The following is a 144,179-nucleotide window of genomic DNA, read 5'->3' as shown; positions in this document are numbered from 1 at the left end:
TTACACACTAGCACACTCTATTAACTCTCACTAATCTACTTCCTACTTACTGTACACAAAAAACTAACTACCTTAATACACAAAGAATAAACACAGAACCTTTGAAATCTCTATTAACAAAGAAAACTAATTACCTTAATACACAGAGAATAAACACAGAACCTTTGAAAACTCCATTAACAAAAAAAACACACAGTATAACACCAAATCCCTCTTCTCAACACACACACACTCCTTCCTTACCTTTCCTACAATAGAAATTGCACCACGGAGAAGCACAGAGTGCTACTCGAGCTTCATGTATGGCATTCCCCGGAAGCGGCGCCAAAAATGTGCGCGTATGTCGCACGTGTCAATGCAAGGAACTTGCCGATACACCGTGTGCGAGCCACAAATGGCTCCAAGCACACAGCAAGCCTAAACTAGTAAGCTCAAAGAAAGCGATGGTGTGTCACTCACCGCTCTACGCTTGCTTCGTGGAGGATTCCTCGCCGCAAAGAAGAATGAGACGCCGCTACGCCGCGCTCAACCGCCGTGCCGCCGCAATGCTCGATCGCACACACTCTCTCACTCTCTCTCTCACACATACACACACACACACAAGGAGGTGAAGAAGAAGATGATGGAGATGGAGCAAGAGCACTCTTCTATTGCACAAATGAGAGAATGAGTGAATTTTAGGTTTAGTTGACTTTTATATGAGCTCGCCCCATTCACACTTGGGCGCCCATGCTTAGCCAACTAATCCCTTGAACGTTTCAGTTAGAGTGCGCCTCTCATCGGCGATCACTCTTACCCTTTTCCTATTGGACCGACAAGCCTGACTCTACCAAATAAATAATACAATGTCCGCCGCAGGTTACAACGTCCGTCGTAGGTAATAGGGTGTCCGTGAGCCGTGAGGGTTAACAAAACATTTTGTGGACTGGATAAGGTTGTGATGCGTGGGTGCGGAGATCACACGCATAGAGCCTGCCTAATGCGTGCATAGCTGCAACTTGCAACTCTGTCAAAACTACCTACAGCTAACAGAACTAATTAACACTAGTGCTCACTGCTCACTACCCATTGCTAAAACCTTCACATTATAGAGCTTAAACATAGCTAACAAAACCTGCTAAAACCTGCGCATTGTAGCACTAACAGACCTAAAAAAACATGCACAAAGCTGCACATTGCAGCATTAACCTATCTAATGGTGGCTTCACGAGGTAGGATGGAGTGCTCCTTGAGCTTAGTGAAGGGAAATCCCCGGCAACGACGCCAAAAATGTGCGCTTCTACCGCACGTGTCGGAGACTAGGGACTTGTTGAACACTGTGTGTAAGGCACAAATGGCTGCAAGCACACAACCAGACTATTCTAGTAAGCTTAAAGGGGAGGAATAGTGTGTCACTCAACACTCGATGCTTGCTATTGTGAAGGATTCCGTGCTGCAAAGAAGAGGGAGCCGCCGCCACCCGCTGTACTCAACTGCCTCGCCGCCACCGATGCTCGATGACACTCTCTATCTCTCTCTCTCTCTCTCTCTCTCTCTCTCTCTCAAGCATACACACACATAAGCATACACACTCTCGTGAGCACACGGTGGAGAAGAAGGTAGAGGTAGAGCAAGAGCAATTCTTCAGCATGCACCTCAAGAATGAGGATTTCAGGTCAAAATGAACCTTTTATATGAATTTGACCCATTCACACATGGGCGCCCATAGTGGCTGATCGTCGCAAAAATAATGTAAAAATGAGATAAGTGGTGCGTCTCTCATCGGCGATCACCTACGCACCTATAGGACCGACAAGCCCGGTCCATGACTCAAATAAAGTGATAAGGAATCTGTCAAAGGTGATAGGGTGTCCGTAAGTGGTTAACACAAACCGTATCTTAGTTTCAAGGGATGTTGTGTTTGTGGAGGATTTTGTTTAGCCCTTGTTGTCATGTACTAGAGACAATAATGTAAGCTTACACGACATCTATGAAAATTTATTGCCTCTTTTCAGTGATGGAAATTCGAATGTAAATTCCAATGAGGTAAATGTACAGTCTATGGGGGTTTCTAAGAATGTTACAAATCAACAAATTTCTGATGCAAATGTACATGATGTACTTGATGAGAAAAGGGCTGAGAATGAGCACAATTGAGGAGAAACTCTTGGATCCACAACCCAAACCAGATGAAAGATTAATTATTGAAGTACTTGTTAACAAGCTGGGGCAATACTTTGAAGGCAATGAATCTAATGCAACCCTACCAATCACTACTAAAGAATTAACTGTGAAGGGAATCCTTGATGGTGTTGCGAGAGTAAGCATTGTAACAAAAAGCTGTTGGGAATCTATGGGAAGTCCTTATCTTGAAGTCACGAACATAGTGGTAAAAATGACCAATGGATCTATTGTTACGCCTATTGGAATGCTGAAAGATCTCAAGATCAAGGTCCTTGGACACATGGTAAGACATTCCTTCATTGTTATGGACTTCTCCAAACATCCTATGTCATTTGAGATGATATCAGAGCGTCCTTTCATGAGGGAAGAAAAAATGGTACATGATTGGTCTAAAAATCACATCTACTTATACAGCTCCAAGACTCCATCATCCGAGTTGATCTTGTAAGAGGCTCAGTGTACCCTTTAGGGAATAAGTTTATAATTGACAATTGATCAGACACCATAATTCACTCAGATCCATTGAAGTATTGCTACACATGTAAAAAGGACATGGATATGGGGGGAGACTCTCCTTATATGGATGTCCTACCTTGAATGACTAAATCAAACAATGTTGATTGAGTACACCTCACAACAACAATAGACACTTGGGACAATAGAGAAACAACTTGGGTAACACCTAAGGACGAAGAAATATTGCAGATTGCACCAATGAATATGTTAAATGCATTGCATATGTCTCCTAAGTATACAAAGAGTGAAGACCTGAATGACATTCAAGCTACTAGTGCCTCGAAAGATCGTGATCAAAGTGACTCAGAGACTGAATCGCTGATAGAAATTGATTTTGAGCTTGAAAGGGAATTTGACGTGCATATTATCTCAAGTCGAGAAACAAAACCCTCGAGGCAAAGTACCACGTCATATGACAATGTATCCTGGAGTGAAGAGGACACAAATGAGAAAAAATCCAATAACTCCATGCTAGTAGCAACCCAAAATCAAAAGTTAGACAAGAGAAGTAAGAGATATAAGAGGCGACGATATCGAGCAAATGTACGTGCTAGGATAAAAGAAAATAAATCCACCACAGAATGGCTCGGATATGTGGGGGCATGTGATGCTCATCAAAAGCTGGTAGATAATTGGGGAAAATACCTTGAGAGTGTCATGTGGTGTCGCCCAAAACCCTTTGACATTGCACAATTAGACATTGCAAAGAAGCCAAAGCTAAGCCATACTATAAGGAGATGCCAAAACTCCGAGTTAGATCAACAACAAAGGGAAGCAAAAGTGAAATCACAGTCCATAGCACAACCAAATCCCATAGACTTACACCCTGCACCACCTGAGAATTTGAAATCCTACATCACAGAGGAGCATAAGTTTGTGTATACGAAGGCCCAAAGAATGCCTACCATTGGAAGTAATGGAGTCTATGATGGTCCGACAATAGTTAAGAAAATAGAATTAGTGGATCCTGAGGAGTCCAAACCTATTTTCATTGCTCAAGACCTTACTGAGACTGAAGAGGGTGTACTTAAAGAGTATCTCAAAGAATTCAAGGATATATTTGCTTGGACATATCATGATATGAAGGGCATTCCACCTTCTATGGTGTAACACACAATTCCCATGATTAGCATTGCTAAACCAGTTGAGCAACAACCCTATCCAATGAATCCTAATTATGCAAAGGTTGTTCAAGAAGAGATAAAAAAACCTATCCAATGTGGATTCATATACCCTATTGAGCACTTCGAATGGGTTTCTTGGATAGACATTGTGCCAAAAAAGAATGGGAAAGGTGAACCTCATGAAGGTTAATGCGGTAGGAGAGATCATTATCTCTCACCATATTTGGAACATGTGCTTGAAAGAGTTGGAGGAAAGGAAGCTTATAGCTTTTTAGATGGATACTCTGGTTATAATCAAATCACAATTGCCAAGCTAAAACATCTTCAATAACCAAATTTGGCGTGTTTGCATTTTGTGTTATGGCCTTTGGCTTGACAATTGCCCCTGCTACATTCCAATGGTTAATAAATATCGTATTCAAAAAATATTTAAGGGAGTTTGTGAAGCTTTCCTATGTAGAGTGCACATACATGCGGATGCTTGTGTGCGTAGGTGCACTAGCAAGAGAGAGCGTGTGAGTGGGAATTGGGGAAGAAGGAGAAGCACAGACAGTCTGCTTGGGTTGATGGAGTAGAAAGTGAGAATGCAAGTCAACTCACTTTCTCTCCCTATATTTCATTATAGAGAAAATGAAGTTAGGGGTGGTTCCCATGGCCACCTGGCCTACACTTCAACAACCTCCCACTTGAAGGTCAGGGTGGCCAATAGTGGCATCAATATAGTTAGTCTATGCAAAATTGATGAAGCATCACCTAGGCTTCATCCTACACCCATAAGCTCTATGCAATGTGTAAACCGTTCCAAGGCTAGGCTCTTCTACGGGTTTGTTCACAGAGTGAACCTCGACAAGCTCAATGCGCTTTCCAGGCAATACATCTCGTATGACATGGTATTTGACCTCTATGTGTTTCAACTTTGAGTGACACATCGAATTCTTTGCCAAAGCAATGGAACTTTGACTATCACACTGTAGTACTGGAACCTTGTGAATGCCCAAATCTCCCACTAGACGAGCTAACCATATGGCTTCCTTGCTGGTGCTAGATGCAACAATATACTTTGCCTCAATGGTAGATGAAGACGTGCAGTCTTGGAAACACGATCTCCAAGAGATATCCACTCCAACAAACATGAACATATAGCCAGATGTGGATCTTCTACTATCCACACAACCCGCATAGTCCACATCTGTGTAGCCCACAATAGATGCATCACTATTGTTGAAGCGTAAACACGTGCTGTCTATCACAATGCAGTATTGGAGACTCGTGAATGCCCAAATATCCCACTAGACCAGCTAACCATATGGATTCCTTGCTATACTTTGCCTCAATGGTAGATGAAGACGTGAAGTCTTGGAAACACGATCTCCAAGAGATATCCGCTTCAACGAACATGAACACATAGCCATATGTGGATCTTCTACTATCCACACAACCCGCATAATCTGTGTCCATGTAGTCCACAATAGATACATCACTGTTGTTGAACCATAAACACTTGCTAGTTGTAGCCTTCAGGTATCTGAGGATTTTCTTTACTACTTCACAATGCTTCTTGCCAAGGTTTAACATGTACCTACTAACCACTCCCAGTGCATGCACAATGTCTGGTCTTATGGCTACCATAGTGTACATCCAATTTTGCAATTGCTGAAGAATATGGCACTTTCTCCATTTCCTCTTTCTCAGCATCTGTCTTGGGAGAATCTTACTTGCTAAGTTTTAAGTATGCTTGCATTGGGGTACTCAATGGAAGCATTGGGGTACTCAATGACTTCCCCCCTGCATACTAAAACATTGCAAGATCTTGTGGATGCACTTTTCTTGAGACAATTCAAGAATCCCACATTGCCTATCCTTCTTGATGTGCATACCACAAAAGTCAAGTCTTTCATGGAAAACTGAGTGCTTAGCATCTTTTTCAAGTGATTGATCTCATCAATTGATTTCCCCTGCAATAAGCATATCATCTACATATAAGATCAAGATGATTAAAGAACGATCATTCAAATTTTCTTGTGTATAAGCAATGGTCTTTTTGACTCCTTATGTAACCCTGAGACTGCATGAATATTTTGAACTTTTGGTACCACTACCTTGAATCTTCCTTGAGCCCATATAGTGCAATTTTAAGTCTACAAACCAATTTTGACCTCGTTGGCTTGTGAGTTTCAACTTTCACAAAACCCTCTAGTTGTTTCATGTTGACATCTTCATCTAGATCCCCATGAAGATATGGTGTTTTCACGTCCATTTGGACAAGTTCCATGTTTTGCAAATAGGGACGTAGTGATGGCACAAAACACATCTCACACTTGCGTGCACCTCTAGAACAAGGGTACCATGCATATATATATATAAATATAAATAAATAAATAAATATACATAGAGAGAGAGAGAGAGAGAGAGAGAGAGAGAGAGAGAGAGAGAGAGAGAGAGAGAGAGAGAGCATTGAGTATAATCATCCCCTCATGCCTAGAGTGAGTTGGCTTCCTCTAGGCATGTACTTTATTAATTCCAAAAAGGGACAACTCATAAATGAGGCTATTTACATTCCACTTTGGGGATAAAGGACTTTATTGAACTTACTAAAAACCCTAAGTCTTATTGGATTATTCCATGTCCTACTATCTGCTGTCAGCCACCTGTCCACGGTATAGCTACCTTGACCTGTTACATCACGCACACATGACCATAAATGTTAGTGTTTAACTTCTTAGAATCCATTCCATAACATACCCGGGGGTAACAAAAGCAACTGACCTTAGTTGTTCATAACAATAGCAAAGTAATATGTGGTCAGACAGTTCCACATGTAAAGAGCACGGAGAGTCCTGCCTCATTAGGCACATGAACTCTAACACACATGTAGGTAACGACAATAATTTGCAGATCATGTGCATAATAGAGAGACATGCCTATCAAAGGCGTAGGAGCTCTAACATGTGTTTGAATCCATTCCATAAAAGCCAACCAATGTACCAATCAAGTCCAGTCATTGTATTCCATTCCATTCATACCATTCCACCAAATTTTGATGATATGCATGTTCTAATGGTGCCTCGTCATGCCATAATGCATTAGTGTGATTGTGGTATGCAAAAATCAAGTGTTGGTACATGGGACTTAAAGTGGCTGTAGGAAGCCATTGACATTCTTCAACAATGCGATTCTTATATTTAACAAGGTATCTATGATATTGTGTACCGGTGTGTGTAGTAGTGAAATCATGATCAATAATTGATTCTGGAAGTAATAATTCTTCATCATCTTCGAGTAAGGGTGGGTCTTCAAAAACATGTGTAATAGGTGGGTTACCTTTAAATTTTTTACAACAAACTAATATGGAAGGAGTTGTGTATACGCCAGTGATGTGGAATGTCAAGCCTGTATGCATTGGGTTTAATGATATCAATGATCTTGAAGGGACCATAAAATCTAGGGGCTAACTTGATCTTGGGGTGCTTTTCAATGTTCTTCAAACGGCGCTTTTCAACGTGCAACCAAAAATAATCATTTAAAGTGAACTCAATGAGCTTATGCTTTTTGTTTGCTTGTGCGGTGAAGTGTACTTGAGATTTTTGCAAAGCTGTGGCGACTTCTTGCAAAATGCGAACGTGATCTTGTGTAAGGGTGTTGGCCACAATAACATTACTAATGAGGGTGGTCAAAGGGACATGCAACTTCTTACCATAGACAATCTCGAAGGGAGCTTTGTTTGTGGCAGAATGGGGAGTGTTGTAAGAAAATTGGAGGAGAGGAAGGTGTTGGTCCCAATTTGCTGTATTGTCTATTGTGTAGGTCCTAAGGAGGTCAATGATAGTACTATTGGTAGCTTCGATATGACCATTACTTTCGGAGTGGAAAGCAGATGTGAAGTCCATTTTGGAGCCTAGATTAGTGCACAATGCATACCAAAAATGATTGCAAAATCGACCATCACGATAAAAAATTGATACTTTAGGAAAACCATGGTGAGAAAAAATGAGGTTCAAAAACATCTTTACAGCTTGAGGTGCAATTAGAGTCTTTTTACAGGGAATAAAATATGCTTGCTTGCTAAACCTATCTACGATAGTCCATATCATATCATTGTGCAAAGAGGTGGGTGGAAAAGTTGTGATAAAATTCCATGGAAATCTCTTCCCAAGGGCCCTTTGGAATAGGCAAGGGCATAAGAAGTTCTTGAGTTTTACCATGGTGTCTCTTGACATGTTGACAAACAATGTAGTTGGAGACAAACTGTGCAACATTGTCCTTCATGTCAGGCCAAAAGAAATAGTCAGTGCAAGTAGATAGAGTGCTTTGAATACCACGGTGACCCATATACTTTGGTGCATGCATTTCGTGAATAACAAGTTCTCTAAAATGTGTAGTGACACAAAGCTTTTGACGATAAAAGACAAAACCATTTGCAAAAGAATAGTCATTGATAGACAAGTGATTATTGGCAAACAAATTAGACCAGGCATGTGAAAAATCCATATCCGTTTCATAAGCATCAATCATAGTATCAAAAGAATGAATTTCAAAAAAAGAAAGGTGATTAAGATACATCGCTTGAATGTGAGAAAACGTGTAAGAGTGAAGGTGATAGGGTGGCACATCATCTACTAGGGTGTCAGCTACAACATTGGATTTTCCAAGTTGGTACTGTATCATGGGGTGAAAATTTTGAATAAATCCGACCCATTTAATGTGTATATCAGAGATAGTAGATTTAGAGAGCAGGTGCTTGATATCCTGTTGGTTAGTTTTAATGAGAACGTCGGAGCCCATAAGATAATGTGTCCAGATATCTAATGCATGAACTAAAATGCGAGGAGTTCCTTATCATAGACATTGTAGTTGGATTCACTAGGCTTAAGTTTCCTACTTTCATATGCAATGGGGTGGTCATTTTGCATTAACACAACACCTATTCTAGATCCACTAGCATAAGTGATTACAACAAAGAAAGGTTGTGTGAAATTAGGCAATTGCAAAATAGGTACATTTGTGAGCAAATGCTTGAGTGTGTCGAATGATTTTTGTTGACTCTCACCCCAACAAAAAGTCGTACGCTTACGTGTGAGAAAGGTGATAGGGAATGCAATGTGAGAGTAATTCTTTACAAATTTAGGATAAAAGCTAGAGAGACCATGAAATGATCGAGCTTCATGTACAGTCTTGGGGATTAGCCAATTGTGGATGGTCTCTATCTTCTTGGGGTTGGGGTGAATACCGTCACTAGAGACAATGTGACCTAAGTATTCTATGGTTGTCTGAAAGAAGTGACTCTTAGTAGGGTTAGCATAGAGATCATGGTCACGTAAAAGCACAAAGACAGTGTGCAAGTGTTGTTCATGTTCTGTTTGTGATTTACTCAAAATCAAAATATCATAAAAAAAAGACAATAACAAAATGATGGTGCTCTAAAAAGATTTTGTTCATCATGCGCGAGAATGTTGCTGGTGCATTAGTGAGACCAAAGGGAAGTACAATAAATTCATAGTGTCCGAACTGTGTGCAAAATGCGGTTTAAAAATATCATTTGGGTGCATATGAATTTGATGATACCCAGATTTTAGGTCTACCTTGCTAAACACAGAGGCACCTTTTAACTTATCTAGGAGGTCATCTCCACAAGGAATAGGGTAGCAGTTCTTCAAAGTGACCTTGTTGAGAGCCCTATAGTCAATGCACATCCTAAATTTTTTATCTTTTTTTTTTTGGATAAGTCGGACGGGAGCGCCAAAAGGAGAGGAGATAGGTCTAATAAGTCCTTTTGCTAGGAGGTCAAAGATTTGGTGTTGGATTTCATGTTGGTGCATGGGACTGTGATGATATGGTGCACAGTGCGATGGTTAACATCCAAGGATGATTTCTATTGGTCTATGTTGCCTCAAGACAGAGGTAAGTGAGGTGGGTAATCGTGAGCAAAACAATCATCATATACATGCAAAAATTGTTACTGTTGAGGAGAGAGAGGGGGTTGTTGCTCTTCCTCAACCTGTGTTACATATACCATATACGCTTTGTTTTCTTTCCTAACTACACGTTTAACTTGAGTGTGTGAAAGGAGTGGGTGCATCTCAAGTTTGGGGTTGCTTGTGCGAATGATGTGTTGACCGTTAAGAGTGAAGTATATTGTGTGCGTCGTGTAGTCAATGTTTGGGTTATACTCATGATGAAAAGGCATACCTAAAATTACGTTGGTGGATTGCAGTGGTGCAACGAGAAAATTAGTTTTTGGGTGTATGCACCTGAAGTGATTTCAACATCATCAACCATGTAAATACCATTAAGCCGCGTACCTTGGAATGCACTCTTCATTTTAAAGGGTGATTTTATTTTAGTTAAATATAATTTGTGTGAAAGACGTTTACAAATAAAATCATGTGTGCTGTCGTCGTTGTGCAAAAAAAAACTGTCGTATCATGTATAAAATCATTCAATTGCAACAAAGAATTTATAGTAATAGGAGTACTTGGTGCATCGGCAGAGTGGAGATCAGTAGGTGAGGGATCGGTAGTCCAGTCATTGTAGAGTTCCGTGTTCGTGTCAAGATTGTGAAGCCGAGCCACTTGATTGGGATGTTGGCAGTTGAGAGGGCAATTGGCCATGACATGGGCGATCCTATGACATCAATAACACACTATGCGAGAACGATTGTTTGTAGGAGGTGCAGTGGTGGGTGCAGCCGGTGGAGATGCAAAACTATGAGGTGGTTGCCCAAATGTAGGGTGTTGTGGACCAAAGTTAAAGACAATGCATGGATGTGGTGTATTACATGGAGCAGTCAAAGCACGTGCAGGTGTAAAATTGCGAGTGCGCAGTGTCTAATAAGTATTGGGTTATACTTGCAATTATTGTTGAAGCGCGAAAAATTGTTGAAAGGAGGTGGTTGATGCCGCAGTGGATTAACTTGTAGCATGTGCGTGATCAAATTGATCTCCTTTTCAACATCATGTGCATAAGAAATTGACTCGTAGAGAGTGGCTAGATTTAAAAAATGGAGCTTGGCTTGAATACCGCGTTGAAGTCCGTTTTCATACTTGATTTGAAGCGTATCTTTGGGAACATCCTCCATCATGCACAGGAGCAGTAGGCATTGCCAAAATCCATCAGTGTATCGGTTCCGATTGTCTCGCATTCTATCCAAGAGAAAGCACACCAGCCACGTCGAGCCTGCAAGTAGAATTGGGGTGGGAGAAAGTTGTGATTGATTTGGTCTTGAAATTCGAGCCAAGTGGTTGGGTGTTGTGCGCTGTTGTGGCTACCAGAGCAAAGCCTTACCGATCGTGGCACTCTTGATTTTGTCCTTCTCGGAGAAGGATTTGTCAGAAAAGTAATCATCAAATTGACTAAGCCAAGAAAGGATGACGTTACCAATTTGCCGCCATCATAACGGGAGAAAGTGAAGGCAGGACGGTCGGCTTGGTTGTCAAAAGTGGCCTTGAGAATTTTGGCAACTCTCTCGTCACTCAGGTCCACGTCTTAGTCGTGCTTGTCACGTTTAGCAAGTTGATGTTGGAACTCTTGAACATCTTGTTGTAGAAGCTCAATTTGTTGTTCGATAGGAAGTGGGTCAAGGAGAAGAGAAGCATCGTGCGACATGATGCAGCATTTCAAAAGGGCGTGACGGTATGCACAATGCCTTATGCGTATGTGAGGCGAGGCGAATTGGTTTCATCGTTGAGAAGCGTCAATGGAGCGTGCTTGACTTCAATTTGCGGTGATTAGTTGCAATGCAGTGTGCAGTGCCTTCAAGTTGCGTCTATGAGCATTGATGCATTGTGTTTCTTCTTCAATGGTGTCAATTCATGTCACGAAGTAAGGCGTGCGGAAGAGAAGGCGAAGAAGCATTTAAAAAAAAAAAACGCCTATTTGTTTGTTTGTTTGTTTTTTTTTTTTTCTTCTTCTATTGGTGTGACGCCCCAGTTTCTGGGCGCGTCGGGGAGGGGGCCCGGCGGGGATTTATACCCGCGCGCGGCCGAGGGGACTTCTACCTTCAAGGGCCCGGCGGGGATTTATACCCGCGCGCGGCGGTTGGGACTTCTATCTTCAAGGGGCCCGGCAGGGATTTATACCCGCGCGTGGCGGAGGGGTCCTGGCTCGGACGGGACCGGCTCGGGCGTGGTTGCGTTCCATGGGTCGACGGCCGTTTGCGTTTCGCGGGTCTTCGCGGGTCTTGCGTTCCGGGTCCCTAGCCCCACGTAGCCTCAGGCTCCGCCGCACCGCCGACGGGTCATAGCGTGCCCCGGGGAACCTTGCGTGGAGTCCCCACGGTGCGCGAGTGCGTGGAGTGAGGCTACAGTGTCTAGGTGGGGGGTCCCCTCCCGTGGCCGGTCTTCGGGAGGCTCATACCCCTTATATACACCCCCGTTTGAAGAGAGTTCGACGACCGCGTCGAACGTGGGAAAAGAGTGCTCGGCTATGCATGAGGCCGTGGGGACAAAGGGGTGCATATAAGTGCAAAGTGATCAAAACTGTTCCCAAATGCAAGTAAGTAGGTATGCTTTGTTTTTGTCATTTTTTGAAAATGAGTGTGTGTGTATTTTTGGGGTTTTGGCAGAAGGCTGAAAAGATATGCTTTGAACACCCAAGTAGAATTCCCCGTACTTGAGCGTTCCCCGAATAGGTAACCCAGTGTGCGCGGAGCCACCTGCTGCGTTGGTCCGCGCGGAGGCTTCTTGAAAGCCGAATCTGAAATAGCGTTCCGTCGCAATGCAGCACTTGCGAGTTGGTCCCTGTTTGGACGTCGTTTGGATCTTCAGCTCAGCATGGGCCACAAAACGTGGCCGGGGCGCGACGAACACCGTTGGCTTGGTTCGTCGCGTTTTTGGAGTTTCTCTGTTTTTGTCATAAAGAGCCCTGTCTGGCTCGTATCTGCCTTTTCTTCATGTAGGGAGCCCTGTCTGGCTCGAATCTTTGCTTTTTGTGTCATGGAGGTGCCCGGCTCGGATCGGGGCCGGCGCGGGTCACGAGTGACGGCCCGGTGTTCAGGGAACGCGTCACGGAGCGGAGGGCGTGTGGTTGCTTTCTGGAGCTCTCTTCACCAAGATTTTGACGACCCGGGCCATTGCGGTTGGAGTCGTCGTGAGTATCGTGCGCGTCGGGCACGTCGGTCTTCGGCTCGTCTTCCAGGAGCTCGTTTCTGGAGCTCTGATACCAAGTGTGACGCCCCAGTTTCTGGGCACGTCGGGGAGGGGGCCCGGCGGGGATTTATACCCGCGCGCGGCCGAGGGGACTTCTACCTTCAAGGGCCCGGCGGGGATTTATACCCGCGCGCGGCGGTTGGGACTTCTATCTTCAAGGGGCCCGGCGGGGATTTATACCCGTGCGCGGCGGAGGGGTCCTGGCGCGGACGGCACCGGCTCAGGAGGGCCCGGCTCGGACGGGACCTGCTCGGGTCAAGTTGCCTTCTCGAGGGCCCGGCTCGGACGAGACCGGCTCGGGCGTGGTTGCGTTCCATGGGTCGACGGCCGTTTGCGTTTCGCGGGTCTTCGCGGGTCTTGCGTTCCGGGTCCCTAGCCCCACGTAGCCTCAAGCTCCGCCGCACCGCCGACGGGTCATAGCGTGCCCCGGGGAACCTTGCGTGGAGTCCCCACGGTGCGCGAGTGCGTGGAGTGAGGCTACAGTGTTTAGGTGGGGGGTCCCCTCTCGTGGCCGGTCTTCGGGAGGCTCATACCCCTTATAATTGGTTTTAGCTTTTAAGCGCAGACCGTGCTGCAGAGCCCCTAAGGTATGTGTGTGTGTGTGTTTGTGTGTGTGAGGCAGGTGGGCCCTATGGGAGAGAGTTAGGAGGGAAGTATGGGGAGCACTATCATAGAGGGAGAGGAAAAAGAGATTAACGAGGAGTCATTGGGAATGAGGTGAAGGGTACTAGTGGTTGACAAAGTTCGATGAAGTGGCTGGCGAATGCAACTGGTTAAGGTGATGACAAAGGGTGCCACCATGCAAAACTAACCCTGTGGTTAGGAGGGTCCTATGAGAGTACATCCCATATGGTTGAGTGGCACAAGGATATCTAGCTATGTGGCAGTGGTGGTGAGTGATGCTCTTGGGTGGTTGGGAGTACTAGGGGTCAATGGTGGTTGAGTCATGCGCGGGGAACTATCTGCAGTTGAGTGCATGGTGGAAAGAGAAAGTAGACGACGTCGAACGAGGTGTACTCCGAGTGAAGAGAGAGATAGGAAAGGTGGGCAGCAAAGAGGGAAGGAAAAGAGAGAGATTGAGAGATAGTTGGTGGCCAACTTGTGCACGACACCGCCATCTAGATGAGGTCGTTGAAGTAGTGAGGTTGCATGGCGGCCGGGGCGAGTGAGAGTGGGGCAGACGGTGGCTGGCCCGGGTAGTCCACTGGGTGATGTGAAGTCATTGTCAAAAATGCAGATGTTGCCGGATTGGAGTAGTAGTTGTGCTGAGGTAGGATTGGATCCCTCCACGGTGCAGTGTCGTGGGTCTGGTGAGGCTTTGGCGCTAGGGAATATAGGAAGCTTGGTTTGCCCTGGACACCGGGAACGCATGGTCGCATGCTGGTTTGTTTGTCTGTGTAGGTTAAAGAATGAGCTTAAGGCTCATTGTATTAAGCTAATGGGATTTTTTTTTCTTTTTTTTTAAAATGGCTATTTGAAGGGCCTGGTTCCATAGCCGGCTGAACAAGAGGCCCCAAAAACCATAGTGCTATGCCAAAAGCATTTTTGTGCCCCCGAGTTGCTTCAAGTTGCTTGAACGTCTTCACTGATCACTCAGGATCTAGTTATGATCTGATGTTGCTTATGGCTTTCCCTCATCAATGACGCTTTGCTTGTACATGTCCTCATGTGCCATTCCCTTGCTTCTCTGTAGCACTAACGGTTGTGCTCCCTTCTTCATGGAGGGGAATATATGGGTTTAAATCCCATCAGAGATAAATTTTATGTATTGCTACATGCAATTAAGATGTGATTAGTAAGCAATTAAGATGGAAATTTTAAGCAATTTTTGTACATAATCATACTACAAAGATTAAAGCTGCACTTATCTTTGCATGCATAGCCTTTATAGTGTTGAAATTGATCGGAGCGTAGGCATGGGCTCTGCTACCACTTTTGCAAATAGGGACGTTGTGATGGCACAAAACACATCTCACACTCACGTGCATGCCTCTCCTTATTGAGGGTGCCATGCATAGAGAGAGAGAGAGAGAGAGAGAGAGAGAGAGGGAGAGAGAGAGAGAGAGCATTGGGTACAATCATCCTCCCATGCCTAGAGTGAGCTAGCTTACTCTAGGCATGTATTTTTATTAATTCCAAAAAAGGGACAGCTCATAAATGAGGCTAATTACATTCCACTTTGGGGATAAAGTACTTTATTGAACTAACTAAAAACCCTAAGTTTTGTTGGATTATGCCATGTCCTACAATCTGTTGTAAGCCATTGCCCACAACTTAGCTACCTTGACCTGCTATATCACGCACACATGACCATAAATGTTAGTGTTCAAACTTCTCAGAATCCATTCCATAACATGCCCCGGGATAGCAACCAAGCCAAGCATGGTGCGAAGTGTAGTCATCTTGACTAATGGAGAGAAAATCTCATCAAAATGCACACCTTTTTTCTACTTGAAACCCTTGGCAGCTAGACGAGCCTTGTACCTAGGCTTGGCTTCTTCTGCTGTATACTTCTTCTTGTATACCCACTTGCAAGGTAAAGCATGTTTGCCTTGTGGTAGTTCAACCAAATCCCATGTCTCATTAGCCACAATTGTATTGTATTATGATTGCATAGCCTACTCCTACTTAACGCTATCATCCATGTGTATAGCTTCTTTGTAGTGGGTTGGCTCTCCACCGTCAATGACCAAAATAAGGTGTATACTCGGCTCAAACTGCTCGGACACGCATGATACTCTTGTAGAGCATCTTGGCGCTTGTACGCTGGACTCTGTTCTCTCTAGAAAAATAGTAGACTGAGGATTAGGTGCATGACTACTAGATTGAGTTGGTTCGGAGGCTACATCCTCAAATCGAGCGCGTCTGTACTCAATTTCTTTAATGGGCTTCTTGTGCATCTTTGGTTCATTGAAAATCACATGTGATATGCGAATGACTTTGTGGGATTTTGGGTGCCAGTGACGATAGCCTATCTGTCCATATGCACCATAGCCAATAAAAATACATTTGTATGACCTGCGATCTAACTTGCCACAAAGTTCTTTGGGTACATGTGCGTATGCCTCACATCCAAACACACATAAATGCTCATAGCTTGGCGTTTTCCCAGTCCACAATTCCTTGGAATCTTGAAATTCAAAGGAGAGCTAGGTGACCTATTGATAATGTGCATTGCTGTCAAAACAGGTTTCGCCCAAAACTCTAAAGTAACTTTTTCATAGAAACCATAGAGATAACTCGCTCTTGAATCGTATGATTCATTCTTTCAGCTATCCCATTCTGAGCAGGTGTGTACGAAGCGATAAACTGCCTATGAGTGACTCTTTGATTGCAAAAATCCTTGAACTCCGTGGAGACATACTTTCCACTATTGTCCGTGCAAAAATCTTTGAGCTTTTTCCCTGATTTCTTCTCAACAATGGCGAGGAATTTCTAGAATGTAGAAAATAGTTATTCCTTATGCTTAAGGAGATACACCCACACCTTACTGGTAGAAGCATCTATGAACGTGAGAAAGTAGTTTGGTCCCCCTAGAGTCTTATGTGGCATTGGACCACACAAATCACTGTGCACTAAGTCTAGGGGTTCACCTAGTTTCTTGTTCAATAGCGAAGATGTCAACCTAGTTTTTCTTTCGTATAGACAATGCTCACACAATAGTAAATCCGTGTAATCTAACATCTTATGTGTTCATGCAAGGCATAGTTAAGCTTGGTGATTCCTATAAGATTGACATTATTGGCATTGGTGATGTGAAGCTTCTGTTGGAATTAGGGTTGCAGAGAAACACACACAGCTTGGAGAAGACGAAGGAAGCTCAAGGCACACAATTGAGAGCGTGTTACTTAGTGTGCAATGGAAAGATAGATAGCCCTAGAGTGATGGGCGTATATACAATGCATGGGGGAAAAAACCTCCTAAAGAGGGAAAAAATGCCCCGGCGGTCCTAGTGTGTTCACACACATCACTACCACATGTATATGGTAACAAATCCCCCCTGGAGTGATGCGGTGAACGAGAGCTGGCACATGAGTAAAGGGAAGTGCCATGCCCTGAGGACAGGATCAGTCCACAAAGGGGAGTAAGCCCAAAGCTTTGCAGAAAGCTTCAAACTTCTCACGAGACAATGCCTTTGTGAAAAGATCTGCAAGGTTGTTCTGTGTTGGCACATAAGCCAAGCTGATCTCTCCTGCTGAGAGCCTCTCCCTGACATAGTGGTAATGCACCTCAATGTGCTTTGTGCGAGCATGAAAAACTGGGTTCCTTGCAACTGCCAATGCGCTCTGACTGTCAGTGTAGATAGTGTTGGGAGAGTCATGTCCAACACCCAAATCAGCCATAAGGTGTCTGAGCCATACACACTCAACCGTAGCTGTGAAGACTGCCCTGTACTCAGCCTCACAACCCGAAGTGGCCACAATAGGTTGCTTCTTGCTCAACCATGATATACATGAACTGCCAAGCATGAAACAAAAACCACTTGTGGACACTCGCGTGTCAAAACAACCAGCCCAATCTGAGTCCGAAAAAGCATGTAAGTGTGGCGGCAATGATCCCTCCTTGGGATAAAACAAGCCAAGATGTAAAGTGCCACTAAGGTAGCGGAAGCCTCCCAATGGTTAGACCCTGGGCTATGCATAAATCTGCTGACCTGTGAGACTGCAAACTGAATATCCGGCCTCGTGTTGCATACATAAATGAGGCAGCCAACAACAGTTTGGTAAAGAGTGACATCAGCAGGATCACCAGCATCATGTAGACTCAACTTCAAACCTGTTTCCATGGGAGTGGCAATAGGTTTGCAATCCTCAAGTCCAAACTTACATAGCAATGTCTCTATGTAACTTTTCTGACACAAGGCAATACCACCATCACACTGCTTAAACTGTATACCCAAATAATGATGCAACAGCCCCAAATCTTTCATCTTGAAAGTAGCATTCAAATCAGCCTTAAATTCAGCAATATGTCTCTCATTTGGTCCAGTGATCAGCAAATCATCAACATAAAGAACCACAATGAGAAGTACATCACCCTCACGCTTTACATACAATGTGCTTTTTGTTGGACTGTTATGAAAGCCTTGTTTGACCAAATGAGTGTCAACTTTCTCATACCAAGCACGAGGAGATTGCTTCAACCCATACAAAGCCTTGTTACATTTACACACTTTGTCCTCTTGTCCTTTTATGACAAAACCGCGAGGCTGCGTTACATAAACTTCCTCAAATATGTCACCATTCAAGAAAGCAGTAACAATGTCTGATTGATGTACATCCCAACCAAAATGAGCTACCAATGCACATAGAAAACGCACAGTAGTCATACGACAAGTGGGAGCAAAAGTCTCTTCATAGTCTATGCCTTTTTGCTATGCATAACCTTTTGCAATAAGTCGAGCCGTATGGCGATCGATCTCACCATCCACCTTGCGTTTCAACTTGTAAACCCACTTGGTACCAATGGCCTTTTTGCCAGGAGGCAAATCACATAAAGTCCATGTGTCATTTTCTATAAGTGCATCATATTCTGATTGCATGGCAGCCATCCAATTTTCTGAATTTTGTGCTTCATCAAAAGTCAGAGGCTCCTCAACATCATGTAAGCTAGACACAGCCAAAGCATAACAATCTGATGCACAAGATGCATGGCGAGAGCCTGAACGCGTACGACTAGACAAAGGTGCATCCAATTTACTGTCACCCAAAGTGTGCACCAGCCATTTTGGCATACCTCTAGCCTGCTCATTTTCATCTCTTTCCTCATCAAGTACATCATGTACATCTGCATCAGTAATAGGCTGATCTAGAACATTTTCAGAAACCCCCATAGGCTGTACATTTGCCTCATTGGAACTTACATTCGTATTTCCACCACTGAAAAGAGGCAACAAAGTGTCATAAATGTCCTGTGAGCTTACATTACTGTCTCTAGTACATGACAGCAAGGGCTGAACAGAATCCTCCACAAACACTATATCTCGTAAAACCAGAATGCGTTTTGTTTGCGGATGATACAACTTGTAACCTTTGCTTTCAGCAGTATAACCAACAAAAATACATTTGACAGCCTTATCATCCAGTTTTCTGCGCTACACTTGTGGCACCAAAGCATATGCCAAACAGCCAAAAACACGCATGTGCTCAATAGAAGGCTTTCTATCATGCCATGCTTCATATGGAGTAATAGACTGCAAAGCTTTCGTAGGACACCTGTTAAGTACATAAGTGGCACACATAATGGAATTAAGCAAAAAAGAATGCGGCAAAGCTTGACTTTTGACCATACATCGTGCCATTTCCGTCAGTGACCTGTTTTTCCTCTCAGCAACACCATTTTGCTGAGGTGTATAAGGCACTATACATTGGTGTTTTATCCCACGACTAGCCAGAAATGCATTAAATTCATGAGACATATACTCCCCCCCTCGATCAGAACGGAGGGTGCCCATAGTACATTTCGAGACATTTTCAGCCATAGCCATAAATTGTTTGAAGCACATAAAAACTTCGGACTTCGCTTTAAGCGGAAATACCCATGCATGCTTGGAGTAATCATCAATGAAAGTCACGAAGTACAGGTAATTGCCCAAGGACGGAGTTTGCATGGGCCCACAAACATCACTATGCACAAGCTGCAACCTGCATGTGGCCCGAACTGAACCATCCTTTGGAAACTTAGAACGCTGCATCTTACCCAAAATACAACCTTCACAATCATGTTTGACAGGTGCTTCAAGAGGCAGCAAAGAAGCAACCATATTAGATTTCTGCAAACGCAGCAAACTGGCAAAATTCAGATGACCAAAACGTGCATGCCAAAGTTTTGCATCTGAAATAGCCCTTGAATCTGCAACAACATTTGCAAAATTTTGTCGACACTTGTCATACAAAGTGAGCTTATACAACCCACGGAAAAAAAGCCTAGATGCAACAATTTCATCACCGAAACTGAGATCATGAACTGTACATCTGTAATCCACAAATTTGACTACAAGTCGAAGTCTAGCAAGTGCGGATACAGACAACAGATTCTTCTTGATCCCAGGTACATAAAGTGCATCAACAAGTGTGGAGGAACTACCATTAGCGGCAGTGAGCACAATCTTTCCAACTCCCTGAACTAGATAAGAGGCATTGTTGGCACAAGTGACTGAATTCCCATGAGGGACAGACTCGAGAGAGGTAAACAATTTACGATGTGAGGTAATGTGCTTTGTAGCACCACTGTCAAAATACCACACATGTGAATCTGCCCATAATACATTTCGAGACATTTTCAGCCATAGCCAGAAATTGTTTGAAGCACATAAAAACTTCGGACTTCGCTTTAAGCGGAAATACCCATGCATGCCTGGAGTAATCATCAATGAAAGTCACGAAGTACAGGTAATTGCCCAAGGACGGAGTTTGCATGGGCCCACAAACATCACTATGCACAAGCTGCAACCTGCATGTCGCTCGAACTGAACCATCCTTTGGAAAATTAGAACGCTACATCTTACCCAAAATATAGCCTTCACAAACATGTTATGATGTTTGACAGGTGCTTCAAGAGGCGGCAAAGAAGCAACCATATCAGATTTCTGCAAACGCAACAAACTGGAAAAATTCAAATGACCAAAACGTGCATGCCAAAGTTTTGCATCTAAAATAGCCCTTGAATCTGCAACAGCATTTGCAAAATTTTGTCCACACTTGTCATACAAAGAGAGCTTATACAGCCCACGGCACAAAAGCCCAGATGCAACAATTTCATCACCGAAACTGAGATCATGAACTGTACATCTGTCATCCACAAATTTGACACAAGTCCAAGTCTAGCAAGTGCGGATACAGACAAGAGATTCTTCTTGATCCCAGGTACATAAAGTGCATCAACAAGTGTGAAGGAACTGCCATTAGCAGCAGTGAGCACAATCTTTCCAACTCCCTGAACTGGATAAGAGGCATTGTTGGCACAAGTGACTGAATTCCCATGAAGGACAGACTCGAGAGAGGTAAACAATTTACGATGTGAGGTAATGTGCTTTGTAGCACCACTGTCAAAATACCACACATGTGAATCTGCAGCAACTGACAAGCATGCATCATGGACAGCAGGATTGTAAGTGCACTCTGCGCTAAACGCCCATTCTGCATCAACATCAGCAACACAGTCTCCTTTCACAGAAGACTCAACAATGGCTGCATTTGTAGTGGAACCAGCATTTGCAGTGGAACCACCCTCTTTCTTCTTAGCCTCTTTGGCCTTCAACTTAGGACACGACTTGATCAAGTGATCATTGGCTTTACAATAATGGCAACGCATCTTCTTTTTGCCCTTATCACCAGAATTGCCAGACGAAGTGCTGCCAGCAGAAGCATTAGGAACAAAAATTTTTCCACTCGCAGCCGACCATAAGAGGTGGCTGTATTACTGTTACCACCCTTTCTTTGAGAAGCAATAAAAGCCTGTTCAACGGCACGCTGCCTAGTCCTGTTTTTTCTGGAAAGTGACTCTTGCAATAGCAATGTGCATAATGCATCAAACTTGACAACTTCAGGATTTCCTTGGGTCATAAGTCTCCAAGTACTAGCAAAAGTCTGGTAGGAATCTGGTAAGGCATCAAGAACAGTCCGCACAAGGGAACTGTCTGAAATGACTTCACCTGCAGAAATAAGCTGCTCATTGATATCCTTGACACTAGCAAGGAAAGTGTCCATATCATCTTCCTCATGCATAATCTTCGACTCCAGCTCTTTACGCAACAAAGCAATTTTAGCCTCATTGCGGCTTGCATAAAGACCTGCTAGAATATCCCAAGCTTGTTTTGCAGATTTTGCTGAACGGATGTGAGGAACGATGGTGCGCTTCACAGACAACGCAATCAATGCATGAGACTTCGCATCCTTAACATCCCAACGAGTTTGTTCTGCCGTAGGCAAAACAACTCTAACAGCTACAATCCTTGCAGCAAGACCTGCAACATCCTCAACATCGCCTATATCCTCATAACCAGGACGTACATCAATGCCCTGCACAATGTTCCAGACACCCTTTTTGACACAAGAACATGTTGCATCATATAAGCCCACATAGGGTAGTTGTCCCCATCCAACCTGTCCTCAACAACAAACATCTTGAACACATCTGTGTTGTTGTTGTCAGCCATGGTAAATGCTGCACCTGATGTGAAAACTGTCCGAAAATAGGAGAAACGGAGCGCGCACAACCTGTGCGATATAGCACAAACTGTAGAAGACTATAAGGAACTTGTTATGCAGAAAACGGCACTGACAAGAATTCTGCACAAAATGAAAAAATAGCATGTGCAGTACTGCCTGTAGTGGAAACAGAGGCCGAAATGAGCCCAAATCGAAAATCTAAGCAGACCGAGCTCTTCGAGCTCGCCCAAAATTTTTCTTGACCTGCGAACGCTCGGCAAAGCTCACTGAAATCGGAGAAAGTGAGCAGGCGTGTGCTGGAGCAGCTGGCGACTAAGCCCGGGAGGACGTGACCTGCTCTGATACCAATTGTTGGAATTAGGGTTGCAGAGAAACACACAGAGCTTGGAGAAGATGAAGGAAGCTCAAGGCACACAATTGAGAGTGTGTTACTTAGTGTGCAATGGAAAGATAGATAGCCCTAGAGTGATGGGCGTATATACAATGCACGGGGGAAAAAACCTCCTAAAGAGGGGAAAAATGCCCCAGCGGTCCTAGTGTGGTCACACACATCACTACCACATGTATATGGTAACAGCTTCAAATGCATAACAACACTACTTTTGTATTACAGAATGTCAGACACGTGCCCAAGCTTAGAAAGGGCTTGCTTTCTATAGGGCAATTGGATGACCTTGGTTACACTACAGTATTTGGTGATAGTTCTTGGGTAATCCACAAGAACAAAATTGTCATGATGAAAGGTCGTAAAAATGGATCCCTATACTCTATGTTTGTATCAAGTGTTGACGAACACTCTATCTATGTTGACAAACTGTCATCTACTGAGTTGTGGCATAGCTGGCTAGGCATATTAGCCAAAAGGGAATGAAAACACTTCAACGTTTTGGCTACATGCCTGGAAAACCAATCTCGATGTGGTGTGACAAGCAAACTTGCGCCAGAATCAAGAATCCAATTTTGCGCATAACCCTCATCTTGTGCAACCAAAGCATTTGGAGTGAGATCCGAAGTGAAAATGAGAACATCTAAGGGATCTCCTATCACCTCTGCATGAATCACTATTGGCATAACATTCATCACTAAAGGAGGAGCATTTTCTACTATAATGGTAGGTATGGGAGACTCAACCACGTTGATCTCCTCAATCTTTACCGTACTTTTACCTTTGTCAGAATTATCTTTTTGCATGGTTTTTTGCTCTCTTAGGAAACTGACACAATGGTAATGGTAATGGTAACACCCAAAATTTCTAGCACTACGTTCTCTACTAGAGTGAACTCATTTAAATGTCCAAAAACTGTGCTACCTTCTTTCATGTTTAGCTTCATAAGCTTTTTCATAAGAAAAAAAATGTTGGATGCACTTTTTCTCTCCCATGCTGAACATAAACTATCCCATAGATCCTTCTCTGTCATCTTCCCTTTGATAGTGAAGAACACTGACTCGGCTAGATGTAGACGTACAGTAGCCATGGATTGCACATCCAAAATCTCCCACTAAGCCTGCATATAGCCATCACCCTTTGTACGCGCTTTCAATGATTTTGATAGAACTTTGTTAGTCAAAACATCCTTCATGCGTTCTTTCCATGTAAGTTCCCCAACCCCGAGAAGATTGGGGCAACTTGATAGATGGCCTTCCTTTATTCTACTTTTCCGTTGACGATACCCTACTCTGTTTCCACAAAGTAGAGATACAAGCAACAGAAGAGAGGACGTCCTCTATCCATCGTTTACGTGGTTATAAGGGTCATACGCCACAAGCCAGGTTGATAAATCTAGGATTCTAATGAAATTTTTTTCCTAACATAAAGATGAGATCCCATTGACATATTTATAATCCATAAACAACGTATTTTTCCCCACGTTTAAAAGGCACGGTCACTATCCATCAACCATAAATATGATATGAGACTTAGTCTAAACTAACTAGTAATCTTGTGAAAAGTACCCGACTAATTGAGTCCATAGCTTTCAGGGGCACGTAGATTTGGGACATCTTGACTCTTGGCACAATGAATCTCTAATTTCACTTCTCTTAATAAGAGGGAGTGAGAGTTTCTTGACTAATCGAGACCACCCATCCTTGACTGGCAACCTGAGCCAACCCCCACTTTCCACCCCACACTCACACTTTTTAACTTGTTTTCTAATTACTACCACACCGTTTTACATATACAAACAGTGTTCCTTAATTAATTCCACAAACAGGTTCTTTTATACAGCCCTTCAAACAATACCAAAACAATTCAAACAAGGCCTAATGAAGACAGCCCTATATTTCAACAAAAACAACTTTTCCAATTTCTTATGAGTTTGCCGCTACCCGTGGGCTTCCTTTGTCTAACCAACAGAGCCTTTGCAAAGGATTTATTTGCTAACCACAAATTGCACAACCTTCCCATCTCGCTAACCGCGAGACATTCCGCTACCTGCAATGCGTCTTGCTAACCGTTAGGCATCCCGCTACCCACGAGGCACCCCCTAACTGCGAGGCACCTTGCTAACTGCCAGGCATCCCGCTACCTGCGAGGCATTCCACTGAACGCAAGGAACAAAAGAGAGACAATAACCTCAGCTTAACCTCCACTAACCGCGGAATCATCTCGCTACCCGCGAGAAACAAGAGATATTCTTTCAACAATTTTCTCTTCAAATGGTTCTTCAAACATGATCAACCAACTCTTCATATCAACCAGTAACACTTATCAAACAATAACAATTTATCAAGCAATAACAATTTAACAAACAGTGACAATTTATCAAACAATTCTTTCACTAATCTATGAAAACGTATGCTTGTCTCTTGTGATAGAATCACGTTTCTTGGACGGTTTAAGGGGTTCCCTATGCTTGACTTCCCAAGTCAACATGGATAACAATGCAGAATTATAAATTTGTCTTACCAGATTAGTGACATGTTCGATTACCTCTCGTATTTGAGGTTGGACAATTTCACCTTCTTTCGGAGTCAATACCTCCGCTTGAGTTATGATTGGAGTAGATAATATCTTCTTTTGCACCTTTCATGAAGATGGAACAATGTGAGCATCCTTCAAGCTTTGAGTCACTCGCTTCGGGGCCATTGTATCGAGGTAAAGAAGAGGGAAAGAGAGAAGAGAACTCAAGAATCCGAAGGGCAACACGACAATGGTAGAGAGGGAGTTGGAGATGGAGATGGCTTGAAGGTAAGAGCTTGAGGGAGAGAAGGTACTCCGACGTCAAAGAAAGAGAGCTTCCGTTTCTGAGAGTGTGTGTCTATGTCTCCTGAAAGTGAAGGGAGAGGGGTCTTTATATAGGCTCTCAAGGCCAACTAAGAATAGAGGGAAGCAAAGAGAGATAGGTTCACGTACGTTCGCGGCTCTAATTTTTATTATTATTATTGTTATTATTTAAATTTTGCAGACACGGATTCTGATGCGCGATTTCAGTTCTCCAATTTTAAAGGAAGCTTGGCTTCCAAGATGAGAACTCTAAACTTAACTCTCTCCTCTTTCTTTCCTAAAAATACTCCTCTTTTCCTAAAATTGCTCTCTCTTTCCTAAAAGGTCAACTCTTATCTTTAGATACAATCTTTAGGCTTAAGTTTCCCATCAACCTATTGTTTTCAAGTGAATAAAGAACATAGTTCCAGAGTCCGATTTCTGATCCGATCGTTCCATTTGAACTCATTATGACTTAACAAAATGCGAACCTTAAATATTTGCAAACTGAATAAAATATTTTTATTGAAAAATGTTGGGTACATTACATTCTACATGGTGAAGCTATTGCCATCAAACTTGCGGATGAAATACTCCTCCTTTTTTGAGGAAGAAGCCATCGCTAACAAGAGGGTTTGAGAGGTGCCAACATATGGTGAGAAGCTGCAAAATTTGGGTAGGGTAACCTTTGTATTGGGAGAAAAATCTCAACCAAAATAGGCTCAAAATTTCCAACAATAAAAGTCATGACTCACGGAAAAAATCTGGCAGAGTCTCCTTTGTATGAGGAGTCAAAACTCAATTCAAAAAACTTATAGAATCTGCCAACTGCATTAACAGGGCTTCAAAAAATTGACACTATCACTGCCAATAGACTGCCATATTATTACTGCCCTGATACATTAGTGTTAGTCTATTTACTTTTGTTTGTAACTAAGGTTGGAGCCTTTGAACCTTAAGGGTGTTTTCACACCAATGGTTGAGGATTAAAGGGGATTAGTTTCAGGCGAGCAGTTAAGTTCTTGGGGCTGTCTTGCAGTTCGCCGGTTAGTCTTTCTCTTATGCAGTCGTACTGTTCTGGGTACTGTTTGTAAGCGCTTGTGTATTGATGAACATTGAGTAATACAATACCTTCTTTTCTCTATTCATGGTGTTCTTCAATATTTTCGTATGCAGTAGTGTAGTGTAATATGAAGTTTTAATGTGTACCTGTACTGAAATACTATTAGGGTGGTTAGCCCCTAACACTTTGGCGATCCTAGTTTTGGTTTGAGTTCAGCCTGAACCATATGGCAGTCAAGAATAAAGCAGGGAACTGATATGCAAGTGGACATAGACCACCTAAGGGAATTCTCAATTGGGTAACCCTGCCAGGAAGAGTCTGGGGAATATGCAACCAAATTCTTGGAAGAGTTCTTCTTGAATCTGCTAGGGGAAGTCAAAATTTCAATAGGTGATAAGGTAGTTACTTCATTTTTACCTTTTGGGGCATGCAGTTTACCTTGATATTACAGTTTGTATGAAAGGAAGGTGTTGGTACAGTGTTTAAGACACAAAAGAAGAAACCATGTATGAGTGGGTCAAGGCAAGGGTCCAATTTACCACAACACTCATATGGCACAAGGTTTAGAATGAGGAGAGAGTTTGTTGCAAGGGGAAGACAAGAAGAAGAATCGAGTAGTGATGACCAGGAAGAACCTTTAAGGGGGCTTGTTCCAACATAAGAAACTGTTGGGGTGGGGACTGAACTGCAAGAACCTGAACACATGCTGTAGAAGACCTCATCTGCAAACCAAGGAGGCCAACGAACAACTCCTCCCATAGCAGACCCACTTTTGGGACAATTGGTTAATGTACTGCTCACTCAGACAATCTTAAGGGCAAGAAGACAATTGCAGTTTGTACCATCAGGAACACGTACTTTACCTTTTAATCCACTCCCGATAAGAATACTCAAAACACTTCCAATACATCCAATGGTGGCTGCACCAAATCCCAAAGTGGGAGCGGCAAAGTTCAGTGGAAAAAAGTTCCAAGATGCTGATAGCCACGTTGGTGAGTTTCAAACAAGGTGGTCTGCAAGTGGTTATGAGGCGTTACATCCGGATGTGGCGAAAAAAGAGCATTTTGCAGCAACACTGCAAGGTAAGGCCATGGATTGGTTCTTGCAGTATGGCATGGTAGCTTTTGCTGATTATAATGATTTGAGGTAGAGATTTTTATTAAGGTTCAGGGAGGATAAAACACCTGAAGACATTTTGAAGAAGTTGAGGAAATTGAAGCAGAAAGATTTGTTGGTTGAAGATTATGCATAGAAGTTCAGAAACTTAAATAATAGCTTGGAAGCAGCACAACAACCTTCTATGGAGCAATTGTGAGACTTTTTTTGTAAGGGACTCAAAAAGGAGTTAAGAAGTCCAGTAGAGCAGGGAGACCCCCATTAGCAAATGCACAAGATTTTACTAATTTGGTGGAAGCAGCTGCAAGAGCTGAAAGAAGATATGGAGGTAAGGCAAAACTCAAGGAGAAGAAGAAGAAAAAGATTGAGGGTTCAGACTCACAGGCAGAAGAGTTAGAGTCAAAAACTGATGATTTATATCAGGATACTAAAGTTGACACTGATAGTGACGAGGAGGAAGATTGGTCATAACAGAAGAAGAAAAAGAAGAAGAAGCAGAAGAAAGATAAGGGTAAGCATAAGAATGAAAGGAAGCAGTAACTGCAGATGCAGTTAACAAAATCATTCTGGAGAAATTGCAGACAATTGGAATAAATTAGTTTGGAATGTCAAGAAAACCATATTGCCAAGTTTGTCAAAGATTTGATCATGAATATGAAAACTGTTACTATAATCCAGATTTTAGAGGAAGAAGACCCGAGTATATCACTCAAAAAATGAGGGAGGCAGCTGCAAATGTGGTAGCTCCTCAGGGTGCTAACAGGAGAGATCAGGGACCTGCACCTCAAAGAAGGTTCTAAAATCCCAATAATTGGGGATATCAAAATAGGAATCAAAACAATATGCAACAGTCACCATGCAATTATTGTGGGGTCATGGGACAAAGACAAGGACCTGATTGTACACTTTGGTGTAGACATCAAAATGATATGGGAATCCCTATTATCAGATATAACAATAACAGTAATAATCGACCTTTAGAATATAATCAGCTACTTCCACCACAACAGCGGCAAAGACCTCCAGGTCAGGCTAATCTAGTGATTTTGAAAGAGTAGATTGAAGAAGCATGGATTGAGAAAAAAGCAGAGTTTTCTAAAAAGAAACAACAAACTGATCAACAGGTGCAGAAGAGCAACCTGACTCAGAAAACACCTAGGCATTATAATTGTGACTGCACAGCTTGTATCCTACTTGAGGATATTCCAGAACCCAGTGGATGTACTGATGCCATGGTGGTCACGAGGGCAAAGGCCAAGGTTGGAAAATCCATCTTGAAAGAAGTGGACAACCCAGACAATTTGAACTGGAAAGATCAAAAAGTAGTAAGGACAGGGGCACTCAAGGAAGTGCAAGACTCTCAGAGAGGGGGTGTACCACCTGAGGATTGGAATTTTGTTATAAGATCATTGGATGACCAGGGAAGAACAACTTCAAACCACAATCCAACTGTATTGCAAGAACAAGTTGGTGGTGATGAATTCTATGAAGCTTTGTTATCAGCTCCATTAGCCATCACAATAAAGCAAATGTTGAGGCTGGTACCTGCATTTTCACAACAATTGTTAAAGAGAGTTATTAAGGAAGTAGCAGGAAAGAATCAAGAAACAGGAATGTATACTGAGGAAACTATTTGTGGGGAAGCTTGTGAAGTTCAACCTTTGGATGTTGATTACAAGGTTCCAATAGTTGTGGATTCCATTGGGAAAGTGTTTTCCCCTGGTGTACTCTTGGATGGGGGGTCAGGAGTTAATATCCTCCCGGAGTCAACTTGCAAACATTTGAATCTCTTGAAGTGGGATCCAGCTCTTTTTCAGGTAAAAATGGCAGACCAAAGGTGGGTTCAACCTTTGGGAATTTTGAGGAATTTGCAGATCGCAGTTGGGGGAGTGCAGTTTGTAGCCAACTTTGTAGTACTCAGGTTGGAAGAATCTGTTCGTTCTTATCCAATAATGTTGGGAAGACCATGGTTAGACCATGGTTAAGAGCAGCAAGAGTAAAACAGTTATGGGTTGCAGACTCCATTGTGATCAAAAGAGGAAAGAAGAAAGTCAGAATGCAAATGGATGCCAGAAAGGTAATACCACCAGGTTACAGGGCACTACATACAGAGGGATTGAACATGGTAGAAGAAATTGGAGAGGATGTAGATGAAGAATTTCTGAGAACCTATTCATCAGTGGTACCTATTTTTGAAGTGGAGGTGCAAAAAATAGCAACTAAGTATGTTTTGCAAAATCAGGATGATGGGTTGAAGTCTTTGAATCAGGAAGCACTAATTGCTCAAGGTAAGCAGTCAACTACCAAATTTGGTAATGAGTAGTTGAAATATTTGCAGATTGGAAACAAAGAAGAATTGGAAGCTATTGAAGCAGTAAAGTAGGCAAAAAGAGCTTTTGAACATCAGGTGGAAAGAATTGCTAGGGTTACTCAGATGAACTGCGGGAACTAAACTTGAACACTCAGGAGGAACCACAAACAATGAAGGTGTCAGCTCAACTAGATAAGGAGTTCAGGGAGAAACTGAAGGAGTTGTTGCTAGAATTCAAAGATGTTTTTGCATGGAAATATACATATATGAATGGAGTAGATTCTAGCTTTTGTCAACACAAAATTAACTTGAAAGCATATGCAATTCCAGTTGTACAACAAAGATACAAGATGAATCCTAACTATGCCAAACAAGTTAAAGAGGAGATTGATAAACTGCTGGTTGTGGGTTTCATTTACCCATTGGATAAGGTCACTTGGTTGTCACCAATTATTGTTGTTCCCAAGAAGAATGGAAAGATCAGAGTGCATGTAGATTATAGGAAACTGAATGCTGCTACAGTAACTGATCCATTTCCATTACCCTTTTGTGATACACTATTGGATGCAGTAGTTGGACATGAGATTTATAGTTTACTGGATGGTTTTAGTGGATACAACCACATCTTAATGGCACTTGAAGACAGGGAGAAAACAACTTTTTTCACTGAGTGGGGAGTTTATGCTAGAAATGTGATGGCATTGGCTTAAAGAATGGTCCACCAACATTTCAGAAGGTGGTACAGCATGTGTTTGTTGAATTCCTTACAGCATTTAGAGGATTTTTTGGGATGATTTTAGTGTTTTTGGAAAGAAGCACGAGCATCTTGAGCAGTTGAGGTTGTGTTTTCATAAATGCAGGAAATTCAAACTGACACTGAACCCAGCCAAGTGTGCATTTGCAGTTAAGAGAGGAATTATCTTGGGACATGTAATTTCTGAAGAAGGAGTATCTATAGATCCAAGTAAGGTGGAAGCAATCAGTAAAGCACCATAGCCAAGGACAATTAAGCAATTGGCTAGATCTTTGGGTCAAGTGAAGTGGCATAATCGATTTTTGAGATATTTAGCAGATGTTTGTACACAACTAACAAAGCTTACAAAGAAAAATGGAGTATTTGTATGGGGAGAAGAGCAGGTTAGAGAATTCAAGATTATGAAGAAGATGTTGGCTGTAGCAACAATTTTGATTGTTATTGATTGGATATTACCATTCCATATTTTTGTGGATGCATATCATGTGGCAATGGGTGCACCATTAATGCAAGAAACCAGAAGAGGTTGGTTTAGACCAATTTACTATGCAAGCAGAGTACTGACACCTGCAGAGAAGAATTACACAGTGACCGAGAGAGAATGCTTGGGAATGTTCTATGCATTGCAGAAATTTAGACATTATCTTTTAGCCAATAGGGTAATCTTCCATGTAGATCATTAGGCTCTTATTTATTTGGTGAACAAACCACATCTGTCAAGAAGATTAGCTAGATGGATATCGCTTTTGCAGGAATTTGAATATGTGGTAATACATACTCCTGGTAGACTACATGTCTTGACTGACTATCTCAGTAGATTGGAATCAGGTGAGATTGATTCTTCAAGAGTACCTGATCAATTACCTGATGCAGAATTGTTTTCAGTTCGTGTGACTGACCAATCAGGGGATTGGTATGATGACATGTTTCAGTTTTTGACTGAAGGGGTGTTACCTGAAACAATGACCAAAGATCACTGGAAGAGAATGTCATTGAGGAGTAAACCATTTACAGTTATTACAGGACTCTTAGATAAGAGAGGAATTGGTCAGGTGATAAGGAGATGTGTTCGTAAGTTTGAGTAGAAAGCAGTACTGGCAGAGGCTCATGCAGGTACTGTAGGAGGACAATTTTCAAGAGAGGTAAATGCAAGAAAAATATTCCAAGCAGGACGTTGGTGGCCAACATTAATTAAAGATGCTCAGGAGTTCAGTAAGAACTGTTTGTTGTGCCAAAGAGAAGGCAGGCCACTGAATGTGGATAGAATGCCATTGCAACCTATTTTTCCTTTGGAACCATTCCGGAAGTGGGGATTGGATTTTATTGGTCCAATTAAACCACCTGCAAGATTTACACAGAACATATATATATTGGTTGCAACTGACTATTGTACCAATTGGGCAGAAGCAGTGGCTTTAAGAGATAATAAAGCAAAAAGTATAGCCAAATTTTTGTACAGAAACATCATGACCAGGTTTGGTTGTCCCATCGAGCTAGTTTCTGATCAGGGAGGACATTTTATCAACAAGGTGATCAATAAATTGACTGAACTGCATATGATATTACATAAGAAGTCAACAGTGTATTGCCAATGGACAAGCAGAAAGTACCAATAAGATTTTGGTCAAGATTATCATGAAATTGGTTAATTAAACAAAACAGACTGGGATGAGAATACTCAGCACTATGGGCTTTCAGAACAGCATATAAAGTGACTATTGGCATGACACCATTTAAGCTGGTGTATGGGTTAGGAGCAGTGGTACCCATGGAATTTATAGTGTCAAGCCTTAGGGTTGCAGTTCAAGAAAAATTATCCCTTGGTCAATCAATTACAGGAAGGAGGCTTTACTGAGGTTGGAAGAGGAAAGAATCCATAGCCAGTATGTTGCAGATATTATTCAACAAAGAAGACAAGCTTGGATTAGCAAAAATATCAAGTTCAAAATTTTTTCTTCAGGTGATTGGGTGTTGGTCTATAACACCAAATTGGGATTGAGGCCAAGCAAACTCAAACTCAGGTATGTGGGGCCATTTTCAAATAGTCAGGCTAGTGGGACCAAATACTGAAGGTTATTTTAAACTTTGTTGAGATAGCTCGTCCATTGTACAAGCTTCTTATCAAGTTTCACTGGACCAAGGAGTGTGACCATGCTTATGAGTTATTAAAAAAGGCCCTGACAAGTGTCTCAATTCTACAAGTGCCTGATAGGAATGTAACTTTCCATGTGCATATTGACGCATCAAACTTTGCTATTGGGTGTGTTCTAACTCAACCAGGAGAACATAAATTAAACTACTCTATTAGCTTCACACGTCGCCAATTAAATGATACCAAGATGAACTACACCACTACAGAGCAAGAAGGTTTGGCTATGATTTATAATGTAAAGAAATTTTGATACTACCTTCTTGCTACCAAGTTTGTGTTTTAGTAGATCATCAAATGTTGTTGTATCTGGTAAACAAGCCATGTTCAATGGCAAGAATTATGTGATGGTTGTTAATTCTACTGGAGTTTGATTTCATTGTTGTTGTGAGACTTGGCAAGAAACATGTTATGGCAAATCATTTTTCTTGCATACCCAATGGTGAAGCCTCTCTTGGAGTTGATGACGAATTGCCCGACACTTCCCTATTTATAGTTGAGACAATGCTTGAACCCCAAAGAGCTTCGAAAGGATTTAGCTCAAAGGTTAATCAAGGAATGTGAACCTTATTGCTTGATTGCCGAAACTCTTTATAAGCAAGGATAAGATGACATTCTTAGACGTTGTGCCCGTGAGGATGCATATTTGTACATTTTGCAAGAAGCACACATGGACTTAGCTGGTGATCACTTTTCAAAAGAATTGACTGCTAGAAAGGTATTACAATCAAGCTATTGGTGGCCCACTTTATTTAAGGATGCATCACTCTTTGCGAAAGGATGTGATGAATGCAAACGTTATGCAAAACCATAAAGAAAAGATAAGATGTCTCTACATCCTATTAAGGTGACCCAACCATTTGAAAAGTGGGGCTTAGATTTTGTAGGGCCAATTCGTCCGGCAGTCTGTAATACTCAATCCCGATATATCATTGTGGCTACTAGCTATGTGACAAAATGTGCTGAAGCTAAAGCTACACGCAAGGCTGACATAAGGACAACTAAGTTCCTCTTTGAAAACATTATTACACGATTCGGATGTCCCTTTGAGATTGTGAGTGACAATGGTACCCATCTTATAAATGAAGTGATAAAAGAACTCATCTCTAAATTCATGATATATCACCATAAATCTACACCTTATTATCCACAAGCAAATGGCCAAGCTGAGAGTACCAAAAAGTCTCTAATTTCTATCTTAACTAAGATGATTGAGGCTCATCGTACATATTGGGACTTGAAGCTTACACCAGCTCTATGGGCTTATTGTACTACTTATAAAGTGGCCATTGATTACACACCATTTAAAATGGTGTATGGTCAAGAAGTAATAATGCCATGGGAGTTCGTCATTCCTAGTCTTTGAGTAGATTCTCAAGAAGGTTGGGATGGTAACCCATTAGTCAAGTGTTTATATATTCTCGAAAAGCTAGAGGAAGAGAGGCAGTTGGCTATGTGGAATGCACTTGTGAAGAAAGATAGAAGAGAGAAGTGGTTTGATTGCGATTCAAAGAACAAGGACATCAAAGTCGGTGGTAAAGTTCTTATGTAAGGAGTGCGTTATGAGAAGAAAAAAATGAAATATGCTGGCAAAGAACCATATAGAGTATGTGAAATTACCCGACAAGGTACCTTTGTTTGGAGACTCTAGGAGTTGAAACCATTGAATTCCTCAATGAGAGTAAATTCAAAAGATACCATGATCCCCTAAGCCAAGAAGAATTATGTGTGCCATCCGAAAGAAACAAAAGAACAAGCTGCATTAAAAAAGATACAAGCTGGGATTGAAGCTCGAGATTAAGAGCAACGTATTAGATGCCAACAAGAAGCCAATCTGGGTGTTACGTGTTCATTCCAAGTCAAATCCGATGAAGACTCTATAGACTCTAAACCGCCTGTACGGTGCCCAATCAAGCTGAATAGCTCCTATGGGAAAGTACTATATAATGCATTATTGGACACAGGAGCTCAACATAATTTGTTTTAGTATGGAGTGTGGTGTCAACTAGGAAAACCACCCTTATCCACAAGTACCATCCAAGTCAAAGGTTTTAATAAGAAGAAGACCACTATTTTTGGTATTCTACACACTCTTGTCATTTATGACAACAGGACTGTGGTTAAGACACTTGGGAAGATATTTGCTACTGACAAGTATAGTAGAGACCTTAAAGAATCTTTTCCATATTAATTTGGCCACTTAGTCTAGGGAAAATCAAAGAGAACAAGTGAACTTGATTAAGTGCTTATGAACTAGCCCGGTCAAAGGCTTGGGACCACAAGGAGAGAAGTCTATAAAAGAGCAAGGATAATTTCTATTTATTATCTTAGTCATAGGTATAGGTCAAGGAAGGATCAATATATCTTGAGAAGCTTTGATCAAAGGTACAAGACAAAGAAGATGGCCTAGAGCAATTATAGGAGTCTAAAAATAGAAAGTAATTGTGCTTATTTCAAGTCATTAGAATAACTCTTTAAACTCCAAGTATGAAGTTTGGGAAGCCTTAGGGTAAATTTTTAGCTTGCCACAAATTATCTAAATTTAACAAGTCTAAATTTAACATGTTTTGAGAGCATCTTGGTGGCACCTTCAAAGCACTATACTAAGGTTTCACATAAGAGGTGAAGTTTTAAAGACCAAGGGTGAGTTGTATTTTTATCAAAGTTCATTCTATTTTAGTGGGTCCTAAATTAGCAGGTAGGTTATAACCCGAGTCAGCTTCATAAAGCCTCCAAGGTTTGTGCAAAGGTCTTGCACCCGAGTTAATTAAATTAAAGGGTAAGTTTATGGTTCTTAAATTAAATTAGAGGATAAGTTTATGGTTTTTGATAAATGAAAGGAAAAATCTAAAATTTAAGGTTAGATCAACCCTTCCTTATTTAGAAAGTTGATTCTAGTCCTTCTTTACTAAGCTTGGCTAGACCGCATGGCCAAAGGGACACCTACTTGCTTTACGTGATGTTAGTAAGTGTATTTGTGTGCGTGTCGTGTGTGCACTTGCATGGTAGGTTCCAAGGAAGGAGGGGGCAAGTTTTCCAAGTATAGCAAACTTGAACAAGTTTGTGAGCATGCATGAGTTGCATTATGGACTATTTACTTATCATTGGTCAAGTTGTATGCATTCCATTTGGAGACTAGTTGCAAATTTACATGAATATATAAGAAAGGGATTGTTGGAGTTTGGGCCCTCTTGCTCCTCATTCACACACTCTCAAGTGTCCAAGCTGGCAAAGAAAATTGTCTATCTCCCTTTCTTTCATGGGAGCTCAAGAGGTGACCATCATGCTCGAGCACTTGGCTATGGATGCAAATTCAAGAAAGTGAAAGCTTCTTCTTCTTTTCTTTATTGCTACGACTCTATTATGCTAAGCTATGCTAAGAGATTTCTCTTGAGTAAACGTATACAAAATACAAATTTTCTTGCTTGAAAAATACTTATTTCACCCTCATCTACCTCTTATCCAACAGTTCTTTCTCCCTGCTAGAGAGTTTAGGGCTTGGGAAGGAGCGTAATACTATGGAATCTTAAAGGACGCCAACTTCTTGGTTCAAGGAAAGTTCCACAAGAGCACAAGTTATATTGTAATCAAAGCTCTCTTTGAGACAAAATTATAATAAAAATACCTTTTGGAGGGTGGACCGACTCCAAGCAAATCCGGTGCTCATCAAACGTTCCTTGAAACATGACACACACACTCAGAGTTTGATTGCACACAGTTAGTAGACTCATAGTTCATATATGAATTTTGTGTTGAGGTGGTAAAACCCAATGTGCCATGCCTAAGTGTTGGCCGATCGAATACTAATCAGGAACTGACATTGACCATTCTTTCTACAAAAGACAATAAGGGCTCATAACCCTAAACACCATTGTGATATGACAAGCTGTGTCTCCTCTTCTTCTCTCTTCTCCATTACTACAAATGCACACACTCTCGCTTATGCACTTTAAGTAGTATTAGACCTTGAGGATTGGAGAGCACTGTTGGAGCTTGGTAGTGAAGCAGGCCAAAACACAACAAAAACTTTAGCATGTTTTTGTATATCTATTTTTGTTTGTCAAAAGGTGACTATTCAAACCAATTCTTGATCAATTTTTGTTCTCTTCAACTTTGCAGAAGAAAGTTTTCTTAAAATCCTGATTGATTTTGAGTGATTTCTCAAATTGTTGCCGACAAAACGTGTAGGATAGGCTTTACAAGATTGGGTTCTGGACTCAAGTGTACTTCTCATGTGACTCCTCATAGGGAGTGGATAAGTACATATGATGCAACCCACAAAGGTCGTGTTCTTCTTGAAAATTATTATATAGCACTATTTAACAAATTATAATACAACACTTTAGACAGATAGCAACAATGAAAAGTTAAGTTCTAAGAAAATAATGATTAGGAGGATTGCAAGGAAAATATAAAATTGTAGACCTATACTAACTTCATTGTAGAGAATACTTCAACAATAAAGTTTGTTGGCAGAAAAAATTATAACAGCAACACTCTAGCTTTGGTTGCAACAATGGTGAACATTGTAAACTACGTTTTAATTCAGCAATACTAGAAAAAACTTGGAAAGCATAATTGTCGAGGTTTTTCATGAGATTGGAATCTAAAGTATCAAGACAAGTGCAAGGATTGGTATTCAAGCATGCACATACTTACTTAATATTTCTTATCCTAGTGCCAACACATATCTTGCCAAGGCAAGATGTAGACATGAAGATCATTAGGAATCATGAACTCATTTGTGTCCATATATTCTACCAAACCATCCATTACCGATATAGAACAAAATGTTTTTTCACCATTGCATTGGTGGAAATTTTGTCTTTAAAGTTGTTAGATGTGTAAATATTGTGGCCAACCTTCAATATCTTTGATCCAAAACTTTAAGCACACCATTGTTCCAATGCTCATAGATCAATATTTCCTTTCAACCCCTAGATATCCAACCATATAATGCAATTTTGTTTATTAGACCCTTGTTATTAGATCCAAGTAGCAGATTCACCAAGTGAACGATCGAATGGTGAGCAAGAAGATTGGTCTATCAAGTGGAAGGCTGGGTGGCGAGCTCAAGGCTAGTGTCTCAAGAATCACTAGCTAACGATCAATGCTACACGTTGGTACAAAGAGGAGGGGGTTGGTAAAAATGGTGTCAAGCCATTGTTCGGGAAAAATCATTTTCACAAGCATACAAAAATCCCTCCAAGACAAATCTGAACCATAAATTATAAATACTAGCTAGTATTTTTGCAAAATTACACTATTTTCCATGTATTTTAAGCGGAATTTTCTCCTTCTTGCCCTCCCCTCAACCGGCTACTTTGATTTTGCAACTGGCTCATGGCTAAGCTGAGGCACACTTTTCCGAACACTGTGTCAAGCTGCAAGATGACTCAAATTGGCCAAATCAAAGGCCTCCATTACCTTAAGGTTTTGAGATTTAGATTGCTAGTGTGTTAAGCAACAATGGTCGACAAGCAATAATGAACAAGTTGGAACTAATGGAAAGAATATTGGCAAAATGGTGCCAAGCTATAAGATGATGACCTTCACCACCTTAAGGTTTAGTAAGAGGTCTCCATCATCTTAGATTACAAGGGTCTAGATAATGATCATAATTCAAAATGTCTTCCAACTAAGCACGTAGTGTACTGAAAAGGCTTGGATGGGGACCTTCATAGGTTTCCCCCCCTTGATTCAATATGATAGAATTATGAGTGCAATTGTAGTGCAAAGAGATTATAGATAAACGAGTCTTATTGTTAATATAGGTGCTTACAATAGATAGAAAGCACTTCCCAAGGATGTGCTTCATAGATAGCTTGAACCTCTAGAAGGAAACACCATGTATCAATAGCTCTATGGAAAAATACAAATCAAAGACTTAACACAAGATACAATTGAAGATAGGCCCAAAAACTTTGAGTAGAGCTAGCATTCTATATTCATTGTAGTAAAAAATAGCCACATTGTCATTTTGCAAGGCATGGAATTTGACATAACAACCCTACAACCTTATGAAACAAAGAGAGGAAAAAACCTCTGGCACTAGAAGTCCCACAAAAAATCACATCCATGTTTGTACCTTCCATGGAAAACAAACAAGTTTTATTAAATGGGAACTATTGCAAGGGGGCAAAATTTGAAGCGACAAATCTTGACAATTGCCACAAGTGATGGCAGCATGCTAGAGAAAAATGGATTGTTCTCGTTTCAATGGAGGTAATGAGAAACCTTCACATACTCAAAATTCCCTCTTACTACAACAAAACTTTGGACCCTTCATTCCTTATATATACCCCCAGCGACAGCTATCTACAGAATTGTCCACTCTTGCAAAGCTTTAAACCACAAAGCTTGGTAGCTCTAAATATGGAGCTCATCTCTCATCAACAAGGTGGGACACAAACTACAGGCTTCAATACATGTATAGCTATGGCCCAAAAGCTCTACTACAAAAAATATAAAATTATTGTACAATTCTTATGGAGAGGGTTCATAATTCATTGACTTTCCTCCGTAAATCGCTCAATTCTTTCTCGATTTCAACATCCTTGAAAGGGTAAGGGCCACTGCTTACAGCGGGTCGCCCGGCAGGAAGCTCACTAGGTCTCTGCAAACATCAAAATCAAGGCATCAATAAAGTGGAAAAGCAGTTGCGCTCAAGCAATAAAAGAATGTGATGGTGTCTAAAGAGCTGGTGTCCACAGGACACCTACTATTGAAACATGAGGCTATATTCATTTCTTATAGCGCGTGCACGCGCGCACACACATGTATATAGAGCACAATCGAAAATTATTATCTCACAACTTTTGATAAATTTTATAAAACTTCTATCGCATGCCATGCCCATTTTGATGCTTGCTATTTGATAGCACAAATAGGTTTCCAGCATTACGTGCTTTCACCCGAAGAGCTTCAAAATAATATTTTCATAACCAGCTCTGGCCATCAGCTAAGAGTCCAATTACCTTCGGGGAACCCAGCATTTCCTGCTTCAGTGCAGCCAAATCATCATCCACGGCGTCGCCCTCTAGCAAGGCAAACTGCAAACAGCCAGATAGTATAGCATCATCATATCCACTCTGACACACTAAAATGAGGAAATCTAATATTACCTTCCCTGCAAGATCATCTGTGCTAAGTTGATTCAAAGCATCTGCTTCAGCCTCCAAGGCAGTGACTGGTTGAAAGAAAAACAAAAAGGTGTATAAACATCGACGAATAATCCCAAACAAGTTTAAAAACTCAGTCTTAGCTTCCGTCAAATATTCAAATTATAAACACAGATCACTATGGTTGCAGGCTGATGGGCAAGGAAAAAATAATGAATATGCTTCCAAATCGTAAACAGCTTTCGCCCATTAGTCTTCTGTTTAGAGGCCTGGTGATTGTAGAACTTTGAGGTTTTGATGCTGATGGAGAAATTTGAACACCCACAACTAAGGTCACTACTGACTAGAACCTGAACATGGCATGTCTTCCGTTTTGTGGACCTCCGCACATTAATTGTTATTTAGAAACGTTCTTTTTAAATTGAGAAACCAGCCCTTTTTCAATGTTAACTACGTAGAGCCAGGGATGCCGATAGCAGAGCAAAGGTCAAATACTGTAGAAATTTATATTAAAAAAAACCGAGATAAAACTTGGCAACAAGTTTACCTTTCTCTTCCATCCTTTCAAAAGCTGACAATGCCCCACTCGTGTTGACAGTGCCAAGCATTTCATTCACCTTCTGAGCAGTTCTGAGGAAAGTGGGGAGGAGTTACGAATGAAGTTTAAACAACATCAAGACAAAGTTCGATATGGTTAAGAATTGCTTACTTTGCTGACTGTGCTCTTGCCTTCAAGGTGTCTTTCTTTGATTTTGCTTCTTGTATCTTACTTTCCAAAAGCTGCAACCACCAATCTCCTTATAAGAGCTAAGATGTGTCTGCTTGTGCATTGGAATACATCTAAATGGATTGTGAATATCAAAGGTTTACCCGAGTGCTTGAAATAAGTTTTTCAACAACAGTTTTCTGTTGATCAAGCTGGCTCTTTAAGGCTTTCGCATTATCCTGAAAAAAAACGCATGATGTATCACTCTTAAACTCTCTTCTCCCCTTTCAACCTCTTATGTCTTTGGAAACAGAGTAAACATGCCTCATGCATGCTCACAATTCTACACAAACACAAATGTGACCAAAACATTTGAATTATAAACCCTTGAGATCTGTAATACTTCCCAATGGCGGGTGTAGAGCTAGGTATCAATATATGCTCCCGCCACAACATACACCACACACAAGCATACATCACAAATGCTGCTGGCCAATGACGCATTACAACTTGTATAGAACCTTCACTACTATGTTCTACATTTTTCAACTTATGCCAAAACTAGATTGATGTTCCTTGGTTTGTACCTTGTTTTGTTTCTTGACAAATAAAACTCTAAGGCAGGTTCAGACACTCTTGGAGTGGAAGGGGTGTGAAGTGATATGGCATGGATCCATTGGAGCGCAAAGCAGGAGCGAGATCATAGAAAAAGGCGTTACAACCCAAAAGACCCACCATGGGTCAATGGGAAAACTGTAGGAAATAATGCGGAAGCATAGGATCAAACTTTCCATGGCATTGTAGCGCAAAGCAGGAGAGAGATCCAGACCCATCATTGAAGTGGGCAATTACCCCCCCCCCCCCCCCCCCCCCCCCCCCCCCCCCCCCCCCCCCCAAAGAAGAGATGATGTCAAGTGACTACTGGCCAACGGAAAAACTGTCGGAAATAATGCGGAAGCATAGGATCATACTTTTCAGCATGAAAGCCAGACTATGTAAGTTGAGCTGCATGCTTCTCTTCCCAGCCAGTAGTCACTTGACACGAGTGCAGCAAACATTTACTCTTGTCTGAACCTAGCCTTAGCTCCATCTCAAACTATAACCAACCAGCACCACGGGTCAACAGGAAAACTGTAGGAAATAATGCCAAAGCATAGAATCATAATAACAAGGTTAATCGCATGAAATAAGCCCAAAATGAGAGAAACATTGTGGACATGACATGGACTGGGTGGGAGTAGGCAACTTGGGCAAACACATATCATATCTTTATCATATTGATGGCTACTAAGCACCTTTCGGCGCATTAGCTAATGAGACAAATTGACGACATGGCAGCTTGTACCCGTCTGCTGAAGACAGAGAGGGAGAATTGCGATGTGATGACGTGGAAATTGTCACAAACTGCTGACCTGGCAAACCCTAAATATTTGACCAACTTATCGAAGCCGGCCGAGGGGCTAAAACCTAGAAGCTGAAGAAGAAAGGCCAACTTGCAGAAGCCAGTCAAGGGGCCTAAAAACCTCAACTGAAGACCAAAGGGGGTTAGGACTAAAAATCTAACCTTGCCAAACTTAAAGGATCTCGCCAAGGGGCCTAAAATAGCTACACAAGAAGCCAAACCCCCAAAATTGTATAGATACTGCTAACGTGGCACCTGCCCGTGAATTGTGGAAATCCCTATTGACGTGGCAGCACTGTATGAACAACCTAGAGGGCACTTGAGTTTGGACTAGACGCTTTTAGAAGTGCTACTTTCATGTAATCGCTTTTGGATAGGCCAAGGGCCTTTGTGGGCTCTCTCTCTCTCTCTGGCATTCTACCGTGTGGAGAAGCAGAGCAAAGTTCCAAAGCTTTTACCTTGTTGAAGCAATATAAAGAAATACTAAAAGGGGCGCCAAGGTTTGAGCAGAACTCCACCACTGAGTGTCTCTTGCATGGATTTTCTCAGACTACTGACCATGGAGGAGATTGATGAGATCCACCAGCGACCGATGCTGGATCTCCTGTGATCTAGCTATCCCAGCTAGCTATTTAGCTGCTTAGTCCACACCTAGCAGTTTAGGATTCCATAGTATTTTATTTTATTTTGTCATTCTGTCATTTTGTCATCTTGTTACTCTGACTTTGTATCAAATCCACCACATTGTAACTTTCTGGTCTCATAGGTCACTTTGGCCTTTTGAAGACATTAATATAACATCTCTCTCTCTCTCTCTCTCTCTCTCTCTCTCTCTCTCTCTCTCTCTCTCTCTCTCTCTCTCTCTCTCTCTCTTCAATTGTTTTGAAGTGCTAAAAGTTTGTTCCAATTTTTTAGAAGTGTCGCTTTTTGTGTAACTGCTTTTGGATAGGACAAGGGCCTTCAAACATGTTACGTGGGCACTCTCTAGCATTCCGCGTGGAGAAGTAGAGCAAAGTTCCAAGAGCTTCTGCCTTGTTGAAGCAATATAAAGAAATGCCAAAAGGGGCGCCAGGGTTTGGGGCTAGTGCCCTCTGGGGGTGAAATCCGGTCCAAAACTACAGCAATCGCCTTTTAGAGAAAAAGCTTTTTACACTAATTGTTACCATATATGTGGTAGTGATGTACCTTGAGACTTCTCCAAAGCCTCCCTTACCTTGGCAAAAGCAGTGTCTAGATCTTGATCCACTTTAAAAATCTTGTCCTTCGTGCTTAGAATCGGCGGAACCTTTCTGACACCCTCAATTATCTCAAATGGCACCTTCGCTGTAGACGTGTGAACTGTGTTGCTGTAAGCAAACTCCACCACAGACAAGTACTTCTCCCACTGAGTTTTATGATCAGATGTAGGACTTAAACAAGTCCAAATCCATTGAATTGGCATCAAGAGCTGGATAATTCCTAAACTCGACTAAATATCTGTAGACCAGCTTACCTTTCACTTTTCTTTCCCTATGTGCCAGTACCTATTCAAGAACAAGAATCTCTTCCGTCTCTTCCACCTCCTTTGGCTCCCTATCCACAGGCACTTCACCTTTGAAAGGTCTCAAGAGTCTCATATGGAATGCATTGTGAATCTTCCAAGTATCTGGAAGCTTCAGTCGGCAGGATACATTATTTATCTTTTTTTGTAGGTGGAAGGGCCCATAGTACCACATACTAAGCTTTGGAAAAAGCCTCTCCTTAGCCTTCTGCTTTCATAGGCTAGACTTTCTCAAACCGGAGTAGCACCCTATCATTTTCCTTCAACTGCAAGTCAAATCAATGCTTGTTTGCTGACAAATTTGACTTCTTACTCTCATCAAGTTCATTCACATTGATGGAGTATACAAAAAGACTGGATTTCATTAATTTGGAAACGGCTGAAGCCGATACAAGTGGGATAGACTTGCCCTTTAATTTCACATTAATAGTGATTTCTTTGCCTTTTTCATTCTTCAATGTGGCCTCTTTTGCCCAACAGTCGACCACGACGTAGTTCTTTTAGAACCAGGGGATGCCCAAGACAAGGTCACACCCTCCAAAGGCATGATATAGAAGTCCTCGCGCCCTAGATACCCCTGATAGGTGTAATGGCGAGATCTCGCCCTACTGCCACTAAAATCGCCTCCATCGGTGGTCCAATTTCTTCAGGCACTATTCCAAGTCAAGCCGCCAATTCCGATGAAATGAAGTTGGCCTTGTCTCCTTCATCAAAGAAGATAAGAACTCCCTGATCTTGTACTTTTCCCACACTCTACAAAGCTCCGTACTCTCATCTATCTGCTCTGGGCTCGCCCCCACAAAATTTGGAACTAGCCTTGCCTTTGTCTTCCCTTTCATTGCACGCTCATGTGGACTCTGGCTTCAAGCACAATCATCAAATCTCTTTTGGTAGGCTGCAACAAAACTGCTCAACTTGTTACTTAAAGGTAATTCCCGAAAAGAAGAGACTGGTAAAAAAGTATCCCAAAACCTCTGGTAATAGGTGCCCAAGGTGTCTTCTTTTGTCATCCTCGGATGCCAAGTCGTGATGACATTCTCTTCATACTCTTCCCTGAGCCATCTAAAGTGAAGATTCTTTTGAATTTGCCACTTTTTAGGTGCTTCCCTGTGCAACACTAGGGTAGACCACCATGTCAGGGCATAGACGCCGCCCATCGTACCTTGAAGGCGTCTAAGAAACGTCCTCCCAAATAGATGATGTCAAACTACTGTATGAATGCAAGGGATCGATGGGTTTCCTTGTAGCTTGAAAACGTGTCAAACTTGACGGCTTGACCTCCATCCTTGACCTCCTTGGTCTTCTTGCCCTTTTTCTCGAGATGGTCGTACTGAGCCGGAAGTACTAAAGGTCTTCTTTTCTTCCCATACAATGGCTCATCGATTGTGTAACAATGAAGATGACGAACCGGGATATCCTCAAAGAAAACCGGGATATCCTCAAAGAAAACACACTTCTTGGATGTGCTGGTTCCTTGAGAGGAGATTTCCCACCCAAATAGCCGGTATAACATGCTGGACGGCTCTTCTTCCGAGAATTTTTCGTAGCCTTAATCAATTTTTGGTAGCCTCTGCACAGATTCACTGTGAGAAGCCATGTGTACTGCATGAAAAGGGATTGAATCCTCCGTAGAAGATACGTCTTAGCTCTGATACCATTGTAATAGACTTGGAGACCCCAAGCCAAAAGGTCTATTGTAACTCACTTGAGAAAATTGCGAACAACTAGACTGAGAGAGAGAGAGAGAGAGAGAGAGAGAGAGAGAGAGAGAGAGTTGGCACGAAGCGGCAGAGTTCCACTTCTAGATACACTTGAGTCTTGCCCCAAAGACTGGCGCCCTTTCTTGGTATTTCTTTATTATAATGCTTCTCAAGGTACAATGTCTGAGGGTCCTCTCTCCGCAGTGCTCCCAAGCTAATTTGCTTGAGAGAGAGACCCTGACTATGCTTATAAACATTTACAAGTGGCCCTCGCCCAAAAGCAACTCACATGAAAAGCATTGGCCCCAAAGCCAATAGACCCAAAATCTGGCGCCCCTTGGGCTCTTGCGTAAAAGGAGGGACGTTTGTACAAAGTCATGCCATCATCTTTGCAAAACACGGGCTAGTCCGTACAATGTGTCACTTGTCAACTTTTACACAATTTTTGGTCCTTGCTTTATTCTAGAAGGGTTTAGACCCCTCGACCATTATTTGTAATTTGGTGGGGTTAGGTTTTTAAACCCTAATCCCTTGTGTCCACTCGGCCAATCTTTGGAGTTGGGGGCTGTTGCCACGTCACAAACTTGTGACATCATTTTGTACACAATTTGGAGACTGCTTTTTCCAAGGTCAAGGAGGCTTTGCAGAAGCCTTGCACACGGTAGGAGAAGGCAGAAAGCAAGTCTCGAGGCGACTTGCAATTGAGGGAGAATGATTGGGTGCTTCTTTGTTTTGAGAAGGCATGCCTTAGAAACAAGAAGGGTAAGGAGAGGCTTTGCTCAAGATCATTGATGTGTCCTTCGGCCTAAGGTTGCCCAATACTTGGAAGATTCACAATGCTTTTCATGTAAATCTATGGAGGCCTTCCTCTGAAGGTGGTCCCATTTCCTCGGGTGTGATTCCAAGTCGAGCAGCCAATTCAATTGAGATGAAGGTGGCTTTGGCTCCTCCATCGAAGAAAATGAGAGCTTCTTGATCTCAAACTTTGCCCCACACTTTGTAGAGTTCTATACTTTCATCAATGTGCTTTGTGTCGATCCCCACAAAATCCAGTATTTGTCCTGCCTTGGTCTTTCCTTTCTTTGCTCGATCCTCTGTCGCTTTTTCGGAACTCTTTAGCTTACCCTCAACCTGATCATTGGACGCTTCGTTAGGGCACTTGGCAAGAACATGCCCTTGTTCCCCGCATCCATAGCATTTGCCCTCTTTGTAATACTCAGCGCGTTACTCGGCTGACATCTAGGGCCCGATGGTTTCTTCTTCTGTTGCTTCGCCTTCTTCTTGTTACCCTTCGATTGATTTGGCCCCAGTTGAGCAGACACTACCTTGTCTATTGGGTATGTGAGTGTATCGGTATGCATTCCAAAATCCTTGCTTTGCGTGACCCATGAGTCGTTGAATGGGGTCCACCTTCTTTTGTAAATAGTAACGTCGGATCTCCTTGGGCAAGCTGCAACAAAACTGCCCAACTTGCTCTTCAAAGGTAATTCTTTTGAAGGAGGAAGCAGGGAGAAAAGTATCTAAAATTTTTGGCAATAATCATCAAGAGTATCTTCTTTAGTCATCCGAAGATGGTTCCAAGCTGTAATAACATCCCCTTCATACTCTTCGGTGAGCCATGTAGAGGTAAAAACTTGTTTGAATTTATGTGGTGGGTCCAGCCCACTAGATCTTCTGTTAGTTTTTTCACTTAGGCGATTAGGAAAAATTGTCTTCTCCCTGCAGAAAGAGGGATTGGATCCTTCGTAGAGCGAGAATCTTCTGTGCTTTGATACCACAGTAATAGACTTACACACTCCAAGCCGAAGATCTAAAGGAACAAACGTGAGAGAAACTAGAAACAATTGAACAAAATTGAAAATAGAGAGAGAGAGAGAGAGAGAGAGAGAGAGAGAGAGAGAGAGAGAGAGAGAGAGAGAGAGAGAGAGAGAGATGAAATGAAATGTTATATTAAACGTCTTCAAAAGGCCAAAATGACCTTTGAGACCAACTGATACAATCTTGGTGGATCTAATACAATGTCTGGGTACAAAATAAAATGGAAGTAAAATAAAAGCGAAAATGAACATCGGTGTCCGAGAGTAACATCCATGTCCTCCACACACACACACACACACACACACACACGACGCGGCACGGCGAAGTTCCGCACCTAGATGCACTTGCCACTAGCCCCAAACAATGGCGCCCCTTCTTCGTATTTCTTTATTATTCAGCTTCAGAAAGTACAAGGTTCGAGGGTCCTCTCTCTTTGGAAATGCTCCAAGCAAAAAAACTGCCCACGAGAAGAGGCCCTTGCACCGTTATAAAGGCCCCCCTGGCCTAGGCAAAAGCAGTTACACGAAAAGCTTTACTTCTAAAAGCATCTGACCCAAAAGCCAAGCACCCAACGGACTGCTCGTAAAACACGCCGCAAATCGCGAAAGTCCGTCCAATTGCCACATGTCATCGCCATAAAACGCTAGCCAGTCTGTACGCTGGTGCAAAGTGTCATTTTTACGCAATTTGGGTCCTAGCTTTATTTTTAAGGGTTTTGAGGCCCCTCGAGCAGGTTCCATAGTTGGGTGGTTTAGGATTTCGGGTGGTTTAGGATTTGGATTGCTAACCCCTTCTAGGCCCCTCGGCACGAACCTGAACGTTAAAACTTCTTCTTCTTCTCTTTCTTTCACTAGGATTTAGGCCCTTACATATGGCCACCGTCCTTTACGCCATGCCACATCATCAGTTTGAGACAGTTTCTGTCATGACTCTCGAGATCAAGGGCAGACTTAAGCCTATCACTAAAAGAAGCATTAAATCGGAAAAATTAGCACAAAAATGAGGTAGTTGATAGGGCATACGCACCATAAAAAACAGAAAGAATAAGCACAATATCAACTTGTCGTAACTTGGATGAAAACTTCACAATGTTGTCATACATAAACTCTCTGTTCTGATGATATGTTGTACAGGCTTGGACTCGTCCTACAATGTTGAAAGGTTTAGTTATGTGGCAACCTATGGGCTGACTTTAAATTGGCTTTTGAGTTCTACTGAACTGTAAGTGTTACTCTTAAACAAAGCTAGCATTTGTTGGGGTTCTGCTCTATGGGTTACTTAATGCTTCGTTTTCCCAAGATAGTAGTCATTTGGGTAATGGTTTATTTCTCTAAACAAACTGGACTCTGGTCTGATACGGTCATGATTAATTTATTATAAAGGCATATGGGCTGGCTGCACCAGCTATAAATATAATGGCTGTACTGAGATGGGAATACCTATTTCGCTTGTCACTCTTTAACATAATTTTTTCACACCAACTGGCTGTTATTTACCTTTACTAACTATTGAACTATAAATCTAGCTTGTTTGAGCAGGTGATTAGAGTTATTGGGCTATACTTATGATGTTGCTATACCTTGACTATTGCTCAATTATACATGGTGATCTTTTTCAGATTTTAACTAGGGACTATTGCATGATATTGGTCTCCTCCTTGTATCACCTTATTGTATGATGGAATTATGGCTCGTTTTAGCCTTTGTTACTGACCGGTTTGCTGAGCCTGAGAATGTAGAAATTGTGAAGTAATGATAATGTTGACTTGACTTTGTTCCTGGCTAATTAGGATGTTGTGCTAGTTAATGTGACTGGCTCCTTTCTGGTCACTAAAGCAGATGTGTCTTTTGCTTTAGAAGTCATGGTTTTGGAATTTTACTACTACAACTTTTTGCCATATGCTATTAGACTTTGGATTTTTGATATCCTATATAGGGCTGGCATGCTCTGCTTGGTATGGTTTGAGATCTAGCTTTGATTAATGCTTCGATAGTGAGGTATGAACCTACTTTAGACATAGAGATGGTTGTCCCTGGCTGAGGATATGTATACAATGGGTAAGGTTTTTCTTTATCCTAATGTACAATGCTTGTCTGATCAGATGGGATCCCGGTTTTGTTGAAACATTTGGTACTAACATATTGCTTTTTTTTTTTACTTTAGCGAGCCGGGGGGCCGGGCACCTACTCTCGCAAGGTGAAGCTTTTGTCACTGATTTCAATCTCAATTAGAGACCTTAGACACCGCTTTGGTACTAACATATTGCTGGTTCTGCTGGGGACTGGGTCCTCTTGAAAGGCACGAGCTTTTTGCTGGTTATGCTGATCCTAAAAGCAATGTTGATGTTGCTTTTGCATGCGAGTTTTGGTTAGCTTTTGATTCACCCAGATTTTGATTCCAGTCTTCCAGGATCCGATTCCACACGTAGAGACTATTGGAGAGTTGTGGCAGTTACCCATGGCCCAAATGTTCTTTCTTCAGAGGGGGAAGTGGAGCTAGCTTGGTAGTCACTTTCGAACGCACGACTTTCTACCAGATCTGGTGGTTCCGCGCACTATGAACAGGATTTCTTCATGGGTTTTCATCGTTTTAAGATTACCCATCAATAGACAAATACATCTTTATTACGGAAATGTTCATATAATCATCTATCTATTTTAATTCATACATGTAAATATTTATATGTAAATATGTACATATAATTATTTACGTACGTATCTAGACATCAATATTTTAATTCATAAAAATCTAAATGATTGCTGATGATTTATTTAATTTCCTGTAATGCACATATTCTACGTTCTGTATGGTTAATATATTTTTACGGAGTAAACTTTTCACACTTAACAACTTGGCTGGTGCAAGACTTGGCAAGCACACAATTAGAAACCCTATGTGTACAGATAAGATATATAACCAAAAAAAGGGAGAGAGTAACGAGCTTCCCAATGAGCTATCAAATATGAATGTGTGCGTGCGTGTGTGTTCAGGCATTACTAAGAAATCTATAGAATTTTCAGGAAAATACCTCAAAGTCCTTCCGTCTCTTGAGAGCTTCTCGAGCAAGATTCTCCTCCCCTTTTTGCAATGCAAGCCTTGCTCTTGTATACCTGCCACCCTCGTAAATTAGGCAAGAAAAGAGGATCCAGCTTAGGCATAAAAGTAATCACAAAATAACAGGGGATCAAAATGTGCACTTTACCAGTCATCTGCATTCTTTTGTGCTGCTTTATACTTGTTTTCCAGCTGTTTTTGAGAGGCTAAAACCTTACCAAGTTCACAATCAAAGAAAGTTAGGCACACATGCAAGGAATCCCAGAAATCTTGCCTAAACGAAAAATACACAAGGGAAGCCACAAAACCTGAGCAGAAGCCTGTCTCATTTTCACAAGATCCTCATTCATTTCGAGTACAGTCTGTTCAAGAATCTTTTCTGGATCTTCTGCTGAACTTACAAGGGCATTTGCATATGACTGAAGCATCCAAGTAGATCATCAGCCTACTTAGTGTCTTCAAACTAAAAGCCATTAAAAAAATGCTTATGGAGAAGGGCAAATAGCCCCCACCCCCTTCCACACACACACACACACACACACACACACACAGAGAGAGAGAGAGAGAGAGAGAGAGAGAGAGAGAGAGAGAGAGAGAGAGAGAGAGAGAGAGAGAGAGAGATTTACCCTAAATATCCGCACAACACGCTCAAAAATGTTCATAGAAGCTCCCAGAGCACCTTGTCCTGGTAAGCCCATGGGCATACTTGCAACCAATGATTCTCCATCTGTTTACATTCATATAAAAATATTGGGATGACCACAACACTTCGCAAACGATTACGTAAATCAAAACTGACTGGACATCTACATAATGGCAGTTATCCTCTCATCTTGTGCCAGACAGTTACGACCTCAAGGCCTCTTAATCATGGCCCTTTAGAAAGTATTGATATTGCAAAAGGTCAAAGTATTCATTATCAGAATGCTTCCACCCTCTCCCATGCAAGAAAAAACAAGGCTGTATTACTAGGTTCTCTGAAAAGATCAGGGATGAGCCTATCATCATGGAGAAGCACAATAATATTCCTTCACAAGGCCCGAAAAGTATGAGATTACAAACTATTGGAGGGGCTAAACACTTGCACAGTATACACAATCAAGAGCCAAGACACACCGAAATTATAAAAGAAAGAACATGATGTGCAAAACTAATTTGATATTCATATTGTTTTTCAAAAAGAAGCAAAACTTCGGCTATATACTGAATTGAACAAAAGAGAGAATGAAAGCAGCTTGCAGGGATGAAACATAAAAGTCAACTAAACACTCATTCACATCAGGGACTTACCAAACTTCAAACTCTTAACACAATACACACGTGAGCACAAGCGAACTTTAATTTTCAAATCAACCTATAGGCTAAAATATATCCTACAATGTACAGACTTGGCATGAAGCAACAAATAAATAAAATTAAACACAGTTTTGGAAAGATGCGAATCGCGAGGTTAACTTCGATGCTTGTCAAAATAGGAATCAAGATAGTCACCTCTATCATGCATAGCTTGGATAAAAGCTATGGCATCTCTACTCAAGTCATTAGTGCCTAAATAGGTGTTTGTGTGGAAAGAACAAGGATTCTACTCCTTGAAGGTTTGTGTGGCTCTTGTAACATCCTCTTGTTGCATCACCCGTGCTCTTGCCTTAGCAAGATTGTCCTCCTAGGTGCTTCTTGTCCTTTGACTTTCTACCAGACAAAGCTGTTGTTTAAGAGACCTAACTCAACATCATGAATGCCAAACATGCGCAACACTCTACCCTCTAAGGACCACCAATGAGCAAGGTGCTCAAGCTATATGGCCCCTATTATTAGGTGAAGCCATATGTGAGCATGTACATTGGTGGAAACCTTACACCATATCACAAGGAACGCGTCAGGGGACGCGGGACGGGGCTCAAATGGATTTTTAGTGTAAAAAAGAGGGATGGACGGCAAGTGGGGACGGGAAGTATGGGCATCTCCTGTGACTATGCCTTACAAGTTAGAGATGAGGTCTATCATGTGACCGTTGATGGCTTACAGGTGACCTTTTCGGGCATAGGAAAGATTTGTGAGAAGTAGGAGAGAGCTGATTGCCAGCTTCCTCACACACCGGGATTGGGTTTCCTTTCGAGTTTTGATCTTTTCCAAACATTATGAAAAACAAATACCGACAGACACCATCCACCAAAGAAAGTGATCGCGAGGAGAGTATATGCAGCAAGGGAAAGAGAGGGCGATGAGGGAAAGAGAGGAAGCGCTGCAGATAGAGATTGGTAGAGAGAGAGAATCTACAAGTAGGGATATTGCGAGAGAGAGAGAGAGAGAGAGAGAGAGAGAGAGAGAGAGAGCACCTACACACGTCACGCGCACATCTAACCCTATGTGCATGTGGACAAGCTAACTCCTATTTCTAGGGTTTAGAAATTAGAACAGCCTAGGAAGTATTTTGGCACCCTTGTGAGCCTGTACACAGGATCTACATGTCCAAGCACTTTCTGTTAGTTGCATACCCTCTGATTGCACATGAGCATAGCCAGTGTCTGCTACAAGTAGGCACTGGGGAGTGTTTCCATATGGTTACATTGATACCCAGCCTAGGTATTTATCTGCATGTGAAGCACCTCTTATAAGTGAGTTTATCAACTCATTATAGGTGACATTTTTAGAAATCGTGGGGTTGCAATTGGCATTGCCCGACCCAGCTTTAATCCCATATATATAAGGGACCTTAGGGGTCACTTCTCAAGCATAAGTTAGTACCCTCAGTAACAGCACGGGACCAGCACCAAGTACCTAACTATCTCAGCACCTCTAGCATTTTTGCTAGCAATACATCCATCAACATCCATGGCGTTTGTCCATCAACATGCTCAGCCCACCAGCGTCTTTAGACTACAGTAGCAGACTGCATAGCCATCAGTTTTCAGCCCTAGCGTTTTTCAGAACTTGCAGATTTCAGCCATAGTCCCAGCATTTTCAAACTCAGCCCTCAGATCAGCCAGTGTTTTCAGTTTTCAGCCCATCGGCGACGGCAGATCAACCCACAGTGTCACAAACTGCTGACATGTCCAGACACTAAAAAGCAGAGCCAACCTTCAGATCACGGCCGAGGGGCCTAAACCCTAAGAAGAACAAGCAACAGCAGAAGAAGAAGAAGTCCTACCAACTTATGGGGACCCCGTCTGATGGGGCCCAAGTGACATAAAGGAATTAAAAAGCAGGACCCACACACACACACACCAAGAATTACGCATGGACTCATGACGTGGCAGTTGTACGAAATTCCGTGAATTACGATGGCAGCTTTTTGGCATTGCTTTTGGACCAGAAGGTTTTGAGTTTGAAGGCTTTTCATGTAAACTGCTTTTAGGGCCTAGGGCCTTTATATATGAGGCCATGGGCTCATTCTCTGGCCTGCTTCCTAGAGAAGGTGCAGAGTCTGGAGTACCGGCTTGTACTGTGTTGATGCAATATAAAGAAATATTGAAAGGGGTGCCAAGGTTTGGGGCCAATACTCTCTGGGGTGGAATTCCGCCACTCCGTGTCACTTGTCGTCTCTCTTTCTCTCTCACTTCAGTTGTTATTGAAGTGCTAAAAGTTTGTTTAGTCTGTTCTTTTCCATTGGCACGTGGTGCCCATCTTGTGACACACAGCCTCGTCGCAGTTGCAAATCCTATTCAGCGTCTGTCACAAGACGGGCACCACGTGCCAAAAGAAAAGAACAGACTGAATAGACGTTTAGCACTTCAATAACAATCGAACTGAAAGAGAGAGAGCAAACATTACACGGAGTGGTGGAATTCCACCCCAGAGAGTACTAGCCCCAAACCTTGGTGCCCCTTTCAGTATTTCATTATATTACTTTAACTCGGTACAATGCCGGTACTCGCAGCTCTGCACCTTCACTCGGAAGAGTGCCAGAGACTAAGCCCTCTGTACTTAATTATAGGCCCTTGGCCTTGAAAAGCAGTTTACATAAAAAGCAGTTTACATAAAAAGCTTGAAATTCAAAAGCAACTAGCTCAAAAGCCGGTGCCCAAAAACAAGTAGCACGTTTTGCAAAAATCCATTCAACTGCCACGTCGACAACATAAATCGTGGAAATCGGTATAGGTTGCCATATCAGCATGTCAGCGCAATTTGCGGAGCGTCCGTACTACTGCCACATCATCAATTGCTATGTAAATCTCTGTGTGTTGAGTGTTTGGTCTCGCTTTATTTTAATGTCTTTGGGTTACTTGGACCCCATTGGATGGGGTCCCATAAGTTCGCGAGAACTTCTCTTTAAAAATAGGCCTCAAGACTTTGCAAGTTGGCAAAATTTCTTATGCTGCTACTGCTTCTTCGCTTAGTGTTTAGGCCCCTTTGTCGGGATATGAAGGTTGGCTCCGTTCTTGAGTGACTTGACACCTTAGCAGTTTGTGACATCCCCCCTTCTTGAAAGAAGGTAATTGTCCGCGATTACAGCATATCTGTAAAACAACTCAAGTTAGCTCAAAAATTTTTGAGTGTCATTCCGAGGGACATTGTCAGAGAATTGGGACTAAGGTGCAGCGGAAATTATAGATTAACTAGAGTAATCAATCAATTGTGTAACATTGAGCATATTCGAGCATGACAATTGCAGGGCATGCATTAACTTAAATTCAATCACACATCACACACATGTACTAGAAACTGTAAGAAAGAGAGAGAGAAGAATTCAACACCAGTTGAGGGCTGGGCCGACACCCCCTCCGAAAGGACTTTGTATTCTTCTTCTTCAGAAGAGCTTCTAATCAATACAACTAACTAATCGCACTTTTGTCTACACAAATTAAAGAGATGAAAGCTCTAAAATTTGGCAGAGTCTACGATTACAATTTTCACCTAAAACACCTCGTTGAACTCAATCCCAAGACCCTAAACACCTCGTAGGTGATAGGATTTGCGAGGATTAAGAAAGAATCAGGTTGGAAAGAAGCTATGTAAGCATTAAGAAGTAGTAACCTGCATAGTTGAATAGCATAAACTTGAGCAGCCATAGCTATAGAGATTGTGTGTGTGTGTGTGTGTGTGTGTGTGTGGAGAGAGAGAGAGAGAGAGAGAGAGAGGATGATGAGCCTTGAGGAGAGCATGGAGAGATTCTTTTGGCTGAGGATTGCATGGAGCTTCATGAAACAGGAAGACAGAAGTTTCCCTGCTCTCTCAAACGTAGCCCTATGGAAACACAGAAAACTCCCTCTTGCGGTCCTCTAATGAAAAAACACTGAACTACAAAGTTGTTTATCTCGCTTCTTCCGATAAGCCTAGCGGGCCCTTTTTACGGAAACGCTTTCTTTTTCGTGTTATTCCAAAAATACTCACCCTAGGTTCTAAAAAAACAGTTTTCTATTTTTAAGAGCCACTCCTCTCACCTTATCTTTGGCATGGGAGACTTGTGGACCACATCCCTTATCTCCACATAGCTTTAGATTGGCAAGTGTTGATAATAACATCTTCGCTCCCATTCCCACCTTTTGGTTATTTGTCACGTGACACATCCCAACCCTATGTGTCCGTGGACAAGCTACACCATAACAGGGTTTCCGTCAGTCAAGTCAGTTTAGATTAGCAGTGATCTGGCACTTTTGTGAGTCTATTCGTAGACCGTGCATGCCCAATCACTCAGTGTAGATGTATATCCTCTGGTTGCACACTACAAAAGCATAAGCATTTCCATCAGATTCCATCAGAGTCAGTTTGGGGATTTTTCAAGTGACTTTATCCCATTTTCCCTATTTTTGACATTTTTCACTTATTTATTAAGTGACTTTTGTTGGGTACTCAGTAGGGCAAAGTGGGTAAGTTAATATATAAGCAAACCCAAGTTAGCACAACAAGGCAGATGAGCAAAGAGCACAACACGCTTCCCCAAGCAGCAAGTGCTCCCTCCCTCTCTCAACAAGACCTCCCCAAGTCCTCCCTTGGCGAGCCATCCCCAGCACTTAGCCTCGCCATCCACTCCTTCCCCTTTGGCGTTTTCCTCACACCAGCCATCGCCTACAAGCTCCAATCCCTTGCGTTTTTCCCCTTCAGGCAGCCCAAAAGCCCAGCGTTTTTGGGATCGCAAACCCTCAGCAGAAACCTGTGTTTTACATCAGCCTTCAGCCCCTTGAAAAACGCAGCCCTTGACAGTGAATACAGCAGGGATTTCAGCCCATAAAACGCAGCCCTAGAACCTGTAAAGCATCAACGTTTTCAGCCTGCGACAGCCACCTAAAATCGCAGCCAGAACCTTGCATGATCAGCGTTTTTATCAGCCCAAATCCCCTTGCCAAAACAGGGATTTTCAGCCATGAGAAGCACCCCCAAGATCTTTCAGATCCTCAACATTTCCCCCCATTGTGGACAGCAGATAGAAGAAGACCAAATTCAGCCCTAAAGTCATCGTCGTCGTCATCGACATAGCCCCCATTTGCATCAGTCCATGCATCATCATTGTACGCCTTTGTGCAATCAAAGTTAGACCACTCTCGCCGACGAGAGTGGGGCCTTCGGAGGAGGGTTTTACAACCTCTCGGGTGTTGTATCTCTTTTCTCTCCTTCTCTCAGTCTCATTCACTTGCACGCACAATATCCACTCACTTTGTTCGTGATCATAGTACTCTCCATAAGACGGAAGGCTCTCTCCTTCCCTAAGAACTAAAAGGAACCTTGAGCAAATAAAGATCACTAATCTTAAGAAAATACAACATTCATTCCGCTACACCTTACATTGGTATCAGAGCTTTGGAAGTGTTCTGCATTACACAAGGAAAGAACCACAAGAACCACAAGAACTTTTTTTGCTTGTTGCGGTCGCACGAACCCAAGTTTACTTGGGCGTGTCGATTCCTAATCATGTTTTGTTGAAGAGTGACAGGAATCCCAAGAAAGAAGGGCTTGTCCAGCCTCCCCTTGTGTCTCTTTTCACTCATTGAGAGCGGACCGTGCACTTAGCGGCCGGCCAATCGACATGAGGTGGGAAAAAGCAACCTTGGTGTGAGCGCACGGCCGCCAAGGGGTGCGCCCGCAGAAAGGAGTAGAACTCGGGTGAAGAGAAGATCCTTCTCAACGCGATTTGCAAGCGAAAGAAACCCTCAAGAACCTCAAGAACATCAAGATCCTCAAGAACCCAAGAACCCAAGAACCAAGACCCTCAAGAACCAAGACCCTCAAGAACCAAGCTCCTCGTGAACTTAAGAACCAAAGATCCTAGTGCATGGTCGTCACCCGAAGTGGAATGGATACTTCGCATACAGGTGATGAGCATGAGAGAGGCGACGAAGGATTCTCCCCACCAGGAGATTTTTCCAACCCTCCCCCTTCACCATCTACACCACGAGTTGTTCTAACTCCCATGGAGATGATGGTCAAGTCAATGATGGACATGATGCTGGCACAACAAGAAATGGCTCGCCTTACGATGGAACGAAATAAAAGAAAGGCACTACAACAACAAGAAGCGACTCGCCTTACCATAGAGCGAATCGAGTTGCGCTGGCACAACAAGAAGCCAATCGCCTTGCTTTTGAACGCGAGCACGATGAACGAAATGAACGAAAAGCAGAAAAGGACGCCGAGCGTGAAGCTCAAAGGGAGCTACGCACTCAAGAATTTAAATCCCACGTGCTAGCCTCGAAGACCAAACCACCCAAAGATCATGGGAGTTCATCAAGTGGCGCAAGCCACGATGCGGATTCCAACCATCCAATCACAGAGAAGTTGACTTTCAGTAAGTATGACGGTAAGATGGATGCTACAGTTATTCATTCTTGGTTGCATCAATTTAATGCTTATTTTGCGACAACTAAGAAGACAGGAAATAGCAAAGTTTTGACGGCAGCTATGTACCTTGCCGGTGATGCCAACAATTGGTACCACGCATGGCAAGAGGCACAGCTAGCCGCGCACCTAGAGGCAGCCGATGATGAGCGCAAAGAGGCTTTTCTCTTTGGGTTAGACGAATACATCAAGTTTGATGTCGACGTCTTTGATCCCGCGGATCTCAACAAGGCGGTAACAATCGCTCTCGCTCAAGAGATGAAGCACAACAAGGGAAAGCCCAAGGAGAACAAGACTTCCACAAGTACCTCGCAGACTTCTCAGAACCCTCAGAATGGTAAGAACGGTAAGAATGATAAGAATGATAACTCTTCTAACCAATCTTCCAACAATCTCTCAACAAAGAATTCTTCCAATGAATCTAAGGGTAAGGCTAACACAATTGCTAAACCTAAGCTTACTCCATATGAAAAGGTAGCACAAGGAATTGTCGGAGGCTACATCACGTCGGAAGAACAAAGCACTTATTCTAAGGAAGGTCGTTGTTTTCATTGTCACATTAAGGGTCACATAAAAAGAACATATCCTAAGCTTGAATCAAATGAATCTAAAGAACCCACTTCCTCTGTCAATGCAATGAATGATAACACGAGTGTGCCCCAAGTTTCTCAGGACCCTCCCATTGATGAATCTCTCATTAAATGTTATGGTCGTACGTCGGGGCACCGTTTTGTTATATTGTTTGACCCAGGTAGTATGCATGACGTGATCAGTTCCTCGCTTGTTGAGAGAGCCCGCCTCGAAGTTAGTCCGAGATCTCCTATCGAGGTCTCTGGCTTTCGTCCCGGTATGGACGCTCTCTTCACAGAGGAGTGCCTTGATGTGTTGTTTGCAATTCAACAGACTGCCTTCACTAGAAGATTTGTTGTTTCTCCTCTCTCAGGATGTGATATGATTTTGGGCATTCGATGGTTTCGCGAGACTAACGCTCTCATTGATTTTGAGGCTAACACTTTAACTCTCAATGCCAAAAGTGATTCTCCTACTGTCTTTCATGGAGAGGACATTGCTCATTCTCCATCTCTCATTGCTAATATGCAGGACAAGATTGAAAGGATTCAGGAGGAGGAGACTCTCAATCTCTTTTTCTCCACAGCATGACACACAGGATTTGCATGATTATGAGAAGCATGATGATTTGAATGATAATGATTTGCATGATGATTTGGATGAAAAAGACAAGCATGATGAATTGCATGAAGATGATGTGATTGTTCACAAGGATGAGGTATTAGTGAATGCTTTTTCTAGCGAAGCTAACCTCGTTGCAGATTCGATCGAACGATCGATCTTGGCTCTCGAGCCTTGGTCCAAAGAACCCTCACAGGAAGTATTATGTGTTCGCATGATCGATACGCACGCATTGTGCGAGTGTTTCATTCGTGAAGATTTCTTGTATTTTAGTCAACATCGTTATGTGATCCCTTTTCATAGGCATGACATATTGTATGTTGAGCATGTTTCTCTCATGAATGAGCACGAATGTATGCGGATTTTTCGTGAAAAGCTGAAAAGTATGTATGTCAGGAAGTCACATTCCATGTCTCTTCCTTGGCATGACACAATTTCCGAACGAGCACATGATAGTATGAGCACCAAGCATGGGCATTTCCATTGTGATTTGCCACAGTTGATTGATTCCGACAAACAGAAAAGATTCGATCTCATTGTTTGCATGTGTTTGATGAACGGGTTGTCACTCCATCTATTTGTTCATCTACATTGCATACACAGTCTTTAGAGAAGACATGTTTTTTTCCTTCACTTTACATGGAATGGGTATGTTCATGGTTTTGTGTTGGAGATGGTTTCAGGAATTTTCAGCCATGGAGATTCTTGAAGACGAAAGAAGCAGGTCTCTAGACGAAGTTGAAGCATCGAAGGAGCCACAGAAGACTTTGTGTCGCTTTCGGCGCGGCCCAAAGAAGCAAGCGTTGCAAACCTTTATGAAGTTCAAGTACCGCACGACCCACACATCAGAGTGGGCCGGCGAAGAGTCCCTTCCAGGATTCCGGATGCTGTTGGCCATCTCCCTCGACGCCATACAGTTCGGTACCAGTACCTCACTTTGAAAAGGACGGGATGTCACGTGACACATCCCAACCCTATGTGTCCGTGGACAAGCTACACCATAACAGGGTTTCCGTCAGTCAAGTCAGTTTAGATTAGCAGTGATCTTGCACTTTTGTGAGTCTATTCGTAGACCGTGCATGCCCAGTCACTCAGTGTAGATTCATATCCTCTGGTTGCACACTGCATAAGCATAAGCATTTCCATCAGATTCCATTAGAGTCAATTTGGAGATTTTTCAAGTGACTTTATCCCATTTTCCCTATTTTTGACATTTTTCACTTATTTATTAAGTGACTTTTGTTGGGTACTCAGTAGGGCAAATTGGGTAAGTTAATATATAAGCAAACCCAAGTTAGCACAATAGGGCAGATGAGCAAAGAGCACAACAAGCTTACCCAAGCAGTAGGTGCTCCCTCCCTCTCTCCACAAGACCTCCCCAAGTCCTCCCTTGGTGAGCCATCCCCAGCACTAAGCCTCGCCATCCACTCCTTCCCCTTTGGCGTTTTCCTCACAGCAGCCATCGCCTACAAGCTCCAATCCATGGCGTTTTTCCCCTTCAGGCAGCCCAAAAGCCCAGCGTTTTTGGGATCGCAAACCCTCAACAAAAACCTGCGTTTTACATCAGCCTTCAGCCCCTTGAAAAACGCATCCCTTGACAGTGATTACAGCAGGGATTTCAGCCCATAAAACGCAGCCCTAGAACCTGTAAAGCATCAGCGTTTTCAGCCTGCGACAGCCACCTAAAAACACAGCCAGAACCTTGCATGATCAACGTTTTTATTAGCCCAAATCCCCTTGCCAAAACAGGGATTTTCAGCCATGAGAAGCACCTTCCAGATCCTCAACATTTCCCCCCATTGTGGACAGCAGATAGAAGAAGACCAAATTCAGCCCTAAAGTCATCATCGTCGTCATTGACAAGCCCCCATTTGCATCAGTCCATGCATCATCATTGTACGCCTTTGTGCAATCAAAGTTAGACCACTCTCGCTGACGAGAGTGGGGCCTTCGGAGGAGTGTTTTACAACCTCTCCGGTGTCGTATCTCTTTTCTCTCCTTCTCTCAGTCTCATTCACTTGCAGGCACAATATCCACTCACTTTGTTCGTGATCATAGCACTCTCCATAAGACGGAAGGCTCTCCCCTTCCGTAAGAACTAAAAGGAACCTTGAGCAAATAAAGATCACTAATCTTGAGAAAATACAACATTCATTCTGCTGCACCTTACATTATCCTTCTCACTTTCGGAGGCTTTGGAGATCCGTTTTGGACTCTTTTAGAATGGCTAATATCCTGTTTTCGCCCCATAAGATCCCGATCGAATCCTATCAAATTCCACTGGCACTTGTGAAGAATGCATTCAAATTTTGGAACTCTCTAGTTCACAAACACATTCCTTTGCCTCTTGTACATTATTGGCCCTTCTACTATTTTTATTCTCTCACTAGAATGGCCAATTCTAGCAAGAGAAAATTCATTTTAGTAGAACAAAAATGAAATTTGGTGACATTACCCCACCCTTGAAATCATAGTCATCCTCGACTATGCTTCTATGCAACATAGGTATCTCTAGTCCATTGGCTTTTTGCTCAGGATCCACTCTTAGCACATTTCACATCGTTCCAAAGTGGATGACCAATCTACTTGGTACTTGGGAGAAAATCTACCGCAAGTATGTCTACCCTATTAGCACTATCACCTTTCCGCAGTAGATTGCAAGTCCACTCAGTACTCGGGAGAAATTCTGCCACAAGTGTGCAACATTTGGTATGCATAGATATTACATCTAAACATTAATGAAGAACTTAAGAAAACAGTGTTCAAAAGTGAGAATCATGTTTTTCTTCATTGCATTTTCATTGAATACGTCAATGTAAAAACATTAGGGCTTTGCATGCAATTCATTGTAGGTAGCTACAAATGACATACTATCCTTCAATTGTAGCTCTTGCATCCATTTAGCATCTTCAAAAGTTTAGTTTTTAAATTTATCGAGATACTTACGCAGTACCTTACCATTGTGTAGCACCTTCTCTTTGTGGCGGATTATATGCTCGGATTGCAATATCTCTTCAGCCCCTTCTAATTCTGGAGGATCTTCTGCTACTGGCTCTTGTGGTGGGTCACCCTTGTAGCCCTTTAGTAGACTTACATGGAATGCATTATGGATTGGCCAATGAGAGGGTAGCTTAAGTTGATAAGTTGTTTCATTGATTGGTCGTAGAATGTGGAATGGTTCATAATACCTGCGTGCTGATTTTGCATAGTACTTTTGGTGACCTATAAGTTCTCCATGCCAACTTTTGCCCGTAATGTGCCTTGAGCGAGCTTTGGGAAACTTTAAGAGAACCCAGTCATTCTCTTTGAACTGAAGGGTTCTTCTATGCTTGTCAGCACTCACCTTCTGCTTTTGTTGTACGATAGAGATAGCTTCTTTGATCTTAGCGAAAGCATCGCGTAAGTCACGACTATACTCATCAGCAGCAAAGATCTTCCCCTACATTTTCAAAATGAGGGAACTTTTTATCTTCCTTCTATTACCTTAAAAGGTGCTTTACTTATAGAAGAATGCACAGTATTGTTGTATGCATATTCTACTAGAGGTAGGTACTTCTCTCATTGGTTGCGTTGGTCTACTTCCGTTACATAGGCTTTGAGTAGATCAAGCACAATAAAGTTCACAATTTCACTTTGCCCATCTGTTTGAGGATGATAGGCTGACGAGAAATTAAGCTTTGTTCTAAGATTCTCAAAGAGTCCCTTCCAAAAATTATTGGTCATTCTAGAATCTCCATCAGAAACAATACTTGTTGGCAAATTATGATATTTAAATATTTAAGAGAAAAATAGTTGCGCCATATGTGGAGCCTTAATAGTGTTTTTAACAGGTATAAAATGAGCTTGCTTGCTAAACCTGTCTACTATTGTCCATATCCCTATATTCCCATGGATAGACTTTGGTAAGCCAAAGATAAAATCCATAGCAATACTCTCCTATGGAGTATCACGAATTGAGAGTGGCTGAAGCAGACCAGGTTGCTTCCCACGATCATATTTGATCTTTTGGCAAGTAATGCATTGAGTCACATATTCTTGTATGTCCATTTCATTGTAGGCCAAAAGAAATATGTTTCAATTGCATCCATTGTTGCTTTAATCTCTCTTAAACTTTTAGTAACACATAGCCGAGAGCCATAGAGAAGATAGCCATCTTGAACCACGTATGGTTCTTGTGTCCTCCCTAGTGCTATGGCAGACATAACATCTTGAAAATCTCGTTCAATTGCATACTCATCTACCATAGAGGTTAGATCATTGTGAGAGGCTATTGACACAGCATTGCATCGAGGTCTATGTGAGAGTGCATCGGCTACTTGATTGTGCTTACCAGGAATGTGAGCAATGTGAAAATGAAATTGCCAAAAACAATTTGCCCACCTCAATTGTTTGTCGGAAAGCTTGGTTTGTGTCATGAAGTACTTGAGACTCCGGTGATCCGTTCGAATGATGAAGGACGTCCCAAGTAAGTAATGCTTCCACGTATCCAAGGCATGTAAGACAGCTAGAAGCTCTTTTTCATAGATGCCAAGAATGATCTCATCAGAGTGCAATCGACGACTCTCATATGCTATGGCATACCCTTCTCGAAGTAGTACTGCTTCAAGACAATCACCGCTTGCATCACAATGGACCTCAAATGGCTTTGACAGGTTTGCTAGCACTAAGACAGGTTGAGACATGAGTCTCTCTTTAAGCTTAGTGAAGGCTTTTCTCTTCTTTTCAGTCCATACATACTTGACGTTCTTCTTGGTTAGATCCTGTAATGGTCCTGCTATGGCCGAGAATTTTGCAATGAATCTTCTATAGTATTCCAATAAAACTTTGTAGCTCATGTAGATTCCTTGGTTCATGCCATTCATTTATCACCTCAAGCTTTTGTGGATCCATACTCATACCATCCTTTGAGATAATATGACCTAAATATTAAATCTCTTCTAAGAAGAATTCGCTCTTTTTTCGATTAATGAATAATTTATTCTCTTGCAATGCTTGAAACACTGCTTTGAGATGCTCTTTGTGTTCTTTTAAGGACTTAGAGTAAACTACGATATCATCATCGAAGACTCGAGTGTAAGCCCTATGTATACGAAAGATTCTTTCCATCATTCGATTGAATGTGGCTAGAGAATTTGTCAACCCAAAAGGCACGACAATATATTCATACAAGCCAAAGGTGGTCCTGAAGGCAGTCTTATGAATATCTTCTTGTACAATTTGTATTTGATGATAGCCACTTTTAAGGTCTATTCTACTAAAGTAGGTAGATCCTTGTAGCTTATCAAACAAATCCTCAATCCTTGGGACTAGAAATCTATTCTTCACTATTATCTTATTTAATGCACAATAGTCTACACGCATTCTGTGTGTACTATCCTTCTTATGCACTAAGAACAAAATGGTGAAGAGCTAGGTCTTACCATTCCTTTTTGCACAAGTTCATTTACTTGTGACATAATCTCCTCTTGTTGAGCTCGTGAGACTCGATAAGGAGGTTTGTTAGGAGGAGAGCTTCTTGGTATGAGCTAAATCCTATGGTCGTCATCCCCCCTTTTAGGAGGTAACTCTCCCGGGATGTCATCGATAAAAAAGATCAACATGTTCATTTACAAATGAATGGAAATCACTTTCAACTTTTAATGAACTATTAGAAGAGTCAACAATATTTTTAGAAACATACTTGACAAATATCATGTAAGCAGAAATAGAGCTCTTTATTGATGTGTCAAAGGAGTCATGAGATACAATGGAAATGGTGTGTCCCATTTCATTGACTCGCAGAGTAATGTCTCTACCCTTGTGCTGAAATGCTACCAACCTCTCTGGATATTTGATGGAAGAAGCCATACGATTGAACCATGCTGCTCCAAGCAACACATCCTCATTCTTAAGTGGAGAGATGAGAAAACCCTCTTTGTCCACATACCCTTGAACATGAAGCCTTAACTTTCCAATCAAAGGTGTGATTCGAGTCTCTTTGCCTTCAAAGGGTTCTTCAACAACATGTGTTTGTCCCATCTCATGAGCATGTATCCCTAGCTTTAATACTAATTCCACATATATATAATTGTGTGTAGAACCAGAATCAAAGAGGAGTGCATCATGTTCTCTCACCTTTCCCCGTGCATAAAATAAGGGACTTCCAAGTGGAAGACCGCCCTCTTCTTGAACAAATACCATTGCAGTTCTAAAGGGTTACTTTTTTGCATGCTTTTGAGGGCATGTGCGGTAAGAATGACCTTGTTCACCGCATTTTAAAAAATCTATTATCCTTACGATAACGCTCTATATTTTCTGGAAATAATCAATTCTTACCTTGGTAGCCAGATTGGTCTTTTGGGCTTCCCAGTTTTGGTAGAAACATTCTGTCACAAGCGGGAGCGCATAACAATATAAAATATACTCGGATAAATAGAATTTATCACTTATTACTGAAGCCAAAGGATATAGAGAGAGAAATAAATAGAGAGATAGAGAGTGAGAAGATCGACACAGTACTGGGGACCAGAAGATGGGTTGGTCCCCCCCCCCCCCCCCCCCTTAAAGAGAATCCTTTATTAGGGAGAATCTTTTTACAAGCACAAGAACCGGAGACAACCCCTCCGTTCTAAATCTCGACTCGATGGTCGTTCCTTCCCGTAAGGGAAATCCGAGAGACGAGCTCTCAATCCTTTTTTTGTCTGTACTCGGAGTTGAGACTCTGCAGACAATTTCCGAATTCCGTTTCCGGAATTCGCAAGCGAAGGCGGAAGCCTTCTCGCTTCTCCTTCGCGATGAAGTACCTGCAAATACACACCCAAACACGCGACAACAATTCGTATGGCGAATCCACAATAGATACCTGTCGCTCTTGTGTGGGAAAAGCGACTTCCGTGCTTCATAGTCTCGCGATCTCTTGCGTTATCTGACGGCAGAGTCTTCTCTTGCTGGCGTTGGTAACACCTTTTCAGTGAGGGCATGTGGTGCTTTTATAGCTCCTTGACCACGGCATGAATAGCTCCTCGCGTAGAGATCGCGGCCGTTTTTTTTTTTTTTTATTGCTGTTCTATCAAAAAAAGAGAGAGAGAAAACGCTGGCTAATCTGTTGCCTTATTTATCAAATGGCTGCCCACTTATTAAATGGGCGGCCGGCGTATTTTAAAAATAGTCTGAATCCGCCCAAAAACTCAATAAAACCTTATAAGTTAAAAACAATGCTTTCACAACACTTCCCAGGCGTCCCTGGATGCAACCACATGCACGAATGCAATGCAAACATAGATTCCTCGCGGGAAAGCGTCTGCTCTTCACGGAAAACTCGTTAAAATTTTACGCTTTTTAAGAAAAGCTTCTTAGAACCCATCTTTATTCTTGTGCTTGCGTCTTTACGCGTATTCCTCTTTCCAGTTCGGATTTCCTCTCGACTATGGATATCCCCTTTCAGATGCACCCGTCACCCACCTTGTGACGCATCAAGAATATCTATCACCTAGTCCTTTGCTACCGAACTTACGGTACAATCTCCTTCACGATGCTCTATGTCACCCATCCTATGACGCATCAGAGATGTACGTTCCCGGGTGGTCGGATACTTCTTTACTGATGCTCCCTGACGCACTAGGGATACTCTGTACTCGGATGTCTCCAGTGAGAAAAACCCTCTCACTTAAAATTCCAAATAATTCATTTAGAATTATTTTTTCCTTGGTGTTCCAAGCGAGAAAACCCTCTCACTTATAAATCCAATAATTCATTTAGAATTATTTTTTTGTCAGATAAAGCCAATTTAGCAACACATTCTGGTTTGAATTTCGTCCTTTCTCCGATGGCTTGTCTCTCCCATTCTTTGGCTTTGAGCCCTTGTTCTCCGAATCTTGAAATTTGATGTTGGAGGCTACCATTGGGTGATGGATAACCTCCGAGATGGTCCAAGGTCTTTGTGCATTGATATAGTTTCTCCAATCTTCAGGAAGCCGAGTACAGACTTACTGCTTTTGCTCGAGAAGTTGATGCGCTTGTATACCGTAGCTTTAAGATGCAGATCTCGAAACTTTTCCACATATTTTAGCATGTTTTCTCCATGATCAAGATTTAGGCTTCTCCATGCCGTAAGCACTTGGTCGGAAGCCCACTGGATAAGAATTGCTTCATGATAGCAACTCTACATGTTTTCCAAGCGTTCGGAGCTTCTCCGTTGGAGCGTAAGCTTGCCCACCACTGATGGGCTGATTTTTGGAGATGCATAGCAACATGTCGAAGTTTAGATGACTCCAATAAATTTTCATCCCCAAAGGCCGCATCAAATTGTTGGATAAAGCTTGAAACTTTGTCCACCAAAAGTTCCATTGAAGGAGAGGAATGTTATGCTATTACCTCCTTCCTTGAACTTTCTTAGGCTGCGAAGGTTCCACCATTCCTAAGCACGAAAGATAAATTTTTGAAGTGGATGAGTATATGCGAGACTTAGACACGGCTTTTGCCAAGGTTCGCAAGGCTTTGCAGAAATCTCAAGAACGACAGAAAAAGGCAGCAGATCGCCATCATCGCGACTTGAAATTGAAGGAGGATGATTGGGTGCTCTTACGTTTTGAGAAAGCACGCTTGAGAAAGAAAAAGGAAAAGGAGAGGCTTTTTCCAAAGCTTAGTATGCGATACTACGGACCTTTCCAGATCTCTGAAAAGATAAATGATGTCTCCTTCCGACTGAAACTGCCTGACACTTGGAGGATTCACAATGCATTTCATGTGAGTCTCTGGAAACCTTTCGAAGGTGATGTGCCTGATGATGGGGAGCCTGATGAGCAACCCAAAGTGGAAGAAAACGAGGAGATCCTTGTTCCTGAACAGATTTTGGCACATAAGGATACGAAGAATAAAGGTAAAGTCCGAAGGCGGTTCTTGGTTAAGTTCAAGAACTATCCTGCATTGGATGCGAAGTGGATGGAGGAGGAGGACCTAGCAGATACTCCTCAGATTGTGAAACTTTACCTTGAAGCTTTTGGTTTAACATAGTCTACTCCAAATGGAACCCAGAATTCAGCTTGGCCGGAGATCTGGTGCAGTGGGATGCACAAGAGGGGAATTACTCCGCTCCTTTGTCAACAGATGCCTCGATTTTGATACTAGAGTCATTGATGTCTCTTTCAGCTACAGAGATACTGACAGCTGACAGTATTCTGCTGTATGACTTTATGAAATGGAATTTCTGAATATGATACTGATTTGTTCTTGACTTCTTTTTAAGTGCAAGAACTAATAGGCGAAATGACTGCAGCAAGTCAATCGGACATCGATGAGGTCCCGACTGGATCTAGATGCGATTGCTAGCTACATTGCCGATAAATCATGGTCTAAGATCCGAATGAATGTTGAATGTCATGTGATGTCCTGTGATGTGTGATGGAACTGTCGATTGGTACATGTGCTAGATGTGTCTTCCTAGTACGTAGATACTAACAGTCAGTGTCTGCTAAGACGGTTTATGGCCTCTGTCTGTTTTGCAGGCGTAATCGAGGGCGATTACAATGCTTTCAAGAGGGGGGTATGTCACAAAGTGATGACGTGGCTACCCATTTGCAGAAACCCTAATTCTGGAAACCCTAACCCTAAAACCTGCAAACCCTAATTCTGCCTTAACCCTAACCCTAACCCTGCTGATGACTGAAATGGCAGATTTCCGTACGTTGTGCTGATGTGGCAGCCCGCAAAACACGGCGGAATTCACGGAGGCTAATTCCAACGGCAAATTTGCTTTTTCTACGCAATTTCAGAAAGAGAGAGAGAGAGAGAGAGAGAGAGAGAGAGAGAGAATCTTTTTGCTTTAATTTGATAAGCTCAAGAGAGCTTGTGAGAGAAAGAGCCTTTGCTTTATTTTTGGGGCTTTTGACTTTCAGATTCTGGGGCTCTACTTTTGGCAACCCTTGTAAATAAATATGTGGTTTGGACTCCCACTCTGCAGAGCATCTAGACGCAGAGTCTGAGAGTGAGACCCAACCACTCTTATATTTTGAACTCAGATTAATACAAAAAGAAATACCGAAAGGGGCGCCAGTCTTTGGGGCCAATATCTCTAGGCATGGAACTCCGCCGGGCCAGTGCAAATCTATTGTGAACTGTGAACTGTTTTGAAGTGGTTATTTGGTGTTGTCGCCGTTGATTCTTGACTTGGAGTGTCCAAGTCTGTTACAGCCCCAAGAGGAGCCTCTATCTTTAAGGAGTTACTCGGCGGTTTCATGAAACATCATAGCAGGACTTGCCATGGTTCGTGGGCGTGTCAAAGGACATATCTATCTTCATCTCCCATTTGGGATTGCTCTCGCCAATCTTCTCGCATAGGGGCAGCATAGGCTAGCCCACAACCTTCGTGGGCATCAGCGTTTGCTAATCCAGTCATTCGCTCTACGAGCATCCATCCATTTACAGTTTGGCTAACACCATCCGACTTGGGGCAGCAAAGGCTGGCCTGTAATCAAGAAGGGAATCGTTGATCTAGGAGGCAACCCATTGTTTGCGAGTAGATGTATCATCACCATCCCTATATTTTGGACATTTCCACATCATCCAAAGGAGCCTCTCTCAAAAATAGCCGTGGAGACCATCTTATGACAGGCATGGAGTTCGATACCCATACCTCACCTTGAGCAAGAGGGGATGTCACGTGCACATGGCTTTGTGTGCCACGTGGACATGTTTCATCGACTTCTTCCAAAGCCAATTCTCCACCTATCTCTAGATACGAATGTCTAGTATCCTATGAGGATTGGTACCCACAATTTTGTGAGCCTATTCGCGGGACTTTCATGGCCGAAAGAGTCCACTCGACTAGGTTTTCCTGTTTTGGAACCCTCTTGCATAAATGGATTGTACAAGCATTTTGACAGATAATATTACACTTCGGCGGGCATCTGACATGACGAGCATGTAGGTCTAGGTGAGAAGAACGTGTCGATTCAGTTCGTTCGTCAAAACTCCCATGTGCGCACATTTGCACATTTCCTGACCTGGCATAAATTTCCCAACTTGACCTAATGTCACAAGCTGCTTATGTGTCAAGCAACTAAAGAATAGAGCCAACTTGAAGATCTTGGCCGAGGGGCCTAAACCCTAAAAAGCAACAGCAACAGAAGAAGAAGTTCCCACCAACGTATAGGACCCCGTCCAATGGGGCCCAAGTGTCTAGAGCTAAATAAAATAAAGTAGAACCCACTCACACACACAGAAGACTTGCGCAGCATCTGATGATGTGGCAGGCCAATACGGACAACCCAGTTTTTCCGCTGACATGCTGACATGGCAGATTGTATGCACAGTCCTGCAGTTCGCGTTGATAGTGCCACGTGGTAGCTATACGGATTTTCGCAAAACGGCTGGTTGTTTTTGAAGCGTTGGCTTCTGGGAGAGGAGATGCTTTTAGCTTGAATGCTTTTCATGTAAACTGCTTTTGGGCCTAGGGCCTTCAAAGATGACCCATGGGCTCTCACTCTGGCAGTCTACCCACAGAGATGCAGAGCACAACCATGGGAGTTGTACTGAGTTGAAGCAATATAAAGAAATACCAAAAGGGGCGCCTGCGTTTGGGGCCAATGCTCTCTTAAGGGTGGAACTTCGCCACTCCCCCTCTCGTGTGTCGTGTATCTCTTTCAATTCAGTTGTTAATTGAAGTGCTTAAAGTTGTTCAATGTGTTCTTTTATGTTGGCACGTGGTGCCCGTTCGTGTTACACCTAAAAAGTCAATATAAAGGAGACCCTCAGCCTAGCGTTTTTCTCATAAGTTGGAGCGCTAGCAGAGATCAGCCCAGCGTTTGCATCTACGTGGCCCTTGCATTTTTAGCCTCACATCGCGAGCATTAGCCCAAATCAGTAAATCAAGCCAGCATTTTCAGTCTTCAACCCTTCCCTTCGTCGAAAACGGCCCGGATCTGCTAACGCTAGCCCATTTGTAGCCCCTTGGACAATTTGCAGCCATCGAGCCTCTCTCTTGACCATTCCCTCGATGCATCAAGTGCTCACATCGCTGCCCATCAACTGATCAATCATCAGCTGCATTTTCAGCCTTCCCCGCGACAGATCTGCTGTATTTTTGCAGCCAGATCTGTGTTTTTGCATCCAGCTTTCAGCCCTTGATTCCTCTCACATCAGGAGCACAAATCAGCCCCACATCTACCCCATGGCGGCCATCAACAACCCCTCATTGAAACGGATCCAAAGGTGCATCAAATCAGCCCTGGAGCAGTGTTGCCAAGAAACGTGTTTCTTCACTCATGAAACGTACGAAACGTTTCAGAAACGTTTCTGTATGAGTTTGGACGTTGCAACGCTAAAGTCAAGGCTCATGTTACATGTAAACCTTGAAGCCTCTTGTTCTTTGTTTCGGTCATGAAATCCTCAATGTCATGAATGTAGCTTCTGTCTTACTTCTAATGATATAAGTTAGTCCTATTCTCCCTCTTTTTCATGTCTAATTGTAAGGTAATGCTTAAAACATAGATCTCAGCTTATACCACTTAAACTTACGTACATTTCTTTAGTTTGCATGAAACTTTTGTTTTGGCGTTTCTTTCTAGGACGAAACCGTTTCGAAACTTCTGAAACTCGTATCAAACGGAACGTTTCGAAACTCCGTGGCAACTATGCCCTGGAGGTACTTTATTTTGAAGAGTTACGCAGCGACATTCCCCATTCGAGTCTGAAGAGTCTGCATTGAGGTATTGCATGTGTGTACATTCCATTTACGCAATCAAAAGAAAATACCACATCGTCAACTATGTGGGGGGCCCTTGACAGGGTTGCTTGGGACCCTATCGGGTGTCATTCTCCTCTTTTTCCTCTCCTTCTGTCACAAGACGAGCACCACGTGCCAATAGAAAAGAGCAAACTAAACAAACTTTTAACACTTCAATAACAACTGAACTGAAAGAGAGAGACGACACGCGACACGGAGTGGCAGAATTCCACCCCAGAGAGTATTGGCCCCAAACCTTGGCGCCCCTTTCGGTATTTCTTTATATTGCATCAACTCGGTACAAGCCAGTACTCCAAACTCTGCACCCTTTCCAGGAAGCATGCCAGAGAATTGAGCCCTAGCCTCATATTTAAAGGCCCTTGGCCTAAAAAGCAGTTATAGTAAAAAGCTTTTAAAACTCAAAAGCTTTTGGTCCAAAAGCAAAGCCAAAAGCTGCCAACGTAAATCACGGAAATCCGTACAGCCTGCCACGTCATCAACCAACGCAAAACACAGAAATCTGCCCTTAGGGTTAGGGTTAGGGTTTTTGCAGTTTTAGGGTTTCTAGCAGCAAAATTAGGGTTTGTAGGTTTTAGGGTTAGGGTTTCCAAAATTAGGGTTTCTGGCAAAAATTAGAGTTAAAGTTTCTGCTCTCGAGCAACCACGTCATCGCTTTGTGACACTTCTTCTGTTACTTGTTCTTCTTAGGGTTTAGGCCCCTCGGTCGGTAGCTCCGTTCTTCAGTAGGTCGACACGTCAGCAATTTGTTACATCTCCCCTTCTTGATTACAGCATATCCGCAAAACAACTCAAGTTAGCTTCAAAAATCCCCAAGGGACATTCCGAGGGACAATCAGTTTGCTCTTTTTATTAAGGAGTTAGCTTCTCCTTTCTGCTCTTTTGATCAAGGAGTTAGCTTCTCCTTTCGGCTATTTTGATCAAGGAGTTAGCTTCTCCTTTCGTCCAGATCGGAACTCTCGATATTCCGGCATAGTAAAATTAGCCATCACACCCAAACCGTACTGATCTTCCACGGGCGTCTCGATGCACTAAAATTACATACCCAGGCAATCTCATCCAATTAGGAATATTCAGTAGTTGGCACATCACAATGCAACACAAATGCTCACCTATGCATGTTACAAGACATAGAAACATAAAGCCGCAGATGAACACTCCCCCTGCAAATAACCATCCAGGTCCGGGCCATGAGCTGTTCAATGACTCCCTCATCACTCCTCCCGCAAATAACCTAAAAAGGTCCGGGCCATGAGATATAGAGGCCTTTTACAACCAAACGCCCGCCAGACCGCAGCCTGCGTCGTTTGGAGGTGTTGAGAGTAACCACTGCTCAGACTTCTTAATACTCATCCCGCATAACCATCCAGGTCCGGGCCATGAGTAAAAACAACACTTTTCAATCATTCAATACTCCCCCCGCAAATAACCACAAGGGTCCGGGCCATGAGTATGAACAAGCATTCTCAAACATCATTTCTCACTTCTCCACCCGGGAGTAAAATCACCAATCATTGAAACCAGTATCAAACCAAAGTCAAACAATTCAAATTGGCACCAAAACAGGTTCAAAACAGATAGCATCCATTTCAAACAAATTCCAAACATGATCACCAAACAAGTTCTCAAACAGATTTGAAACTTAAAAAAGCAATCTCGACATCAGCCAAGCTCGAAAAGTCGACCGACTTTCCATCCTAAAACCTGCACCAAAAATTAGGGTTAGGTTCATTCCGTAAGGTCGTAGTCGAGCACAGCATGGTCCATCAGCTCTTGGACAGACAGTGTTTTCGCTAGCGGCGATGGTAGTCCCAAGATAGCAATCGCACTGGATCTCCAAGGTCATCTGCTCGTGAAGAGACATCTACTGAAAGATGTCGAGAAATTTCAAGTTATAATTTGCTAGGGTTTCCATGGCAAGCATTTCAGGATACCCCACTCTGCCAGAAGTTGCACTTCGAAGGAAGATGTTAGAAACCATATAACTTCAAGCAAAAATTTTCTTGAAAGCTTGCCAAGTCCTTGGAGTATGCTGCTTGGTAGCTATCAACATCTGCATGGCACTGCCTTTGAGAAAAACAGTGACTCGAAACAAACCTTGGGTCCTTCTTTTGCAAGTGATCTTAATGGCTTATGCCCTGTAAGACATGAGCGGTGAAGACGGGAGCACGCCCGATGCGCGATGAAGTAAGGGTGGGAGTGGCTAATAAGTCTGGGTTGGTGGGCGAAGATACCTCGAATCTGTCTGCTCATTGGAGTGGCTAATAAGTCCGGGTTGGAGGGCGAAGATACCTCCAATCTATATGCTCTTTTGTAGGACCGGTATGCTTTCAGAAAAGCACACGCTTGATGCTCTGATACCACTGTCACAAGACGGGCACCACGTGCCAATAGAAAAGAGCAGACTAGCACTTCAATAACAACTGAACTGAAAGAGAGAGACGACACGCGACACGGAGTGGCAGAATTCCACCCCAGAGAGTATTGGCCCCAAACCTTGGCGCCCCTTTCGGTATTTCTTTATATTGCATCAACTCAGTACAAGCCGGTACTCCAAACTCTGCACCCTTTCCAGGAAGCATGCCAGAGAATGAGCCCTAGCCTCATATTTAAAGGCCCTTGGCGTAAAAAGCAGTTAAAGTAAAAAGCTTTTAAAACTCAAAAGCTTCTGGTCCAAAAGCAAAGCCAAAAGCTGCCAGCGTAAATCACGGAAATCCGTACAGCCTGCCACGTAATCAACCAGCGCAAAACGCGGAAATCTGTCCTTAGGGTTAGGGTTAGGGTTAGGGTTTTTACAGTTTTAGGATTTCTGGCAACAGAATTAGGGTTTGCAGGTTTTAGGGTTAGGGTTTCCAAAATTAGGGTTTTAGCAGTTAGGATTTTTAGCAAAAATTAGGGTTTGCAAGTTTTAGGGCTAGGGTTTTCAAAATTAGGGTTTCAGCAGTTAGGGTTTTTGGCAAAAATTAGGGTTAGGGTTTTTGCTCTCAGGCAACCACGTCATCACTTTGTGACACTTCTTCTGTTAGTTGTTCTTCTTAGGGTTTAGGCCCCTCGGCCATTAGCTCCGTTCTTCAGTAGGTCGACACGTCAGCAGTTTGTTACACCTTCCATCTACACATCTCTACTTCTCTCTCTACAAGGAAATAAAAGGAAGTATCATTCGTGCTAAGTAGCATACATCAAAGCAAGGAAAGAAGTAAAGATTTGTGGAAGTGTAAAGTCTAGATCTTTACCATTTCAATTCCACTGCATCTAACAGAGGGTGGACTAAAAACTGAAAAATGTTGGCTGATCTAAGGGCTGAATCTGAAAACGTTGGTGTGACTACTGGATCTGTGACGGTACGACGAGTTCATGGCTAAAAACTGCTAACGCTAGAGCTAGTCTGGTACTGGGGGCCGAATCGGGTATTGTAGGCTGATGCTAGGCAAAACACGCCATGGGTTCTGGATGAGTTGGTGAAAAACGCTAGCAGCGAAGGTATTGCAGGTACTTGGTGCTTGTACTGAGGGTACTGACTTATGCTTGAGAAGTGACCCCTAGGGTCACTTAAATATGGAATTAAAGCCGGGTCGGGCAATGCCAATAAAAAACCCACGATTTCGATTGGTTGGCTAAATTATCACTTATTAGTGAGTTAATGAGCTCACTTATAAGAGGTGCTTCATATGCAATTTCTGCCTAGGCTTGGTACTAATGCTTCCGTATGGGAACACTCCCTAGTGCCTACACCTAGCAAACACTGGTTGTGCTCTTGTGAAATCAGAGGGTATGCAACTATTCTAAAGTGCTTGTGCATGCACGTCTTACTACAGGCTCACAAGGGTATGCAACTAACCTAAAGTGCTTGGGCATGCAGGTCCTGCGTACAGGCTAGGGTGCCAAAATACGTCCTAGGTTGTCCTAAACCCTAGAAATAGGAGTTACAGCTTGTCCAAATGCACATAAGGTTACATGTGCACGTGATGACGTTCGTGTATTGCTATTGATTTCTCGCTTGGGTGTCCAAGCTTGTTACAGTGGTATCAGAGCCTAGTGGATTCTTCTCCTACGGAGGATAAGATCCTTTCTCTGCAACACACATGGGTTCTAGCGGTGAATCCGACACAGAGACGATACCTCACCAACTACACATTTGCAGAAAGATGATGAGCACTCCACTCCTAGGGGAGCAAAGGAAAGAAACGACAGAGATTCTAATGGGAGCAAGTCTCTCTTCAAGGAATCGAAAGAAGACGATGGCAAGTTCTGGCGGGGGATATTGACAAAAAAGAGCACATGTATCAACTCCATGTTGACATGTGTGCAAAGAGAATGATGAAGTACTTCAAGGACCGGAAGTACATGAAGTATCTAAAGAAACACCCGCTTGATGAAAACCAGAAAGCACTCTCGGAAGAAAAGAAAATCAAAGGACTACCCCGGATACCTAGGCCGAAAATCGACTTTCGAGGTAGCTAGTTGATCCACCCTCCAAGAAGCATATTCGTTTCGAGGATGACCTCAGTTCTTCACCCTCAAGAGTTCTAACAGTTCCTCTTCCTCTAGTTCCAGTGAGTATGAGAAAAGGTGGAAGAAGTGGAGATAAACCAAGAAAAGAAGATCCAAGAAAAAGTCTAGTATGACAACTTAGATAAGAAGGAAAAGAAGACCAAAGAGTTCAACGATGGGGGTCAAACAATAAAGTTTGACACTTTTTCGGACTTCAAATATTCCTATTGAGCTCTTGCTTGCATACAACAGTTTAACATCTAGGGGTAACTTTTCCGAAGTATAGAAGGTGGCATCTTCTCAAGGGCAATACTCAAACATGGTGGTCGACCCTGCTTTTGAACAAGAAAGACGATTCTTGGGCAATAAGGTTTTGGAATACCTTTTTGCTAGTTGCTTCTTTTCGGAAGGTCCTTTTCTGGAGCAGATGAACCGGTTTTGTTGTGGTTTACCAAAAGAAAACTGGCGATAATGTTTGAAGCAAAAGTCTAAGAGCGTTCAGAAGCTCATGGAACATGCTAAGGACAGATTTCCCATGAATTCACGCTCCTTGACTTACCTGACCGACAAGCCAGTGTCCAAGTTAACTAGAAAGGAGTCTTGAAGAAGAAGGGCAAGAAGCACAAAAAGAAATCCACAGGCCCAAATTGACAGAAAAGTAACGTGCTGAGTACTTCGAAGAGGGCAAGTGTTATGATTGTGGTGAACAAGGGCACGTCTTCATGGAGTGTCCAAAGAAGGAACCAAACGAAACAGCTGATGGTTCATCAGAGAGTTCCGAACGTTCCTCTTTTGCTTGATGGTTCATCACAGAGTTCCGAACATTCTCCGTTTGCTTAAGGTGAGACATTGGTGTTGCACTCCATGCATACCACAACATTCTCCAATGAATGACCTCCTAGATGATGTCCACACAACTACTTTTGAGACAGAGAAATGAAATGAAAAGAGAGAGAGAGAGAGAGAGAGAGAGAGAGAGAGAGAGAGAGAGAGAGAGAGAGAGAGAGAAGGCTCCTTCGGGTGATGTGGTAATGTGCAAGTGAGATGGAGGATGATCATGATGCATATACTCGCAAGCAATGGATTGCAATATGAATCAACAATGCCCTTGTTGGTTTCCGGCAAACAAGTACCTTTGCTGCCCAAACTTGGAGGGATAACGCAATGGATACTCGTAGTGCAGATGGATGGCTATGCGAGTGCCGATGTTCACGAAGGTTACCGGCAGGTACATGCTGCCCCTATGCGGCAAGATTGGTGAGAGTAACACCAAATGGAGGATGACGATGGGCATGTCTTTTGGATTGGTGAACCGTGGTAAGTCATCTGTATATGTCTCCTAAAACTATCAAGTAACTCCTCTCCTCAAACACATAGGCTCCTCTTGCAGCTTCTACTAGATTGCGAGATGATGGAAACTTTGGCGAGTTTGCTTGCAAATCTTCAGATGCATGCAAACTCCCATGGTGGTTGATCGTTGCCCCAGATTGGAACTGTAAGGTGCAGCGGAATGAATGTTGTATTTTCTCAAGATTCATTGCTCAAGGTTCCTTTTAGTTCTTTAGGGAAAGAGAGAGCTTTCCGTCTTATGGAGAGTGCTATGATCACGAACAAAGTGAGTGGATATTGTGTGTGCAAGTGAATGAGACTGAGAGAAGGAGAGAGAAGAGATACGACACCTGAGAGGTTGTAAAACCCTCCTTCGGTGAGAGTGGTCTACTTTGATTGCACAAAGGTGTACAATGCGTATGCAATGGACTGATGCAATGGGACTATGCCGATGACGACGACGGAGATGACGACGACTACTTGATGGCTGAAATCTGAGATCTTCTAATCGCTGAATTTCGGGACTGTTTCGGTGGCTGAAAATGACTGTTTTGGCTGCGTTTTTATGGCTGAAAATGGGGGGAACATCTGCAACCGTCTAGGGGCTGATCTACTACTGTGTCATAGGCTGAAAACTGCGAGAATCCAACTGCTGAATTCTGCGTTTTTGCTACTGCTGAGCTGGCGTTTTTGACAAGGCTGAAAAAACGCACAATCTGCAAGAGATGCTGGAGTTTTTGTCAAGGCTGAAAAACGCTGGCTGGGATGTATCTGCTGAGGTTGAAAAACGCCAAGCAAGAGGACTTGTAGGCGATGGCTTGCTGGGAGGAAACGCCAAAGGGAAGGAGTAGACGGCGAGGGTCTACTGCTGACGGGGGGTACTACTGAGAAGTTGCCTGTTGAGCGGTAAGCTCCTGCTGCCTCTTCTGCTAGAAAGTGCTAACTTGGGTTTGCTTATATATTAACTTAGCAAAATTGCCCTACCTACTTTTGTTGGAAAGTCACTTAAAAATAATAAGTGAAAATACCAATAAATAGGAAAATAAGCTAAATGCACTGGAAAATTCCCCTAACTGATGCTAATGGATTCTGATGGGAATTCCGATGATCATGCTGTGTGCAACCGGAGGATATGCATCTATGCTATGTGACTGGGCATGCACGGTCTACGAATAGACTCACAAAAGTGCCAGATCACTGCTAATCTAAACTGATTGAACTGACGGGAACCCTGCTATGGTGTAGCTTGTCCATGGACACATAGGGTTGGGATGTGTCACGTGACATCCCCTCCCTTTCAAAGTGAGGTACTGGTACCGAACTGTATGGTGTCGAGGGAGATCGCCAACAGCATCCGGAATCCTGGAAGGGACTCTTCCCCGACCCACTCTGATGTGTGGGTCATGCGGTACTTGAACTTCATAAAGGTCTGCAATGCTTGCTTCTTTGGGCCGCGCCGAAAGCGACTCAAAGTCTTCTGTGGCTCCTTTGATGCTTCAACTTCGTCTAGAGTCCTTCTTCTTTCGTCTTCAAGAATCTCCATGGCTGAAAATTCCTGAAACCATCTCCAACACAAAACCATGAACATACCCATTCCATGTAAAGTGAAGGAAAAAAATCTTGTCTTCGCTAAAGACTGTGCATGCAATGTAGATGAACAAATAGACGGAGTGACAACCCGTTCATCAAACACATGCAAACAATGAAATCTAATCTGTTCTGTTGGATCGAAATCAATCAACTGTGGCAAATCACAATGGAAATGCCCATGCTTGGTGCTCAGACTATCATGTGATCTTTCGGAAACTGTGTCATGCCAAGGAAGAGACATGGAATGTGACTTCCGTACATACAAACTTTTCAGCTTTTCATAAACAATCCGCATACATTCGTGCTCATCCATGAGAGAAACGTGCTCAACATGCAATATGTCATGCCTAGGAAAAGGGATCACATAACGATGTTGACTAAAATACAGGAAACCTTCACGAATGAAACACTCGAACAATGCGTGCGTATCAATCATGCGAACACACAATACTTCCTGTGAGGGTTCTTTGGACCAAGGCTCGAGGGCCAAGATCGCTTCTTCGGGATCTATCGAATCTTCCTGTGGGGGATCTGTGGACCTCGACTCGAAAGCCAAGATCGATTCTTAGTGATTGATCGAATCTACAACGAGGTTAGCTTCGCTAGGAAAAGCATCCACTAACACATCATCCTTGTGAGCAATCACATCCTCTTCATGCAACTCATGATTCTTGTGAGGAATCACATCTTGATCATGCAAATCATCAAGCTTGTCAGTGTCATCCAAATCATTATGCAAATCATTGGCATCCAAATCATCATGCTTATCATTGGCATTCAAATCATCATGCAAATCATTATCATTCAATTCATCATGCTTCTCATCATCATGCAAATCATTGTGCTTATCATTGTCGTTCAAAACATCATCATGCTTCATACAATCATGCAAATCTTGTGTATCATGCGATGGAGAAGAAGAGACTGAGAGAGTCTCCTTTTCCCGAATCTCTTGCATCGGTGCCTGCACTTGAGAAAAGAGTCGCAACATCTCTTGCAGTCGTGCTTTGTTCTCGCGATAAAATTCTGCTTGTCTGCGTTCCATTTCTGCTTGTTTTTCTTTGAATTCATGATCCAATTTGGCTTGTCGTTCTTTGGCTTCCAAGTGTGCTTGCTCGCTCTCATGTGCTATGGCTGTCATTCTTTCTTGGTACTTATGCTCGATGGCTGCCATGTCTTCTTTGTAGGTTTCTCTTTTTGCTTCTCGTTCGGCATCTCTTGCTTTGTCTTCTAACTTCTTGTCCATCATCCTCTTGTCGAAAGCCTCCATAGGAGTTAGTGCAATCCTTGTCGTAGATGGGAAAGGGGGAGGGTCGGAAAAACCTCCTGGTGGGGAAAATTCTTCTTCGCCTCTCTCATGCTCATCACCTCCAAGCGAAGTATCCATTCCGCTTCGAGTGATGATAATTCTGAAGTCGTGGGTTCTTGTAGGTTCTTGTGGGTTCTTAAGTTCACGAGGAACTTGGGTTCTTGGGGTCTTGGGTTCTGAAGTTCACGAGGAACTTGGGTTCTTGCGGGTCTTGAGGTTCTTGAGGTCCTTGATTCGTGAGAATCTTGGGTTCTTGAGGTTCTGTAGTCTTGAGGGTCTTGGGTTCTTGGGGTTCTTGGGGTTCTTGAGGTTTTCTTTCGCTTGCAAATCGCGTTGGAGAAAAATCTTCTCTTCACCCGAGTTCTACCCTTTTCTGCGGGCGCACCCCTTGGCGGCCTTGTGCTCACACCAAGGTTGCTTTTTCCCACCTCACGTCGATTGGCCGGCCGCTAAGTGCACGGTCCGCTCTCAATGAGTGAAAAGAGACACAAGGGGAGGCTGGACAAGCCCTTCTTTCTTGGGATTCCTGTCACTCTTCAACAAAACACGATTAGGAATCGCCACACCCAAGTAAACTTGGGTTCGGGCGATCGCAACAAGCAAAAAATTTCTTGTGGTTGTTTCCTTAATTAATGCAGAAAACTTCCAAAGCTCTGATACCAATGTTAGGTGCAACGGAATGAATGTTGTATTCTCTCAAGATTAGTGATCTTTATTGCTCAAGGTTCCTTTTAGTTCTTTAGGAGAAGAGAGAGCTTTCCGTCTTATGGAGAGTGCTATGATCACGAACAAAGTGAGTGGATATTATGCGTGCAAGTGAATGAGACTGAGAGAAGGAGAGAGAAGAGATACGACACCCGTGTTGGAATTAGGGTTGCAGAGAAACACACAGAGCTTGGAGAAGACGAAGGAAGCTCAAGGCACACAATTGAGAGTGTGTTACTTAGTGTGCAATGGAAAGATAGATAGCCCTAGAGTGATGGGCATATATACAATGCACGGGGGAAAAACCTCCTAAAGAGGGAAAAAATGCCCCGGCGGTCCTAGTGTGTTCACACACATCACTACCACATGTATATGGTAACAAATCCCCCCTGGAGTGATGCGGTGAACGAGAGCTGGCACATGAGTAAAGAAAAGTGCCATGCCCTGAGGACAGGATCAGTCCACAAAGGGGAGTAAGCCCAAAGCTTTGCGGAAAGCTTCAAGCTTCTCACGAGACAATGCCTTTGTGAAAAGATCTGCAAGGTTGTCCTGTGTTGGCACATAAGCCAAGCTGATCTCTCCTACTGAGAGCCTCTCCCTGACATAGTGGTAATGCACCTCAATGTGCTTTGTGCGAGCATGAAAAACTGGGTTCCTCGCAACTGCCAATGCGCTCTGACTGTCAGTGTAGATAGTGTTGGCAGTGTCCTGTCCAACACCCAAATCAGCCATAAGGCGTCTGAGCCATACACACTCAACCGTAGCTGTGAAGACTGCCCTGTACTCAGCCTCACAACTCGAAGTGACCACAGTAGGTTGCTTCTTGCTCAACCATGATATACATGAAACAAAAACCACTTGTGGACACTCGCGTGCCAAGCATGAAACAAAAACCACTTGTGGACACTCGCGTGTCAAAACAACCAACCCAATCTGAGTCCGAAAAAGCATGTAAGTCTAGCGGCAATGATCCCCCTTTGGGATAAAACAAGCCAAGATGTAAAGTGCCACTAAGGTAGCGGAAAATCCTCTTGACAGCCTGCCAGTGCTTAGACCCTGGGCTATGCATAAATCTGCTGACCTGTGAAACTGCAAACTGAATATCCGGCCTCGTGTTGCATACATAAATGAGGCAGCCAACAGCAGTTTGGTAAAGAGTGACATCAGGAGGATCACCAGCATCATGTAGACTCAACTTCAAACCTGTTTCAATGGGAGTGGCAATAGGTTTGCAATCCTCAAGTCCAAACTTACATAGCAATGTCGCTATGTAACTTTTCTGACACAAGGCAATACCACCATCACACTGCTTAAACTGTATACCCAAATAATGATGCAACAGCCCCAAATCTTTCATCTTGAAAGTAGCATTCAAATCAGCCTTAAATTCAGCAATATGTCTCTCATTTGGTCCAGTGATCGGCAAATCATCAACATAAAGAACCACAATGAGAAGTACATCACCCTCACGCTTTACATACAATGTGCTTTCTGTTGGACTCTTACGAAAGCCTTGTTTGACCAAATGAGTGTCAGCTTTCTCATACCAAGCACGAGGAGATTGCTTCAACCCATACAAAGCCTTGTTACATTTACACACTTTGTCCTCTTGTCCTTTTATGACAAAACCGCGAGGCGGCGTTACATAAACTTCCTCAAATATGTCACCATTCAAGAAAGCAGTAACAATGTCTGATTGATGTACATCCCAACCAAAATGAGCTGCCAATGCACATAGAAAACGCACAGTAGTCATACGACAAGTGGGAGCAAAAGTCTCTTCATAGTCTATGCCTTTTTGCTGTGCATAACTTTTTGCAACAAGTCGAGCCTTATGGCGATCGATCTCACCATCCAGCTTGCGTTTCAACTTGTAAACCCACTTGGTACCAATGGCCTTTTTGCCAGGAGGCAAATCACATAAAGTCCATGTGTCATTTTCTATAAGTGCATCATATTCTGATTGCATGGCAGCCATCCAATTTTCTGAATTTTGTGCTTCATCAAAAGTCAGAGGCTCCTCAACATCATGTAAGCTAGACACAGCCAAAGCATAACAATCTGATGCATAAGATGCATGGCGAGAGCCTGAACGCGTACGACTAGACAAAGGTGCATCCAATTTACTGTCACGCAAAGTGTGCACCAGCCATTTTGGCATACCTCTAGCCTGCTCATTTTCAGCCCTTTCCTCATCAAGTATATCATGTACATCTGCATCAGTAATACGCTGATCTAGAACATTTTCAGAAACCCCCATAGGCTGTACATTTGCCTCATTGGAACTTACATTCGTATTTCCACCACTGAAAAGAGGCAACAAAGTGTCATAAATGTCCTGTGAGCTTACATTATTGTCTCTAGTACATGACAGCAAGGGCTGAACAGAATCTTCCACAAACACTACATTCCGTGAAACCAGAATACGTTTTGTTTGCGGATGATACAACCTGTAACCTTTGCTTTCAGCACTATAACCAACAAAAATACATTTGACAACCTTATTATCCAGTTTTCTGCGCTGCACTTGTGGCACCAAAGCATATGCCAAACAGCCAAAAACACGCATGTGCTCAATAGAAGGCTTTCTATCATGCCATGCTTCATATGGAGTAATAGACTGCAAAGCTTTCGTAGGACACCTGTTAAGTACATAAGTGGCACACATAATGGCCTCAAGCCAAAAAGAATGCGGCAAAGCTTGACTTTTGACCATACATCGTGCCATTTCCGTCAGTGACCTGTTTTTCCTCTCAGCAACACCATTTTGCTGAGGTGTATAAGGCACTGTACATTGGTGTTTTATCCCACGACTAGCCAGAAATGCATTAAATTCATGAGACATATACTCCCCCCCTCGATCAGAACGGAGGGTGCCCATAGTACATTTCGAGATATTTTCAGCCATAGCCACAAATTGTTTGAAGCACATAAAAACTTCGGACTTCGCTTTAAGCGGAAATACCCATGCATGCCTGGAGTAATCATCAATGAAAGTCACGAAGTACAGGTAATTGCCCAAGGACGGAGTTTGCATGGGCCCACAAACATCACTATGCACAAGCTGCAACCTGCATGTGGCTCGAACTGAACCATCCTTTGGAAAATTAGAACGCTACATCTTACCCAAAATATAGCCTTCACAAACATGTTATGATGTTTGACAGGTGCTTCAAGAGGCGGCAAAGAAGCAACCATATCAGATTTCTGCAAACGCAACAAACTGGAAAAATTCAAATGACCAAAACGTGCATGCCAAAGTTTTGCATCTAAAATAGCCCTTGAATCTGCAACAACATTTGCAAAATTTTGTCCACACTTGTCATACAAAGAGAGCTTATACAGCCCACGGCACAAAAGCCCAGATACAACAATTTCATCACCGAAACTGAGATCATGAACTGTACATCTGTCATCCACAAATTTGACACAAGTCCAAGTCTAGCAAGTGCGGATACAGACAAGAGATTCTTCTTGATCCCAGGTACATAAAGTGCATCAACAAGTGTGAAGGAACTGCCATTAGCAGCAGTGAGCACAATCTTTCCAACTCCCTGAACTGGATAAGAGGCATTGTTGGCACAAGTGACTGAATTCCCATGAAGGACAAACTCGAGAGAGGTAAACAATTTACGATGTGAGGTAATGTGCTTTGTAGCACCACTGTCAAAATACCACACATGTGAATCTGCAGCAACTGACAAGCATGCATCATGGACAGCAGGATTGTAAGTGCACTCTGCGCTAAACGCCCATTCTGCATCAACATCAGCAACACAGTCTCCTTTCACAGAAGACTCAACAATGGTTGCATTTGTAGTGGAACCAGCATTTGCAGTGGAACCACCCTCTTTCTTCTTAGCCTCTTTGGCCTTCAACTTAGGACACGACTTGATCAAGTGATCATTGGCTTTACAATAATGGCAACGCATCTTCTTTTTGCCCTTATCACCAGAATTGCCAGACGAAGTGCTGCCAGCAGAAGCATTAGGAACAAAAATTTTGCCACTCGCAGCAAAACCATAAGAAGTGGCTGCATTACTGTTACCACCCTTTCTTTGAGAAGCAATAAAAGCCTGTTCAACTGCACGCTGCCTAGTTCTGTTTTTTCTGGAAAGTGACTCTTGCAACAGCAATTTGTATAATGCATCAAACTTGACAACTTCAGGATTTCCTTGGGTCATAAGTCTCCAAGTACTAGCAAAAGTCTGGTAGGAATCTGGTAAGGCATCAAGAACAGTCTACACAAGGGAACTATCTGAAATGACTTCACCTGCACAAATAAGCTGCTCATTGATATCCTTGACACTAGCAAGGAAAGTGTCCATATCATCTTCGTCATGCATAATCTTCGACTCCAGCTCTTTACGCAGCAAAGCAATTTTAGCCTCATTGCGGCTTGCATAAAGACATGCTAGAATATCCCAAGCCTGTTTTGCAGATTTTGCTAAACGGATGTGAGGAACGATGGTGCGCTTCACAAACAACGCAATCTATGCATGAGCCTGCGCATCCTTAACATCCCAACGAGCTTGTTCTGCCGTAGGCAAAACAACTCTAACAGCTGCAATCCTTGCAGCAAGACCTGCAACATCCTCAACATTGCCTACATCCTCAGAACCAGGACGTACATCAATGCCCTGCACAATGTTCCAGACACCCTTTGACACAAGAACATGTTGCATCATATAAGCTCACATAGGGTAGTTGTCCCCATCCAACCTGTCCTCAACAGCAAACATCTTGAACACATCTGTGTTGTTGTTGTCAGCCATGGTAAATGTTGCACCTGATGTGAAAACTGCCCGAAAATAGGAGAAACGGAGCGGGAACAATCTGTGCTAGATAGCACAAACCGTAGAAGACTATAAGGCACCTGTTATGCAGAAAACGGCACTGACAAAAATTCTGCACAAAATGACGAAATAGCCTGTGCAGTACTGCCTGTAGTGGAAACGGAGGCCGAAATGAGCCCAAGTCGAAAATCTGAGCAGATCGAGCTCTTCGAGCTCACCCAAAATTTTTGTCGACCTGCGAACGCTCGCCAAAGCTCACTGAAATCGGAGAAAGTGAGCAGGCGTGTGCTGGAGCAGCTGGCGACTAAGCCCGGGAGGACGTGACCTGCTCTGATACCAATTGTTGGAATTAGGGTTGCAGAGAAACACACACAGCTTGGAGAAGACGAAGGAAGCTCAAGGCACACAATTGAGAGTGTGTTACTTAGTGTGCAATGGAAAGATAGATAGCCCTAGAGTGATGGACGTATATACAATGCACGGGGGAAAAAACCTCCTAAAGAGGGAAAAAATGCCCCGGAGGTCCTAGTGTGTTCACACACATCACTACCACATGTATATGGTAACAACCCGAGAGGTTGTAAAACCCTCCTCCGAAGATCCCACGCTCGTCGGCGAGAGTGGTCTACTTTGATTGCACAAAGGTGTACAATGCGTATGCAATGGACTGATGCAATGGGACTATGCCGATGATGACGACGGAGATGACAACGACGACTTGATGGCTGAAATCTGAGATCTTCTAATCACTGAATTTCGGGACTGTTTCGGTGGCTGAAAATGACTGTTTTGGCTGCGCTTTTATGGCTGAAAATGGGGGGAACATCTACAACCGTCTAGGGGCTGATCTACTACTGTGTCATAGGCTGAAAACTGCGAGAATCCAACTGCTGAATTCTGCGTTTTTGCTACTGCTGAGCTGGCATTTTTTGACAAGGCTGAAAAAACGCACAATCTGCAAGAGATACTGGCGTTTTTGTCAAGGCTGAAAAACGCTGGCTGGGATGTATCTGCTGAGGTTGGAAAACGCCAAGCAAGAGGACTTGTAGGCGATGGCTTGCTGGGAGGAAACGCCAAAGGGAAGGAGTGGACGGCGAGGGTCTACTGCTGAGAAGTTGCCTGTTGAGCGGTAAGCTCCTGCTGCCTCTTCTGCTAGAAAGTGCTAACTTGGGTTTGCTTATATATTAACTTAGCAAAATTGCCCTACCTACTTTTGTTGGAAAGTCACTTAAAAATAATAAGTGAAAATACCAATAAATAGGAAAATAGGCTAAATGCACTGGAAAATTCCCCTAACTGATGCTAATGGATTCTGATGGGAATTCCGATGATCATGCTGTGTGCAACCGGAGGATATGCATCTATGCTAAGTGATTGGGCATGCACGGTCTACGAATAGACTCACAAAAGTGCCAGATCACTGCTAATCTAAACTGACTGAACTGACGGGAACCTTGCTATGGTGTAGCTTGTCCACGGACACATAGGGTTGGGATGTGTCACGTGACAGGAACTCTTTGGCTTTGGATTGGTGGCTCCTCTAATATGCTACCAGACATCTGTACAAATCAATGACGATCCAATGCCTCTTCAGGATTGTGAAAGTCTCCAAGGAGATGGGAGAGATGGGAGTGCAAGGACTTCAAAGCAGATAGGTTGATTTAGATGTCTCCTTCCCTTGTCATCATAGGCTACTAACATATCATGATATTCACAATCACCATCTTCATGTTCCAATGCATGTCTGCAACAATGCGATCTATAATGTCATGGAAGTCTTGACTGCAAATGACCATGCAAGGCCTCATTATGTCAAGGTGGTCTAGCACTCACACCAAGGAAACTACTCTCTCGCATGTGCAACACAACTACAATCCTCGATTGTTTGCGTTTCCCACCCTCAAAGTGCACGGTCCTACACGAAACGGCACGTCCTTCAGTATCCTAAGTGAGAGAAGCGCCTTTGGGCGAAATGCTAGAATACACACTCAAACACGAGAGGAAAAACTCAAGGATTAGATGATTGGTGCGAATTTAAATCTTTGATACCAATGTCAGATGCAACAAACTGAGCGATTAGATAGAATGAGCAATCAAACAAATCAAAATCCTTTTTTAGAATCTCGCGGTATTGATGGTTCCTTTTACAAAATTGATAAGAGAGATTTATGGGGAAATAGGTCTCTCAAGGAGATAGGCCTGGGTTTTTTTGGACTCGAAACTCCTCGATGATACCTTGCCGCCTCGGTAGACGACACATTTGCCCTTATAAAGTCGTGCTTGATGTAGAAGCGCTATGTGTGCCTCTTTAGTAGTGAAGAAAAGGATGCCTTGGTTGGTGCAACTCTCATGGTGAACCTTCTTGATTGTGTCAAGTCGAGCTCGGTTGGGTGAATGGCTTGGTTGAGCTTGATTAGAGTTAAAGTGTAGACATCGTCCTCCCCCCACCAAGTAGAAGGCAAACCACCGATGCGAACGGAGAGTGCTAGTCCTCGTTTGCAACGTTCTGCATGCACTCTTCTACCTTGGAGGAGACGGCGACGGTTGCTTCATGGACTTGGATGGCAAGTTTGGCCATGCTCTAGGGCTGATTTGCACACCTAATGTGAGAGGATTCAAGGGTTGAATTCAAGCTGCAAAAACGCAAATCTGAGACACCAAAAATGTAGCAAATCTAGCACCCTTTGAAACCGGCCCGTGGGGCGGTAGGCGTTGGCTTTCACCCGAAATTCTTTACTTTAGACACAAACAGAGTACTTTGCAAAGGTAACCTGTAACGGGGATTAACACCTAAGTACACACACGGCTCGGAAGCTAGAATGCTCGGAGCAGACACCGACAACTTGTAGGCCCCAAAATTGGCGCCCCTTTCGGTATTTCTTTATTCTTTAAGAGAGGGAATAAAACCTGTGATCTCCTAGGAGCTGCCCCGCACAATCTAGGCTAAGAAACACCTGTTCTGGTCCGATTTCGGCGGCATAATTGTACTAGGACGCTTCACACTCAGTATCCCCACGCAATAGATGACTTTCCTGACGCATACGGACACTTTGCAAAACCTGGCGAGAATCTGCAGCACGCTGAATTCTCTGTTTTCTGCCCTGAAAATGCGCCAGATCACCTGTACAGCGGTCCCCTCACGTCCCCAAACCTCTTGGGGGTATTAGGGTCCGTTTAGGGCTGAAACCCTAAACCTGCAAAAATACACAGCAGGCTGTAATTCCCTGTTTTGGGCTCCGTTTCGCGTGCCGATCGCATCTGTAGCAAGACCTCGAGCTCCCACACCTGTAGGGCTACTTGCCCTTTGAATCGGACGAGATTTCTCATGCGAAACCTCTCCGAATTCACTTGTACCTGCGGGGGATTAGCCGCTAGCTAATCCAGTACCTGTGCAAGAGGCTCTTGCCTCGGCAATCACGCATGAACCCACATAACTCTACATTGGTCAAATGAGAAGCCCACTAGAGGGGCATAACATACTGCTCATAGGGGGGAGAGAGAGAGAGCAGTGCGTAGCGTGCAAGGCATCACTCCTGGCACCGCACTGTACATAAGGGGGAAAGGAAGCACTCCATAGCTCTTAACCTGTGACAAAATGCAAAAGGAGGCCTCTCCCAGCATAAAATTCAGCGCCCATTTTTCTGCATGAGGCAACTTCATGAAAAACTGCCACTTGGCGCATTTACAAGCATTTGCCCGTTTCGGGTTTGCCGCCTAAAAATCTCCCGACTGGTCGCCCGGTTGACTTCGCGGCAGAGTTGTAAAGTGTTCCCCTAGTCATACCGGAGGTAATGACGCGAACACATTTCGCGGCCCAAAATAGCAATTCCCTAAATTTTAGGAAATGATTCCGTTGGGCTCCCACTCGTCATCTGGCCATCTATCCTCATTAGGACCGCATCCAAAAGTGCAATGTGGCCCAACTGTCTGATACTTTCCGTTGGTAGTCACACCTTGACTTTAGGCCTTTATTGAGTTCACTCCCTAGTATCCACCAACTTGCTAAGTGCGACGGGGGGACCTATATGATCTTGCTCTGAGCCTAGACATCCTCTTACTATACGAATTCCAGTGCCGACCACTTCCCGTCTGCAGGTGAAACTACCGTTCACATTGGCCATACAATGTCCAACAATTTGCTACTTCAAGAAGAGGGTCTCAAAAATAAAACAAAACCCATTGGAAAGAAACCAACAACTAAAGTTAGCAGTTGCCACGTCCTCGTGACATAGTTAACAGCTGCCACGTCCCCGTGACACCCTTAGCGAGATGAATACTAAGGGTGATGATGGGCTCCGATGAGCGGCAAATGCTCCCTATCAAAAACTTGAGAGAAGGGACAGAGAGGGAGGACTAAGGGCTGGCAGGAGGGAGGAGCAACCTCTCGCCAAAAAATGCTAGAGTAAAGCTGATGGAGGTGCCCTAGAATATGTGAGATCGTGTGAGTGAGGATGGGTGGCTTTTTGTAGAGGTAAGGTCGCCTAGAACTCCGCAACTTAAGCATAGCTCTCTGTGTGCATGTGTGCACATAAATTAGTTTCTAGAACTAATTCAGTTGTATCTCACTAATCGGTGATACATTCAACATAGAGACTGGCCTCTCCCTAAGTGTCAGATACAGTGCAACTGGGAGAGAAGGTAGATTCGAGCAATCACACAAGTCATGATCCTTTTGTTAACCTTCATTAATGAATGTAACTTTGCAATATTGATGGTTCCTTTTTAAAGAATTGATAACACACGCATGGAGAGAGAGATCTCTTAAGTAGATAGACAAATCTATGCAAAGAGAATGGAGATTGCAACCGGCCCGTGGTGGGGCGGTAGGCGTTGGCTTTCACCCGAAATTCTTTACTTTATACACACACACAGAGAGCACTTTGCAAAGAGAACCTGCGACGGGAGTTAACACTTCAACTCACACACAGCTCGGAAGCTAGAATGCTCCGAGCAGACGCCGACAACCTGTAGGCCCCAAAATTGGCGCCCCTTTCGGTATTTCTTTATTCTTTAGGAGGGTAAATTACAAGGTAAGGTCCTGGGAATCCTTCACGTGTATCCACCTAGATACCATTTGATTTGGCCAAATCTCGGCAGCATAACAACCCCAAAACTTGCGCGAAACCAATTCCCCTGCTGGAACTCGCTTGCACTGTCGTATACCCTCTGATTCCTGTCCAAAAACAGTAAATTCAGCACGCTGTATTTACTGGTTTTTGCCCTGTTTTCAGCCCCAAACAGTCCCCTAACTGTCCTTTGCCAGTGGGGCACGATTCCCAATGATCCTGGCGTCCGTATGGCTGAAAAACAGTCAAATTACAACGCATACACAGCTCTGATTTTGCACCTGTACGGTGAGGTTATGACCCTCACCAGTGCCTGCTTTGGAGCAGCAGTTAGCTACCCCTGTTCCTGCTCAAGGAGGCTCTTGCCTCAGCACAAAAGCATGAACCCACACAACTGTACATCAGTCAAATGAGTAGCCCTCTTGTGGGGCATCACATAACTGCACGTAGGGGAGAAAGAGAGCAGTATGTAGCGTGCGGGGCATCACTCCCGTCACCATACTGTGCATAGAGGGCAAGGTAAGCATTCCATAGCTTCTGTACCTGTTGCAATCCGCCTGTGGCTGAAAATGGCGCCCCCTTTGATGATATGCAACTCGTTTTTGCCTCCCAGAGTGGCAGAATCGCTCACAAGCTGACACGTCGCCCAGTTTCCGAGTTTGGGCTTTCCCTGCTAAAAATATCTCAACTGGTGCGTCAGTTGACTTCGCGGCAGAGTTGTAAAGTGTTTCCCTAGTCATACCGAAGGTAATGACGCGAACACATTTCGTGGCCCAAAATAGCAGTTCCCTAAATTTTAGGAGATGCTTCCGTTGGGCTCCCACTGGTCTTCTGACCATCTATCCTCATTGGGACCGCATCCAAAAATGCAATGTGGCCCAACTGTCGGATACTTTTTGTTGGTAGTCCCACCTTGACTTTACGCCTTAATTGAGTTCACTTCCTAGTATCCACCAACTTGCTAAGTGCGACGGGGGGACCTATATGATCTTGCTCTGAGCCTAGACATCCTCTTACCATACGAATTCCAGTGCCGACCACTTCCCGTCTGCGGGTGAATCTACCGTTCACATTGGCCATACAATGTCCGACCGTTTGCTACTTCAAAAAGAGGGTCTCAAAATAAATAAAATAAACCCCATTGGAAAGAAACCAACAACCAAGGTTAGCAGTTGCCACATCTCTGTGACATGGTTAATAACTGCCACGTCCTCGTGACAGAGATCTACTATAGAGTCTATGGTAATCATATATATATAACGAGAGAGAGAGAGAGAGAGAGAGAGAGAGGGGTGGTAGAGATGTAGAGAGAGAGGGGAGAACACAACAACTGGGTCCTATTCATCCCTCTCAAGATGAAGCAACACCGGGGTTGATTTGATGCACCCATGAGATCAAGCTCAATGTGGGTTGCGGATGGCAACCAAGGGGAGATCTAAGGTTGATTTGCACACCCAATGTGAGGATTCAAGGGTTGGATGCTGACTGCAAAAACACACATCTCAAATTTGAAAAACACAAAAAGCAACAGACCTAGAAGCAAGTGCAGGGCTGAAAATGCAGCTGATGATGGAGGGGATGATGGGCAGCAGATGCACAGCCCCAAAGGGGCCGCAACAGATGGGCCACCAGAGGAGAGATTGCGATGGCAGGATCAAAACGTTGCCAAAACTCTCGCAAAGGGAGGGTGATCTAGGCTGAAACTTCGGATCTGGCTCATGGCGCCAGGAGTATAAAACGTTGGGAGAGATTTGTGCATAGGGCGCCTGATATATGAGGGAGAAAGGGGAGATTGGCTACTTTTATAGTGGTAACTTGGCCTAGAACTCCGTAGTCATTTTCCATCTAGTAAGTAGTAGCATAATCGTTTTGGACATTGATGTACCATGTCCACATGGCACACATATTCATGTGCACATCATGCTAACCTACATGTTGGTGTTGCCACTCACCCACCGAAGTGAAACAACACCCGTCAAACACATGTACAAACCATTTATGCAAGAGGGTTCCAACATGCAGAAACCTAATCTAATGGACTTGTCCAAGCATGCAGGCCCTGTGCACACGCTCCCAAAATTGCCAGCACAAGATCCCTTGGGCTTTATAGACAAACCGTGGCTTTGAAGTCGTAATAGTAGCATGTCCACATGACACATATAGCCATGTGCACGTCACAGAAAGCCTTACCACCCTAGTTCACCCCCTTGTTTACCTTCTAGTTTACTCCCCAGTTCATCCTAATTTACCCTAGTTGACCTGGCGATCCTACAATGGATCATCGCCTAATTTGGCCCTAGATTCCTCCCAAAGGACCCCAGACTTACATAGCAATAAAATACTACATCACAACTAAGACGTTTAAGAAAAGCACTCACATGGTATAGCTACACAAATGTATAGCCGTTTCCATTTTTTTTACTCCTTGTTTCTAATAAGCCAACAAATCACCCTCTAATGACAATTCTGACACTTATGCTAGCTTATATGTGACAACATCACCAGTCAAGCGCCAAGAAGAACTTCGAAGTGATGTTAGAGGATTTGAGTCAATGTCAGTCTAATATTTTGTAGGAACTCCTCATTTGTGGCAAGGGAAAATCGGTGCATTTTAGCGGTATGTGGTCGCAAATACATTAGCACAAACAATCTTCACAAAAACCTTTTACATGCAAGTGCATGAAGAAAGCATGGGTACTGCAAAGAGAGACAAATGTGCGCTCACTGCCGAAAAAATTTGTCTTCAACGATCTCGAGATGAAGCTGCTAAGCAGTAGAGGAGTTCTTCTGGTGATTGCAAGCCTCGGGTGGTTGTTGGTGGCACGACAATTCGAACGCGATGAGAAGGTTGAGGCTGGTAAGCAGGTAGCCGCCATAGAACTTTGAGCTCTCACGGCAGAAGTAGGAGAGCAGGCAGACGCAGCCTTTGGATTCCCATCGAGAGTGACGGTCATTGCTGCTCCTGCAGCATACCCCAAGCTACTCATGTTGGTGAGAGAACAATGAGAAACCAAATGCAATAACACGAAGAAGCGCGGAGAGGAGCAGCAGCAGCAATCCACTTTGCAGCTGCCAATTCGTTCATCACATTTGATGCTATTTGGCCAATAAGTGATTAATTTACCTTGGGTGTCTACAAAAGGCGGTGTTATAGAAGGTGCATTTGATTCATCACATTTTGATGCTATTTGGCCAATAAGTGATTAAGTTACCTTGGGTGTCTACAATAGGCGGTGTTTATAGGTCGCCTAATGTAGAAAACAGGCTGCCCAAAATCCACTTTTGCACTTGTTCTCATCACATTTGATGTTATTTGGCCTATAAGCCTAAGTGATTGATTTAGTTTGGGTGTCTACATTAGGGGTGTTTATAGATCGCCTAATGTCAAGGAAAGGTTTCCCTTCTTTTGGGAAGCTTGTTGAAAAGGTATTGGGCACATGGCATTAAGATCTACCCAAGGAAGGAGGGAGTGCTTAGTGACATCCATCATTCGCTTTCTTCCCTCTTAACCTTCCTCCCTGACTTCTTAACTTCCAAATCTTAGGAAATGTATATATGTATAGCCTTATACTAAAACGAGCCAACAGTTTTTTAAATCCATTAAAAAAAAAGTAAAAGAACAAGAGCCACCAAACAGCAAGATTGAAACCTTCAAAATGTGGTCCATAAACCAAAACTCACAATGACACATCATGCACAATGACACAACCCTTACGTTATTTGCAAATTAACCAAAATCTATGTGTGTGTATAGATATAGCTAGTTCACTAGAGTCATCCATCCCTACTTTGGATGTAAGGTATCCTCTTTACCTTTCTCAAGTGTTTCACATGATCAACCATGTACTTACCTTAGAATAGGATCTGGTAGCTAGTCTAGCATGAGAGAAAAATTTTGAGGAGTTAGAATGGTTGTGATGCGTCTATTGACCATGAGTGATCCCTATGCAATAGAAGATATTGTGACGTTGGCAGAGGCTTGCCCTTTTCACAAAATGACTATCCACGGATGGTAGCATTCTTGATTAGCTAACATGCATGAGAATATAAAGAAGAACCAATAATGACACCACGGAAGGCTATGGTCTCACCGAGGATGACTATTTTTATCTTGATGATGAGGATAGAGGCCTAGCCTTAGGGCTGCCAACCAACCAATACAATATCCTATTTCCTTGACCCTATAGGGTGGTGCAAATAGATACGTCAGAGTTCTTTATTGTTTTGGTTTTGTTCAATAAGAGTTGATGCGTCTTCCCAAAGATGTGCCTCCTAGAGGTATTTCCTATTGTTTGTTCATGTGTACAGAAACGTATTGTAGTAGCTCAGCTTTCAAACATTATGCAATCCTTGTTAGGTCCACTCATCGAATCGAGCATGATGGCTAGCACAAACATGTGTTTCTTGTCCATTCTCATCGTTGGTTTTCTTTTCTAACATTCATGTTTGCCTGCCTTAATCATGATTGGTAGCAAAGTATTTCACACATTTGCTTAGTATTAGAAATTAGATTCAATATAATGTTACGTCATAGTCCCTTGTTTAGGTTTATTAATCAAGAATTCCAGCTAAGCTAGTTTGACCAAGGTAGAGCATTAGAGATCTTCTATTAATACCTTTTTAATTCTCCATGGTTACTTTAGGCTCTTAATCCAATATTATGAAGCATTGCATGTAGTGTGTCAGTGCTTTCTAGTGGGCTTAATCCTTTTTTATCTTTAGCTTAAGTATTATAAAGGAAGTTTGACTGTTGTGATGAGAATGGGGAGGGTGACAGTGTCAAAATGACCCCCCAAAGTTACACAATTGAAAATCAATGAAAGGAAAAGCCACTTTATTTTTTTAATTTATTTTTTAAAGATTTCAAAAAGAGCCCAAAAGATCCATTAAGGCTCTATGTGGCAGCAAAGTCTATAAAATAAAAGCTTTGGGGAGTCAACAAAGGGAACAATTCAGGTGATGATTTTATCAGTGTGATTTTCTTTATCGTATCTTAACTTGAAGGTCTTCTAGGTATAGCCTCTAGTCACTCCTGGGACATGAAACGCTCTGCTTTTACAATTGAATAGCTTAATTGACAAGGGAGAATTAAGAAGCTTGTCCGTGGTATTTATAGTTGACATGTAGTGCCTATTGACAGTTAAACTAGCGACGCTAGACTTTTTGATTCATTGACCTCACAACTACTCATGAGTTCAATTATATTGCATTTTAATATTTACAACTCAAAAAATTGTTTAATATTTTTTTACCAATCAATCTTTGTGCTAATTCACTGCATATGACTTTTAATTACCCATGTTCTTATGAGAATGCATCTATTGTGTTATTTCTTGTTGATTTTGCAGCGTTCAAGTGAAGATCAAGATTGCGCTCTAGTTGAGGACAAGTGTAGCTTCTTGTAGTGTTAAACTTCTTGATTGAGGACAAATCCATAGGCCAGTATTCTCATCAAGATGTTTAACTACTACAAGACCCATACACATGGAGTTTTCGTTTTTCAGACAAACCTTCCTAAATTTTGAGAACGAAATTTACATCAGCAAGGGAGGCATGTTAACTTTGCATGTCATCCTTATTATTATTATTTGTATTCACTTATGGGTTGGGCTTGTTGGTCTAGTAGGTCTATAGTCTAGGGCTGGTGATCGACGATGAGAGGCGCACTAGACTACACACCAAACCTGTTTAGTTCCAATTGGCCAAATGTGGACGTCCATATGTGAAAGGGACGGACCCAACCCATAGATAAGGTTGTAAAACTAGTCTTTTTTATTATTCTAAATGTACGAAGCTAAACTCTTGCCTTATCCTCTTTGGCTATATATCTGTGAGCGGCAGAGAGGGAGAGGGGGGGGGGGGGGAGGGGGCTAGGCGAATGAGTAGCGGGAGTACGACAAGTACAGCAAGGAGGACGATAGTAGTCAACTACTTCCTCTCGACGCATGGCAGGATTCCGTCGGTAGTAGTAGAGGAGGTGAGTGACACACCATCTGTAGTTGTAGAGCTTGTTTGTGTGTACAGGTTGTGTGCTTGCAACCCCTGTAGCTTGCACGCAACGTTGGGCAAACTCTCCGCAATTGACACCAAGAACTTGAAACGCATACATCCACTAACTTCAATCTGCATACAACAACATTTTTGATTCGTCCATGAAAATATCACCATTTCAAATCGTATAGGGTACTCATTGCCTACTCCTTTGTCTTGCATTTCTCAGAAGTACCACATGCTAATTATCATTCATGGATTTAGCACCGTGTGTAATATTTTTAAGAGGACTAGACACTGCCACCTTATGATTGGCAAGACCTTCCTCATGGAAAAATTTGATATACACTTTGTATGAAATGTGTGTTATACATATCTTCAAGGCATCATTTATGACAAGACACTTGTGACTAAGCAAGTACAAACATTAGCCAACAAACAACAAAAATCAATCAATGATAAAAAGCAACAAACGATTTGCAACAAAGAACACCAACCACATGGCATTAATTTCAACAATAACAAAGATGACAAAAATTTGAAGACCTCTATAAAGGGAAATCCATCAGTCTACAATCAAAATCTACCTTTATGACTGAAAATTCCTTCAGTCTAAAACCAATATCACACACAAAAGTTTTAAAAACTTCATTGAGTGTCTTTGAGATGATTAGGAATAAAGCAATGTTTGGAAACTTGGGTGTCTTTCAATAATTGTCAATAGTACAAGAAGGGTGGACTATCTATCATCATTGTTTTGCAATTAAGAGTTACACTACCTATGTGGGAGCACCTTCCATGAAGAACTTGATTCAAAGCATTGACCCTATGGTTATGTTTATCTATAAGACCTACCACACAATCAAATATGTATAGCCAGTCCAAGGAGACACATAAAGTAAAAGAGAATGAAAAAATCAAAGTTTACTATGACCAAGAGTCTAAGCATATTCTGAAGTCTCACTAGACCCTCTATCCATGATATTATCAGCTGAGGGACACATAATTCCATATAGACATGCTTGGTAACAAAATCCAAGCTTAGACACATTGATCTTGCTTGTCGATGTGCAATCACTAACTGATAAGATTCCAAACTTCTAATTAAGACAAGACTAGGACCAAATATTCCTAAGAGTAGTGTTTTTGGGTTTGCGGAATTTTTGATATCATCCCTCTCTTGGCTAACCGCTTTGATGTATCATGGTGTGTATCTACCCTTGTTTCGATGGACCCGTATAGGAAGTAATGGGTCGACCCACCCTTTGTAGGGATGATTTTTTAGTAGTAATACACATCTTGTACTAGCCCTAGATGCTATCTCTCTCCAACATAAGGAGCATGCTTATACACTCTTTTATCTCTGATCACCATAATGCAAAGTTAGTTTTATTTTGTTTATTTATCAATGTGTCAATTAAGCTCTCTCTTTATCATGAATGCTACTTTATGTGATCATCCATAGGCTCTAACAAGTGGTATGATAGCTTGTAAGGGATTTAATAGTCTGAGTTATAATTAATCTTAGTACTATCTCTCTCTTCAATCCCTAGTCAATCGACTGACCTTCTTGACTGGCTAGCTAGTAATTAGAGAACTATAAGGTTTTCATTAGTGAACCTAAGCACCAATTGTCCCTCTTTCAATCCCTCAATAGCACATTTAATAGGCCCTTGATAATTCTTCTTGATCATTCAATTGGGCTTTTTAATGAATCAAACTTGGTTAAATAAGTGTTCCATAAACACTTTATTGCGAAGTCCAACCAACCTTTGGTAATCATTAGATCAATATTATCCATTTGTGTGCGATATTTCTCAATTTCAATCTCATTTTGCATTTAAAATAACACCCATTATGGATAGGGTTTCATTGCATTAGTTAATTAAGCACCCAGTTTCTTTAAAAAATCATTAATCAAGCCCCTAAGCTCTAAGGTTGGACTTCATTTGCCAACCAACTCTACTTACTAAGTATAGGTCGGTGCATATGCGTGAAGTCCTCCTAAGATATAACCTTTTTCTTTTGGCTTTCCCACATAAGCAACTATGAGTGTCAATTTGATTAGCTGTGGGTTGACCCCTATTCTTGTGCAATCGACTCTGAGCTTGATTCCATACATCATTTTAGGGAGGTGACCTAGGTGGATCACCTTAATGGACATTAAGGAGGATCCATTGGAGGCAATACACATGCGAGCAGCATTTTGAGTGTTGGCAAATCCCAACACATATTCAACCTGTCTAATTAAGTGTACATACCCCTTTCCTAGAGTGAGCCATTGGAAGCCATTAAGCACACTAAGTTCCCTTTTCCAAAGGGTGATCCCACATAACCTATCAAGTGCTATTTCTTACAAAGAGGGTTTTTCCAAAGAAATTTACTGCTATCCCCATCCAAGGGATTGTTTTCATTGTGAAACAAAGAGCCACTCTCCAAGGTGGGGGCAATCCCATTGCAGTAGGGTCTACAACAAAGAGGATTCTCACAAGAGAATTCAATGTGCCTACGGCCAAAAGGAAAATTAATTCTCTCTCTCTCTCTCTCTCTCTCTCTCTCTCTCTCTCTCTCTAATTTTACAACCAAGCACAACTCCTACATTATGGATTATAAGACACTTGTATATGGAGATGACATTGTAGTTGTGTATTTGTAAGAGGATTAAACATTTTCCTAGAGATTCTCTAAAGTTAAGCCCATCCTCAAGGAGAAATGGGAGAGTACATAGATAGGTTTGATGGAGAAGGGTCTCGATACATGGCAAACCAAACTTAGGGGCTACTTAATGAGAGAGATCCTTTGTTATATTATAAAATCTTTGTCTAGTGAGAGCATATATAATCTAGGGCTATCGACGCACAAAACCAAGAGAAGGATGAGCAAGTGCAAGGAATTATCATCACCTCATCACATGAGATTTATGTACATTTTATCAATGAGTGTGTGCATCACCCCACGCATGAAAGGTACTAGAGAAGAACTTTGGGGCTAAAAAGGGAGAAGAGCTAGGTTAGTTTAAAGAAAGAGCTTTAAACTTAACACAAAACCTAACAAGGATATTCCATCCTCGTAAGCCAACATGGTAACCCAACTGATATATACCAAATGTGAGGTGTCAAAAGAGGATAAAATAGTGCTTTTGCGAGCTCTACCCCATCCTAGAAAAAAAGAACCATCTCTAGGCATGTAGGATTTGGTGAGTTCCTTGTAGGCAATGAAAAAAAGCATGCGAGAGAGGCACGAGCTACCTCAAGAGCAAGAGCATTAGCAGTGTCTAGTCATGCATCTTCATCATCAAATAATTTCAAGTCTTGCTTCAAATGTGAGAGAGTTAAGCACTATTTTATCACCAATCCATATAATCACTATGAAAAGAAGAATCACCCTCCTTCCAAATGTTACTTGAATAACAAGGCTAGTAGTAGCAAAGGCAAAGCATCAAAACATGCGATCAAGGAAGAAGAAGAGGAGGAGGAGGAGGCAAGAATGAAGGCTTGCTTTGCCATATCTCTCTCTCTTCTCTCTCTCTCTCTCTCTCTCTCTCTCTCTCTCTCTCTCTCTCTCTCTCTCTCTCTCTCTCTATGCATGCATGCACCGTGAGGTAGTGCATCAAGTGCTATGCGAGTTGTGGTTGTGAGCTTGGCCACAGAGATGGATCATAACCCAGTGAGGGTGTGGGGGTTTGAATGAACTACATGGTCAGCACATAAAGGGCCTTGCCTATGTTTGGCCTAAACACTTGGTGTGGCACCAAAGAGGCATGATGCCTCAACTAGTATGGTTGTTGTTGATATCCTACCACATGCTAGTATTTAAAATCCTTCCAGAATGAAGTCCCCCAGGACATCGCCAACTTACTTCAGCCAAAGAGGCCGCTTCACCTCCCTCCATGCACCCGACAAAGTTAAATTCTTTCTGTCTATAGTAGGAGTAGGTGCAGATGGGTGAATCGGTTGATCCCACATAGGGTTCGATGCTCTACTTATTCATCTATGCTTTTAAAGTTATGGTATACCTAGCTTTTCTTAATAGCATAATTCATGGTTTACGTGTTTCATTTAAATGGGGCTTTGAAAGACTTTATTATGTGATTCTCTTGGGTCATCTATGCACTCTACTCTCTCTCTCTCTCTCTCTCTCTCTCTCTCTCTCTCTCTCTCTCTCTCTCTCTCTCTGTGTGTCCCCCCCCCCCCCCCCCACACACACACACAAATGCGGTGTACACATGCATTCACCCCCCACTTTGTTATTTCTCTTAAGTATTACTTCATGCATAATGCAATCCGGCTCATGGCTTAAACTCCATGCTAGGGCGGGCATTGAGAACTCTCCCCTATGTTCTTACTGCCATACTCTAATGTAAATTGAAATTGTTATATTTATGGGAAAGTGTAAATTGAATAAAAGCATAATTGTATAATTATTGCATAGACCTTGTTAGATAATCTAATAATTACTTTAAATTCAACGAAATTTTAACATGTGAAAGGAGAGTTTTCCTTAAGAGAAACTAAAGAGGAGATTATAGGTTGTGACAGACTTATTTCTTTACACAATTACACATTAAAGTGCTAAAATCATGCACATAATTCAAAGAGAATACCACAATTAATATTGAAACTTTGATGAGGATCGGATTTGCTTAGAGCTGGTCCACCCACCAAAAGGTTTTTGTATAATAATTATTTCTCAAAGAGAGCTTTGATTACAACACAACTCGTGCTCTTGTGGAACTTTCCTTGAACCAAGAAGATGGCGTCCTTTAAGACTCCATGGTATAACGCTCCTTCCCAAGCCCTCAACACTCCATCGGGGAGAAAGAACTACTGGGTAAGAGGTAGATGAGGGTGAAAGAAGCATTTTTCAAGCAAGAGAATTTGTATTTTGTATACGTTTACTCAAGAGAAAGATCTCAGCATAGATTAGCATAACAGAGTAGTAGCGATAAAGAAAAGAAGAAGAAGCTTTGACTTTCTTGAATTTGCATCCATAGCCAAGTGCTTGAGCATGATGGTCGCCTCTTGAGCTCCCATGAAAGAGAGGGAGAGAGAGATTTTTCTTTGCCAACTTGGACACTTGAGAGTGTGTGAATGAGGAGAAAAAGGGCCCAAACTCCAACTATCCCTTGCTTATATATTCATGTAAAATTTGTAACTAGTCTCCAATTTTGGAATGCATACAACTTGACCAATGATAAGTAAACACTCCATACTGTTGGAATTAGGGTTCCAGAGAAACACACACAGCTTGGAGAAGACGAAGTAAGCTCAAGGCACACAACTTAGATTATATTACTTAGTGTGCAATGGAAAGATGGATAGCCCTAGAGTGATGAGCGTATATACAATGCACGGGGGAAAAACCTCCTAGAGAGGGAAAAAATGCCCCGACGGTCCTAGTGTGTTTCTGACACAAGGCAATACCACCATCACATTGCTTAAACTATATGCCCAACTAATGATGCAACAGCCCCAAATCTTTCATCTTGAAAGTAGCATTCAAATTAGCCTTAAATTCAGCAATATATGCCTCATTGGGACTAGTGATTAGCAAATCATCCACATACAAAACAACAATGAGAACTACATCACCCTCACGCTTTACATACAATGTGCTTTCTGTTGGACTGTTACAAAAGCCTCGTTTGACCAAATGAGTGTCAGCTTTCTCATACCAACCATGAGGAGATTGCTTAAACCCATACAAAGCCTTCTTACATCTACACACTTTGACCTCTTGTCCTTTCTTGACAGAACCGCGAGGCTACGTTACATAAACTTCCTCAAATATGTCACCATTCAAGAAAGCAGTAACAATGTCTGATTGATGCACATCCCAACCAAAATGAGCTGCCAATGCACATAGAAAATGCACAGTAGTCATACGACAAGGGGGAGCAAAAGTCTCTTCATAATCTATGCCTTCTTGCTATGCATAACCCTTTGCAACAAGTTGAGCCTTATGGCGATCAATCTCACCATCTGGCTTGCGTTTCAACTTGTAAACCCACTTCGTACCAATGGCCTTTTGCCCAGGAGGCAAATCACATAAAGTCCATGTGTCATTTTCTTTAAGTGCATCATATTCTGATTGCATGGCAGCCATCCAATTTTTTGAATTCTGTTTTGGCATACCTCTAGCTTGCTCATTTTCAGCCCTTTCCTCATCAAGTACATCATGTACATCTGCATCAGTAATAGGCTGATTTGTAACATTTTTGAAAACCCCCATAGGCTGTACATTTGCCTCATTGGAATTTACATTCAAACTTCCACCACTGAAAAGAGGCAAAAAAGTGTCATAAATGTCTTGTGGGCTTACATTATTGTCTCTAGTACATGACAGCAAGGGATGAACAGAATCTTCCACAAAAACTACATCCCATGAAACCAAAATATGCTTTGTTTGCGGATGATACAACCTGTAACCTTTGCTTTCAGCACTATAACCAACAAAAATACATTTGACAGCCTTATCATCTAATTTTTTGCGTTGTGTTTGTGGCACCAAAGCATACGTTAAACAACCAAAAACACGCATGTGCTCAATAGAAGGCTTTCTATCATGCCATGCTTTATATGGAGTAATAGACTGCAAAGCTTTCGTAGGACACATGTTAAGTACATAAGTGGCACACATGATGGCCTCAAGCCAAAAAGAATGCGGTAAAGCTTGACTTTTGACCATACATCGTGCCATTTCTGTAAGTGACCTGTTTTTGCTCTAAGCTACACCATTTTGTGAGGTGTATAAGGCACTGTACATTGATGTTTAATCCCTCGACTAGCCAGAAATGCATTAAAATCATGAGACATATACTCCTCCCCTCGATTGGAACGGAGGGTGTCCATAGTACATATTGAGACATTTTCAGCCATAGCCAGAAATTGTTTGAAGCACATAAAAACTTTGGACTTCGCATTAAGCGAAAATACCCATGCATGCCTAGAGTAATCATCAATGAAAGTCACAAAGTACAAGTAATTGCCCAAGGACGGAGTTTGCATGGGCCCACAAACATCATTATGCACAAGCTGCAACCTGCATGTGGCCCTAACGGAACCATCCTTTGGAAACTTAGAACGCTACATCTTACCCAAAATATAGCCTTCACAAACATGTTTGACAGGTGCTTCAAGAGGCGGCAAAGAAGTAACCATATCAGATTTCTGCAAACGCAGCAAACTGGCAAAATTAAGATGCCCAAAACGTGCATGCCACGGTTTTGCATCTAAAACAACCCTTGAATCTGCAACTGCATTTGCAAAATTTTTTCCACACTTGTCATACAAAGCGAGCTTATATAGCCCATGGCACAAAAGGTCAGATGCAACAATTTCATCACCAAAACTAAGATCGTGAACTATACATCTGTCATTCACAAATTTGACTACAAGTCCAAGTCTAGCAAGTGTAGATAGAGACAAAAGATTCTTCTTGATCCTAGGTACATAAAGTGCATCAACAAGTGTGAAAGATTTGCCATTTGCAGTAGTAAGCACAATCTTTCCAACTCCCTGAACAGATAAGAGGCATTGCTGGCACATGTGCGCGTATGTCACACGTGTCGATGCAAGGAACTTGCCGATACACCACGTGCGAGCCACAAATGGCTCCAAGCACAGAACAAGCCTAAACTAGCAAGCTCAAAGATGGCGTTGGTGTGTCACTCACCGCTCTACGCTTCCTTTCGTGGAGGATTCCTCAACCGCCTCGCCACCGTCGTGCCGCCGCAATGCTCGATCGCACACACTCTCTCTCTCTCTCTCACGCATACACACACACACAAGGAGATGGAGAAGAAGAAGATGGAGATGGAGCAAGAGCACTCTTCAATTGCACAAATGAGAGAATGAGTGAATTTTAGGTTTAGTTGACTTTTATATGAGCTCGTCCCATTCACACTTGGGCGCCCATGCTTAGCCAACTAATCCCTTGAATGTTCTAGTTAGAGTGCGCCTCTCATCGGCGATCACTCTTACCCTTTTCCTATTGGACCGACAAGCCCAGTACCTGACTCTACCAAGTAAATAATACAACGTCCGTCGTAGGTGATAGGGTGTTCGTGAGCCGTGAGGGTTAACATGCCCCCCTTCCTGATGTAGATTCCGTCCTCGAAAGCTATTGAGTTGAAGCTCGTTTGTCGAGGTGGAAGAGCATTTGAGATGAATGTCCTTAGCCTTCTTCAGTCAGTGCAAAATCAAACAACATTGGCACAGTAATTGCATTCTCATATAGAATTAGAAGAATATGCAGTTGTAGAAGAACAATGTGATTGGTAACAGAATTTTAAACCATTTGTCAGCAATAAACATTAAATTGCAATATAATCAAATGCATAAACAGCTGTAAAGGTAAAAAATTAAACAAGTCTGGGGTCGCTAATATAACGATCGAAAGGCACTAAAGATCAACTATTAATACCATGGGTAAGCTTATTAATTTTTTTTGTCAATTAAGTTGTTTAATCACGAGAGCCAAGTATTTCATGTTCGAGGGCTGACTAGAGGCTATACCTAGAAGACCTTGCAGTTAAGCTACGATAAAAGGAATTTCTCATGAAATCATCGCTTGACTGATTACCTTTTCTTTGACCCCCCAAAGTCTATTCACAGTGATTCAATTTTGATGTGTGTGCTTATTTTGTATGCCTTGGGTTTTTTGCTTTTCAAGGAAAAGCGCCCACACTGGGAACCTCTAGGACTCTAGTACCATAGGCGATACATGTGAGTGAAGTACCCAATCAAGTAGAGATTTCTCTTCCAGCTTAAGATTTTACATTGTGGCACTTTGATTTGTTTGTTCGTTTTCAACATTTTAATTTTTTAACTTTGGGAGGTCATATAACACTGTTACCCTCCCTAGGCTCATCACACTAGTAAACTCCCTTTATAATATCTAAGCTAAAGGTCAATAGGGTCAAGCCCACTACAAAGCCCTAGTACATTTCACACAATGCTGCCTAAATTGGATTAAGAACCTAAGTAACCATTGATTATTAGGAAGGCATTCCCCATGGTATTAAGAGAAGATCTCTAACACCTAACTTGGTCAAACTAGCTTAGTCAGGCTTGCTTGATGTTTAAACCTAGACAAGTGATTATGACAAAAAATGACATTCAATTAAATGTTTGATACTAAGCAAATGTGTTGGATATTATGCTACCAATCACAATCAAAGCAGACAATCATAGATGCAAAAAAGATAAGGGGCAATGCTAATGGACAAGAAACACTTGTTTGTGTTGATGGTCGCGCTTCATTTAAAGTGTGGACGAGAGAAAGATTCCATGAAGGTCCAAATCCTAACCACAGCAACTGTTCCTGTACAGACTAGGAAACACAAAGAATACCTCTAGGAGGCACATCAGTGGGAAGAAAGAACTTTGCTAATCACTAAACTCTCAAATAGAAACATTCCTATTGTACTAATCCTACCTACCCTCCATCACTTGAGTGATGAGGATCAAAGGTGTTTAATGACATAGGTCTCTGTTTCAGTGTACCGAATGTGAATGTGTAGGTCTGGTCAATGTTTTGAATTTTATTGTGCATACTCGTTTGCTGATTGGTCTTGCTCTTTATTTTTTTTGTTTTTTTTTGTGAGTATAAGGCTTTATATATACATTCCCTAAGATTTGGAGTTTGAGAGGTCAGGGAGGAAGGTTGAGAGGGAAGCAAGTGAATGATGACTGTCAGCAAACACTCCCCCCTTCCTTGGGTAGATCATACCGTTTGAAATGAGCTTGTCACCCTTTGAAACCAATTGTTCCAGTTGGTAATAGGTGAGGATTTTTGCCAGTAGTTTTCTATTACCTTAGGTGCCTCGTCGAGTTGCAAGGGTGGTAAGGTACTCTCCCAGGATCGAACTTGAAGTGGTTCATCGGGTGATTCTTGAACACTGGGAGGTGTGGAGTCCTTTGTAGCTTCATGGAGGTCCACTATTGAACGTGGAGGCTGTGGAGAAGCTTTTACCTCTATGGATACATTACATGAGGAGCTAGAAGCTTCATGGGACTCCCCCCTTCTTGAGCTAGGTGGAATAAATCGTTCTTTCTTTTGTACCCAAACTAGCTCTCAAGCGGGTGTGTAGCATTCAATGATTTTTTTTCTTTCCGCGATCGTCAATTCGTTTTGAAGCTACAGGATTGGGCTCACATGAGTCAGGTGACAAGTAAGAACACAATCTACGTTTTGGCACCCAAATTTGATCATTTCCTCGATAGTAGCCTTGGGCTTCCAATAGTCGTTTAGGAATCCAATGCCACGTTTCCTTACATTTCTTGGAGCGAGTGGTACGTTTCTTACAAGGCTTTCCTTTTTTAGTACTAGCCATGGTCGCTAAAGAAGCTTTAGGGACCCACTTGTATGTTTCCTTCGTTATATGAGGATGAATCTTGTCAGAATGTATATGCATTGCTTGTAGCATATTTAAGGGTACGGGCATTTCATCCCCCTCAGGTGTTACCCATGTTGTCCCCCTATTTCCCCAAGAGTCTATGGTTGCTGCTAGGTGAACCCAATCCACATTGTCCGACTCAGTCATCCCAGGTAGTACATCCATATAAGGAGAATCTTCCCCAACATCAGTGTCCGATTTACACGTGTAACAATACTACAATGGGGCCGAGTGAACTGTGGTGTCAGATCTATGATCAATTATAAACTTGTTTCCTAGAGGATGTGCTCGACCAGTCACAAGATCCACTCGAATGACAGAATCTTGGAACTGCAGGTAGACATGGTTCTTAGACCAGTCATGCACCATTTTTGCTTCCCTCATGAAAGGACGTCCTAAGATCATCTCCGATGCCATAGTGTGCTTGGATAAATCCATAACGATGAAGGTAATCCTTATTTTATGTCCAAAGACCTTGATCTTGAGATCTTCTAGCATCCTAATAGTTTTAACAATAGACCCATTGTCCATCTTCACTACTATGGTTGTGGTCGCAAGGTGAGGTCTTCCCATAGTTTCCCATCAATTTTTTGTCACAATGCGAACCCCAGCGCCACCATCAAGGATTCCCTTCACAGTTAATCCCTTAGTAGTGATTGGTATGGTCCCATTGGATTCATCACCCTCAAAGTATTGTCCCAACTTGTTAACAGGTATTTCTACAACAAGGTTTTCATCTAGGTTGGGTTGTGGATCTAAGTGTTCCTCCTCTGTTGACATCTCCCCAGCTCCATCCATCTAAGCAAATTGTAATAGCCCAAACTTCAGTTCTCCATTGAGGAAGGCTCGAAGAGCTGAGACTAGCTCAGGGTCTTTATATAGTTTGGACATAATGGTGGTTCTAACTTCTGAAGACATGAAATCCATCAATTTGGCAATGTTTAAAGGAACCTTTTAGACTTGAGTCCCTTGACGTGGGGAAGATGGGATCTCCATTTCTTCAATAGGATCAAGTAGTCCCTCTGTAAACATTCTTTCCATCAAGAAGTGAGTACACCCACTTTCCCATGACTTAAAGTCACTTTCTTCTTGGATGACACTAGGCATGGCTAAGGGTCTATGGTCTTGGTGAGGTTGTTGTTGCGTAGGGAACACGGTGTCTGTAATCTGGATCTTCCTAGGTGCTGGTTCTAGATCCCTTTGGGTATCTTCTACCAAACTCCTTAATTGCTTGACTTGCTCAATCTCCTCTATAGGGTTTGGATAAGTTCCTATCTTCTTCTTGGATCCTGGCCATTGTGGCTCATGAAGATCTTCCTTGTTGGTTTCTATGTTAGTGGTCGTTTTGATCTCCATGGTTTCACCTGAATCAGAATCTTCTTCAGCGTCGTTCATATATACGGGGTCGTCACCAGTCTCCTAAGAGTAGGGTAAATCGTTTCTTCTTCCACCCTTAGGGTTCTATACCAATCCCCAGCCTTTCCACTTAAGGTTAGGCTTAAAGCATTGCTCTTATGTAGGTCATTGTGTTCTCCTAGAGAATCGCATATTTGTTCAAACACTTCGATATGATTTCTCATATCCCCGTCTCCACTAAATTTTTGTGTGAGCTTGGCTATTTGTAATGCCTTACTTCTAGGCTCTCTATCAGCCATGTTACGCATATTCTCAGCAATAGATTGACCGATAGCTTGAGCAAATGTTGCCAAGTCACCTAAGTGAGCAGGTACAGTGGGTGACAACGCTCTAGAGATTACATGTGGAGTAGGTATTGGCATCGGGCTTGGCACATAGGAAGCCCTTGGGTTCCACATTGGGTACGATGTTGTGCTAGGTGGTGGTCCAAAGTTCATATGTGTGGCCCTAGGCATACCAGATGTCGGATGTGACATGATAATGCTAGCCGGTATAGTCTCATGGAAATAAGAACTTGGGTGTTGTGGTTGTGGAGCATAGGTAGTTGAAATAATGGGAGGAGTAGGGACTACATGAGTACAAGGACCCATGGGTGTATACGATTGGTACACACTTGTAGGTACTATTGCAGGCATTGAGCTACCAAGTAGCGGTGCTTTACTAACAAATGAGGTCCATGGCGTGTTTCTCGACATGCTCATCACTGGGGTAGGCATGGTAGTCGTGGTGTCATCAAGGGAAAGATGAGCTAGACTTGGAAATGTGAAGCTATCACTTGTGAGCTCAGATTGCACTGGACCCTTGGCGAAACAACATATGGAGGATCCATCGGACTTATCGAGGGAGTCTCCATTTGCGATAAGGTCGGTTGTTTAGACTTCCCTGTATCCAAGAATCTCATGAGACCCGTTGAAGGCATGTTGATCCCCTTGTTCTGTCTCTCTAACTCGATAACCCTATGGATGACCTCACAAACTCTTTGTTGTTGATCCTCCACACTAGTAGCACCCATTGTGGATTGCAGGGCATCTAACCAACCCACGTGATAGGTGTGACCTATGTATAGGTCGGTCAGAGTCTCTGTTTGTAATTCGTACTCCCAGTTCTCATTTAAGAACACTCCATCTAGGATTGAGGTGCTAGGGGTGTCCTTTGAGCTAGATGCAATGTTGCTTTCTAGGGGTTGGCCCTTAGCGGTTGTTAAGTCAAGAGCACTCGATTGCTCTCCTAAAAAAGATATTGACATAGGCCCTTTCGATTTTAACTCTCTTCGTTGCTCCCCCTTGCGTAAGCTCTCAATTTCCTTTTCCCTTGCTGCAAGGATATATCGCTCAACCTCTTGCACTTCGGCAAGGCTTCTACCATCAAGTAATATGACCTCGGAGGGGAATAGCTCTGAAGAGTCAGGAGGTGCGGTGAATGAACTATTCACGTGCACATTCTCTAAGGGTATAGGGTCTATGTTGGTCACAAATGGAGAATTTACTTCCCCACCCTCCTCATTTACATCATTAGCTCCATGTTCACAGCGAGTGGCTCTACTACAGGTTTCCTTCATGCGGCTAAGCAAGCTCGGCCCGGACCGCGGACCCATGGCATGCATGTCTTAGCTTGAGCTATCGCGATTAGGCATTGGAAAACCCTCCATGACGTCGTAGTCAGAGGAAGAGTCACTAGCCGCTACGTTCGGGTCTTGGTTTGTACTACCTTGGGTCCCCACCGAGGGCCCGGAACCTAAAGTAGGTGGATATTGAGAACTCGTGTAAGTCGAAATTCTCGTGTAAGTTGAAATTCTCTCTAGTTGCTCCGTCTCTAGCACACGACCAGAGCGCAGATGCATGTGCCTTTGGCACCCTCAAGTGTCGGCGAATAACCTCGAAGGTTAACCAGTTACCTTTTTTAAGCGTCCGTTTTCACTCATGTTTTTTACGTTTTTAATGTTTTTCAATGTTTGATTTTTTGATTAAAGTGTTGTGATAGCTCGAAACGAGCGTATCACTTAGAGGGTCGATGTGTGCTTTACAGCACAATTTTCGGGCATCTGAAATTTCGTTGGTCCTCAAAAAATCGATTTTTAGCTACGTGTGAAGCTAAAATTCGTAATTTTAAAAAGCGAATGAGACCTAGGCCTGAGCGTGAGCTTACGCTTGGGTCTGGGAGATATTCTCGATCCCAGTCCTACCTTTAATTTTTATTTTTATTTTAATTTTTTCTTAATTTTTTTTTATAAAGGATAAGGTCGCCGCGGCCTGCGCAAGAGCACACACACACTCTATCTACCTACTTCTAACTAATACACGTATTGTTACACACTAACACACTCTATTAACTCTCACAAATCTACTTCTTACTTACTGTGCACAGAAAACAAACAACCTTAGTACACAGAGAATAAACACAGTACCTTTGAAAACTCCATTAACAACAAAAAAACACAGTATAACACCAAATCCCTCTTCTCAACACACACACCCTCCTTCCTTACCTTTCCCACAATAGAAATTGCACCACAAAAGAAGCACGGAGTGCCATTCAAGCTTAGTGTATAGCATTCCCCGGCAGCGGCGCCAAAAATGTGCGTGTATGTCGCACGTGTCAATGCAAGGAACTTGCCGATACACCGCGTACGAGCCACAAATGGCTCCAAGCACACAACAAGCCTAAACTAGCAAGCTCAAAGATGGCGTTGGTGTGTCACTCACCGCTCTACGCTTCCTTTCGTGGAGGATTCCTCGCCGCGAAGAAGAGGGAGACGCCGCTACGCCGCGCTCAACCGCCTCGTCGCCGTTGTGCCGCCGCAATGCTCGATCTCTCTCTCTCTCTCTCTCTCTCTCTCTCTCTCTCTCTCTCTCTCGCATACACACACACACACACACACACACAAGGAGATGGAGAAGAAGAAGATGGAGATGGAGCAAGAGCACTCTTCAATTGCACAAATGAGAGAATGAGTGAATTTTAGGTTTAGTTGAGTTTTATATGAGCTCGCCCCATTCACACTTGGGCGCCCATGCTTAGCCAACTAATCCCTTGAATGTTCTAGTTAGAGTGCGCCTCTCATCGGCAATCACTCTTACCCTTTTCCTATTGGACTGACAAGCCCGATACCTGACTGTACGAAGTAAATAATACAACGTTCGTCGTAGGTGATAGGGTGTTCGTGAGCCGTGAGGGTTAACACCACAAGTGGCTGAATTCCCATGAGGGACAAACTTGAGAGAGGTGAAAAATTTCCGATGTGAAGTAATGTGCTTTGTAGCACCACTGTCGAAATACCACACATGTGAATCTACATCAATCGACATGCATGCATCATGGACAACAGGATTGTAAGTGCACTTTGCACTAAAAGCCCATTCTCCATCAACATCAACATCACAGTCTCCTTTCACAGAAGACTCAAAAATGGCTGCATTTGTAGTGGAACTAGCATTTGCAGTGGAACCACCCTCTTTCTTCTTAGACTCTTTGGCGTTCAACTTAGGACACTGCTTGATCAAGTGATCATTATCTTTACAATAATGGCAATGCATCTTCTTTTTCCCTTATCACCAAAAATTCCAGACGAATTGCTGCCAACAGAGGCATTAGGAACATAATTTTTGCCACTCACAGCAAAACCATAAGAAGTGGTTGCATTGCTGTTACCACCCTTTCTTTGAGAAGCAATAAAAGCATGTTCAACTGCAAGCTACCTAGTCCTGTTTTTTTTGGAAAGTGACTCTTGCAACAACAATGTGCATAATGCATCAAACTTGACAACTTCAGGATTTCCTTGGGTCATAAGTCTCCAAGTACTAGCAAAAGTCTGGTAAGAATCTGGTAAGGCATCAAGAGCAGTGTGCACAAGGGAACTGTCAGAAATGACTTCACCTGCAGAAATAAGCTGCTCATTGATATCCTTGAGACCAGCAAGAAAAGTGTCCATATCATCTTCCTCATGCATAATCTTTGATTCCATCTCTTTATGCAGCAAAGCAATTTTTTCCTCATTACCGCTTGCATAAAGACCAGCCAGAATATCCCAAGCTTTTTAGCAGGTTTTGTTGAACGAATGTGAGAAGTAATGCTGCACTTCACAGACAATGCAATCAATGCATGCGCTTGAGTATTATTTACATCCCAACAAGCTTGTTCTGCCGTAGGCAAAACAACTCTAATAGCTGCAATCCTTGCAGCAAGACCTGCAACATCCTCAACATTGCCTACATCCTCAGAACCAGGACGTACATCAATGCCCTGCACAATGTTCCAGACACCCTTTGACACAAGAACATGTTGCATCATGCAAGCCCACATAGGGTAATTGTCCCCATCCAACCTGTCCTCAGTAGCAAACATCTTGAACACATCTGTGTTGTTGTCAGCCATCGAAAATGTCTGCAGCTGATGTGAAAATTGTTCAAAATGAGGAGAAACTAAGTGAGACCAGCATGTGCTATATAGCACAACCCGTAGTAAACTGTATAAGACCTGTTTTGCAAAAAACGGCAGTGATAGAAATTCTACACTAAATGACAAAATTGCCTGTGCAGACCTGCTTGTAGTGGAAACGGAGGCCGAAATGAACCCGAATAAAAAATCTGAGCAGACTAAGCTCTACGAGCTTACCAAAAAAATTTGTTGACCTGCGGACGCTCGCCAAAGCTCATTGAAATTGGAGAAAGTGAGGAGGTGTGTGCTAGAGCTGCTGGCAACTAAGCCTGAGAGGATGCAACCTGCTCTGATACCAATTGTTGGAATGAGGGTTGCAGAGAAACGCACACAGATCGAAAAAGATGAAGGAAGCTCAAGGCACACAAGTGTGAGTAGATTACTTAGTGTGCAATGGAAAGATGGATATCCCTAGAGTGATGGGCGTATATACAATGCACGGGGGAAAAAACCTCCTAAAGAGGGAAAAAATGTCCGGCGGTCCTAGTGTGTTCACACACATCATTACCACATGTATATGGTAACACATACAACTTGACCAATGATAAGTAAACACTCTATAATGCAACTCATGCATGCTCACACACTTGTGCAAGTTTGCTATACTTGGAAACTTGCCCCCTCTTTCCTTGGGACCTTCTTGGCAAGTGCACACACCACACGCACGCACACACAAACACTTACTAACAGCACGTAAATCAGGTAGGTGTTCCTTTGGACATGCGGGCTAGCCAAGCTTAGTAAAGAAGGGCTAGAATCAACTTTCTAAATAAGAAAGGGTTGATCTAGCCTTAACTTTAGCTTTTCCCTTTCATTTATAAAAAACCATAAACTTATCCTTTAATTTGATTTAAGAACCATAAAATTACCCTTTAAATCAATTAGCTTGGGTGCAAGACCTTTGCACAAACCTTGGAGGCTTTATAAAGCTGACTCGAGTTATATTCTACCTGCTAATTTAGGACCTACTAAATTAGAATAAACTTTGGTAAAATAAAAATCACCCTTGGGCTTTAAAACTTCACCTCCTATGTGCAACCTTAGCATAGTGCTTTAAAGGTGCCACCAAGATGCTCTCAAAACTTGTTAAATTTAGACTTGTTCAATTTAGACAATTTGTGGCAAGCTAAAAATTTACCCTAAGGCTTCCCAGACTTTATACTTGGAGTTTAAAGAGTTATTCTAATGGCTTGAACTTAGCACAACTACTTTCTATTTGTAAACTTGTATAATTGCTCTATGCTATCTTCTTTGTCATGTACCTTTGATCAAGGCTTCTCAGAATATATTCATCCTTCCTTGACCTATGCTATGACTGAGATAATAAATAGAAATTACCCTTGCTCTTGTATAGACTTCTCTCCTTGTCTTCCCAAGCCTTTGACCACGCTAGTCCATAAGCACTTAATCAACTTCACTTGTTCTCTTTTATTTTCCCTAGACTTAAGTGGCCAAATTAAGATGGAAAACACCTTTAGAAGGTTAGAAATTAAAAATACCTTTAGAAGGTTAGAAGTTAACTTTCATGACATTACCTCTCCCTTGAAATCATTATCATCCCCGAATATGGGGGGATAGAGAAAATAAAGTCATAGCTAGTCATGTTATTTTGGCTAGAGGATCCCTTTTTACCCGTTGACAATCTTCCACAAAGGTGAATAACTCCACTTGGTGCTTGGAAGGCTTGGATGTTGCAAGAATGTCTTTACTTAACCTTAATCATCTTTCACAGTAGATTGGCAAGGTCTATTAGATACTTGACAGACTAAGTTTTTGCAAGCTTGATTCAAGGTATGCATACACTTAAAACTTATGTACATTCAAAAGAAATCTTAGAGTAAAAGAAAGAAAATTCTTTATAAAACATACTTGTTCATAGCTAATTCCTATCTTAGACAGGAGTCTTTGTAAGTATTTACAAGGTTTACATTATCCTTTAGCTAAATGTCTTGCATCCATCTTGCATCTTCAAAAGGATAATTTTTAAATTTGACAAGGTCATCGGATAGTCTTACCACTTCTTGAAACCTTTTCCTCATGTCATAGAATTCTCTCTAGCTATAGGATCTCTTAGTGACCCTCAAACTCGGATGATTCTTCTCAATAACTGGTTCTTTGGGTGTCTCGCCCTTATAAGGTTTCAAGAGGCTCACATAAAAGGCATTATGAATGAGCTGGGTACTTAGATGCTTTATTGAGTCACTTAAGAATTTGAAATGGGTAATAATAGCTTTTTGCTAGCTTAGCATAATGTTTTTGGTGACCACTTGAGCCTCCTTGGGTTCCCTTATCCGTACTATGGCTTAGACTTATCTTTTTGCTAGCTTAGCATAATATTTTTGGTGACCACTTGGGCCTCCTTGGGTTACCTTCTCCATACTATGGTTTAGACATTGGTGCAAAGAAAGTTGGTCAGTTCTGGGAAGTATATAGTGCAATGTTGTGTATGCTGGTAAGGCATGGCAAAGGGCTGAAGCAAGTACAAGGGTCCTAGGCAAGACATTGGCGGCCGAAATGTATGCTTAACGTGGTTTTTTAGGCCAAAGGGGGGGCCTTCAAGGTGGGCTAATTGGGATGGCAAGTCAAGGTGTTCAAGACGTGGGGAATGTGTCTTGGAATGTATCTCTTGAGATGCTCTAGAAGCTGGTCTAGACGGCTCGTCAAACGGAGCCCCAATGTGAAAGATATGTTAGCTCCAGATTTCCATTGAATCGGGCGAGTCCAGACACATGTTTAGAGTTTATCTGGATGGGTAGACATGAAGAGCTTAACTTGTGATGCACGCCGGTCTTTTCGGATTGTCAAAATCCAGATGTGCAAGTTATGGGTCGATGAAGGTTTGTCGGGGGCCAGTTTTGGCATGGTTTAATCGTCTCGATGGACGTGCCATTTGGAGGTTTCTTATCCTCTCCAAGGTTTTGAAAGCGAGTGTGCAGTATGTGGGCCAATCAAAAGTGATGGCTCAACGATCGGATTTACGATTGGTGAGATACGGCTTGGCAAAGTTGGGTGCAATTTACAAGGAGGTGTGTACATATGATTCTGGCCCATTTTCATGGCTTCGGTTTGCGGACTTGCAATAGTCAAAGTGATGATGAGATGCTAGGAGTTCGAGACCGGCATGGTGAGCTTCAGTTAGGAATTTATAGGTCGGTCATTGATGATGGTGGGATCGTGCTAGCTAAGGTGGGTGGTAGACAACCATGGTACAAGTGTGTGAGTGTGTGTAAGCAAGATTTTTACTCAAGTGAATTAGGTTCAAAGATAGAATTAGCTTGGACTCATAAACACAATCTTGAGTATTTACTTAGCTTAGCACATGCTCACCATAGACAAGCATGTAGTGCAAACTTGAATTGTGTTTCTTATTCGTGAAAGTGAGCTTTAAGTAGCTCTAAAGCTTGACTCCTTTACATGTGGGACTATTCCACCTTTTCCCATATTTACTAAGAGTCTAGGACAAAATCCACCTTACAATTCTCCCCTTGGGATTTGGACTAGGACACATACATTGAATATGCATTATCCACTAAGGATGACAAAATGGTGTCCACACAGGATGGCAAAATCCACATAGGATGACAAAATCCACATAGGATGGTAAATCCACACATGAAAATAAAAAGTCAAGTAAAGAGGTTGCAATCTTCAAAGCATGTCATCATAGAAGACAAGATTATTCTCACCTACATCTTATTTTTTTTCCTCTATCATGTGAGTTGATCCTCTTATAGGTCTCTTCCCTTTGTAGCTTCTATTGTTGCTACTACTACTGCTACTGCCTCTATTTGAGTAGCATTGAGAAAATGGGTCTCCCTTCTTATCGCATTTGTTGCAAGGTTTGTTTGTGTAGCAATCTTTTGCTATGTGTCCCATTCTTCCACATTCATAACACTTTCTTCCAGTTGATGATGTCGATGGTGAATATATTTCCCTTGAGTATGACTTGACAAAAGCCCCTCCTGATGATGTTAAGGAGTCTTTTTGCTCTCTTTCTTCTGCTTGAATTGAGTTTATGACATCTTGGAAAGGTGGAGCCGGTTCTTTTTCTTCAAGAATGGTGACTAAGTGGTCATAAGAGGGTGGAAGTGCACTCAAAAGCACAACCACTTTGTCATACTCTAGTACTTCGCATTGGATGTAAGTGAGCTGTGTGACAATGCTCTTAAGCCTATTTACTAGGCTAGCAATGTCCTCCCCTTCAACCATATTGAGCTTGTAAAGTTGTCTTTTGAGACTAACCTTACTTCTTTTAGCTTTGGCTCCAAAATTACTTTCTCAGAAATGCCAAGCTTCATGTGCATTCTTACATTCGTCTATGAAATGCACATAGTTGTCATGCAAGGAGCTGATGATAATTCCTAATGCTTGTTCATCTTTGGCCAAATTTTCTGCACTCATTATGAGCATAGATGCCCTAGTGTGCACTCCATCAGTTTTGTCGTATTGTTCTAGAGTTGTGCTAATAACAGACCATAAGCATTTTTTCATGAGGTATCCCCTTAACTTTGTTTGCTAGGTGTGAAACCCTACCTCATTGTACTTTTCTATTCCCTTCTCCCCCATTTGTGCTAATAGAGGGGTCTTAGCTTAGGAGACTCTCCTAGCCAGTGTCTACCTCTTTACACGAGCACATCCCTTAAAAATTGAAATCTATTTAATGTGCTTGGATGGATTTATTTTATTGCAAGTTGAGAGAGAGAGAGAGAGAGAGAGAGAGAGAGAGAGAGAGAGAGAGAGAGAGAGAGAGAGAGACTTTTCCTTGCTAAAATGAATCACCTCTCCCCCAAAGTGAAGCCCCTCTTCACAACCCCTATGATATAAAGAGAGTTTCCATATGGTGTGCTTTAATAGCCTTTTTGACCGGTAATAAATGTGCTTGCTTGCTAAACTGGTCTACTATTGTCCATATTCCCTTCTTCCCCTGAATGGATTTTGGCAATCCAAAGATGAAATCCATGAATATAATTTTCCATTGGAAATTAGGTATATGCCATGGCTCAATCAAGCCAAGTTGCTTCTTTCTATCATACTTTGTCTTTTGACATACAATGCATTTGGAACATAGTCCAATATGGCCACCTTCATTGTTGGCCATTAGAAGTACATCTCTACTCCTTGAGAGTAGTTTGGATCCTTCTATGTCTCGCATAAGGTGGAACATGAGACTCCTCAGGTACTACTTCTTGAGGGGTAGGGTTGAGAGTTGGTTTATGTGTCGTTATACTTTCAGTTCCCCAATAAATACTACATTTAGTTGCAAAAATCCAAGTGTACCCTAGGTTTATGTTACCCTCCATAGTGCACAAGCATGACCAAAAAGCTTTAAGCCATAGTCCCATTTTCATAAACGAAAAGAGTGTGTGTAGAATTCCAAAAATAGTGGTCTTCTTCTTATTGAAACCTTTGACTTGGATGGTACTTGTGGATAAGGGTGGTTTTCTTAGCTGACACCACACTCCATAGTATAACAAATTATGTTGAGCTCTTGTGTCCAATAATACATTATATAATACTTTCCCATAGAAGCTATTCAACTCGATTCGGTATTGTAGAGGCGGTTTAGAGTCTATAGAATCTTCATCTGCTTTGACTTGGAATGAATGTGTAACCCAGATTAGCTTCTCGTTGGCATCTAATACGTTGTTGTCACTCTCAAGCTTCAATACTTGCTTGTATCTTTTTTAACGCAGTTTGTTCTTTTGTTGCTTTCTTTTGATGGATGGCACGTGGGGATCATGGTATCTCTTGAATTTACTCCCACTGATGAGCAGTTCTTACAACAACAGTGAAATCAAACTCGAGCAGAATTAACAATTATTGCATAATTCTTGCCACGGAACATAGATTAGTTACCATATACAACAAGCTTGATGATCTCCGTAAAATACAAACTTGGTAGCAAGAAGGTAATATCAAAATTTCTTTACATCATAAATCATAGCTAAACCTTCTCGCTCTGTAGTGGTGTAGTTCATCTTGGCATCATCTAATTGGCAACTTGCAAAGCTAATAGGTTAGTCTAATTTATGTTCTCCTGGTTGAGTTAGAACACACCCAATAGCAAAGTTTGATGCATCAATATGCACATGGAAAATTACATTCCAGTCAAGCACTCTTGGGATTGGGACACTTGTTAGGGCCTTTTTTAATACCTCATAAGCATGGTAACATTCTCGATCCAATGAAACTTGATAAGAAGCTTGTACAATGGAGGAGCCACCTTAGCAAAGTTTAAAATAATCCCCGATAATCACCAACATGGCCCATGAATCTTTAAACTCCCTTATAGTTTGTAGGTGGTGGAAAATTGGAAATGGCTTGAATTTTCCTTTCATCTATGAGAATCCCATTCTTGGACATTATATGCCCTAAAATAACTCCATGCTTAACCCATAATTGGCATTTAAAAAGATGCAATATAATCTGCACCTTTCAAACACTTTTTGTAAACATGATAGATGCTTCTCCCAAGAGGAATAAACACAAAGGTCGTCTAGGATGTTGGGGTGTAGGCTAGGTGGCCATGGGAACTACCCCTAACTTCATTTTCTCTATAATGAAATATAGGGAGAGAAAGTGAGAGTTGACTTGCACTCTCACTTTCTACTCCACTAACCCAAGCAGTCTATCTATGCTTCTCCTTCTTCCCCAATTCCCACGCACACACTCTCTCTGTTGCTAGTGCACCTATGCACACACGCATCCGCACACATGCACACTCTACAATTGGTATCAGAGCACGACAGCAATGATCATGCATGTGACGGCTTCCCGACAATCGACATGAAAGCTACAGAGCTTGGCCATGGCATCCTGAGCTTCGCGGCATAGATCCGGCACGGATCAGATCGACATATTTTTGGTGAGAATCAGCCTAAAGGTGGAGGTGCTCGACTCTCCGCACCCACTGCATGTGCAGCTCTTCTTGAAACAAGAGGATCTTGAGAGAGTTGAAAAAGAGCTCAATACAGATTTGCACAGGCTTGAAGAATTCAAAGATTTGGTGAGCACTTTGCAGAGCTTGAGAGAAAATCATGCAGGTGAAGCAAGCCTTGCAAGGCAAGGCTTGGAGCAAGACTTGACGAGAGCTACAGAATCAACAATGTGGACACTTTGCAGCAGCTATCTAGAAACTTTGGTTGGATTCAATCATGCTGGAGCATTAAGGCTATCGAGTAGCAAAATTTGGCCCAGCCAGGACCGAGTAGGCAAAATTGTGTGTACTTGTGTGTTAAAGCAATAAAAATGAGCACCTAGTGTTGGATTTGGGCAGAATCGGCAGCCAGTCAATCGTTGGTAAAGCTTGAGAATTGAGGGGAAATCGAGTAACTGTAGGAGGTGAAATTTGGGAGATTTTGTGTGTGACACACATACTCGTTAGCGTTCACAGAGAACCATTTCTTTATGTGTACATCTTTGAGTGAAAAGTGAGCAAAAGCAATGAATTGAGCAAGAAGCTGAACTACAGCAGATCGAGAAATGGGGGAAAAATTGACATCACAATTGAGCCTTAGGGAGAAATAGTGCTGGATTTGGGCTTGAACGAAATTGGACACACACTATCTCAAATATTTGACAACATTCGACAATGCACAAAGAGCATAATTTTTTTTAATCTCTCTCGTGGGGTGTGTACACACACACGCATCTCGGCAGAGAGCACGAGAAAGAGAGAGAGCACAGTTGGAGTGCATTGATCAGTAGGATATGCCAAACATGGACAGGACAAGCGTGTTCTTGAGGGCAAGGCTGAGAAGTCCAAAAAAAGGGGTGTATGCACGTGTCTGTGCACGGATTCCCGCTAACAGGGGGATCATCTTGGCATCGAGCATGGAGTGGTAGAGAGCAAGAGAGCGATTTAGCATCCCTCCGATTCATGATCATTCACATCGTGTTAGGCTCCTCGCTTTGGCAACCCCAAAAAATGACATCGGTTTTCAACATTCTTTGACGGCCCAGCGCATCGATTTCTACCTCGCCATAGGATATGTATCTAGTCGGATTTTATCCTTGACGTCGCATATGGCAGTTTATTGGTAGTGACAGTGTCAATTTTTTGAAGCCCTGTTAATGCGATTGGCACATTCTATGTGTTTTTTGAATTGAGTTTTGACTCCTCAAACAAAGGAGACTCTGCCAGATTTTTCCCATGGGCCATGACTTTTATTATTGGCACTTTTGAGCCTAAAGAGCATATCCACAGGTAAAAAGGGAGTTACGGGGGGTGGTTATAGCATTAAAGTGTGACAAAGATTACTTCATTGGAGCATCTGTAGTTGTGGAGACTGATTGCTTACCACTTCTAGGGATGATTGCAAGCTGCTCAACTCGTGATATTGCTATGCTTAGGTGGATTGCTTATATAAAGTCCTTGAACCCAAAATTGAATCACATTGCAGGAAAAGATAATGCAATGGCAGATATGCTTTCAAGGGCAAGGTATGAAGATGAGGATGATATGATTGATGAGGAAGAAGATGCGGGCACAAAATTCTACACAATTTCTCATGCAAAGTGTGATGATATATGCATTGTATCTTCACTTGAATCCTTTTCAGAGGAGTTCTATGAGGATGAATGGTTGCTCATAGGTCACTACTTGAGTACTTTACAAAAGCAAGATGATTGGAGTGAGTCAGAATTCAAAAGAATAAAAAAGAAAGCATATGGATTCTTCTTGAGGGAAGGTTACTTATGGAAACATCCTAAAAGAAGAGATGGGACAACATTACAAGTAGTATGTGATAAGCCTACTCAACTCAAAGTTATCAAAGAGCTTCATGATTCTTTCAGAGAGAGAAATGTTCTGAAATCCACTTCGAATCCTATTTACCCTACTCCTAGATTCTCATGCAATAGGGTTGTGGAAAGTGTCCACAAACACTCGTTTTCTTGTGTTTTATGTTTTTATGAGCACTGATCTTAAGACTTGTCTCGTCTACCAGTTGAGATTTTTCTCCCAATACAAAGGTTACTCTACCCAAAATTTTGCAGCTTCCCACCATAGTTTTGCACCTCTCAAACCCTCTTGTTAGCGATGGCTTCTTCTTCAAAAAAGGAGGAGTATTTCATCCGCAAGTTTCATGGCAGCAACTTCACCATGTGGAAGAACGCATGAAGGATGTTTTGACTAACAAAGGTCTATCAGAACCATTGAAAGAGCATGCAAAGGGTGATGGCTATATGTAGGCTTAGTGGGAGCTTTTGGATGTGAAAGCCATGGCTAGGATACATCTACATCTAGCCATGTCACTGTTCTTCACTATCAAAGGGAAGACGACAACCAAGGATCTATGGGATAGTTTATGTTCAACATGGGAGAGCAAAAGTGCATCCAACAAAGTTTTTCTCATGCAAAAGCTTATGAAGCTAAACATGAAAGAAGGTAGCACAGTTTTTGGACATTTGAATGGGTTCACTCTAGTAGAGAACGCAGTGCCAGAAATTTTGGGTGTTACCATTGCGACAAAAAGGGCCATTACAAAAAGGATTGTCTCAATTTCCTAAGAGGAAAAAACATGCAAAAAGACAATTTTGGCAAAGGCAAAAGTACGGTAAAGATTGAGGAGATCAACGTGGTTGAGTCTCCCATACCTTCCATTATAGTAGAGAATGCTCCTCCTTCAGTGATGAATGTTATGCCACCAGTGATTCATGCATAGGTGACAGGAGATCCTTAGATGTTCTCATTTTCACTTCGGATCTCACTCCAGATGCTTTGGTTGCACAAGATGAGGGTTATGCGCAAAATTGGATTCTAGATTCTGGTGCAAGTTTGCTTGTCACACCACATAGAGATTGATTTTCCTCTTATGCATTCATGCAGGGCATAGTTAAGCTTGGTGATTCCTATAAGATTGACATTATTGGCATTGGTGATGTGAAGCTTCAAATGCATAACGACACTACTTTTGTATTGCAGAAAGTTAGACATGTGACCAAGCTTACAAAGGGCCTTCTTTCTATAGGGCAATTGGATGACCTTGGTTACACTACAGTATTTTGGTGATAGTTCTTGGCTAATCCACAAGAATAACATTGTCATGATGAAAGGTTGTAAAAATGGATCCCTATACTCTATGTTTGTATTGAGTGTTGACGAACACTCTATCTATGTTGTCGAGATGTCATCTACCTAGTTGTGGCATAGCTAGCTAGGGTATATTAGCCAAAAGAGAATGAAAACACTTCAACATTTTGGCTACATACCTGTGTTAGATTACACGGATTTTCTATTGTGTGAGCATTGTCTATACGGCAAACAAACTAGGTTGACATCTTTGCCATTGAACAAGAAACTAGGTGAACCCCTAGACTTAGTGCACAGTGATTTGTGTGGTCCAATGCCACATAAGACTCTAGGGGGGAAAACTACTTTCTCACGTTCATAGATGCTTCTACCAAAAAGGTGTGGGTGTATCTCCTTAAGCGTAAGAAAGAAGTCATTTCTACATTCCAAAAATTCCTCGCCATTGTTGAGAACCAATCAAGGAAAAAGCTCAAACATTTTTGCCTGGACAATGGTGGAAAATATGTCTCCATGGAGTTCAAGGATTTTTGCAATAAAAAAAGCACTCATAGGCAGTTTATTGCTTCGTACACACCTGCTCAGAATGGGATAGCTGAAAGAATGAATCGCACGATCAAGAGCGATTTATCTCTATGGTTTATATGGAAAAACTTACTTCAGAGTTTTGGGCAAAAGCTGTTCTGATAGCAATGCACATTATCAATAGGTCACCTAGCTCTCCTTTGAATTTCAAGATTCCAGAGGAATTGTGAAGTGGAAAAACGCCAAGCTATGAGCATTTATGTGTGTTTGAATGTGAGGCATACGCACATGTACCCAAAGAACTTTGTCGCAAGTTAGATCGCAGGTCATACAAATGTATTTTTAATTGGCTATGGCGCGTATGGACAGATGGGCTATCATCTCTGGCACCCAAAATCCAGCAAAGTATTTCGCATATCACATGTGATTCTCAATGAATCAAAGATGCACCAGAAGCCCATTAAAGAAATTGAGTACAGACGCTTTCGAATTGAGGATGTAGCCTCCAAACCAACTCAATCTAGTAGTGATGCACCTAATCCTCAAGTGCAAGATACTACTATTCCTCTAGAGAGATCAGAGTTCAGTATATAGGCACCAAGATGCTCTACAAGAGTATCACGTGCGTCCGAGCGGTTTGAGCCGGGTATACACCTTATTTTGGTCGTTGACGGTGGATGGGGTATGTTATGGAATGGATTTTGAGAAGTTGAACACTAACATTTATGGTCATGTGTGCGTGATATATCATGTCAAGGTAGCTGAGTCATGAGCAAATAGTAGCCTTCTAACCATTCCCTAGCATCTCCCTTCAAACAAAATTAGAAGATTCGCAGCACCAATGCTAGGTCTTGCTTGTTAGCAAGAAGGCAAGCAAACTCCATTCGTTCAATGAAACCTTTGACGCTTTCATTTGATTTGCCACTAAACTCCAAAAAAACTAAACACCATGTCTTCTAGAACTTGTAATCTGAAGGTAGCTTGAAGCGATTCCTCGGTGGCACACACCAAAACACTATTGGGAAAAAAAAAAGTGGAACACCTCTATGGATTTATAGCCCAAGAGCGTTCAAACCTCAAACTCGGTACCAAAATGCCTATGCTCCCTTGGGAATTTACTACCACACGCTCACCCAAGCACCATAACATATAGGAGCAAAACCCCATCAAAGCACGGTTTTACAACACACGCCAACCAATGCATAAGAAGACAAGGGCCTCCCCTTTCAAAATTGAATAGCACAAAACCAAAATCTCAACATCAACTCCACAATTCATAGATACATGCCCTCTCAATCTGCCTGCACACAATTTGCCACTAGGCTGCCATATCCATAACCCTACAAAGACTAGTCGTAACTTGAAGAGCACAACTCCAATTGGGGAACTTTATGAGAAATCTAAAGATGATCAAAATTGATTCTACATTCTGCTATGTGCAAAATTAACACAAAAAGAGAACTGTCCCGGTACGACTACACGTAGAGAAGGCAAGGCAAGGACAAAAAACTGTATCCAAAAGCATCAAGAAGGCACAACAAGCTAAAACTTGAATTTTTTTGAAATGTGGTTGTACTTTTTTAAGTTTTTGCATGTATTGTTAGTTGCCCTTGCTGATGATTGTACTCAGTCGAGGTGCTCTGGCTGATGCATTGCATGTGGAGAAGTCGTGCTTCTTGTTGAGACTATTTCTCACTCAAGCCTTGCTTGAATGTGGTTGTCATACCTATCTTTGGTCTGTGGTAACATCGTATGTGGCAAAAATGTAGGCCTATGGTAATTGTCAAAAGCCTTGCTTGTGACTTGAGTGCTTATATTGCACAATTATGCAAAACCTTCCATGACAACACACGTTGCATGCCATAGCTATCGAGCATATTCTCAATAAAATTAAAAATCAACTGCATACCTCATGAAGTATTCATGTTGACTTGTCTTCCACTTTTGGCACCTTGCCGACCCTGTAATTTGCCTTTGCTAGGTATTGCATGCAGCCCTGAGAGCCTTCACCCTCCCCACATGGCCTTGCTTTAGTCATGCTTGAGGTGGTGCCAAAACTTGAATGATTTTTGGTAACCATGGCTCATGACCCATTGGACCATGAGCCACACAATACCCAAGGCTTCAAAATTATGGTTTTCTACAATTCAAAGCCACCGCTTGTGATTTTTAGTAAATTATTGAGAAGTGGAACCTCGACCTCGTAAAAATTTACTACTCTAATTGTTTGTGATTTTTCTGAAATTACAAAAAATCAAGTTGAGTTATTTGGCCTAGATGCCTCCATCACCACTTGAACTAGGTAGCTTTGCCTTGAGAACTCCAAGAAGAGGATGAGGAGGGGGGGACCGACCATGGGCATCCTCCCTAGCTCTTTGAAAAAAAGGGGGTTTGAGACCACCATGGGCAGAATACAACAAAAAAATGAAGCTTCTCCAAGTCAAGGCAATGGCGGCTATTGTGCACATGAAAAGAGAGAGAGAGTGCATCGTGCAGGTGTTATCATCGTGCGATGCTGTGATGAGTTTTGCAGCTCTCACCAGCGGCCTGTATCGTGCTATTTGATTCATCTCTCCCCTTCACCTAGGTTTGTTGCACACACCATTGTTTTTCACGACCCTAACCTCTTGCTAAGCCTCCATCCCCACGCCATACATCCATGCTTCATGGAGAGAGAGAGAGAGAGAGAGAGAGAGAGAGAGAGAGAGAGAGAGAGAGAGAGAGAGAGAGAGAGAGAGAGAGAGAGAGAGAGAGAGAGAGAGAGAGAGAGAGAGAGAGAGAGAGAGAGAGAGAGAGAGAATGACAGTCTATGCCCTATGTACTTCCCCTCCTCCATGGGGCTCCCTGAGCTCTGATACCAATCTAAGACATAGGGGACTTGCACATGCAAATCACCACCCAACCATGCCATATATAGGCCCTTTGGCCATGCTATCTATAGGACCCCCTTTATCGTCCTGGTCCTTGGCTTGCAGGATCTTCCTCTAGGCTTGACAAGACATGATAAGAAAACGTAAAGCTCTCCTTCCTTGAGGACACATGGAAAGAGGTAGGAATTCAAGAAAAAATGATGGTGCCACTCTAGGCAAACTTGCAGTAGGTGGTATCATGGGAGAGCTTGTATGAAAGTGTGCCAAACCATCATAAGCACTAGAATGGGGGAAGATAGGGGGGTACTTGAAGAACTCCATCACCCATTGGTCCCCCTGGGTCACTAAGATTGGAGGTGTTTCACTAAAGTCCTTTTGCAGAAAAATAGCAAGGAAAATCAACAATAAACGATTAATACATTTAGCTCATTTCTCGGACAGAAGCAGCTTAAATTGGAAGAATCAAACCAACTAGCTATCAATCCAACCTCAACAAAAACGAAAGACTCCTAGTCACCAGAGTGGCCAAAGGTCCGAGTAATGTTATGGCACCTATCTGTGAGGAAAAATTTAATTGGAAAGGCTGGCATTGGTCCATGAACAAGAAATTTTCTTTTCCACAAACAAAGGGAACATATGTCAAGCTATGCTACAAAGCAAATTGGTTCTCACAGCTTAACAAATAGTGGAGACTGCAGTGGCATGAGCCAAAGTGGGCAGTAGTTGTAGATAACATCTGGGATCCTCCATGGCCTAGCATAATGAAGATATTTATCTAGAACGTGTTGTGGGGGGCATTATCACCATGGATTAAAGTAAAAGCGAGAGAAATAGGCATTGTCCAATGTTCCAGATGAAAAGCAGCAATTGAAGACACCCTCCATCTATTCAAAGATGCCTGATCACGGGAGGTCTTGTGGGTAAAATTTGCAAATGGGTGCAAAAGAGTTGAAATATCTTCTTTTTAAAGAATGATCTGATTCTAGGCTTGTTTTAGAAAGAAAAAAACTAGACAATGTGAAAGCTCACATAGGAATTCAAAAGCAAAAACTAAAAACTTGTGAAAAGAAAGTTAAGTGAGGCCCTTAAATGAAGTAGAACTGCTAAAACCAATGCCATCATCCAAAGAACCTGTATCCGTAGAACTTGGTTTTACATCATTACCCACACAATAATTCAAATGCCCAAAGCGCTTATAGCAACATAATAATCAGAGAAGGCTAGAATGTGTTGTATATAACTTAAAACAAACCAAGACAAAGTTTGAATTAGAAAATGATAATTTGATTAAATACCCATCATCAACCTCAAATAATTATAGTTCTAATTGCATTAAAATGAACTCCTTGCTTTGAACTATGAAGTAGCACCATTTGATCACACACAGTGTTGATTAACACTACATCACTAATGTTTCAACAACTCAATGTGTAGAAGAAAGCAGTGCTACACAAATAGAGTGGCATGGGTCTTGTTAGTTGAAATGTAGAAATGGATTGTCTTTCAAATACCAAGCAATGAATGTCCGTATGATACGTGAACCATAATTGTGCCCTGAGTTGAATACCAATGCATTGACTAAATCTCATTTGCACGTTGAACGAGAGATTCTTTGCAAAATTACCATTAACAACATTAAATCGTCACAAAATTTCTCCAAACACTCCTTGAATTGCACAACTTTCCATCTATACTCGTAATTATGTTTGATGAAAGTGGCCAATGTTCTTTTAGACAAAAGAAGTAAAACCCTTGATTAAGCTTCCCTGCCAAGCAACAACATCTTTTGTCTTTTTGATTTAGTTGTCCTCATCCACCTTTTGCATATCAACATTAGCAAAAAGCTTAATAGTCACCACAGAGATGTCCTTGCACTCGTCACTTGGACACAACATGAGCCGGTCATTGCCACATTGCTTGCATGTACCCCAAAGACATTTCTAATGTGAAAAGGGCATTCAATGGGTTTGGGATATAATAGGGACTTTCAAAGGTCCGTTAAGCTTGGGAACATGTCATTAGATGATGTGCATATGGAATTTCCCTGATATGAGCTCCATTAAGGCACCTACAAGTACATGACTGAAGAGTGTGTGTGTGCGGATGCATGTGTGCATGCTGCGGTGTGGGGAAGGGGAGAAGAGAGTACTGTGTGGGTGGAGCAGGCCTCTCATGAAGAAGAGAATCCCCTTATTCTTTTTTTGGTATATGAAGAATACCTTAGAGTATGTACACAGAGTGAGCAGGCGATCGACCACTCTAACAACCTCCCACTTAAAGGAAAATGTGTCAATAAGTGGGTCCTACTAGCTAAACTACTAGTATATATACAAAAATAGGTGAGAGACTCTCTCAACCTACGTCCACTGTCTCGCTCAGTTGATTTACATGCAATCGTATTGGCTCTAGTGATAGGCGAGCATGCATATCCATGCGAGGGCCTACATGTAAATCCTGTAGACAACTCTTTATGGTCTACATAGCTCCATAATGCATCATGCTAGAGTCAGCCACCGTACATTTGACAATCATTGCTACAAATGCTCCCACTGTAGCTACTCGTCGTGCCTCGACACTAGTAAGTCATACATGAGGCACTCAAATGCTGACAAAACCTATGCAAACCTAGTTATACTAGACTCCCCTATGCTATTAGCATGCATTCCATCACTACTCATTATGTATGGATGTGTCATTGCTGACACTAGGATGGCTACGTCCCTCTCATCCATACAAGGAACTATGTGTCCTGGCATCAACTCATCAGCCTCTAGGATGATCATATCAAAGAACTCCATGTTCATCATCTCTACCTATGTCTACATAGACTCTGGAAACACCTACTGTGTCTCACTAGAGAATTGTTGGTCTAGCTCTATCTCTACAGAGTCTACTGGCATGTCCTGCATAGCTAAATTCTCTATCTCCTAGGCATAGTGGAGCTCACTAGCAAAGGAGATATGTCTCATCTCTCTCTCAATGCATACCATCAACAAAACCAAGACTATGCCATCTCATACCTCAAAAACATGCATAGGATATACCAAGCCACTATGGGCTTGTGTGGAAATCGCTAATGATTTGCAATGCATCAAGATAGACTGCTCTCCAAGTAGTGTCTAACACCCACAATTTGCTAGCTGTCTCACTAATATCAAACTCTGTCTCAGCCGAGGAACATAACACACATGTTGTAGCATATAGGATGCACCACTACTCACATGTGCACCAAGGAGCGGGTCGAAATCCCTACACTATAATACCAACTGAAAGAGTGCGTGTAGAGCGGACGTATGTGTGCACGGTGTGGTGCGAGAAAGGGGAGAGGAGAAGAGATTTGTCTAGGTGGAGCAGGTATCTCAGGGAGAAGAGGAGCGCCTTATTCTTTTTTGGCATCTAAAGAATAAGGTAGAATATCTACACACAGTGGGTGGGTGGTCAACCGCCCGATCGTGGGTAGAGGCGTAACTCTATTACCCCAACAATGATTAGCCATGTTGTCAAAGTCTTCCTTGATGCATTTTATTTAAAGATTCCTTAAATAGGCAAGCTACACATGTTATTCACAACTGCGTTGTTGTTACCATATACATGTGATACTGATGTGTGTGAACACACTTAGGACTGCCGTGGCATTTTTTCCCTCACTAGGAGGTTTTTACCCCTGTGCATTGTATATACACCCATCACTCTGGGGATATCTTATCTTTCTATTTCACACTAAGTAATACTTTCTCTGTTGTGTGCCTTGAGCACGTTTTTGGCATCTAAATTTTACAAGTTTGTTGCATTTGCAAAAATCTGATATGGCTGCTTCTTTGCCGCCTCTTGAAGCACCTCTTAAGCATGTTTGTGAAGGCTGTATTTTGGGTAAGATACAATGTTCAAAGTTTTCAAAGGATGGTTCAATTAGGGATACATGCAGGTTGCAGCTTGTGCATAGTGATGTTTTTGGGCCCATGCAAACTCCGTCCTTGGGCAACTACTTGCACTTTGTGACTTTCATTGATGACTACCACTACAAGAGGTTGTGTGCTCTTGTGACGCTTTTAGCGACAAAAATACACCGGGTTATTATAACCCCTGGCGTCGCTAAGAGCGTCCATACGGGAACGTCTCTATAAGCGTCGCTATAATCGTTGTTATATAGCGACGCCTATAGCGACAATGATAGCGACGCTGCAGAGCCATCTATAGCGACGCTGCCGAGCCTTATATAGCGACGTTCATAGCGATGCTCGAGAGGAAAAAAATTTGGTGGCAGGGCATTCAATGCTCTGCCACCCATCAACCATATTAAATGTTTCATTAATCGATTCACCTTTGAAAAAAAGTGCAAAGGTAGATATAGACCCAAAATAGTCACCCACAAGACAATATAACCATTAACTCCATCATCCATAGTACGTATTGTTTGCAAAATAAAGATACAAAATTGACAAGCGTGAATTGATGAAAGTAAATCAATGACAATTGTACACATAGGCAAAATCACTTGATTGTTAAACTTTGCAAATGTAATAGTTACAAACCATTGTCATTATTGAAAAAATATACATGGTTTTCAAAAAGACGTATAAAAGTCGTCTCATGATACATAAGCTATGACAAAAAGAAACAAATGCTATCTAGCTATGGCTAAACTGACGTCGACTAATCAGACGTCTCATCGCGTCCAAGCGGCGTATCTATCGGATTCTACCAAAAAAAAAACAATAAGATAGCTTTTTGTAAGTATAAACATATAGCGACGTTTATAAAACAATACAACAAATAGAAAAGAATAAACCCTAATACTAACCATGCCGCCGCGAGAACTCAAAATGTCCATAAGAGCATTTAAGCCCTTCCTATCTGCGTACTCACGCTCGTACGGTGTGGGATCACGTCCTGTCACCATCGACCACTGTCAAAACATACAAAGAATCCATTATGTTAGAATTTAAAAACCCATAAACCCTAAACTATCAAACATAGAGAGCAATGCAAAAACACTTACAAAATCCGTCTCAAATGATGCCCACCCTGTTTAGTATGTAGTGTCTAAACACCTGAGAGCAAAGACCGCTCATGCGTGAAATCACCTTCTTGCCTTCATCATCCAAGATGATGCCACCGCTGAAGTCGATGCAGTAAGGCAATCCCTCTCGCCGCTGACGCGTAAACCTGGGTGTCCCGGCAGGGGTTTTATCGATGCATCGGACACTGTTTGCGGCCAATATTGCTCCATACGATCCACATTTCTAAGGTCAACCCTGGCTCCCAAAGTATCTTTCTTGCCGGTCAGATGATCCCATAGTAGATTACCCACATTCTTAAATATGTGCATTGGATCGAGCAAGTGATTGATCATGAGTCGGGGCCAGTATGGTAACTCGTACCATAGAGATAGTATCGTCATCCCTGGGGGCAATCCGTCATCACACATCTCCTTCTGCTCTAACCATGCTTGTGCAGACATCCTCGGTGGCTCTCTTCCCAAAAAGCCGTCGCGTAACACATGATTCTCTGGAAGATACGCTTGATTACCTTCGTAGATTTGCTTCTTCAATGAGGGCGCCCTATGTGCATTCAGTCTAGGTCCACATGTGACACATGCTTTGTATCCGCTTGTTTGAAGCCCTGCATGTATACACATGATAATAGATCAGCTTGAGAAAAACCAAGATTTATAGTGTCTGAGTGAGGAGTGTAAATAGATCACCTGAGCATTCTGTTAGTCCGGGATAGTCATGCATGGTCCACATTAGAATGCCTCTGATCAAAGCATTCCATCGACCTGTGTGTCGGCTCATATCCGCCACTTCTATGCCAATCCACAAGTGTTGTAGCTCTTCCAATAGTGGACGAAGATACACATCCATATTCTTCACTTTATATCGCCCCGGCACAATCAAGCTTAGCCATAAGTGCCCCTTCTTCGTAGTCAACCACGGGGGAATGTTGTAGTTGACGATGATAACAGGCCATACACTGTAAAATAAGCCATACATGTAGACACACGTGCTCCATTATACAATGGCGTATCGGCTTCACTTTTCATATCATCATAGATAAGCCTTTCTGAATCCATGATCGTCTCGATCATTTCATCAATCTCAGGCTCAAACATTGCCTCGTTGGGAATGTGGTCTGTATGATCATCCCCAGAGCTTTCAGAGGCTACATCTTGTCGCCTCACATATGCTGCTTGACGAAAGCGCCTGCGAACACGTCTATTCGGTTGCAAGATTGCTGCCTGTTGGCCAGCGTCAGAGTCCGACGAGTTATAATTGGCAACAACTCGATCTATAATAGATAGATCGAACTCGCCAAATTCGCGAACGTGCTGCAAAGAAACACGTCTTGTCCGTCGCACAACATGCTTGCATTGATTACAAGGACATAAGATCCTCGTTGAGAGATAGGTGTTTCGGTTGGACGGCCACACATCCTCGCCACTACTCATAATGAGGGCAAAAATCTTATAACCTGGACAATAAATTTAATCTTCTATTGGTATTCTTCGTCTTTTATCTCTCTCTCTCTCTCTCTCTCTCTCTCTCTCTCTCTCTCTCTCTCTCTCTCTCTCTCTCTCTCTCTCTTTGTTCACACTGTAAACTACCTCACATTCTCTAGTCATGTCCAATCCCCGCACACCTCGGTCTAGAGGTGCACGGAGATCAGAACCACCGGGTTATAATCTCGTCTTTATTGGTCAATGCCTATATTTGTGGGTACAAGAAATCTACACACCCACGTCTACATGATAGTGCATGTAGTGGACAAAACCCCTTTGCCTCTTCTCTAGCTGTAGCATTTCACAACATCTTAACATCTTTTCACAGTAGATCTTTTCACCGTTCGTCTAACTCTAATTTTTTTACCGTAATCTCGAAGGTAGACTCTAATATAAAAAGTCAATCCAAAATCTTATCTTAAATCTAACCTAATTGAACATGTGCTGATTCGCTCCATTGAAGGGTAAAAGACATACCAATTGGGCTACTAGCTGTGTAGATGTGAATGGGTCTCACATATACAAATACTTCAATGCAAGAGTTTAATATTGTCACCTCTCCACCCCGTCGATCCATGACACAGATGCTGGGGCAAAATACTCCTCGAAGCTGGCCCAGCCGCCACTCCCCAGGTGATGGGATAATCCCGTCTTGATGCAAAATCTTGCTGCGTCACTTTGCTGCCACCACCTATCTGGACTAGTCGTCCTCTCCTCCCTAATACCCCTCCACTCCTCTCCTCATGTAGTCGTGCATGTGTCTCCTCATCCAAGCTTCGTCTCTGGTATCATGGAGGAGAGGACGACCAATCCAGACAGGTGGTGGTAGCAAAGTGATGCAGCAAGAGTTTGCATCAAGACGGGATTATCCCCGATGCAGCGTCTCAAACGCGTAGGCAGTATAATCCTTCGGTGTACTTAAAATAAAGCTAAATCTAATCTAATCTAATTTAAATAAACCTAAATCTAATCTAACGTAAATCTAAATCTAATCTTATCTTAAACGATAAAAAGAGAAAAATGGTATAACCTTTCTATCACCCAAGTGTGGTAGATTGGTTATGCCATTTCCCTCTTCAATAATAGGTAAATAAAGTAAATAAACCTAAATCTAATCTAATATACCGTAAACCTAAATCTAACGTAAGTAAACATAAATCTAATCTAATCTAACGTAAATAAACCTAAATCTAATCAAACGTAAATCTAACTAAAAATAAACATAAATTTTATCTAATTTAACTTAAATGAACCTAAATTTAATTTAACGTAAGTCTACATCTAACCTAATCTTTAACGTCTTTTGGGATAGTTTCCTACGACGTTAAAAATCTCTTCTTTTCGTGTGTGCGTGTGTGTGTGTGTGCCAATAAAAAGAGAAAAATGGTATATCCTTTCTATCACCCAAGTGTGGTAGATTGGTTATGTCATTTCCCTCTTGAATAACAGGTCTTGAGTTCAACTCCTCGTCGGTTAGATCTTTAGGTCTCTTGAATTAGTTTCCTACGATGTTAAATTAAACTCTCTTCTTCTCGTGTGTGTGTGTGTGTGTGGGTGTGTGTGCACGCCAATAAAAGGAGAAAAATGGTATAACTTTTCTATCACCCAAGTGTGATAGATTGGTTATGCCATTTCCCTCATGAATAACAGGTCTTGAGTTCAACTCCTTGTCGACTAGATTTTTAAGGTCTCTTAGGATAGTTTCCTACGATGTTAAGACTCTCTTCTTGTTCTTCTTCTTCTTCTTCTTCTTCTCTCTCTCTCTCTCTCTCTCTCTCTCTTTTCCTCTCTCAATGTGTGTGTACATTCTTTGTTTATTCATATGTGTGTGCGTTCTTGGTTTATGCATGCTCTCTCTCTCTCTCTCTCTCTCTCTCTCTCTCAAAAACACAATGTGTGTGTGTGTGTGCGTGTGTGAGAGAGAGAGAGAGGGAGAGAGAAAGAGGGGAAGGGAACATGAGAGTGAGGAGAGGGAAGGAGCATACTTGTCTCTCCTTCCTCTCCTCGTGTGTGTGTGTGTGTGTGTGTATGTGTATGTGTGTGTGTGTATGTGTGTGTGGAGAAGAAAGAGAGAGAGAGGGAGAGCGCATGTTACCTTGCTTGCTTGAGCGCTCACCAAAAACTCAGATCTAAGATCTGAGTTTTCGGACGCTCTCAGTTATTTTTTTTACGCTTGACGGCGTCGCTATAAGCGTCGCTAAGTTACTTGTAACTTAGCGACGCTCATAGCTACGCCGTGGTTTTTCGCATTTGAGTGTCGCACTGCGAGCGTCGCTAACATTAAGTACCTCTTGTAGTGTACTCCAGGCACGCATGGGTATATCCATTTAAAGCAAAGTTCGAAGTGTTTCTGTACTTCAAGAAATTTTTGGCTATGGCGAAAAATGTCTCTAAATGTACTATGGGCACCCTCCTTTCTGATCGAGGGGGGGAGTATATGTCTCATGAATTTAATGCATTTCTAGCTAGTCGTAGGATAAAATACCAATGTACAATGCCATTACACCTCAACAAAATGGTGTTGCTAAGAGGGAAAACACGTCGCTTACAAAGATGGCATGATGTTGTTACCACATACATGTGGTAGTGATGTGTGTGAACACCCTTAGGATTGTCAGGGCATTTTTTCCCTCACAAGGAGGTCCCCCCCCTGTGCATTGTATATACGCCCATCACTCTAGGGCTATCTTATCTTTCTATTGCATACTAAGTAGTATACTCTTTGTGGGGAGGGCACGACCTTAACCTCTGATTTTGTCTCGTGTTCCCCTATAAAAGAAGGTAGAGTCTTTAATGTTCTAGGTTTACTCTATCTTGCATCCCTGTATAATAACTATATATCCCCAGGATAAATCTCACAATCCATGTTTAATTCTCAAATAGGTGCTGACTTGAATGTTGAACTACCATCTTTGATTTTTTTGTTTCCCACAATGCCTCCAACCACACTTTCTCAACTTTGGGAATAGGATATATTTCATGAGATTTGGCCACATCCGTTGTGTTAGCTACAGTAGCAGGTCACCACGATCGGACATCTGCAACATAGCTGTCTGGAACTAACATAATATCAATACTCAAGAAGGCCACTTGTGTTCTTCCTTCTTCTTCTCTAAGCTATGTGTGTTTCCTTACAACCCTATTTCCAACAATTGGTACCAGAGCAGGTTGCGTCCTCTCGAGCTTAGTCGCTAGCATCGCCAACATATGCCTGCTGACTTTCTCAAATTTTTGTGAGCTTTGGTGAGCGTCAGCAGGTCAAAAAATACTTCGGGAAAGCTCATAGAGCTTATTCTACTTAGATTTTCCATTCCACTACAAAGTGTTGTATAGGTAATTTTGTCATTTTGTGCAAAATTTTTGTTAGTGCCGTTTTTTGCATAACAAGTCACTTATAGTCTTCTATGGATTGTGCTATATAGTACATGTTGGTCCTACTTTGTTTCTCCTCTTTTTGAGAAGTTTTCACATCAAGTGTAGGCATTCGCCATGGCTGACAACACCACAGATGTGTTCAAGATGTTTGTTGCTGAGGATAGATTGGATGGGGACAATTACCCTATGTGGGCTTACTTGATACAACATGTCCTTTTGTCAAAGGGCATTTGGAATATGGTACAGAGCATTGATGTACATCGTGGTTCTGAGGATGTAGGCGATGTTGAGGATGTTGCAGGTTTTGGTGGTAGGGTTGCTACTGCTAGAGCTGTTTAGCCTACGGATGAGCAAGGTCACTGGATGTAAGAGATGTGCATGCTCATGCATTGATTGTGTTGTCTGTGAAGCACATCATTACTCCTCACATTCTTTTGGCAAAATTTGCAAAACAGGATTGGGATATTTTGGTTGGTCTTTATGCAAGTCGCAATGAGGCTAAAATTGCATTGTTGTGTAAAGAGCTGGAGTCAAAGATTATGCATGAGGAAGATGAATCGGATACTTTCCTTGGTGGTATCAAGGATATAAACGAGCAACTTATTTTTGCAAGTGAGGTCATTTCTGACATTTTGCTTGTGCAGACTGTTCTTGATGCTTTGCTAGATTCTTGCTAGACTTTTGCTAGTACTTGGAGACTTATGACCCAACGACATCCGGAGGTTATCAAGTTTGATGCATTATGCACATTGTTGTTGCAAGAGTCACTTTCTAAAAAAAGCAAGTCTAAACAGTGTGCAGTTGAGCATGCCTTTATTGCTGCTCAAAGAAAAGGTAGTAATAGCAATGCAGCCACTTCTCATGGTTCTTCGACGAGTGGAAAATCACTTGTTTCCAATTCTTCTATTGGCAACACGTCGTATGGGAATTCTAGTGAAAGGGGCAAAAAGAAGATTTGTTGTCATTATTGTAAAGCTATTGATCACTTGATCAAGCAATGTCTAAAATTGAAGCTAAGAGGCTAAGAAGAAAGAGACTGGTTCCACTACAAATGCAATTATTTTTTAGTTTTCTTTGAAAGGAGATTGTGATGCTGATGTTGATGAAGAATGGACCTTTAGTGCAGAGTGCACTTATGATCCTTTTGTCCATAATGCATGTATGTCAATTGATGTAGATGCTCATGTGTGGTACTTTGACAATGGTGCTACAAAGCACATTACCTCTCATTGTGACTTGTTTACCTCTCTCAAGGATGTCCCTCATAGGAGTTCAGACACTTGTGCCAACAATGCCTCTTGTTTGGTCAACGGAGTTGGAAAGATTGTGTTGGTTGATGCGAATGGTAGTTATTTCACACTTGTTGATGCACTCTATGTACCTGGGATTAAGAATAAATTTCTTTTGTATATATATCTACACGTGCTAGACTTGGTCTTGTTGTGAAATTTCTGGATGATAGATGTACAATTCATGATCTCAGTTTTAATGATGAGATTGTTGCATAAGGCATTTTATTTCATGGGATGTGACAAGTGTGGCCATAATTTTGCAAATTCAGTCATGGATTCTAAGTCTATTTCAGATGCAAAACTTTGGCATGCATATTTTGGGCATTTGAATTTTTTTACTTTGTTGCATTTGTAGAAATTTAATATGATTTCTTCTTTGTCGCCTCTTGAAGCACTTGTTAAGCATGCTTGTGAAGGCTGTATTTTGAGTAAGATGCAACGTTCAAACTTTCCAAAGGATGGTTTAGTTAGGGCTACATGCAAGTTGCAGCTTGTGCATAGTGATGTTTGTGGGCCCATGCAAACTCCGTCCTGGGGAAAATACCTTTACTTTGTGACTTTCATTAATGATTACTCCAGGCATGCATGGGTGTATCCGCTTAAGGCCAAGTCCGAAGTATTTATGTGCTTTAAGCAATTTTTGGCTATGGCTAAAAATGTCTGTAAATGTACTATGGACACCCTCCATTCCAATTGAGGAGGGAGTATATTTCTCATGAATTTAATTCATTTCTGGCTAGTTGTGTGATAAAACACCAATGTATAGTGCCGTATACGCCTCAATAAAATGGTGTTGTTGAAAGGAAGAACAAGTTTCTTACAAGATGGCAGGATGTATGGTAAAGAGTCAAGCTTTTCCATATTCATTTTGACTTGAGGCCATCATGTATGCCACTTATGTACTCAACACGTGTCCTACAAAATCTTTGTAGTCTATGACTTTGTATGAAGCATGGCATGATAGAAAGCCATCTATTGATCACATGCGCATTTTTGCGTGTTTGGTTTATGCTTTGGTGCCACAAACGCAGTGCAAAAAATTGAATGACAAGGTTGTCAATTGTTGGTTATAATGCTGAATGCAAAGGTTACAGGTTGTACAATCTGCAAACAAACCGTATCTTGGTTTCACGAGATGTTGTGTTTGTGGAGGATTCTGTTCAACCCTTGTTGTCATGTACTAGAGACAATAATGTAAGCTCACATGACATTTATGAGTTTATTGCCTCTTTTCAATGGTGGAAATTCGAATGTAAATTTCAATGAGGTAAACGTACAGCCTATGGGGGTTTCTAAAAATATTAAAGATCAGCCAATTTTTGATGCAGATGTAGATGATGTACTTGATGAGGAAAGGGCTGAGAATGAGCAGGCTAGACGTATGCAAAAATGGTGGGTGCATACTTTGCATGATAGTAAATTGGATGCACCTTTGTCTAGTCATACTCGTTCAGGTTCTCCCCATGCATCTTATGCATCAGATTGTCATGCTTTGGCTATTTCTAGTTTATGCAATATTGAGGAACCTCTGTCTTTTGATGAAGCACATAAATCAAAAAATTGGATGGCTACTATGCAATCAAAATTTGATGCACTTCTAGAAAATGACACATGGACTTTATATGATTTGCCTCCTTGCAAAAAGGCCATTGGTACAAAGTGGGTTTACAAGTTGAAGTGTACGTCGGATGGTAAAATTGATCGCTATAAGCCTCGACTTGCTGTAGAAGTCTATGCACAACAGAAAGGCATAGATTATGAAGCGATTTTTGCTCCCAGTTGTCGTATGACTACTGCGTGTTTTTATGTGCATTGGCAGCTCATTTTGGTTGGAATGTACATTAATCAAAAATTGTTACTGCTTTATTGGCTATCTTGAATGGTGACATATTTGAGGAAGTTTATGTTATACAGCCTCACGATTTTGTCAAGAAAGGGCAAGAGGATACTGAAAGGGTGAGAGTAATGTGTGTGCTAGTCTCCACTTAACCATGCTATCTTATAGCCTCCCCCTAGCATACACACTGTCCGGCCATGCTGGTGGCCTTGCCCCTAGGACCCTTGTCCTTACATTACCCCCCTCTTGGAGAATTGTTTTTTGTCCTAAAAAACAAACATAGGAAAATGTGTCTTAAGTGCGGAGACATTCTTCCATGTAGAACCTTCTTCAAGTGTATCTAGCCATTTTACCAACACTTGTCGTCTGACATGATGTTTGGTGCAAAGCTCATGAGAATGCAAAATCTTTTCGGGCTCATGAGGGATGCTTGGCGGTTCGATAAGGTCAACTAACACACCTATTTAAATGACATTATCATTCTATCCTAGGTGTTTTCGTAAACGGCTAACATGAAAAACAGGATGAGCTCGTGAGTGCTCTGGAAGAGCTAACTTATAGGCCACTTGACCTATATTTTTGAGAATGATAAACGGTCCACAATAGCATGGTGAAATTTTAGCAACTTTTCCCGTCTTCAGATTTTCTGAATGCTCCGAAACCTTGCGGAAAACCTTGTCTCCTTCTTCGAAAGTAGCAAGACGATGATGCTCATCTGCATACTTCTTATATCGATCTTGAGCTTGCTTAACTTTCTGTCGAGAAACTCGAAGCATGTCAAAATGGTCTTCGTGCTAATTTCAGTGTCTTAACCATAGTCTTAGTGGGAATGAACCGACCCATCTTTGTTAGACAATCTACAATTACCCATATGGCATCATGGCCACGACTTGTAGTAGGTAGTCCTACTACAAAATCCATAGAGATACTCTCCCACTTACCTTGTGGAATATCTAAATGATGTAAAATGCCACCTACCTTGAGGCGCTCTGCCTTATTAACTTGGCACTATTGGCAATTTAGTACATACTCTTGAACATCATGATCTAACCCTGGACAAAAAAATTGCCATCGAACCGACCCATCTTTGTTAGACGGTCTACAATTACCTATATGGCATCATGGCCACGATTTGTAGTAGGTAGTCCTACTACAAAATCCATAGAGATACACTCCCACTTACCTTGTGGAATCTCTAAATGATGTAAAAGGCCACCTACCTTGAGGCGCTCTGCCTCATTAACTTGGCATTGTTGGCAGTTTAGTACATACTCTTGAACATCATGATGTAAGCTTGGCCAAAAAATTTGCCATTGAACTAAGGCATACGTCTTACGAATACCTGGATGACCAGCACTTGGACTATTGTGACACTCAAATAATATTTGACGCCTAGTGTCTGAGTCCTTTGGCACACATACTCTACCCTTGTGGAGTAAAATTAGCCATCATCGATGGAAAATTTCTTCCATCGCTTAAGCTCTTCCTGAGTAGGGATGGAGCTCTGTGTGTTGGAGATTTTATCTACGTGTGTAGAGACATGTGAGTGTGAGGGATTCATTTTTAAAACTGCACTCCACACTTTAGCATATGATTGATCTTGTGCACACTTGCCATGTAATGACTCCAAAAATGCATCTTTATTTCCGTGAAAGCAAGTGAATTAATTGAGGCATCCGACTTAGTGCATCCGCTACTACATTATATCGCCCCTTGCGATATTGTACACTTGCCATGTAATGACTCCAAAAATGCATCTTTATTTCCGTGAAATCAAGTGAATTAATTGAGGCATCCGACTTAGTGCATCCGCTACTACATTATATCGCCCCTTGCGATATTGTAACTTACAATCATAATCTTGGAGGATCTCTGCCCATCTAGCTTTACGACCCTTCGAGTCCGTTTGAGCAGTAAACCATTTTATACTCTCATGATCAAAAACTACTTCAAACTCGGCACCATATAAATAGTGTCGCCACTTTCGTAAAGCTTGAATTATGGCATAGAGCTCTCTCTCATAGACAAAATAATTATGTTGAGCACTATCCAACTTTTTACTTTCAAAGGCTATAGGTGTTCCCTCTTGAAGAAGTACCGCATCAATTGCTTGACAACTAGCATTAGTCTCTACCACAAACGCCTTAAGTGGGTCAACAATTGCTAGGATGGGAGCAGTGGCTACAGCTACCTTGAGTTGTCTAAAACTGCATTTTTGGGTTTCTTCCCAAAAAAAGGTCTTACCTTTTGCTTTAAGTTGATCCATCATAGGAACAACAATTTTGGCATAATCATGGATATACTGTCGATAAAATCTAGCCATGCCTAAGAAGATTTGAAGCTCCTCAACCGTGTTGGGATGTGGCCATCGAAGAATGGAAGTGACCTTGTCAATGTCCATCTTGATGCTAGAATAAGAGATCACATGACCGAGGTAATGTATCTCTATTTTAAAGAAAGTACCCTTGCTTTTCTTAGCATACAGAGCGTGAGTTCATAGTTGTTCAAACACCAATGGTAAGTGTTCTATGTGTTCATCTTCAGTCTTACTGTAAATGAGAATGTCATCAAGGAAAGTCACAACAAATTTTCCAAGATAGGGACGTAAGACACTATCCATGAGTGTCATAAATGTAGCTGGAGCATTGGTTAAACCAAAAGGCATAACCAAAAATTCAAAATGCCCAAACCGTGTTCTAAAGGCAGTTTTAGAGATATCTTTCAAAAGGATATGCACCTGGTGGTCTCCTGAACAAAGATCTATCTTTGTATAGTATCTTGCCCCATGGAGTTGATCAAACAACTCATCCACTCAAGGCAGAGGATACTTGTTCTTGATGGTTATGGCGTTCAATGTGCAATAATCTACACACATGCGCATAGTACCATTACCATGTTTCTTTTTTACCAATAGAATTGGTGATGCCCAAGGCAAAGTGCTAGGTCTAATGAAACCACGGGTCAGGTAGTCAGCCAACTGACTCTCAACCTCGTTGGCCTCCTTAGCACTCATACGATAAGGTGGTTTATTCACCGATTTAGTGCATGGTAGGACATCTATGCCATGCTGCACATCACGTGTAGGGGAGGTAAACCCGGTGGTAAATACTTGAGAATACATCACTATACTCCGTGAGTAAGTGAGTCAACTTTTGTTGTGCAAAAGGAGAAAGTAAACTAGAGTTATGTTGGGATGGATATCTATAATTCTTGTAATGTTTGTTTTACAACAGTTGCACGTTGCTCAATAAAATTAAAATTGAGAGCACTTTGCTCCTTAGAATTGTTAACACTTTGCTTATCATTGAAATTCATTGCACTTTGCTTATCATTGAAATTCATTGCACTTTGCATACCATAACTAGAATTCACAGCACTTTGCAATTGAGAATTCACAAAACTTGGAGACAAGCAGTAACACAAAAAGACTTCATCTATCGAATCTGCTTTCTGTAAAATAGAAAGCTCGGCTATACATATAAGAGGTGCAGATGGTTTATATTTCTCTCCAACAAAAAGAACATGTTTACCATTTTCCATAAAGGATAAGGAGTTGTGTTCATAACTAGTGTGCAATGTGTTTCCTAAACCATGCAGCCATTCCCGTCCTAAAACTACATCAACATGGTCCATGTTCATAACCGGAAAGTCAAGGGTTATCGTATGATCTTGAACAATAAGCTCACCCCTTGAACTACCGTGTTCCATACTTCTTTATCATTTCCAGACATCTATTCTACCACATACTTGTGGGAGCAGGAAGTCTGTGTAAGATTCAATTTCTTGACTAGCTTATAGTTGAGGAAGTTCTGAGTTGCACCATCATCCACTCAAATACGAACATGTTGTCCGTTAATAGAGCCATGCATGCAAGTCAACTCATGGGGGCCAAGGATGCCGCATTGAAGCAGGCACACAACACTAGTGCTTTTCTTCCATGTAAAAACCTCTACAACACAATATTTAGGAGATGAATCTAATGTGAGTCGTTGCACCGTGTACATGGCCTTTTCTTTGCCTTCCAAAAGAGGACAATTCTTCTTGTTATGTTGGTCCGAAATAAATTTGAAACACAAATTGTGTTTCTTCGCACGCTCGAAATCAGTAGTGCTGAGAGACCCACTTGGAGTATCTTGTGATTGCTTAAGCTTCTTAGCCTCTTGTGAGTGTGGAGAGGTAGATTCTCTCTTATTCCTCTTGGAACGTGTGGGAGATCTACCTCGCCATTGGCTCTTAGCCACATTGATCTTAGCAAAATTATTCTTAGAGTAGGAAACATTTCCCTTCCTCTCTTGGTCATTATCATATCTTTGGGCATGATTGTTGGCTTCTTCCAAAGTTTTGGAATGTTGGGTCTTGACATGAAGACGATAGTCTTTGTCAAGACTCCAATTAAAACCCCGTATCTTTTGGAATTTATATAGACCTTCTAGTTTTAATACGATTTCTCAATACTTGGAAAGATACCGAGTGAGAGAGAGGCCAGACATG

The 144,179-nt window shown here is 42.3% G+C and overlaps 2 protein-coding genes across 2 annotated transcripts; both read right to left on the bottom strand.

Annotated features, from left to right (window-relative positions):
• Window positions 1-38,905: 38,905 nt before the first annotated feature.
• LOC147452692 (membrane-associated protein VIPP1, chloroplastic-like) lies at window positions 38,906-94,113 on the bottom strand. The gene is made up of 11 exons (XM_086518309.1): window positions 93,746-94,113; window positions 50,682-50,782; window positions 50,364-50,474; window positions 50,204-50,268; window positions 50,030-50,111; window positions 40,706-40,780; window positions 40,545-40,615; window positions 40,383-40,465; window positions 39,839-39,903; window positions 39,692-39,766; window positions 38,906-39,330 (listed from the first exon to the last, which is right to left on the bottom strand). Exons 1-11 carry the CDS (start codon window positions 94,005-94,007, stop codon window positions 39,214-39,216), a joined length of 1,107 nt encoding a protein of 368 aa, XP_086374435.1. The 5' UTR covers window positions 94,008-94,113; the 3' UTR covers window positions 38,906-39,213.
• LOC147452693 (uncharacterized) lies at window positions 79,676-80,308 on the bottom strand. The gene has a single exon (XM_086518998.1). The coding sequence runs from the start codon at window positions 80,283-80,285 to the stop codon at window positions 79,710-79,712; it is 576 nt and encodes a 191-aa protein (XP_086375124.1). The 5' UTR covers window positions 80,286-80,308; the 3' UTR covers window positions 79,676-79,709.
• Window positions 94,114-144,179: the final 50,066 nt, after the last annotated feature.

The sequence above is a fragment of the Adiantum capillus-veneris genome, chromosome 8, assembly GCF_014529385.1.
Source record: "Adiantum capillus-veneris isolate H3 chromosome 8, ASM1452938v2, whole genome shotgun sequence".
Lineage (NCBI taxonomy): Eukaryota > Viridiplantae > Streptophyta > Polypodiopsida > Polypodiales > Pteridaceae > Adiantum > Adiantum capillus-veneris.
Note: the sequence above shows the minus strand (reverse complement) of the source record. Positions and strands in the feature narration are given on the sequence as shown.

What these genes read in the sequence shown, in the direction of transcription:
- LOC147452693 (XM_086518998.1), bottom strand. Translation starts at nt 80,285, where the DNA reads ATGACAGCCATAGCACATGAGAGCGAGCAAGCACACTTGGAAGCCAAA.
- LOC147452692 (XM_086518309.1), bottom strand. Translation starts at nt 94,007, where the DNA reads ATGAGTAGCTTGGGGTATGCTGCAGGAGCAGCAATGACCGTCACTCTC. An exon ending in TGAGACAGGCTTCTGCTCAG is followed by an intron (nt 50,269 to 50,363) that starts GTTTTGTGGCTT and finishes GAACTTGGTAAG; the next exon opens with GTTTTAGCCTCTCAAAAACA. An exon ending in AAATGCTGGGTTCCCCGAAG is followed by an intron (nt 39,331 to 39,691) that starts GTAATTGGACTC and finishes TGATGTTTGCAG; the next exon opens with AGACCTAGTGAGCTTCCTGC.